The sequence below is a fragment of the Citrus sinensis genome, chromosome 6 (assembly GCF_022201045.2).
Source record: "Citrus sinensis cultivar Valencia sweet orange chromosome 6, DVS_A1.0, whole genome shotgun sequence".
Taxonomy (NCBI): Eukaryota; Viridiplantae; Streptophyta; class Magnoliopsida; order Sapindales; family Rutaceae; genus Citrus; species Citrus sinensis.
In genome coordinates, this window is record NC_068561.1 from 25,971,660 (window position 1) to 26,106,086 (window position 134,427).

The 134,427-nt window shown below is 34.7% G+C and overlaps 18 protein-coding genes, 1 non-coding gene and 1 pseudogene across 54 annotated transcripts; 7 read left to right on the forward strand and 13 right to left on the reverse strand.

Annotated features, from left to right (window-relative positions):
* Positions 1–5,656: 5,656 nt before the first annotated feature.
* Positions 5,657–7,725, reverse strand: LOC102617698 (UDP-glycosyltransferase 83A1-like; annotated as a pseudogene).
* Positions 7,726–7,956: 231 nt separating this feature from the next.
* Positions 7,957–10,034, reverse strand: LOC102617978 (UDP-glycosyltransferase 83A1-like). The gene is made up of 2 exons (XM_006482725.3): positions 9,291–10,034; positions 7,957–9,127 (listed from the first exon to the last, which is right to left on the reverse strand). The coding sequence occupies exons 1-2, from the start codon at positions 9,772–9,774 to the stop codon at positions 8,223–8,225; spliced, it is 1,389 nt and encodes a 462-aa protein (XP_006482788.1). The 5' UTR covers positions 9,775–10,034; the 3' UTR covers positions 7,957–8,222.
* A 6,676-nt stretch (positions 10,035–16,710) lies between these two features.
* Positions 16,711–18,526, forward strand: LOC102629191 (UDP-glycosyltransferase 83A1-like). Its single transcript, XM_006482677.4, has 2 exons — positions 16,711–17,301; positions 17,501–18,526. Exons 1-2 carry the CDS (start codon positions 16,821–16,823, stop codon positions 18,391–18,393), a joined length of 1,374 nt encoding a protein of 457 aa, XP_006482740.1. The 5' UTR covers positions 16,711–16,820; the 3' UTR covers positions 18,394–18,526.
* Positions 18,527–23,844: 5,318 nt separating this feature from the next.
* LOC102629487 (uncharacterized) lies at positions 23,845–31,790 on the reverse strand. 6 transcript variants are annotated; one of them, XM_006482680.4, is made up of 10 exons: positions 31,574–31,762; positions 30,309–30,647; positions 27,995–30,129; positions 27,791–27,900; positions 25,994–27,507; positions 25,789–25,906; positions 25,451–25,499; positions 25,113–25,360; positions 24,782–24,889; positions 23,845–24,457 (listed from the first exon to the last, which is right to left on the reverse strand). In XM_006482680.4, exons 2-10 carry the CDS (start codon positions 30,499–30,501, stop codon positions 24,238–24,240), a joined length of 4,695 nt encoding a protein of 1,564 aa, XP_006482743.1. In that variant the 5' UTR covers positions 30,502–30,647; positions 31,574–31,762; the 3' UTR covers positions 23,845–24,237. The 6 variants fall into 6 exon arrangements, with proteins under 6 accessions (XP_006482743.1, XP_024956070.1, XP_006482741.1 ...); XM_025100302.2 differs by having other exon boundaries at positions 25,789–27,507; positions 31,664–31,790; XM_006482678.4 differs by having other exon boundaries at positions 25,789–27,507.
* A 2,738-nt stretch (positions 31,791–34,528) lies between these two features.
* LOC102630163 (ribosome biogenesis protein WDR12 homolog) lies at positions 34,529–39,442 on the reverse strand. Its single transcript, XM_006482681.4, has 14 exons — positions 39,032–39,442; positions 38,838–38,938; positions 38,281–38,387; positions 37,777–37,812; positions 37,555–37,640; positions 37,046–37,104; positions 36,863–36,973; positions 36,640–36,765; positions 35,996–36,139; positions 35,774–35,882; positions 35,550–35,686; positions 35,401–35,436; positions 35,218–35,311; positions 34,529–34,882 (listed from the first exon to the last, which is right to left on the reverse strand). The coding sequence occupies exons 1-13, from the start codon at positions 39,207–39,209 to the stop codon at positions 35,219–35,221; spliced, it is 1,323 nt and encodes a 440-aa protein (XP_006482744.1). The 5' UTR covers positions 39,210–39,442; the 3' UTR covers positions 34,529–34,882; position 35,218.
* Positions 39,443–40,242: 800 nt separating this feature from the next.
* Positions 40,243–47,701, forward strand: LOC102630460 (protein RIK). Of its 3 annotated transcripts, none has more exons than XM_052443130.1 (12): positions 40,244–40,543; positions 40,870–41,181; positions 42,015–42,116; positions 42,235–42,269; positions 42,407–42,482; positions 43,336–43,458; positions 43,541–43,618; positions 43,996–44,089; positions 44,186–44,303; positions 44,657–45,173; positions 46,698–46,929; positions 47,108–47,701. In XM_052443130.1, exons 2-12 carry the CDS (start codon positions 40,936–40,938, stop codon positions 47,161–47,163), a joined length of 1,677 nt encoding a protein of 558 aa, XP_052299090.1. In that variant the 5' UTR covers positions 40,244–40,543; positions 40,870–40,935; the 3' UTR covers positions 47,164–47,701. The 3 variants fall into 3 exon arrangements, with proteins under 3 accessions (XP_052299091.1, XP_052299090.1, XP_006482745.1); XM_006482682.4 differs by having other exon boundaries at positions 40,248–40,543; positions 40,977–41,181; XM_052443131.1 differs by lacking the exons at positions 46,698–46,929; positions 47,108–47,701 and adding an exon at positions 45,760–46,522 and having other exon boundaries at positions 40,243–40,543; positions 40,977–41,181.
* Positions 47,702–49,595: 1,894 nt separating this feature from the next.
* LOC102630864 (exocyst complex component EXO70E2) lies at positions 49,596–52,520 on the reverse strand. The gene is made up of 2 exons (XM_006482683.4): positions 52,273–52,520; positions 49,596–51,832 (listed from the first exon to the last, which is right to left on the reverse strand). The coding sequence occupies exon 2, from the start codon at positions 51,761–51,763 to the stop codon at positions 49,817–49,819; it is 1,947 nt and encodes a 648-aa protein (XP_006482746.1). The 5' UTR covers positions 51,764–51,832; positions 52,273–52,520; the 3' UTR covers positions 49,596–49,816.
* Positions 52,521–53,095: 575 nt separating this feature from the next.
* LOC102631175 (serine carboxypeptidase-like 25) lies at positions 53,096–57,155 on the reverse strand. 2 transcript variants are annotated; one of them, XM_052443438.1, is made up of 8 exons: positions 56,688–57,155; positions 55,321–55,509; positions 54,963–55,138; positions 54,459–54,749; positions 54,199–54,329; positions 54,017–54,112; positions 53,773–53,878; positions 53,096–53,442 (listed from the first exon to the last, which is right to left on the reverse strand). In XM_052443438.1, exons 1-8 carry the CDS (start codon positions 56,995–56,997, stop codon positions 53,296–53,298), a joined length of 1,446 nt encoding a protein of 481 aa, XP_052299398.1. In that variant the 5' UTR covers positions 56,998–57,155; the 3' UTR covers positions 53,096–53,295. The 2 variants fall into 2 exon arrangements, with proteins under 2 accessions (XP_052299398.1, XP_006482747.1); XM_006482684.4 differs by having other exon boundaries at positions 55,306–55,509.
* Positions 57,156–67,014: 9,859 nt separating this feature from the next.
* On the forward strand, positions 67,015–67,371 carry LOC102607555 (uncharacterized). Its single transcript, XM_015531615.1, has one exon. The coding sequence runs from the start codon at positions 67,015–67,017 to the stop codon at positions 67,369–67,371; it is 357 nt and encodes a 118-aa protein (XP_015387101.1).
* A 162-nt stretch (positions 67,372–67,533) lies between these two features.
* On the reverse strand, positions 67,534–69,009 carry LOC102607169 (protein CHLORORESPIRATORY REDUCTION 7, chloroplastic). The gene is made up of 3 exons (XM_006482688.4): positions 68,851–69,009; positions 68,135–68,262; positions 67,534–67,981 (listed from the first exon to the last, which is right to left on the reverse strand). Exons 1-3 carry the CDS (start codon positions 68,909–68,911, stop codon positions 67,694–67,696), a joined length of 477 nt encoding a protein of 158 aa, XP_006482751.1. The 5' UTR covers positions 68,912–69,009; the 3' UTR covers positions 67,534–67,693.
* Positions 69,010–69,448: 439 nt separating this feature from the next.
* Positions 69,449–70,838, forward strand: LOC102607851 (uncharacterized). Its single transcript, XM_006482690.4, has 2 exons — positions 69,449–70,259; positions 70,575–70,838. Exons 1-2 carry the CDS (start codon positions 69,604–69,606, stop codon positions 70,792–70,794), a joined length of 876 nt encoding a protein of 291 aa, XP_006482753.1. The 5' UTR covers positions 69,449–69,603; the 3' UTR covers positions 70,795–70,838.
* A 1,596-nt stretch (positions 70,839–72,434) lies between these two features.
* LOC102609211 (LRR receptor-like serine/threonine-protein kinase RPK2) lies at positions 72,435–76,625 on the forward strand. Its single transcript, XM_006482696.2, has one exon. The coding sequence runs from the start codon at positions 72,873–72,875 to the stop codon at positions 76,317–76,319; it is 3,447 nt and encodes a 1,148-aa protein (XP_006482759.1). The 5' UTR covers positions 72,435–72,872; the 3' UTR covers positions 76,320–76,625.
* A 127-nt stretch (positions 76,626–76,752) lies between these two features.
* LOC102608146 (ninja-family protein AFP3) lies at positions 76,753–80,743 on the reverse strand. Of its 3 annotated transcripts, XM_006482692.4 has the most exons (4): positions 80,246–80,743; positions 79,232–80,146; positions 78,273–78,359; positions 76,753–77,308 (listed from the first exon to the last, which is right to left on the reverse strand). In XM_006482692.4, the coding sequence occupies exons 2-4, from the start codon at positions 79,962–79,964 to the stop codon at positions 76,917–76,919; spliced, it is 1,212 nt and encodes a 403-aa protein (XP_006482755.1). In that variant the 5' UTR covers positions 79,965–80,146; positions 80,246–80,743; the 3' UTR covers positions 76,753–76,916. The 3 variants fall into 3 exon arrangements, with proteins under 3 accessions (XP_006482755.1, XP_006482754.1, XP_006482758.1); XM_006482691.4 differs by lacking the exon at positions 80,246–80,743 and having other exon boundaries at positions 79,232–80,239; XM_006482695.4 differs by lacking the exons at positions 78,273–78,359; positions 80,246–80,743 and having other exon boundaries at positions 79,232–80,238.
* Positions 80,744–83,980: 3,237 nt separating this feature from the next.
* On the reverse strand, positions 83,981–89,268 carry LOC102609497 (nuclear transport factor 2-like). 3 transcript variants are annotated; one of them, XM_006482697.3, is made up of 9 exons: positions 88,962–89,268; positions 87,975–88,152; positions 87,131–87,425; positions 86,810–87,048; positions 86,535–86,712; positions 86,120–86,241; positions 85,947–86,006; positions 84,801–84,861; positions 83,981–84,639 (listed from the first exon to the last, which is right to left on the reverse strand). In XM_006482697.3, the coding sequence occupies exons 2-9, from the start codon at positions 88,149–88,151 to the stop codon at positions 84,389–84,391; spliced, it is 1,383 nt and encodes a 460-aa protein (XP_006482760.1). In that variant the 5' UTR covers position 88,152; positions 88,962–89,268; the 3' UTR covers positions 83,981–84,388. The 3 variants fall into 3 exon arrangements, with proteins under 3 accessions (XP_006482760.1, XP_006482761.1, XP_015387106.1); XM_006482698.3 differs by having other exon boundaries at positions 87,975–88,209; XM_015531620.3 differs by having other exon boundaries at positions 87,975–88,047; positions 88,962–89,267.
* A 3,058-nt stretch (positions 89,269–92,326) lies between these two features.
* Positions 92,327–94,105, reverse strand: LOC102610186 (malonyl-CoA:anthocyanidin 5-O-glucoside-6''-O-malonyltransferase). Its single transcript, XM_025100023.2, has one exon. It carries the CDS (start codon positions 93,950–93,952, stop codon positions 92,426–92,428), a length of 1,527 nt encoding a protein of 508 aa, XP_024955791.1. The 5' UTR covers positions 93,953–94,105; the 3' UTR covers positions 92,327–92,425.
* An 8,719-nt stretch (positions 94,106–102,824) lies between these two features.
* On the forward strand, positions 102,825–105,470 carry LOC102610499 (transcription factor TCP5). Of its 2 annotated transcripts, none has more exons than XM_015531622.3 (2): positions 102,825–103,544; positions 103,768–105,470. In XM_015531622.3, exon 2 carries the CDS (start codon positions 103,873–103,875, stop codon positions 105,073–105,075), a length of 1,203 nt encoding a protein of 400 aa, XP_015387108.1. In that variant the 5' UTR covers positions 102,825–103,544; positions 103,768–103,872; the 3' UTR covers positions 105,076–105,470. The 2 variants fall into 2 exon arrangements, with proteins under 2 accessions (XP_015387108.1, XP_006482764.1); XM_006482701.4 differs by having other exon boundaries at positions 102,825–103,240.
* Positions 105,471–109,969: 4,499 nt separating this feature from the next.
* Positions 109,970–110,041, reverse strand: TRNAT-CGU (transfer RNA threonine (anticodon CGU)). Its single transcript has one exon. It is a non-coding gene; the product is annotated as a tRNA-Thr (tRNA).
* A 91-nt stretch (positions 110,042–110,132) lies between these two features.
* LOC102611692 (transcription initiation factor TFIID subunit 8) lies at positions 110,133–118,763 on the forward strand. 10 transcript variants are annotated; one of them, XR_008055855.1, is made up of 5 exons: positions 110,133–110,390; positions 110,656–112,050; positions 113,544–113,635; positions 116,527–116,976; positions 117,087–118,763. XR_008055855.1 is itself a non-coding variant. In XM_015531623.3 (2 exons), the coding sequence occupies exon 2, from the start codon at positions 110,787–110,789 to the stop codon at positions 111,870–111,872; it is 1,086 nt and encodes a 361-aa protein (XP_015387109.1). In that variant the 5' UTR covers positions 110,133–110,390; positions 110,656–110,786; the 3' UTR covers positions 111,873–112,151. The 10 variants fall into 10 exon arrangements, 1 of the variants encoding a protein (XP_015387109.1); XR_008055856.1 differs by having other exon boundaries at positions 117,202–118,763; XR_003065978.2 differs by having other exon boundaries at positions 116,527–116,637; positions 116,718–118,763.
* LOC102610798 (protein LONGIFOLIA 1) lies at positions 114,469–120,085 on the reverse strand. Of its 5 annotated transcripts, none has more exons than XM_052443850.1 (6): positions 119,834–120,085; positions 118,859–119,055; positions 118,565–118,632; positions 116,503–118,464; positions 116,247–116,397; positions 114,469–115,565 (listed from the first exon to the last, which is right to left on the reverse strand). In XM_052443850.1, the coding sequence occupies exons 2-6, from the start codon at positions 119,034–119,036 to the stop codon at positions 114,754–114,756; spliced, it is 3,171 nt and encodes a 1,056-aa protein (XP_052299810.1). In that variant the 5' UTR covers positions 119,037–119,055; positions 119,834–120,085; the 3' UTR covers positions 114,469–114,753. The 5 variants fall into 5 exon arrangements, with proteins under 5 accessions (XP_052299810.1, XP_052299812.1, XP_052299809.1 ...); XM_052443852.1 differs by having other exon boundaries at positions 116,509–118,464; positions 119,802–120,085; XM_052443849.1 differs by having other exon boundaries at positions 119,802–120,084.
* A 4,556-nt stretch (positions 120,086–124,641) lies between these two features.
* Positions 124,642–128,841, reverse strand: LOC102611990 (uncharacterized). Of its 10 annotated transcripts, none has more exons than XM_006482706.4 (7): positions 128,388–128,827; positions 126,766–127,335; positions 126,591–126,672; positions 126,332–126,398; positions 125,932–126,117; positions 125,753–125,813; positions 124,642–125,451 (listed from the first exon to the last, which is right to left on the reverse strand). In XM_006482706.4, exons 2-7 carry the CDS (start codon positions 127,118–127,120, stop codon positions 125,288–125,290), a joined length of 915 nt encoding a protein of 304 aa, XP_006482769.1. In that variant the 5' UTR covers positions 127,121–127,335; positions 128,388–128,827; the 3' UTR covers positions 124,642–125,287. The 10 variants fall into 10 exon arrangements, 7 of the variants coding, with proteins under 7 accessions (XP_006482769.1, XP_006482770.1, XP_006482771.1 ...); XM_006482707.4 differs by having other exon boundaries at positions 126,766–127,357; XM_006482708.4 differs by having other exon boundaries at positions 128,383–128,827.
* Positions 128,842–134,427: the final 5,586 nt, after the last annotated feature.

A 134,427-nucleotide genomic window follows, 5' to 3' on the forward strand; every position in this document is an offset into this window, starting at 1 on the left:
CAATTTAACTTAGTATTTTACCACGCCTCACACTCATAATAAACCAGTAATAGCACTCCACGTTTCAAAATAGAATGAGAATTAATTAATCAATTTATCCAGGAGAAGGTCATTATGATTATCCAAATCAAAGAGTAATTAAAGTTTGGTTGTAAAGGCAGCTTTTCTGAGAGAGTTCTCTCTAACCTTATTCGAGCTTTATTGGGAAAAAGGTTTTCAAACATGCATTAAGATAACGAGAATTAATATAATCACATGCACTTGTTACACATGGCACACATGCCCGATTTTAATAGCTTGAAACCCAAGGAGGGTTAACGTGCGTATCAAATCAAATCAAGCAACAAGCACTTTTGATGGCCAGCTTTGATCAAATCGATACGAATAAATAAATTTGAGAGGAATGGTGATTATGACCTGTGATGCTGTTAAGATACAAGAAAAAAAAATAGTTTTTATATGTGTTACTCACTTACTCTTGCAATGGTAGCCAGGAAGTGTTATGTAATTAAAATTAATTAATTTAATTTATGTTGTATTTTAATCAATCAATTAGTTCTGTCCTTCCTCGAATTTAATTTACACAATAAATTAAGTACGCGCATGTGCATAATGTATGATTCTGGACTTGAAATGTTAATTATTCACACGTTAATTAAATTAGTGAATCTAATTATGCATGCGTTAGGTAAGAAATATGTTTGCTAGACTTATATAATTAATTTAAACCATTTAATATATATGAAGCTAAGAGAAAGGCAAATATTTATACATGCAACTCTCTCTCTCTCTCTCTCTCTATACACACACACACACACACACACATACATATATATGCAAGATTGCTAATTAATAATCTCTACGCAAAATCTGAATCTCTACTACACAAAACTTAAAATCTCTAGCTAATTAACGCAGATGATGCAACGGCGTACGTACACCATTTTGTGTGTGTGTGTATATGGTATTAGTAGATGATAAACCCTAGTGAATTAGAAAGGGAGGAGGGGGGTATATACCATATGGCCGGGTAGGGGCCGGAAAGGAAATGCAGGGACAGTTCCACTTGAAGAGTCGATCAGTATGTATATGTAAGGCTTAGCATGCAGAGGGAATGTGGAGAACATGGTGTACAATTGATGTTGCTTCACTGTCTAGCTAGAGTCTCGCCTTTGTCACGCACATTTCTCTCTCTCTTCACTCAAAGCTGCAATTGCAATTGCATGTGCTTTCCCATGTGCTTTTTTCCTTTTTCTCTCTCCCTTTGCCACATATTGGAGGGCTTTGCTGGCCTGGCCCATATCACCTTCACATGCACCCTTTAGGGAAGCCACAACCCCAATAACATTGCCTCACTAGTCACTACTTTCTATTCTTTTCATTCACTGATGAATTGCCCCTCTTTTTCTCACACTATATCTAAACTACCATCCGTTCCCATTAATTAATTCATTCATTAATCTATCTCTATCTCTCTCTCTCTCTCTATGTTTGTATATACACACACACACTACACACACACGCGCGTATGTCATGTGTGTGTTTAATAATATGCAACGCATGCATGCCATACTGATATATGATATATAGTCTTGTTTATTATCGAGCTGGCATGTAATAAACCTAATAGAATTAAATTTGGATCCAAATCCCACTTATTAATCTTATTGAAGCGCATAAACCAAACATTAATTGAAAAAGTAAGAATAAAAGAGTACATAATAGTATATGTACCACTCCTTTCTCGGTTGCAATGCAACCTCGTCGGAAGTTTCCATTTAATAGATTTATATAGTACTTAAGCCCCTACTCATACTTGTACTGTTAATTAGCTTAATTAAATCTTTTAGCTGCAACAGTTTCTCTAATAGCTTATGTATTAATCCATTGACTAATATAAAAAAAAAAAAAAAAAGGAAAAATCAACATGAAAATGGGAAGAATATGAGGAGGGTAGTTGAGGAATTGAAGAACATCAAGTGTCCAACTTAACATGTGCCATTACAGACAGGCCAGGCTTTTGCATGCTCTCTCCTTAGCCTTAGGGACTGCAACTTGTGCTAGCTCTAGATATATGGTAGATATATTTATATTCTCTTCTATTAATTTGCTTTAACTTTTCCAGCAGTTTTTCTTTAATTAATTCAGGTGAGAATGGGTGTTTTTCTCGGAAAAAAAAAACTAAATATTACTGTAAATTAATAATTCAGTTTTCACGCATGCATGAAATTATCTAGTTCGTCTTTGTTTTGTTGTACGTAGGGAGTGATCCTACGTACTCAAATTAATTAAATTAAATCAAATCAAAGGGCCTAATGATGATTCCATGCATGGTTCATTTATATCTTCCGAAAAATAAAAAAGCAAATAAATATAAATAAATAAAGCACAGCCGAAGACAATACAATGGCAATATGGAAGTACCTACAAAAAGAAATGGCAAAATCCAAACTCAACATTACTTAAACCCATAGTCCCCTACTCAACTCGCTCATCAAACTCTCTAGCTCCTCTCTCTTAGTTAAGTCTTAATTTCTCTCGAATGAGAACCAAAAAAGCTCTCAAAACCACCTTAAGAAGAACAAGAACAAAACTACTAAGAAGAAGAAGAAGAAGAAGGGCAGCTCATGCAATAAGTTCGTACTGCAGAAGCGGAAGCAGAGGCAGAAGCAGCTTCGTCAGTAACAATGGTAAGGTTTCGGCAAAGCTGGAGGCTCTCAAAAACCTAATTCCTAGCGGCCAAGTTAACAACGGTGATGACGATAACAAGTCAGTGAAAGCTGATCAGTTGTTTCAAGAAACAGCTGACTATATCATTCTTTTGAGGACCAGAGTGCTCATTTTGCAGAGTTTGATTCAGTTTTATGGATCTGCAACTAGCATGGAGGACCAAAATGATAATGTTGATGTATTATTATTATAGCAACCTCTTTTGTTTATTTACCTATTATCAATGAAAATTTTTATGAGATATGTTTCTTTTTTCTTCTTAATTTCTTTCTGTTATACATTTATTTTTTTATTTTTTTTAATGCACGGCTAAGGATTTGCCATTATAACCTTGTTTGGTGGGACACAAAGACGGAGAGCAGGAAGATGGTAAGGAGATTTAACATTAATTATCTTAATGTCTTCGGCGTTTCTTATAATTTTCTTTTTAAATGTATGTTTTCAGTTTTGTCCTTTTTCGGTGACTTCATTTCTTGTTCTTGGTGAAAATGTGAAGAATCCCAGTATCTGCATTGGGATTTGAATCTGTTTTATAATTTATTTATTCTGGCTTGAGTTCAAATTTATTTTTGAGTGAATTAATTGTAATTTCGCACGAGTTTTTAAGTTAATTCTGTTTCAAAAAAAATCACTATATATGATTATGAAGACGCAAAGTTTAATATAGAAAAATAGATCTAAACTTTTGTGCCAAAGACATCAAGCGGTCATGAATAGCAAAATTATAAGATTAATCAATTTTCCTTCGAGGACGACCTTCAGCTTTAGCCGAAGAGAATTACTCCTGGTCCTGGGGATAGGGTCATGTTGAAATCACGAGTTTATCTGTCTAACCGAATTATAACTTTATTTATTAATTGTAATGGTCGCAAGTTTATTTTAATACACTTCTCAAATTAGTTATTCTATCTTTTTAAATGCTACGTTAGAAGGTACAAACAAGGCTCCAAACGTAAAAAGTAATTTGAAAATTTTAACTAAAAATTAATGGCGGATTAGCCAAAAAAAAAAAAAAACCCTTGTGACCACTTATGAATATGATGATGAATGACACAATCTCATGAACCTTCTCTCTTTTGCGTTTCCTACTCGTAAAATCATTATATATATATATATATATATATATTTTCTCCTGTTTGTGACTCAAAATTTCTCTGGCTTGTGATGAAGTGGGTGACAGCTCTTTCACAGCCAACATCCCATGTCATACGCGTACATATATACAAGGGAAAAGGACATTCAACCCCCCAACGTTTAGGAAAAGGGACAAAAAACCCCTCAACGTTTCAAAAAGGACTTATAACCCCCTTTCCGTTAATAAACACCGTTTGTTTTAACAGTAAATTTATTTTTTATTTTTAATTACTTTATACCCTTATAATAAATATAAATTAATATATTGATTTGAGACATGTCACAATTAATATTTTCTAAAACTAAAAATTGAGATACAATTACATTTTTGTCCAAATTATTTGCTATAAAGTATACCTTTCTAATGATCAAACCTTTCATATGTGATTATTACTAATAAAACAAAATTTGATTAAACCTTTTTTCTTTGAGGAATCAAAACCATATTATTATTGTTAGAAAGGTATAATTTATAGTAAATAATTTTGGTAAAAAAATAATTGTATCTCAATTTTAAGCTTTTAAAAAATTATTAATTATGATATATCTCAAATTAATATATTAATTTTTTTATTATAAGGGTATAATGCTAATTAAAAATTAAAAATAAATTTACTGTTAAAACAAACGGTGTTTATTAACAGAAAGGGGGTTATAAGTCCTTTTTAAAACGTTCAGGAATTTTTTGTCCATTTTCCTAAACGTTGGGGGGTTGAATGTCCTTTTCTCTATATACAATGGGACTGTATCAAAGTATGCGAGAGTGAGAGTCGTTGATGACACTTCACTCTATTTCTTGCGACATTGGCATTCATTTGTTTGTTTGCAAATTGCAATTACACAGCAAACCAAAAACAAAAAACAAAAAAGGTAATTTTTACGCACCTCCCCTGGGGTTTGAAGTATTTACCTTACATGGTGAGTTTGTTTATATTCTCACACATACCTCCCCTCCTGTTAAGTATAAATACACATATAATGTTAGTATACGAGGGTGAATATGTAAAAGATTACTTTAATTTTTTTTAAAAAAAAAATCAAAACTTAAACAAAAAATGCACTGAAAACCATGTTATTACCTGCTTTAACTTATTAACCATCATGTAATAAAATGTTCTCCTTGGACCTTCATCAAACAAAAATCGAAGCTAAATTTTTCATTTTCACTTCTTTACACCACAATCATTTCGACTTAGCCATGAATGAGATAGGCTTGGTTGGCGGCTGAAGAGTAGTGACGGCGGCCTTGTTATACATATGATTGGTATTGGAACTCGAAAGAGGTCGATGTGAATTCAAAGTCTTGGGAGCGTTATTTAGCTTTGATTTTCTTCATTTTCTTCATTCTGGTATTGGATTTGGTGGTAACGATACAGTGACTATTTACTCATCTTGCCATGAGCATCATGTGACAAAAGCCAAAATTTTAGAATCTTTTGCCTCCCCTTCTTTCACATTTTTGAAATGTTTTTCTTCTCATTTTTTATTATTTGTTGACCCATTTTATTTACTTCGTAGGTAGCTATGTAAGGTGAATGAATGTCCAGACAAATTAATCAGTATCCAAAATTGTAGCCGCATGCATATTAAAACGGTAAGAAATTTTTTCTTTTTTTCTTTCTTTTTTTAATATATCAAAAATGGTGTTGTTTACTTTTTTGAAAGAAAAAAAAAAAAAACAAATCTTGTTGACATATTACTGAATAATATTTGAGATACTATTTAATGGGAGAGATTCTAGAATCCCTCTCTTGTACTACACTCACATAATATATGTGTGACAAGTGTGTATTTACATAGGAATATATATGTACGTACGCACGTATGTATGGAAAAACAAAAAAACTGCAATAATGGTAGCTTCGCTGAGCTGCCTTAACCGAGAGTCTCTGCTTTGATCCACTCGATGAAATTCTTGATTGAGAGTCTTGTTAGATTGGCCATCTTCTCTGACACAGTTCAAGACCTTTTCCTTGAGTTCCAAGGCACATGCTTTAAAATTTTTCATCACCAAGCATTTGATCCACCTTCTTGTTAATTTCTTCTTAATTTCTTCCCTTGAGATGATCCCATTTTGGTTTTGTTAAACCTCTGCCCCACCTTCCTAATATCACAAATGTAGCTCTCATTCAGGAATTGCTCAGCAAAGTATGGCCAGCACAGGAAAGGCAATCCATCGCTCACGCCTTCCGTTGTGGGATTCCAGCCACAATGGCGTAAGAAACATGCAATGGAAGGGTGACTAAGAACCTTCTGCTGCGGCGCGCACCCCACCATCTGCCCACGAGTGCCAACTCCGTCTTGAAATCCTTTCTGGTATGCATCATCGTTTGAATTATCGGTCATATCTGGCCTCACAACCCATAAAAAGGGTCTGTTTGTGAGTTGAAGGCCTAATGCTAACTCCTGGAATAGAATTCTGTCGAAAACTGTGAAGCTGCCGAAAGCAATATAAATGACTGAATTTGGTTGCTGTTGGTCAAACCATTTCAAACAAGTGTTGAGTCTTCTGGCCAGAAGAATCCCGCTGAATTTCACAGCCTATTGCTTGCCAAAAGTTGTCCTAGTGGAAGAAGTTCTGGAATCAAGGCCAATGCTCCAGGTTCAAGGTCATACTTTGATTTACAGAGCATCCACTCTCCCTTTTTCACATCGTCATTGTTTTTAAACATATAATTAAAGACTATTTTTAATGTGATAAAGACCCAACACACGTCCACACCAGTTTTGTGCTGTGGATCGTGGCCATGGTGGGAGCCAACTGAATCATATGCTTTTTGATTGCTGTTCTTGAAATGAATAAGGAAATGAATTTCATCATCAGCTGATTAAGTAACTAAGGCTAAGGGACTTACCATCATTGTCAATGATGCCATCATCAAGAAGCTTTGGAATGCTGAATGACAAGGCCAGTAGTCCAGCTGCTGCAGGCCAAATATGCAGCTCGCCGAATTTTCATCTCTTCTGCTGCTACCATAGCCCAACCCATAGCCCCATCAGCAATGACACAACTAATCTTCTCATCTTCTTGTCTGTTGATCTCTTCTATGAGCTCTTCCAGCTTCCCAGGCATGACTTTATAAATTGCATTAGCTAATTTACCCAATCATTTCTGTCTTCTTCAGGTTCCATTCTATCCGGGATTGACACCAGCTTGATTTGGTCCCCAGTTGAATTTTTTTGGCCTGAAGCATCGATAACCCTCTTGTGATTATACTCTGTGTTGACAAATGTGATTCTGAAGCTATGCTTTATTAAGCATTGCGAAAGCTCCAGTAATGGAAGTACATGGCCTTGTGCTGGAGCATGGGGTCTTTGCATTTCTGTTTATGGTTTTTATTCGTTAGAGATTCAGCAAATTGAAACTAGTTGCAGTTTCTGGGTTCAATTCGATCCTACTTAAGCAGGAGTCACGGGAGGAATGGACTGAGGAGCCAATGCTTGACTTGGTGTCTTCTTGTGCATTGATGCTTATTTTAAACTCAAAGTGGGGATTCTTTCAGCTCAGTTCATTTCTTTTTGCTCTTTTGTTATCGACTTAAATTAATGGTTTCAGCTTACTCTTTCGTCTTTATAATGCTTAGTGGGATTGCTTTGGGTTTATCACTCTCTCTGTTGCTTTTCATGTTTGCTTTATACCTCATTTCATTCTCACGCAAGATTTTTCATTTGCGTCATGGAAAAATCTGCAATTGGTGTGAAGTTAAGCAAAAGTGATGCACCCTATGCAGAAAGACTAGATGCCGGCCCTGAAATCAATTAAAGCCAAATTTTGGCTTATTGGTTTATCTCTTTCTGGCCTTGATGTTTCCAAGTAGGCACCTAGTAACCAGGTCTTGGAGCACAAGACGTTTAGAATGATGTTTCCTTGACAATTTCTAAGAGTTTGTTGTCAGAACCATTTTGTATTCAAGAGCATAAATGCGCCTTTGAACATACGGGCGTTAGTTGATTGAATTTCCATCTAAAGCACCTCAGTGTGTGACAATGAACAGATATTATCCCTCTGCAATTGGGAGCTGGGTTGCTATTTTCAGCATTCCTCTTTCCTTTTCTGTGTTAATACTCAATAATGGAGGTTTTACTGGTATATCTTTCAAACTGCCGCGGCTTGTATAGAGATATTAAACATAATACATATACATATGCTAACACTTGGCATTCCTTGGTAAATCAAACAGTTTTTGCTAGGAACGATACTTGTTTGATACCTTGTTCTGAAAAGAGAATTAAATGCTATATATCTTTTTTATTTTTCTGGTAATAATATAATATATCTAGAGAGAATCTCACCCAAATATCTGAACGTAAGTGCAATTGCTAGGATGTAATTTTTCTCAACATTAATTGTTCTAATTCTAGGCAACTTGTACCGAGGCCTCAGCCTTGATCCATTGAACGAAATTCTTGAAAGTCTTGTCAGACTGACCACCTTCTCTAACACTATTCAATGAAGTTTCTTTCAGGTCCAAAGCCCTTGCTTTAAAATTTTCATCCTCAAGCACTTGATCCACCTTTTTCATAATTTCTTCCCTTGTGATGATCCCATTTTTGTTTTTGTTAAATCTCAATCCCACCTTCCAAATATCGCAAATGTAGCTCTCATTCAGGAATTGGTCGGCAAAGTACGGCCAGCACAGGAAAGGCACCCCATTGCTCACACCTTCCATTGTGGAATTCCAGCCACAATGGCTCAAGAAACAAGCAATTGAAGGGTGAGTGAGAACTTTTTGCTGCGGCGCCCACCCCACCATCTGCCCACGAGTGGCTACTCGGTCTTGAAAACCTTCTGGGTATGCATCAATTGCATCATTCGTAATATCTGGCCGCACAACCCATAAAAATGGCCTGTTGGTGAGTTCAAGGCCTGATGCCAACTCCTGGAACTGTTCTTTGTCGAAAACTGTGAAGCTGCCAAATGCAACATAAATCACTGAATTCTGTTGCCGTTGGTCAAGCCATTTCAAACAAGTTGAGTCTTCTGGCCAAAAGTATCCTGCTGAATTTCCTAGCCGGTTGCTGGACAAAAGTGGTCCTATGGGCAAAAATTCTGGAATCAGATCCAATGCTCCGGGCTCAAGGTCATAAGTTGAGTTGCAAATCAGGCACTCTGCTTTCTTTATAGTTTCATTATTATCAATTGTAAAATCAAAGACGATTTTCTGTGTATTAAAGTCCCCAATGCATGCCCACACTAACTTTGAACTATGGATTGCAGCCATGGTTGGAGCCAATTGAATCATTTGTTGTTTTACTGGAGTTCCTACAAGAAGAGATTAAAAAAAAAATTATATATATAACAATTTAAAACAAAAATATGAATGATTTACATTTTTAGGCTCCTGCTGGCTGCTTGTATGGTCTCCCTGCCTAGTGCCTAGGGAGAACGTACATAAGCTAATATTATATTTTTCACAGAGACTTACCATTATCATCTACGATTCCATCATCGAGAAACCTTTGGACACTGAAAGATAAAGCCAGTAGTCCTGCTGCTGCAGGCCAAAAGGCAGCCCTCCTAAGTTTCATCTTCTCTGCTACTTCCATTACCCACCCCATACTCCCATCAGCAACCACACAAGTGATCTTCTCATTTTCTAGTCTGTTGATATTTTCTATGAGCTCTTCTAGCTTCTCAGGCATGACTCGAACCATTGTTTTGGTTAACATACCAAGATCGTTCCTATCGCCTTCGGGTTCCATTCCATCAGGTATAGATACCAGCTTGATCTGATCTCCAATGTAATTGTTTTGGCCTAATGCATTCACGACCCGCTTGTGATTATAGTCAGTGTTGAGAAATGTGACTTTGACGCCATGCTTAACTAAGCATTGTGAAATTTCCAGCAATGGAATTACGTGGCCTTGTGCTGGATAAGGGAAAGCTAAAACATGTGGTCGTCTGAGCATTTCTGTTTATGGTTTTTATTCCTACTATTATTCAGCTGTCAAGCCCAGCTAATTGCAGTTTCTGAGTTCTATTTCCTGTTACTTTATTATATAGGAGGTGAGGGAGGAATATAATATACTGATGAGGATCGGACCCAATGCTAGCTAGACTTTGTTGTTTTCTTGTTTATGGATGCTTATTTGAAACTCAAGTGGGGAACCAAATAAGCTGAGTTCTTTTGTTTATGGTTTAATTTACAGTTTTTCCGTTTACGATGCTATAAAGAAAATGCTGCTTCACTTTCATCGCTTGCTATTGTTTTTCATGTTTGTTCTAAGTCCAATGTCATTCTCATGCAAGAACAAGATCGAGCGTCTAGAAATTCAGCTTGTAGCCGTTAAATGTTGATTTTTCTTCTTAGTTAGGCAATGTGAAAATCTGCCTTGATAAGATCAGATTTAAACTTGCTAAACAATCTGGTGAAATTAATGAGATGCCTTTTAGTGAAATAAATTTCGTAAATCGTTAAATAAAAGTAAGTTTTGGTCTATTTGGTTAACAAATATGACTAACAAACTAACAATGGCGAGATTTCTAAACATGCCGTCTAACTTTATCATATCTGTAATCTTTAACCAAGAAAAAATAAAACCTGCAGAGTGAATTATTCATGCTCATGCATGCAAGAATTTGATCAATCAAAGCTAATATTAAGGTGAAGGGGTTCAGCATGAGAATTGTCAAGTTAATCGCATGAACAATTCGCTTGTAAGGAAAAAGCCGCTGAGAGTGAGTAGTGCCGGAGAATTCAACTAAGCATTGGGTATATTATGCCGCCATCAATCGCCTATACACGCCGTAATTACCCATTCTCTGACACTACTCAGAGCTTTTTCCTTGATAAGATTGGATTTAACCCTGCTGATGAATCCTATGCAGAAACTTTATATGCATCCCTCGAAATGAACTAATTTCTTGTTCTCTTCCAACTTAATTACGGACAGTCAGACAGAGACAGATGTTTCTTGTTTTGTTGTTGCCATGTCCTTCAAACTGCTCTTCTTTACATATAAGATCTGCTGGCATAGGTTCTGCTGGTTACTAAAATAATTTTGGTGAATGTCAGGGCCGGCAGCTGACGACAAACTTTATTTAATTAATTGGAAATCTATCTGCCACTCTCATACCTTTCATTTACCGCAGGCATATTTGGTGCCAACTGGATCATCTGCTTCCTAATTGGAGTTCCTGAAGTTGAATACACAACAAGGAAATTAAAGTTACCGCATGAGTGTAACCGGCATGTTCTACTTTTTACCTCTTACCACATATATATAATCATTCTTAGGGGCCCTCATTTTTCCGCAAATACTTCGAAAATCAAAATTGCATATTTATATACTCAAAATGATGCTTGAATAGATAAAAATTTACTACTCAAAATACACCTGTATAATTGAAAAAATTAAAGAAAAATGGACTTATCTCATGTGAGAAAGAAAGTTAAAATGGCATGGAAGGTTTATATGTAATTACTGATGTGTATCCGGGTAGGAAATAAGTATGAAGACTCTCACTTGTGCACGCCTGCTTAGGGATGCAAATCCTGACTTGATTAGTTTGACTCGTGTGCACCCGTGTCTTGCATCCACGAACATTAGCCAAATTGTTTCAGGTTTGCCTCAGCCACATTCTTTACAATTTCTATTAATTTATTGGCTCTTAAACTACTTGAATTATGATTTTATCAATTTAAGCTTAGAATTAATTATGATGGTTAGAAGCTTTTAATTTAAGGCAGCCATTACAGCTCCTTAATCCAGTTTTTTAGACCAAATATCTCTCTCAATGCCTATAAATTAAATGCTTCTTTCATTTTAAACGGACAACATTCATTATACAAAACTAAGTGCATAGAGATTTCTGTCCTCTTTTAACTTTTTATTCGTGTCAAAGAATTCAAAGTTTCAAACTCGTTGGAAATTCGCCGAGAAATTATTCAGAGGTGTGCTAGAATCATTTTGCGGGAACAGCTTCTTTTTGAACCTAAAACACCAGACCATAGGTAGCAAATATTGTTTAAGAAAACTGTCTAGTACAGGTCTCGAAGTTTTTCTATAATTTTGTACTGTTTACAGTTTTTGTTTAGTTACTATATTTATCTAAATTTCACTTAATTTATTTTTCAGCTGTATTGTCATTGGTTGCTGTTTATAATTTTGTCATGCTTATAAACTTGCATGTTTCTAACAGAATCTTGATGAATTAAGGTTTAAGGTGAAGAAATTCATGCTTGCAATGGCCAAATTTTAAAGGATCAATCTTTCCTTCTCTATTTACTATTTTTAAATAGAGTAATTGTAGTACCAAAAATATATCCTGCAACGAAAACAAAGTTGGACTGCAAATACAACTTGTAAATTCTCTGAATCCTGAGGCCCAATGATTCGCATGACGGCACCACTTCAGGTGGCTTCTACAAGTGGCGCGACGATGATTCTTTTAAGGGAGTGGCTACCGTAGATCCGCTTCAAGGTAGACCACCCACCACAGCCATTGAATGCACTCTGTCACAATTATTTTAAATTTAAGTACATGCATCCAATGGTTGTGGTGAGTGGTCTACCTTGGAGCTGATCCAAGGTAGACAAACCCTTCCTTTAATAGAAGTCTACGCAACATTATCTGTTGGAAGTTGCTGATCAGTAAATTTAGTAAATTTGGTTATTTTAAGGTTCTGTTTAAAAGTGAGGTGTTGTAATTTTTAAACTACAGTTGTTGTAGGAAAAAAAACTGTAAATATAAAATAAATGTTAATAATATGTAGTAAATATAAATTTTAAATAATAATTTTGACAAAATCATTAAAAATATAATAAATTTTCTATCAAACAAGTGAAAAAATATATTAACATAACTTTCAACCTACAATAGTTAGTATTTATCAAACACTTTAGTGCTGTAGCGTTTAAGTTACAGCTACCCAATCTCAATTCAAAATGCACCCTAAAAAAGTTGATCTGAAAGTGGATTTGGGTGGTTCCTTTAAAAAAAAAAAAATTAGAAGACCAATTATATGAATTTTAGTTTGGGTTTTCCAAAGTTACATTTATTGTAACCTACAACTAAACTTTTCAATGTACTAATTAATAACAAAGAAGTGGGATTGGCTGAGCCACTAGGGTGAAGTTTATTTGGCTCCATTTAAAACTTGCGAAATATTAAGAATGAAAAAAAAAATTGAGCAGTTGGATGAAAGTAATTTCATTGTATAACTTTGAAAAGATTAAAGTGTGGAAACCTTAATAAATCCAAACTCTGAACATACATAAACTGTGTGCATATATGTGTGCACACACACACATACACTAGTGAGAACATCTTAATTTTAATGAAAAAAACATAGATTTTAATAAATTAAACACAAAAAATAAAGTTTTTAATATATTGAAATGTGTTTTTTTTTTATATATTAATGATATTATCGCTTTAACAAAATAAGGATATTCTCACTAGAGAAACTCCTAAATATATAAAGAGAGAGCTAAATTTGATTAAGAGGTGTCGTACTTTAACCAAAATGCTTTTAAAATAAAATAATAAGTCATTGGATTCAAATCCAATGACCCAATTTCCAATTACCCACTTTAACTAAAATTCATGATTATATAGGAGTCGGATGAGCAGTCTCTAAAAGTACTCTAATCTTTATATATTTTAAAACCCATTCAACCAAGAATAAATTAATGGATGAAATTTATTCAAATTAAATATTTATAAAATTTTTAATATTTTCTTTCTACCCACCCAAATTGACTAAATCTTAAATGTTCAAGTGGGCTCTACACTGACATAGTAGTGAGCGGCTCTTGTCGAATGTTAAGAACCCGCGACTTGCCAACTAACTTGTTAAAATGCCAATAAATTGTTTGGGCCCAATGAGTGCAACATGAGAGAGTCGTGATACCTGAACCCCAGATATTATTTCATCAGCCGGCCCCCCTCTCAACCAACCGGATGACTAGCATTAAAATTGTTTTTTTCTTCTGAATACTCAATTTATCCTCACTGTAATATTATACGTATGTCCAGACCTACATCGACATTACTGCAGAGAAGAAGAAGATCACTCAAATGTGTCTGTCTATTGAGAATCTTATCGGACAACCAACCTCTTGCCAAGCTAGCTCGTCGAGCAGTAAGAAGCGAAACATTGAGGATCTTATATATATAATGAATAGAATGATTTGGTCCTGAGTACTCACTGTGCTGGTTTAGCAATTCAAAGATTGAGGAGTCAGGAAGATGAATAAGTTGTTTAACGATTGGGATTAATTGAACAAAAAACGATTTAGTCACTACTTTAAAAATTAATTATTTGTCCTCTTTTTTTTTTTCTTTTTTTTTGTTTACATGTAAAATGAATATTAGAGGGGTGGATGAGATAAAAATATTGCCACTCAACTCGAAAACAAAATTGTTCAAGAGTGAAGCTATGGCACGCTACATATCTTTATAATACCCCACTTCAAATAAAATTATATTTAACGATAAACACACTTAGATTTTTTTTTCAAAAAAAAATTATTTTCATTCATTATCTATCTTTTTTTTTCTTTTTTAAGTTTTCTACCTGTAATTTCTATCTAGCTAAAATAAATTATACAAATTTATAATAATTTTTCTTACTTATTGAATATTTTTCTACTTCAAATTGTTTTCAAATTATAATTTAAAATACTATGATTTAAGTTAATAATTCACATTAAAAAAATTTATCATCGAATAAACTTTTTAATTTACGTGTAGAGTAACAATAAAATTATTTAAAAATAAATAAAAGAGTACTACTTTAAATTTAACAATAAAAAATAAATTAAAAACTAGAAAATGTATTAAAAAGAACAGATATTTTATGAGGAGATTGGCGTCATTAAAAGGTGCCAACAGTCCAAATCCTCGTTAAAATGCCAATAAATTGGTTTGGCCCTACCGAGTGCGACATCAAAAAGAGTGGGACTATTGGTACCCCTCTAAATACCTCTTAACACCCCTTTAATTATTTTACAATTTTAACCTTTATTAAAATTACATAATAAGACAATTTCGAATTAAACCCCCAACTCAAAATCAAATAATTTTTTCCCCTTAAAAATTTCTTATTGCTATTAGATTTGTTAATAGAATCATTGCTATTATCAATTTATCATTGACATAAAATCATTCATTCCTCTTAGGTTTGTTCCATTATCATGCTCTTCACATAAAATCATTGTTATTATATTTGTTAATAGAAGTCATTTCATAGAGGCATGTAAAACTTTGGAAATTCAAATTATGCTACAATATCTTTATTATTGGACTAATTTTTCTATGGCTTTTTTTCTGCAGGTGTTCATACTTCCAGCTTCACCTATTCCTCCTATTGCGAATGATTGAATCAAGTATCATGAACCATGTGCAGAAGGCTGGGCAACACCATACGAAACTAATATAAGTGCTTTTAAGGATTTGGTGTTTGAAGTTACCACACAAAAAATAATTGATTTACCTAGTCAATGATAATATTAGACAATTTTATACTAATAAATTAAAGAAGGGATCAAAAATTAAATTTTATCCACAATCAAGGGATCAAAAATTAAACAATGGGGTTTATACTAATAAATTTAAATTAAGGGCATTTTTGTCATTAAAGGGGTATTAAAAGAATTTTATAATATTTTTAAGTATTCTAATAAGATTAATAAAGAAAAGAGGTGTTGAGAGATATTTAAAGGCGTGCCAATAGTCCCACTCCATCAAAAATAACATGGAAGCGACATGCCAACTAATTTGTAAGAGAGTAGGTCTGTCTTCACCCCTCAAAATTTCTCATAAAACCCCTTTTTAAAAATAAATAAATAAACATAAATAATCAAAGACAAATTAATTATTATTTTTTATTTTAAATAAAATTTAATGTTTTAAATAAAAGATAACGCCCATTCCATTTCGGTGATTTTTTTTATTATTTATTTTGATTTTATTACAACAGCTAGTTTACTTTTAATTAGTCTATAATATCAGAACTACGGATGCACAGTCCGAAGACATGGTCCGTTGGCACGGCGTAAGCCACAAATTATCGGAAAATCACTGTCAATTCTGCTTATTAACAAGACAATAAAATTTTGTTTTGTAATAATTAAGCCTATGTTTGTAGAATTTTGTAGGCAGCCTGCCTCTTCACAAGGCCCTCGAGCTTTTCACAAAGCGATCCTAGAAATATCATTATTATCATGCAACACGTGCACCACGTGTTTAATAATAGTACGGCCTATTTATGTGCATTGTAAGTAAGGAGTAGGAGCATATTATTGAATATGTCATACTGTAATTTATAATAAACTCATATCTTATCACACATGATGATAGTTCAATTACTTTGTATGCTACAAATTATTAATTTTAAATGACAACTTAATTAAGAGTTGTTGTATATTACTTATAATTTTAACATAGCAACAAATAAAACAATCACAAATAAGTTAAATTCTCATTTGTTGACACATTCTCACAACAAATGGATATCTTTATCCTATAAATATCATGTAACAAGTATTCAATAATTATATATTTTAAAATTCAAACAATTTAGTGAGAAACTTGCTAACAACAAAAGTTGAAAAAAAAAAACTAATTTTATTGCAAAACAAGTAAACAACCCAAAAAAAAAAAAAAAAAGTAAGAGATTGATTGAGGACATGCTTAGACTCTAAGTTGATTGAATTAATATAATTTTTTCGGACTTTCAAAAAAATATAATGAAAATAAATACTAAAATACGTACCATAATAACTAAAAAAAAATTTAAAATAATAAAATTTTAAAATCCTAAAAAAAGTTCCTACGTCATAAAAGCTAAACCTACATAACGGGCATGGCAGTGCGTGGGTGTATATATAGATGCACATGCAGTTGAAGAATGGAAACCCAGCATTGTCTCCTCAGTCACAGTCCCTATAATTAATAAATTCATACGTAGCAACAAAAATCTGTAAGAAAAAAAAAAATTTAAACAAAAATGAGCAGTCCCCATGTTGTGGTAATACCGAATCCAGAACAAGGGCATGTAATTCCTTTACTAGAGTTGTCACAAAATTTGGCTAAGCATGGCCTGAGAATCACATTTGTGAACTCGGAGTATAATCACAAGCGGGTATTGGAATCATTAGAAGGAAAGAATTACATTGGGGAGCAAATCCATCTGGTGTCGATCCCTGATGGAATGGAACCATGGGATGACAGGAGTGATATGAGAAAGTTGTTAGAAAAACGTTTACAGGTTATGCCTGGAAAGCTGGAGGGGCTCATAGAAGAGATCCATGGAAGAGAAGGTGAAAAAACAGCTTGTCTCATTGCAGATGGGGCCGCGGGGTGGGCTATTGAAGTCGCTGAGAAGATGAAACTCAGGCGGGCGGTTGTAGTGATAACCTCAGCAGCAACAGTGGCCTTGACATTCAGTATCCCTAAGCTGATAGAGGATGGGGTCATTAACAGTAACGGTAAGATTTTTAATTCTTTCTTTGTCTTAATAATTAATTTGTTCTGTCTTTAATTAATATATTATATTATAAGAATAAGTAATTAGGAGTGCGCGGTAGGCAGAAGAATGATGTGAAAAGTCGTAAAGTAACAGATGCGCGCATGATCACATTGTATATATGGTTGTATTGATCATTAATGTATAGAATTTGATATCAGGGACTCCAATCAAGGAACAAATGATTCAATTGGCACCAAATATGCCTGCAATAAGCACTGGAGAACTATTTTGGACTGGCATTGGTGACTTAACCATGCAAAAATTCTTCTTTGATTTTATGGTGAAAAACATGAGAGCGACGAGAGCGGCAGATTTCCAGCTATGCAACTCAACATACGAGCTGGAGGGTGGAGCATTCAGTATGATTCCGGAGCTTCTTCCAATAGGACCACTTTTGGCAAGCAACCGGTTAGGAAATTCAGCAGGACACTTTTTGCCAGAAGACTCAAAATGTCTGGAATGGCTAGACCAACGGCAAGCAAACTCAGTCATTTATGTTGCTTTCGGGAGCCACACGGTACTCGAGCAAAATCAGTTCCAAGAATTAGCATTAGGACTTGAAATCTGCAACAGGTCGTTCTTATGGGTGGTGAGGCCAGATATTACCAATGATGCAAATGATGCATACCCTGAAGGATTTCGAGAGAGAGTAGCCGCTCGAGGACAGATGATCAGTTGGTCTCCTCAGCAGAAGGTTCTCACCCACCCTTCCATTTCCTGTTTCATGAGCCACTGCGGTTGGAATTCCACCACGGAAGGTGTGAGCAACGGAGTCCCTTTCCTGTGCTGGCCATTCTTTGCTGACCAATTCATGAACACCACCTACATTTGTGATGTTTGGAAGGTGGGATTGAGGCTTGAAAGAAACCAAAGTGGTATTATCGGAAGAGAAGAAATTAAGAACAAGGTGGATCAAGTGCTCGGTGATCAAAATTTTAAGGCAAGGGCCTTAAAGCTTAAGGAAAAAGCCCTCAGTAGTGTCAGAGAAGGTGGTTCATCCAACAAGGCAATTCAGAATTTCGTTCAATCCATCAAGCAATGGCCCGCATGAAATTGAGCCATATATTATTATTATTGTTATTATTATTGTTGTTGTTGTTGTTACCATGTTTAAAATCGAAGTCATTCGAAATTCTCATATGTCCATTCTATGTTATAAATTAATTAAGAATGTGTTTGGCACCTAGCATTACATGGTATTATGATCCCATATTGTATTAAATTAATACAATCTCATGTTTGGCTAAAATTTGACTTCGTAATTGCACCGCATGATATTATTGTTGCAATACACCAACCGCCGCATAAAATAAACCCATGGGGGTGTCGTGATTATGCGTGATAGCATTACAAAAGTAAGAGAAAATAATTCTTCTTCGAAACACGATCTTCCGGCTTGGAACAAAATTTCTCTTTTCAAAACTCAATCTTTCTTCTTCACCGAATCTATCATTGAACATAGAACAGCCACAACTAGTCGACGTCGTGAAGTGCTCCGACGCAACACCGCAGCTATTGTTCCAGCGCCTCTATGCCACACATTCACATCTACTTGTAACATGATGAGTTTTGTTGCGCAACAACCCGTGCGGCACTCAGACAACTTCTAACACAAAAGTTGCTAAGTAAGCCTAATGATCTTCTCAAACTACTCAAGTAACAATACTAGAGATAAAAGAGAGCAAGATAGTCAAGTATAATTTTATTACTCACAAAGAGAAAATACAAGAGAGCTTTAGAGCTTGTGTGTGTGCTGAAATATGCTTGGTGTGGTGAGCAAAAATGGCAAGTGCCATGGGGTATTTATAGACTTGGATGCCAAGCTCATGAAGCTTCCGAGCAACTTGCATAGATATCTTTATAAGACTTTAATGCACAATTCTAAAAAACTCTAACCTATTGACAATTGTGGAAAATTCTATATTTTAGGCCGGACTTGAATGGTTGCTAAGCGCACCACAGTACACAGCCGCCCAGTGTTGAGTGCACAACACTGCCAAGTACATTCCGCTATTTAGCGAAGCACACCCCACTTCTAAGCTCATCTTGTTGTTAGGCGGATTTTTATTAAACGTACAGTGCGTGCAAAGTTAGCCGCCATTAATGACAAATTTGAGAGCCCCATTACATACTGCTCCGAACCAAGCAACATGACAAAAAACTACTCAAACACCACCGTGCCTTATCTTTAGCACAAAAATCATCAAGTAACAAGTTAGTACGGTTTGATTTTTAAATTGATTTATGTTGGGGTTTAATTTGATTTTGAAATTGATTTATGTTAGGTTTTGATTTGAATTATTCAATTGTGTTAGATTTAAATTATTAAGTTACGTTAGATGAGAATTGTTTGTCTGAATTAAAAAGTCCAATAAATATTCATGGCCGATGCTTACAAGAAGAAGAATGACTCTTGATAGAACAGAGTCAATTCCTCTTTTTTTGTTTAATTCAATTTTTCACTTTTTCGCTTTTATCATTTATCTCTTCCTTTTCACTTTCAAAATTTAATACATTTTTTTTGTTTCTTTCTCGGTCTCTCCCTTTAATTCTTTATCTTTCTAATTGTTAATTTGGTGGTTGGTATTGAAAAAGGATTTTGGTAATTTTTGTTTGTAACTGCTTGATGACTTTAGGCCAGAAAGAGAATTTATAGTTCCATAGAACAATTTTTTTTTTTTTTTAGGAATTATTGATAATATACTGACCTGTCGAAAAGGCTTCTGTACATTCTTTAATTGCAACTGCTATTTGTGTAATTTAACTTGGGCATCTGTGACTTGTGAAGTTGCAAAAAATAAAAATAAAAATAAAAAAGAAGTGCGGTGATACTAAAACAGTTAAATTGGTTTTAAAATAAGAGTGAATTTAGGGGTTGTTAATCCTGTGAAGTGATTTAAAACTTGAGTGTCTATGCATGTATATTTCGCACATGAAAGCCTTAGTTATGTCTTTTTTATTTCCGTGTCCTTTGTTATCTCTGACATCTCTTGTAAGTTGGAGGTCTTGGTGACATTGTCAGTAGTCTATTTCGTACTGTTCTAGATTTAAACCACAACATGGACATTATTCTTCCAAAGTATGACTATTTGAATCTCAATAATGCTGTTGGTTTGATCATATTTAATTTATAATTTTTTTGCGCATATCCTTGTTGATATTTTGGTTCAATATCTTCATAGCAGTCTCTTTCATAGGAATTGTTGAATTAGGAGTTGTCCCTCTTTCTTTTGGTTTGAAAAGTAAAATTTTTGGTGGTTTCTTGTGTCAGACTGACTGGATTTCATTTCCAAAATGAAAATTGTATACTTCTGCACTTGCCTTAGTTTAGACACTTTTAGATCAAGCCGAGGAAGAAGAAGAAGAATGACGAACTCAAGGCTGAAGCCAAAGCAAGAGGCGAAGTCATCAGTATAAAGAGGCAGCCGCCAGGTTTTATGGTGGAAGGTGCAACATTATTGGAAACTATCACTCCCATTCTTTAAGATGTCGTCAATGATCTTAATTTTTAAGGGTGGTTACTATTATGTTACAACTATTGTATTACTTCATTTTTTTTTTTTTTGTGATTTTGTTGTAGTATATTCAAACCTTGAATGAATTTTGTGTGTCTTAAATATTTATTTATGTTGTGAAGTTTTAAAATTAACTTACATACTGATCATATTTTCAAAAGGCATGCATGGATAACAAACTATATATATATATATGGTATGACCATAACGTCCATGTGGATTAGCCATTCTAACACTTTATTATTTTTTTTTTTTTTGGGTTTTTGGCTATGCAGTTTCACGTAAACCACACTTTTATGGGAATTTTGCTTGGAGTGAGCTAAAACTTTATCATTATGTGGTGAATTTTCATTTCTTAACGTAATCACTGTAATGAAGTGTCTATCTATTCTTTTTTTTTTTTTTTAATCTTAGTTGTCCCTTATTATGTGGTTGATTTTCACAAAATGGGCCTCTCAGAACTGCCCTTTTAATGGGTTCAAATTCTTCTCATGTCTTCGGGCTCTTCTTTTACCAGCAAATAATGGTCCCTTCACCGCATCTTAGAATTTAATGAAAAAAAAATCACTTTACTTATTCTTTTGTTAACAAAAAACAATAATACTACACATACAGACTATAGAAATTCAGAGTAGACCAAGATATTGAAGAAATAGAATAAAGTACCACCTCAGAGTTCGGAAAGACAAAAGTGCTTTTTATCTACATAAATGAATTCATGGGGGGCAAAAAAAAAGCAATTCCTTTTGTGGGAAATCCATCAAATTAAGATCTAAACCGAGGTAAGGGAAGTCATTGACAAATCTTACAGATGCTAATATTATCAGACCCTAATCAATCATGAGTTGCTAAACAGTACTGTCAAAATTGTTGACTTCACAATCTCAAAGGTTGTCGCAAAGTTTCTTAACATCCTCTTCCTTAGCAACCCAATTGTGTACCAGCCCTGTTGCACATACATAAAATATCTTTATATATAAACTTTCTTGATTGTGTTTTCAGCAAACTTCAGCAGCCGCTGACACATCTTCAAGTGACTTTTTCTCAACAGAAAGCTAAGTTATTATGTAAATAATTGCTTCCAAAACAGACTTAGGGCTCTCCTCATATCAAACTCATCAGCTATTCCACGGCCATCATAAAATTATTATTCATGATCCCAAGATTGCTACAAAACCTTCTCACAAACTCCCCAGCTTTTACAGCACCCATGACAACTCCAAGATGTTTCTTTATCAACTCAACCTCTCTGTTAATCTCCTTCCCTTTAACTCCATTCGAAAGAGAGAGAGGGGGAAAAAAGGGCAAACTCCTTCAGCTTACTTTCTCTGCAAGCAATGAACAAGCAGCTAGCAAAGATTACACAAGCCTTCTTCCTCTGCGAGAACAGTGCTCCTCAACAATCTTGTAAATCTCATTGACCTTATTCTTGATTGTTGTAAGTTGTAACCAGATCTAGCCAACCAGCCATTCCAGCAACGTCTTCAAGACTCTTTCGCCTAAGCATTGTTCCAGGTCATGCCACTTCTTTGAATGCAAAACATTAGCTGGAGAATCATTATTCTTCTGCTTAGCCATCATAGTTACAAGGTTCCAATTACTTTGGAGAGGATTCGCAAGGCCTCCAGCACGATTAGGATCTTTATATTGTTATCACCGGCGGATGTTCTTCATTCAGCATATTCATTGATGTTGCAACCTTCAAGAACCAAGCCACACTTATTGCAGATTCAATCACCTGATATGCCTACACAACCTCCGTGTCTTTCTTGCACTCCAAGCAATAATCTGTCTCAATTTCCAAAAAAAAAAAGTGAGTTTTCTTGCACTCCAAGTTTCTTTGGGTTTCTGTGTTGTTGCTTTCTAAGGATTTTTTTTTTCTTTGTGGTTTAAGATTTTGATTGCATAATAAAATCTTTTGTGTATCAAACTCTCTAATGCACGTGTCAAGTATTCATTTGAGATGCAGAGTCCATAACAAACTAGGAAACTTGTGTCCCAAATTCCGATCCAATAGGGAGATTATATTTATTTATTTATTCCCTTTTCCTTGTAGTTTATAGTTTTGAGATTATACTTCTTTGTGCAGAACAAAAGTACCTAAAATTATATATCCCACGATAAATGGCTTTGAGAAGAGGAAGGGACCTTAGTAGGACCACACAGCAAAAAAATTAATATCCAAAATCTGAAACTATCAAAATCAAAGAAGCCCTTCTTCAATGGGGCTGATCTCACCAGGTGATTTTGTTGATCTGTTGGGACCCATTAATTTGGATTGTATGAGCAAAAGAGCCAGCCCCACGTGGCAATGACGGTGGAATTATAGCACAAAAGAAAAAGTGCTTTGAGTTTTGTAAAATATTCTTGGCTGTGTTTTGGTTTGGTCAGTTGGGTGGTGTTGAAAACGAAAACAAAACAGAAACAAGGCATTCCCCACCATCTGTTGTCAGCAGATTGCTTGCCTACCAATGGCAGATCCTCGTATGCATCAAAACTAACCCCACAAAGCATTATTTATTGCATTGACTAATTTTGTTTCTTTGTTCTTTATTCTCCATCTTCTGATCCAAAGAGAATTTTCAGCTTCAGCTTTTTCTATTTGTTCTCATTTCGCTTTCCCAAATTCATTCGCTAACGTAATGTGGGCGCAGCAGATTTTGTTGTTACAACTGACGTGTTTGCGTCTGTCAGTGAGTCAATTTAAAGACAATCAATCAAGTACGTAGAATCATATGAAAAAGCTTTGTCTTGTCATTTACTTCCTTCGTTTATTAAAATATAAATACAATGCACTTTTCGGACACGGGGGGACAAACCGAATCAACAACGTCTGAACTGAAAGAGATCCTTGGTACTTTTCGGACAAAACAAGGTTTGCCATTAGAAGGTTCCACATCCTTTTTAGAGAGATGTTTTACGAGAGCAAAGCATTTTTGAAAAGCAGTTTATATTCCTCTGAGTGGAAGCTCCTGTTAAGACATCAATTTATCAAACTGGGTAAGAAAATAGCCATTCATTACTGCAGCTAAATTTGCTAATTTATGTAACAACTTATACGAGCTAATGACCCTCTTCCTTTTTTGGCCAAAAGATACTTCAAAAACACCTAATTCTCCTTGGAATTCATGCAATATACAAGAAACAATATGTACTATTCCCAAAAATGACCATAATCAGCCCTCCATCCAAATGATTTGAGTGCTGCAGTTACATGGATTGACCAGTCTGGATTCTGTCTTCCATTCCTCTTCATTCTTCAATGCCATATATATGGGTTAGTGTAGAGAGCAAAGATGGACGTAAGGATCAGGATATGCAAGGCTGAATACAGATGAAAAGAAGACTCAATTGGAGAGGGAGATCAAGCAATTTATAATTCACAGTGAGATGCATTGTAAACCCTCAGGAAGTTTCCTGGGCATTGGAAGTGCTGTGACGTATCTCTGGAGAAATGGTTTTGTTGGGCCAGAAGATGAAGTTCCAGAGGTATCTGCTTGTGCTCGGATATGAAACTTGGCAAAACGGTTGATGACAGCAAACCTTTCCAACTCCTGACATTCCACTCTTACATCAACTGGTGATGCTGTCTTTTCCACTCTGCATGGCCATATGGAATTTAGAGAATATCATGACACTCAATGATAAACATATAGAAAATAGCATAGGTAGAATAAAAGTGTTCTGTAACATCTTAAGTTGGCTTTAAAAGGCCAATTTTCTTTTGGCCATCTTCTTTTGTCATGCGTGCATAGGATTTTGGTCCGTTTATAACCTACATTCTATTTTTTGTATAATATGATTCGACATATATTGCTAAACAATTCTGCTAAAATGTAGCTGCAACCATGGCCATCAAAAAAACACACGGCAGTTGCCAACTCACAAGAATATGCAAGGAAAGCCAATAACTTTTTTTCATACCTTTGAAAGTCATTTTCAAGTTTTTGAGCTCTAGCAGAGAGTTCATCTACAACTTCTGAAAGCTGCTGACCATCGGTTCCGTCATTGGTTTTGAGCTTCTCAAAAGTCCTGATCAATATTTTAGACATATTAATTTCCAAAGTTCAAAACTTCTTAAGAGAAACCAATGAATATGTATTCCCAGTAAATTCATGAAAATTAGGTGAAAAGGAAAATAAAATCTTCTCTAGTTATGATTGTAAGAGTTTGAATGATAACATTCTACGGTGCACTCCATTGAATATGATTATATTATCATAAATACATAATACTCCAGGAAAGACACACTCACATGTTACTGTTGTCTGTAGACACAAGCAGATCATTTCTTGTGCAACATTGAAAATTGCATGCATCCCCAAGTGATAATCTTGAAACGTAGTATATCACACTATCGTGATGTAAAATCGCATCAGCTGAGAGAATGGATCTTGGTGCGGGACAAAGTAATTGCTGCATAAGCTGTGTTGTCAAGATAAGCCTTCTCTTTGATCGAAGCATTGGCTGCACATCTTCAGCCATCTCAACCTCATCTTCCACCTGGCAGAAGGTAGAAAGGAAAAATTAGAAACCCTTCCAGAAATATCTAGGACAATATTAGTGGTAAGGCACATTTTACTAAGAACAAACCTTCTCAATCATCCGATTTGTGGCTTCTATCCAGCATTCTTCTGCAGCCCTGCATAACACAAATATATTTTAATCATCAGTATGGTGAACAGAAAAGAAACCAGTTGTCAATATGGTTTAACACGTTTCATAAATCACAATTTAATATATAGTAGTAAGTAAAGCATATTGTTAACCTTAGTTCCTGAGGGTTAGAATTTTGGTGAAAATTAGTTCTGAATCTCTGAAACTTCTTTAATCCATACTTAGGCAGCCGAAGAAAGCATAAAACGAAATTATGTGCTAATACAAGCACATGTAGAAACTAAACAGTAATACTTCTAACAAATTGGATATACCTCATATTTTGAACCCTCTGAGAGCCTTCTGTCACTTCTTTGTGCCATGGGCGAGGTTCAGATGTCACACTTTTGCGCTTCTTTGGTCTCCTAATAGCCATAGTCTGAGAGGTGATGTCTGTGGGCAACACATATGGAGCAGAGCTATGTTCAGTTGCAGCCAAAGTTGCAACTGCATTTGGCACAATATTACCACCTTGAATACCATCAGCAGTCTCCACTCGTTCAACAGAGTCGTGAATTTGCAGATCCTGAGAAGGCTTCCCAAGAGAAAATTGTCCTGACGCAACTTTTGCATTGTACGTAGATAGCATCTGCCCATTTTTCAAAGCTACAAACTGCTTCCACAATGAGGGCGCCAAATGTGGATTAACCTGGCTATGTTCCATAAGATTTGATACTAGATTATTGATTCGAGATTGATTCTGAGAATTATTTTGACCAAACTGTGCTGTCTCATTAGTAGGTTGATCTTGAAGAGTTGGTTGTGACAAGGCTCTTACACGTGGATCATCTGATGATTCTGTAAGCAACTTCATCATGTTGGCATCCCTGGATGGAAATGAATCCCGCGGTACTCCTGGACTTTTCATACTTGGATCAGTCTCCACATGCCTCATTGCACGAACTTGCTCCAGTAGGGAGTAGTTTTGATGGAGATTGGGGGATGATTCCAGTGAACGGCCAACAGAGACTATATTTCTTCCTGTAGTTCCATGGGCATGGTTATCTTCATTCTTTACTCTGTCAAGACCCAAATGGTGAGAATGGGCCACTGAAGAGCCCGAAGCTAGAGCACTAGAGTCTGAAATATGCTTTGAAGCATCAATTATGTCAGGTGATATCTGATGCTGAGAAGCTGCACCAAATTCAGATGATCCATATCCTCCTTTTGAGGTGCTAACCGTAATATTATGTGATGGATCCTTTGAGGAAGGAAAGTTGGAGGAAACCTTGAGATGCTCTGGAACACTAGGTGGTCTCTGACTCGGTACATTTGTCCATACATTGGGTGGCCGTGCAGAAACATCACCCTGTTTAGATATGCCAGACATAATTAATGGTTGAGATACAGGCCCAGCTTCCAAAACTGGAAATTGCTGACCCAAATGATTTGTGCCGATCTGTCGAGTATTATCTTGAGATGCAGAAAGGTTAAAGAGTGGATATCTGCTACCAGCGGGCGGCAATGCTTCCTGTGAAGACTGAGATGCTACAGGTGCACCAGACCTTAATTGTATGAGAGGCTGATTTCTTGGATTTGTAGATTCAGAGATATACCCTGCAGAAGAGTTCCTTTGCTTATTCAAGTAGGACATTCCTGTTTGTCCTGAAACATTACTTTTGTCACCCCAGTGTGCTCTTTGAGACAACTCATGCGAGGGAGAAGTCTGAACAGAAGACGGGGAAGCTAGCCAGGTCTGATTTTTCTCTCTTAATTCATAATTGACTTGCCTTGAGTTTGGATGAGGTACTGTTTGTGGCAAACCATGAGAGGAGAGGAAATGGGTTGAATTGGGTAGCCTTTGAGAAGGAGGGCTCAACCTCAAACCAAAACCTTGCGATGTAGGAGGCTGATTATACAGTTGGAAGCCAGATTTAGCTATTTCAGCTTCAGGTACCTTAGTCAACAAATTACAGTCAGCAGAACCATAAGGTCTTATATTGCCATCATCCCTGGACTGGTCAACCTTGTGAAGAAGCTCGAGCATATTTTGGCTGTCAAGATAAAGTGGATAGAAGTTCCATGAAATTGTATAATTAGAAAATGTAGAAGCAGATGTCATAAACAAACAGTCAGAGGCAGAAACTGTCAAAAAGCCACAACAATTATGCTTATCTAAAAGGGCAATAATAGCCAGGCCTATGTATGCTCTTAAGCAATAAACAACTGAATAGCCAAGATATCTATAGAAAAACTAAGCTTGTACACGGTATGCATTAAAATTATTAAATGCAGATCCTTGGTTTCCAATTTATCATAGTTTATATAAATGACTACCTTGCCTGAGCAGCAATAATTGAACCATCAGAGCCAAATGATGCAATATCAGCTTTAGAAGGTCCCTCTTCAGATGCTTTTGAATTCCCCCTTGAACGAGGTAATCGTCCCTGTAAAGAAGAAAATTCAGGTACTAATCACGAATACTTGAAAAGAAAGAGTCAATAGATACATCCTCAAATACTACAGAGAACCATCATTTACCTCCTCCAAGTTTATGGAATTAGTGGAAGCATTACCAAAAAACTGGAACTGCCCAGAAAATCCTTGATCAGAACCACTCAATCCTTTGGAGTTATAGCTTCCATTAGAATTCTCACTTTGGTAGTAGCTGTTACGCTTCTCATAAGTTTCACATTCTCCCCCATAAGAGTTATCATAGACGTGAGGGCCGTTACCTATTTGCTGTGAGTTCCTTCCCATGCTATCTTTCTCCTTGTTTTCAATAGGAATACTAGCATGTCCCATGTACTCAGACCGATTGCTCTCCATGACTTGTTGATTGGTTGTCTGTTGAGCCATGACAGGGCACGGTACAACTGAGAAGTTCATTTGTGAGTCTTCTCTATGAGCAGCAGCTTTCTGCTCATGTGCCTCACCTTCTGAGTGCTCATATGACTGACCTGGCCATGCATTGTTCAAATGCATTAATGATTGGACTTGTTGACTTGCTTCGGTGGCTGGCTTCTGTTGGGGGTTACAGTCAACCCACTCACCAAGTACTTTAGGAGACTTTTCCATGGATTCATGAGAGGCACCCTGACGTAAACCCTCTCTCTGGTCAGCTGGAAACTGGATGCCTGACTGCTGAAAGCCAGGGAAGCTAGAGCTCATGCTGGAATCATTTGTCATATGCAAAGGTTTTGAACTAAAGGAGGAGGCACTCTGCAAGTTGTTATCAATCCAACCTGTCGGTAGATTTTCGCTTTCCATGAAGTTTGAAAGTTGATTATCAGTTGATTGTTCAGTGTTCTGGAAGGTCAAGCCACTCCACTCCTCCTGCAGGCCAGTATCACTGCTTGAAGCTTCTGCTACAGCAGACTGCATAAGAGCACTCCAACTCCCACTCTGAATTGAAGGAAATGAATTTCCTAGATCTGTTGTTTCCAATGTATTGCTTAAACCAACAGCACCAACGTCAGGGCGCCTTCCAAAAGAAGCATCCCAAATGGTATCATCCATATTGTACAATATCTTCTCTTCCACAGGGTCCAGGGGTACCAAACCCAGTGAAGGACTATGTTGCATTTGTTTTTGCTGCATCGCAGGCCAAACAGTTTGCTCTTGCCTCCCACTGAATTCCTTCACAGATGCATTTGTTTGCGGAGAATTCCCCTCCTGGAAGTGTCCTGACAAAATTACACTATTTAAACCCTGATTAGGAATATCTCCAAGCATATTCTTCCCTGGAAATCCCTGGCTGGATATCAAAGCACCTTGGACCATGGAAAGCTGGTCAGGAGAAACAGTGAACTGATCTCTCAAAAAGGGATTACTGAAGCCTGATGACTGCACTACAGGCTTCTGTGCTTGGGGTATTCCTTGGACTTGGGGATATTGGCCTGTACTACCTCTTGCAGTAGCAACAGGAGTACCATACAAAGAACCATCAAGTGGCTGAGGAACATGGCCCATCGAACGCACGGGCTGACCATTCTCTGGTGAAAAAATGAGTCTGTTCGCTACTCCTTGTCCGGCAGAGGATGCATTGAGTTGTGGCCAATTCATAAACATCTGAGACGCGTCATTGATAGGTGTTCCATTGAGAGGTGAGAACTGAATCCCAGCTGCCTGTTTAGACATTGCAGAAAGTTGGTTTATGGAGTTCTGTTGGCGCACATCTCCCAACTGCTGAATTTGCGGCTGCCTCTGAAGTTCTTGCAGCTGCTTGAACATCATGTGCTGCTGCAACAACTGCATCTCGTTATAACCAGACTGCTGCATCAGGCCAGGCTGTGGAATTCCTGGTTGATGACCACTTGCAAGTTGCTGTTGCCCGCTAAGGAAGTTAAAGTCTGTAGAAACTTCGGTAATTTCTGACCTTTCTGAATTTGTTGTTAGGGTGGGACTGTCAGTCCCAGACTCATATTCTGGCTGTGATTTCAGGGTAGAAAAGCCTCTCAGTGTTAAACTATGCTGATCATAACCCGTATATTCACCGAAAGCCCTTGGTTGATTCTGCATTGTCTGGAAACTCTGGTTGCCAAGCAAGGAGCCATTTATATTCAATTGATAGTTTCTGGAGTGATTTCTATAATTCTCAGGTCTTGGTGTCAACTTTAAAAAATTTGGCTTGCACTGGACACTAGTAGACTCACCACCACGTCCTCTCGGAGAATCTATAGGGGTCATAACAAATGTAAAATTAGTATTCCAAACCATTGAAACGGTACTTAACAATACTGTGAATAAATATTGTGTCAAAATGCCCAATTTAAGACAAGAAAAGGATTACTACGAGCCAACAGTGAAAGTCTACAGAAATGAGGATACTGTGGATAATAATAAACATTGATACCTAATTGTTGTACACTGTAGTTTTGCAGATTGAAATTTAAAGGTACCACACTCTGTCTTTGTTTTCCAACCCACTGACTGTCATTTAGCAATGACCAACCGCCATCAACACCGTGAAGTAGATGCTGCCCCTGGGAAGAGTTGTCTAGCTCAAATAAGTTGCAGATCCTGTCTTCAACTTCGTTACCAGGCATTAAATAAGCACCTACTAATGTTTTTCAACTAAATGTTTATCTTGAAAGCAGGTCTATCCATATATAAGATCATTCCAGTTCAAACCACCCCCTTCCCATAACTCTTCTGCAGGCAATTCTGTGGTTTTACTCCTCAAGGCTTGATCCTGCACGATAATGTTTTAATCTGATAAGCAGGATTATATGTAATGCCAAATGATAATAATAATCATGAGTTGAATCTTTCACACGAATCAAAACCACAGAAATAAAAAGAAACATGCAGGGGATAGGCTAGTATTCCAAGAAATCCACCCACATTAATTCAACAAATTAATTACACACCTTAACTGTAAATCATGTTGGTTTCTTTCCCCAATAAACTCTAATGCATTGTCGAAAAGACTTGGGACTCTATCAACTACATTTCCTGAGTCTAATCCAACCATACATACAAAAGAGGACTTAAGATATCTGAAACGAGCATATTGCAAGTTGAATGATTCACTTTCCAATTAATGCCTAGTCAAACACTTGGAAAAATCAAAACTTCAAGAAACACCCGCAAGGAAAAACAAACCTATCACCATATAAAGCACAATTACCAAAAAGAAGGAAAAAAAATTAAAAATTGCGCATGTAGACAACAGTCGTCTAAGCTTAAGATAAACAGAAACATCAAATTCAAGGCACAACCAGCAAACACTTCCATACTAGAATAACCCAAGTCCTCCCTTAGAAAAAAACCCTAAAATCAAAACCCAAAATTTAACTTAAAACACACAGAAAAAAAAGAGTTCAACTTTAACAAAAATCAGACAAACCTACTTCAGAAAACTCACAAACAACTTGACCCACCAAATTAAACAGCCAAAAGGCACACAGAATTAACCCTCATAATTACTCATTTCAGGCTAATTAAAAACAAAATCAAAGAGTTGAAAGCTTAAACAAAAATTACCCCCCCAAAAAAAAAAAAAATAGAGCTCAAAAGCAGAGCAGCAAGAGCAACACACAGTGCTGAGAGTGTGATCTGGGGAGAGTTTTCTAGGGTCTTTGTTCAAGCAAAGAAAGAGCGAAAGCTAACACTCACAACGACGTGTCGTTTACTAATGGCCTTGATCATAAAACCAAAAAACGAAACCGTATTTAATTTTTTTTTTTTTCTTCTTTTCTCACGCACCAAATATTGATTTGCTTTTGCCTTCTCTCTCTAGAGTGAAAAGAAATGAGATTTTCAGACAAGTAGCGAAGATAAAGGGATCCATACAGTGTCATAAAAGGAAATTTTATTTCTTTTTTATCTTTCATTTTTTATTTTTGTTTTTATTTTCAGGGAATTTTAATAAAAATTAAAAATTAAAGTACCACAGCGAAGCCTGAGGTTCGGAGTCAGACGCGGAAAGGGGAAACTTTGTTATGTATGTCGGGAGTAAGTCTGCAGTATGATGTGATCCGTCAGATTGTGACTTTATAGATTGGACGGTAAAGATTTAAGAGAGATGTACTCGTAACTCGTTAGTTGTTTTATTTGGTTGCGCTCGGTGGAAAAAGTTGATGGGATATTCGGATTCCACGCGCTTTTTGATTCGCGTGGAAATTGGCAGACTACAGATTTAGCTCGCTTTGTGGAGTTTTCTTTATTTTCTTTTTCTGAAGGATACTATTTTGAGCATTTTAAATGAGTGTATTTTTTTAATTTTTAATTTCTAATTTCCCGCCGCCGTGCATGGCAAATAAAATAGAACAAAAAAAAATGGAAATTATTTTACGCTTTTCTTCTCCTTTTATTTTCTATTTTTAAAGTTAAGAAACCGAGGTCAGTCAATGTGCGGTTTGCTTTGGGCCAGGCTAACTTGCCAAGGCCCTTTAGTATAGATTAAGGGAGGAAAAACTAGTTAAGCATAAAAGTTAATTGTGAGTTTTTTGATTAAGGTGAGTGATTGTGATTTTTTACACTTCTTTTAAGTTAGTTCAGTCATGTTTGAGAAAAGATGAAAAATAAACTATGTTGATTTGAGCGGTATGCAAATCTTAAGAAGTTTTTACTGAAAATCTTACTTGTTAATTAATTACTTGACTTAAAAGTTTAAGCTATTTCATTTGAATCCAGCATGAGTATAGTATTTTATTTACAAGTCTAATAACACTTCTCAAGTAAATAGTGAATCTCTTGGAATCAAAATTGAAAGATGATTTTAGAATAGATTGGCGTAGAATGGAGCATGGTGGATCAAATGCGAAACAATGACTTTTGATACCATGTGAATCAACCACTTAAAAAGGGGTCTACATATTTAGTTAGCTAAGTTCCTCCCTTGTGTTGGATTTTAACTTAAAGAACAAGTTTGGGAGGATAACATGAAAGTAGGAAGAAGTAAATATAAGTTGTTTAATAACTCTTTGTTTATTCTTTTTGTCTTTTTTTTTAAGTGACACATTTTCCCTTTTATGAATGAACGTAACGCACAAAGTAGAAGATCCTCATTGATATATATATATATATATAACACTAGAAAGGTGATACAAACTGCAAAAATATTATCTGTTGGGTTGCTTTCATATTATAATGTTAAGAGAAAGTAAAACTAAAATGGCAGAGTGAGAGATGGGCTTTGGCCTTTGAGTTTGAGCTATAACTTTGACTCAAGTCATTGAAGGAAAGGGACAAAAAGAGTTGAGCACATGCCGCGCTTGAGCCTTAAAGACCAAATCTTTACCATTAAATAAAAAGAAAAAAAGAAGGGCATATAATGAGAGATGAAAATGAAAGACTTTGGTTCTCCACCTACCACTTTTGAGCAAATTTACATCAAGGATTATTCAATATAATTCTGATATAACTAATGTTGCATGCATGCATGTTAGACCACTATATTTCTGAATTGTTAGAAACCAACTATTTTTTATAACGGTATTAAAATTTTGATGCTGATTACTTAAAAATCTACCCTCTAAGAAGCACAAAAGTAGACTAATTTTGCTTTCTCTTAACGAGTTGTATTTATTATTTGTCATTTATTAGCAAAGTAATGTTACCTCACCAACGAAAGGCGATGCTTAATATAATTCAACTGGCAGCTAAATCCTACTTCACCTTAATGAGCTCAAATTTTTTTTTATTTCTGCGTGGCCAAGACTTTGCAATTGAAAAATGTGATGTCATCTTATGTTAGCTTGTTAGTGATAGTCAATATAAAACAACATTATTTTTATTTTTTTTTTAACACAACTCAAGTTTAATCCATATTATATAACAAGTTTCATAGTATTTAACTAAAAACAGATTAGTAAGATTTTTTTTTTTTTTTTTTTGTATAGAAAATCATATCAGATGCTTTTCCATTAAAAACAACTGCTCATGGGAAGCACTTTTTATAAAAGCATTTGTTTTTTTTTTTTTTCTCTTTTTTTGGTTTCTAAACAGAAGCTTATTATTACAAGAATTTTAGAAGATCAACCAATAGCTAATTCAAACATATATATATATATATATCTCAACCAATAGCAAGACATTGATGGCTGTTGTTAGCATCATTAAAAGGCCAAAAAGTTTGATCCTGGTCCTTTTCTAGGAATCAAGAAACCTCTCCAAGGACCTGTCAATTTTTTGGATGATTCAAGAAATTAAAGTTGGCCTTTGAATCCTACCCACATCATCATCATCCCAATCATTTAACCACCCCCCAAATCCCAACGAAAGTGAGAGCCATACCCTCAGTCACACGCCACAGAGAGTGTAGATATTTTTAAGCCTTAACTTTTTCTTAACTGCACTGCAAATACATCATCATTTTGACAACATTTGCTGCTTCTGTCTGCAACAAACCCCATGCACAGTTAACTTTCAATGCAATAGATAGACATTCAATGCAGTTTCCATCTCAATGCGAACAGGAGCCGTAACATTTTCTCCAAAATGGACACCATATTTGTCTCCACGTGTAACAATACATGTGAGCCATTCAATAACTGATTTATCACTTATTTTGGAATAAGAATTTACTCCAATATGGTAGTCTATACTGGATAATGAATTGGATGAAAATTGAAGAAAACAACCCAAAGTCTCAGATCAATTATGGTTAAGAGTGATATATATGCGTAGATACATTGATGATGATTAAACAAATAATACATCAGAATTTGGCTATTTGCTGAAACCTTGAGTTCCTTGAACAAAATTCTGTCTACAACCTATAACGCGATTGATTCTTGCTTGCCATGTTAAAAAGGTAGTATCCATCTTCACTATATTGCCAGAGGAACTAACAGCACTAATAAGAAGCATGGTGGATCATCCATCCTCTTAACTGGAAAAGATGCTTTATGCAATATCATCCCCAATCTCCAAAAGTTACCCGTCTTTCGGTTGAAGATCAATCATAACACTTCTGTTTAGCTGGAAAATGAGACAAATTTTACGAGTGGAAGAAGACAGATGAAATAGACATTTAGTTGATGGAACAAATGAAAAGGCTCAAAACGTTAACAAGTATTTAGCATAAACAATTTTTTTAACTTGAACCTCTGAAAAACATACAAAAACTTTTCTGCATATTTTCAAGCTCACTATGGCTCAATCATATCTGATGCTAGGGTCATAGAGTGATGCTAACATTGAATTGTAGACAAATGCTAAGACTAAATGGAGATTAGTATTGGATAGTGGGCTGAGAAAAGGAAACAAACTAAACTGAAACGAATAGATATTTAAAGAAGTGTCCATATTTCTACCTCACTGTATGGAAACTCCTGAAGACACGCAAAGCTTTGAGTCTACCCCACCACTGATTACGCTGTCACCTCTCCACCAGTCAGCACATAGCACCTAAAGCTCAGCAAAGGCCATCAAATTAATAGAAGTTCGAATGTTTGCATTAGAACCAAAAGAAAAGCAACCAAAAGGCATCAATATACCTTGTCCTTGTGAGAATCAATGACGGATAGGGGCCACTGCAACAGAAAAAGAACATGTACACATTGTTCAATATTCATAAAACAACATAAGGTGGTGCTGCCTGGTGCATATAAATCTCAAAAGAATACCAGAAGAGAAGGATACATACTGCAGTTCTTAGATCCCATAGCATAACTTTCCCATCATAGGATGCAGAAATTAAATGAAACCAAGATTTGTTGTGCCATTTGCATGCCGAGATCCAAGAATTGTGAGATGAGAACTGAAACACAGGAGCAGAAGTTCCTACAACATAATAAACAATGAGATCCAAGTGTGTGATGGTGCATGCCCATATGCACATGTGTGAGTGAGCAAGATAGAGGACCATACCTGGTTTACGAGGATCCCATATCCTAAGAATGGGGTCAGAACCACCAGCGGCAATGAGGGCAGCCCCTTCACCTCCAATATCAATGCAATTGAGAGCTTTCCCACAGAACTTTGCATGGAGAAAAAGGTTTCTAAAACTCAATTAGAAACCAAATATATGCTTTCCGAAACAAAACACTCACACAAAATGCAGTGGAGCGACATAAGGGAATTCTCACTCACAATGTCAGAAAGATCTTTTCCCATCTCAACATCCCATGTCCTAACAGAATGATCCCATGATGCAGAATAGATTGTTTCTTGTTGTGGCCAGACAACAGATGACACACACTGTGTATGGCCCACAAGTGTAGAAATTGCTTCCCCCTACATTAAATGGAACATCATATGTATTAATAGAGATGGCTCATCAGAGATCATATAAACTTAAGCAACAAATTAGATTCATAACAAACTCATGAAGGAACAAAAAACTAAAGGTTTAATACGGGTCAACTAGCATAAAATCGTTTACAGCTCCTTATAACAACATTTATACAGTATTAATGGTCAGGATTGGTGCATCAACTCAACAACCAACTAGAGGGCACTTGGCTTTCCTTGTGAACAAGATTCTGAATTTCTATTTCACATATCTATTGAAATATGTCCATTTCCTTCACCATAGCAAGTATTGCATTTAAGTATAGTATCACTAACCAGGAAAGAATTCAAAATTTCACAAACAACCAACGCATGCATTTATCATCAGTTTTATGCTACTAGTAGAATAGTTCAATAAACCTAGCTAAAGACAGCTAGCTAGCTAAACTTCTGGAACTACAGAAATTCAAATGAAAACTAAGGGAGTGAAAATATGTAAATACCTCCAACTGAGGTTCTTCAACTTGATTATTCCCTTTTCTTTTCTTAATTGACACTTGATTGCCTGCTGCATCGGAGTCATTTGTCCGCCATAAACTAATTGTGCAATCCCAAGAGCCAGAACAAACCTAAACGTACAAATAAAAAAAAGATAGAGCAACGATTTAATGACAATTACATGCAAATTATATCAATTAAACAACAGTTCAGCAAAAATAGCTAGACCATGTTTCCTGAAGTCTCTGCTGCAATGCTATGTACAGATGCTTTATGCCCACGTAAAATTTTGAATGACCTTATCTTCTTAGGATGATTAACTAGCTCCTCTGCATCAAACTTAGAAATGGAATATAGTAATTAGTCAGGGAACTGAAATTTCACTTCAAAATAGTAATTTCTTCCAATTACCTTCCACAATCTCAAGGTCTGATCTTTTGAAGCAGTGGCTACAGTGACATATTTCAAACCTGCACATGCCGCACAAACAAACTGATACGAAACCAAAGATAAGGAAAACAGGCTAGGATTCCCCAATACACCTAGGAAGGTATTTTTGCTCTCTGTACACTTAAATGCTATTAATACATATCACAACTGCCTTATATATATATTTTTTTGTGTTACGGGAAACATCTAGAAATGTTATTTGATGTTAAAAAATCAATTATTATCTATTTTTGCACTTAGAAAGAAAGAAATAATGTCACTGCCTTCATTATGATGAACACAGTCAAACATGGACAGCCATTGCAAATGTGTCCTTTGCAACTTTCAAAATAAATTATGCATGAGGCAAGCAGCATATGATTGGGTGACACCAGTGGAAAAAATTTCGATGGGATAGTTTCTGGAGTTAAAAAAACTGGCCACACTAGCAAAGAGTAAACGCTTTAAAGACAGTAATCTTTTGTTCATACCATCAGACTTAATGATATTAACAGAAGAGACTGCACCACAGTGTCCTTCCAATATATGTGTACACACTCCACCTGCTTTCCAGACCCTGTAAGAGAGAGAATTCAAAAATCAAACGTTGGCACCAGAGTTCATTGAATTCCTTATAGTTGAGTAATGAATAACCAAATAAATCAAAATGCCAAATTAGATAAGAAATTGAGAAAAATTTTAAAAATGTTTACCTTCCCAAATTATCATAGCAACCAGTTAAGATGAACCTGCCATATCACACACATTTGTGCAGCTTTCAGATATACATTAAACACTAGAAGGGAAATCTCATGAAAAATCTGCTTGTCACACATGATCATAGCAAACATAAATATAAGTATACAACAATGAGGTTCATCTAATGCTAGTGCTCTAAAATAAAGCAAACCACATCAAATACATAACTGATTCACCCCGCTCAACTAAGTTACACCAATCAGACTTAACAAATTCAATTTCATTTACATAACTGATTCACCCCGCTCAACTAAGTTACACCAATCATTTACATGCTAGTGCTCTAAAATAAAGCAAACCACATCAAATACATAACTGATTCACCCCGCTCAACTAAGTTACACCAATCAGACTTAACAAATTCAATTTCATTTAAATATTGATCATCCAGAGATATAGTTACATATAAAATGATTCAACAAACATGTTGCAGAAGTACAAACATTTCACAAACGTACCCAGGATTAGAACCATCAACTGCACTGACCCAGTCATCATGTAAAGATGGTTCTTCCTCTTTTTGTGGTGCCACAGCCTTTATGTACTCAATTTCCAGAACTTTTTCCTGTAATAGGTCACACATCCGAGTTAATATCTACCAAAATAACTAAAAGCATAAAAGCAAAAAAGCAAGCACATATAGGAAATTGGGTTTCTGCAAATTCTTAGAAGCTCTGTTTATATTTGATTCTAAGGTGAATTTTATCTTATGCTAGTTCTTTTATTAAAACAGCTGTCTCCAAAAACACTTAAAAGTACTTTCTGAAAAAGCAATTCCAAAGTATTTCTCTAAAAATCACCTACCAAGTAGTACAAAAGCACTCCAAGATCATTATAAGGCCAAACAAACTGAAATGCATATTCCAGCCAAGGACTAACAGAATGGCATAAGATAGAATGACATAAGAGTGCTTCTGGGTATTAAGCAACACCTTTAAGAATTCCAAAAGGCACCTTCCAACGCCCAAAAATATTACTAACTGCTCAAACAGAAAAAACAATAAAAATAGAGTACCGCAGAAATGCCCTTGGCGAGAAGAAACTGCTCAAGCGACATCCGAACCAGTTCCCCATTGACCAAAAAATCAAACGGCTCAGATTTCCACTCAGGATTCACTACACACAACCATAAAAAGAAATTATAAAACATTTTTTTTTAAAAAAAATCATTATTTATTTAATAAACAACAACAAAAATACAAACTTTACCTGCTTGTAGCAAGTTGTTCACGACAGAAGATAGACCGAAGCGAGTAAGATTAGAAGGGATTGCAATTGAGTTGCTTGGAACTTTTTGCGGAGGTTTTAGCTTCGTTTTGAAGCGAACTTGAACGCGCCTCGAATTTTCCTCATTTTGATCTTCCGGTGTTTCGATGTTCATGTCCATTTGCCCTTTTTTTCGGTTTTTTAATTTTTAATGGGATGAAGTTAATTTGCGGAATCACAGATTGAGCTAGGGTTTTAGTTAAAGAGGAGGGAAGCTAAGCTAGGGTTTTAGCAGCAATCACTAAAGAAAGAGATTGAAGACCGAATAGGAATTGCGGTTGCGAGACGCAGCGTTTTGGCGTCTCTAACTTGAAACGCACAGTTTCGTCACAAACGCCCAAACGCTGCGTTTCAAGCCGTCTGCTAGCGAATGAATTATTACTCCCAGCCTTTTCTCAATATTATTTATTATTACTCTTCTCGTAGATTTTACTCTCTGAATAAGTGACACCCACTACTTCTAAACCTCTTCAATCTTAGTAATACTAACCAAATCAATTTAACTACATGCATCACTTATTTATTAAATGATAAATTTTATAATTTGTAAAGTCATTATTCTATCATTTCAATAAATGAATGGTATATTAGTCAAGTATCAAATATAAATTTCCCTTGCAATAAACTTAATTTTTTTCAAAATCATAACATGCATTCAATTATCCATTTTCGGAAACACATGCACACATATATAGTAACCAAATCAAAGTATGAATGCCAAAAGTTCAATGCGGATTTGGATCTAGATGCGCCTACATCCGAATTCAGATCTGGATTTTGCCATCTATACTTTTACTGATAGAGATTGTGATAATAAGGGATATAATGGTGAGATTGTGATGATAAGACTGTGTAAAGAAATTTATGAGATGACGGGCGATGATAGGTGATGACGGAATATAGGTGATTTAGGCGATTTGGATAATGGTCTTATATTAAGAGTAATTTAGCCCATAATAAATGTGTGTGGTTATTATTTTAAGAAATTTTGTTCTATGATTAATTTTGATAATGAATTTTTGAAAGTGGGTATATGGAAAAATTTTCCAAAAACAAAAGTGACATTTACCATTTAATAAATAAATAAATAACGCAATTGAAAGATGGTGAACCCACGACCTTATGGTTAGGGGTCATATACTGTGACCGACCGAGCTCTTCTGGGTGTGTGACAAAATCATTTTTCAAATTATTTAAATGGTCTGATTTGCCATCCTGCTCCTCAGAGTCTGCCGAACAAAACAAAACACCGTCAAGCGTGCGTCAAGTAACCACTAAAGCTCATCAAATTCATCAATTCAGGCTCCAGGGACTGGGAAGGACCGGATGATTAATTAATTTTTATTTTTATTTTACGGATCTAATTGTCGACAGTATGACAGAAGACAGTCATCATACGTTTTCGTCGGACGACTCCGCCATATCTACCGACGGCTCCTCTCAAACACGGCAAAGGTATTCTATATAATATTTTATTTTATTTGGTTCCTGTTTTTTTTTTTTTGGTGGGGGAGGTGGGCGCAGGGCGTCGTTTTTACGTTGATGTATTAATTATTATTGAGGTTTTTATTTAACTCTCGTGTTGTTTGGGAGTGATTAACATTTCACCATTTCTCTCATATTTGAATTCATCATGAATAATAATAATAATAATAATATCACTTACAACAATGTCAATGATGATGTTAGCTTAGTATAATGAAATTAATTTCGAGCTCATGTACGGGGCAAAAAAAAAAAAAACCATGATTTTGAGTTGGTTTGCATGTATCTTTTCTCAGCTTACTTGAGATTGAAATTCAAGTTTGGAACACAGTTGACTGATTGGTGAGTATTTGCTGCTTTTGATGAATGATTTGTATATGCAATATTGTGATGTTTCTTGTAGGAAAAAGAGGAAGTGGGACCAGCCAGCGGAATCATTGCTTAATTTCCCTCTAGCCAGCTTTGGAATTTCCTTGCCTGGTGTGCCAGTTGCCCCAGTTGTCCCTGCTCCTGCTGCAGCTGCTTTCTTCACAAATCCACCGGTGGCTAGCGGTGCAACTGTTCCACCGGTTGTGCTCCAGGGGCCTCTGCCACCCAAGTTCAATCAAGTGAGATATGTGACTTAAAAATGGTTCTCTCTTCTTACTGCCATAATTTTGCTGCTAATTTTTGGCATATTTTCGTCGTATATTTCTTTCGTTCTTCCTAAATTCGTGGTTTAAAAATTAGGCTTTCAGTCCTATGTGTTTCTGTATTTACAATGATAGTATGGGTGTTGTCAAAATTTTCCTTGCAGTTTTATAAGTGCATGATAAAATCAATGTGTAATAACTTCTTTACATTAGGTGTGGACACATGGGATAGTACAAGTTGTGCGGACAGGTGAAAACATTTGTCTACTGCTTTGCAATGGAAATGTTTTTAATTTTGTTTTCTTTTTTAAACATTGAGTTCAAGGTTGTTAGTGTTTCTGGTTAAAACTGTGAATTGTTAAAATTTGGGTGTTTCATTCATTGCAAGTGGCCTATTAACTGGGTCATCTACCTTAATGTCTGGATAGGAAATTTCTTCTATGACAAATAGTGTTTACTCACCTGCTTATTTTGGCTAAAAATAATGATATTTATGGTGTCTTAGAATGTGTGTCCTTTGCATATTCTAATATGGTGGTTGGTGACCTCTATTCTGCTAAATGCTATTGCTTTTTAATTATTTTGCAAAATGGGAATATTTTCCAATTTATCAGTGGCTAACTTATAAATTGTGGAGGTTTCTCCCTCGCGTTGATGCATTTTTACAAATTTAGTTCTTGTATCCCATATTTTCTTTGGATTTGTCATCAGGTTTTTGAAATTTTATATCCCTTTTAGGCTGAAGTCTATTTCACATTTCTTCTTTGGCTTTTAAATCAATAATGATTTTGTAAATTGTTTCTTTTTAGCCTAAGGTCCAAGATGAGTTAATAATTGCACGGGAGATTGTTATAAATGATTCGGAGTCTTCTGTTCGCTACAAACTAACTAAACGTCAAACACAGGAAGAGGTGAGTTTGATTTTCTTTAATTTGTTTGATTGAATAATATTTTATCTCTTGTTACTATTTTTCAGGAATGGTTATTTTGTTCCTGGGAGACTGATTTGTTCGTTCACTGGTCTTGCAGATTCAAAAATGCACTGGTGCTGTGGTAATAACTAGGTTTGTGGGAATTATAGGAATATATGATAGAGTTTTCTAACTTCTTCTCTCTCTTTCTCTCTCTCTCTCACTCTCTCTCTCACACACACATTCACTCTGTTACTTCTTGTTTATGCATAAGTAGAATTGTATTTCAGGGGTAAATATCGTCCGCCAAATGCCCCGCCCGATGGTGAAAAGCCTCTATATCTTCACATATCTGCAGGGGCTCATGTAAGTTTGATTGATTTATCCATATGGAACATTTATTGAGGTTATGGTTTCGGATTAGGGTTTTTTATGTGGCTGTATGCTTTCACATTATATTTACTTTTGTTTATGCCCAGAAATAGCCTTTCCTCACAACTGGGAAATTATAACACAGGATTGATGCTACATTTTCTTTAGAACACATAGATTAGTAAGAACTGCATTAGGCCATCCATAGTAAGTTTTTATATTTGAAGTGCAACTTCACTCCTTATGTTACTGCAAGAAAGAGTCTGTGATTTGCTATTTTAGTTTTTGCATCCAGAATTCTATGTTCCTTTAGTGTGACCTACATAATTGACCACGAACCAGTTTTTGGAGAGATGCAAGTGTCGTATTTAGGGATCTATACTTTATGAGGCTAGCTGTACCCTTTTGTGTTTTTGAGACAATAATTTCCTAGATTAAAAGTAAACATGTTGTTGTGACATATGTAGCTTAAAAAGATGAATAAAAGATTGGATACACTGTATATTCGATTATGTTGTGGCCTAACTGATACACTTGTAACAGAAGCTTGTCTTGTAAATTACTCATAAGGAGATGGCTGTTAATGTGTAAACATTTTATAACTTTAATACCTTAAACATGGATGACTTCGATTTCCCCCCAACACACCCCCAAAATACCCCACTCCTTCCAAAAAGATAGAAAGTTATGTCACACCTGTTTAGGGTCCTTGCCTGACTCCTGCTTGCGCTATTTTTTGGCCATATATAATGAAAAATGTGAGACTCAAAGTTTCCTTCTTGTTTCCAGAAGGATTTGTTTTATAGTTTTATTTGTCTTTTTTATATTTTATTAATGACCTGTGCAGTTAAAAGAGACAGCGGAACGAATTTTAGCAGTTGATCATGCAGCTGCCATGGTTGAAGAAATGCTGAAACAGGGTCATGCAGGTTTTCCCACTTTGCAAACAGTTATGGGCAATGGGGTCCAGGTATATATGCACTTCACTAATGAGGTTTTTGAGTTATTTCACATTGTCCTGTGTATAATCCCTGTTTGTCTTTGGTTCTCAGGCAATGAGTACATCTGTGTTTTTGGGTTTTGATGCTGACGCATCTCTGAACATTGCTGCTCGCATTCGTGGACCAAATGTGAGATTTTTCTTTCATCTATGTCAATCTCCCATATGGCTATGATTTTAAGGAATTTGTCAAAATGGTTTTGATTTTATTTTTATTTTAAATTGTTTGTCAATCTGCATTGTGGTAGGCATATCTCTGCTTACAATCTTTAACTCTGTTGTAATATTGGCTGTTCTATAAGTTTATGGATGTCCTGTTCTATTTTAATGTTTGAATTTTGTTTTCATCAACTTTTAGTTATTTGGTCTGTTCTATTTGATTTGTTTGTTTTGCATTTATTTACTCATGATGAAAACAAGAGATTCTAATGTTTGAAGCTTTCTCTGACATCTCCATACAATTGGGAGAGACTGTTTTTCTGTTGGTGCTTCCGTTTGTACATGCAGGACCAGTATATAAATCACATTATGAATGAGACAGGAGCAACTGTCTTACTAAGAGGGCGTGGTTCTGGAAACTCTGAAGGCCTGCAAGGCGAAGGTACTGTGTATTATAAAATCTATGAGTGCCTATTGATTTTTGTTGTTCTGGATTCTTCAAAATGTGGTTTGACAGACTGTCTCATTCTGGTTCCAGAAGTGCATCAACCATTGCATTTATTCTTGTCCAGTAATAATCCTAAAAGCTTGGAAGAAGCAAAGCGTCTGGCAGAAAATCTGTTGGATACAATCAGTGCAGAGTGTGGTGCCTCCAGGTAATGCGGCTTCAAATTATATTGGCAAGAAGTTTGGATTGCCTAGTGCTTACAATGGGTTTATGTGTTCTCTATATCTCCCCAAAACAGTGAGGCAATACAGATGCAGTTTATGCTTTTAATTAATTGCTTAAATTTGGCCAGTGTGAAGTATGCAACATTTATGTGTAAAATTATAGTAACGGACTTCTGTCTTATTCTGTAGAACTTTGTGCTTTTCATCATTTTTCTTTTTCTTTCAGACGAATATTTATGATACCCAGTTGGGGTCATGACCACAAATGGTCTATGACGCGTGACTTTATTTAGTTTTGTGTCAGGAATAACCATTGATGTTTCTTTGACTATATCAGGGTTTCATCATGTAAAGTCTATAACGCTGTCCCACCCCCACAGCAGTTGTTGACTGGCATTCAGGGTTTTGGCAATGAGCAAAAGTTGAATGCAGGTTCTGCTGTCATATTGACATCTACAGTGAACTTATCATCAGTTCCACTGGCTCCTTCAGTTCCTGGAGTTACTACTGTCTATTCTCAAGGCATGATGTTACAGTCCGGAGGAATATTGAACAGTGTGCAGCCACAACAAAATATAGTTGGATATCCTCAGCCTGTATCAACTGGAGGAACAAGCTATAGTGGATATGAAGGAATATATCCTCAGGCTACACCTCTCCAACAAGTTGCCCTAGCCCTTAGACAGTCATCTTCTCCTCTCACATCTTTAGTTGCTCCGACAGCATCAGTGTCAAGCACGGCAACAACATCAACAACGTCAACAGCCATGTCTGAAAAGGAGAAGCGACCTCCACAGAAGCGAAAATTTCAGGAGCTACCAGTTGGTTCAAAGGGCCCTGCAAAACACAACCAGGTATCAATGAAATTTTTTATTCTAGCTTGTTTCAGAAGAAAGCTGTGAGATGTAGACTTCTATATTTTGTTTACAATAAAGGGTGGAAGAGGAGAAAGATAAAGATGGATATAATATCCATCATTCAAATTAAGGTTTTTAGAAATTCATGCCTGTAAGCTTTTAGATCCTTAAATTTCTGGATAGTAATGATAGCATACTTTGTAATGCTTGGTTTTTGGGATCAAAACTGAATTACATTGTGAAGGAATGAACCATTTGTTGTTTCTTTCTAGCCAGTGGTTGTGGAAGATATGGACCTATAACAGTTCACTACACTGGCAATGTGTTGCCTATATTAGTAGAGTAAAATTTCTGGTTTTGATGTTTGTCAATTGAGGCTTTCGAATTGTCTCTGCTCTCTCTTTTTGTGAGCTCTGATTTATTTTACCTTGGGTGAAACTTATTTATTCAATGTTATGATTATGAAAAAAGAAACAAAATGAGAACTATCACATATTGACTACATTCAATACAATGCTGTTTTCTCTTCCCTTTCTTTATCTCGGCTGTATCTTTTGCTGACTTCCTCTGCTTTATATTCCAGGTATTTTCTCTGACCTTCTATGAAGCTAACAGGTCGATATCGTACCTCTCTGTTTGGACCATTGGTTTGTATGTTTAACAGGATTTACAGCCCTGTTAATGGGTGTTTGCTGCTTCAGAGCTATGATGAGGGGCCAATTCAAGTTTTTATACTAATTGACACTAGTGGCAAACAATGTGTATGCCTTTTAGAAGGATGATTTTACTTATTGTGTTGCATCTAGCGCTCACTTTCTCAAATAGACCGCTGCCAGTATGCATGCTGTGCTTCTCTTGCATAAAAGGCTACAATAGCCAGCTTTGGGTACTTATATTGCTGGAACTCAGTGGTAGTAAGTTATTATCTACTTTAAGGCATGCACACTAAATAAGTTGGGTTAGAATGTTAGATACCAGCTAAAAGGTATGCAAACTAAATAAGTAAGCAAATAAAACAAATACACAGACGTGAATAATTGATGCCAGATGTATAGGTTCTCATACTGAAGTCCCAGAATTCATAGTTTTGAAAAATGATATTGAATGGAGAAGCTCTTCTGCTTCTGCCTCTTTTTTGTTTTCTGGACATTGGCATGATAGTGGTGTCTGTGCATATCCTTACTGGGTGTTTGCATGCTGCTGCAAGTCACCCAATGGAAAGTTATTGTTTTTTAGCACTGAATTCTTGATTTCATAACATTTGTTATTATAAAATTTTCTTATGAAAGAATTTGACCTATATGTCCTGGAATCGCATGTGTTATTATAAAGACATCCTTGTTCAACAGTGGTTCTTATGCTTTACATTCCCTTATAATGTTTCTCTGGAAACTCTCGAGGTTTTCTTAATATTACTCAGTTTGGCATTGGAATGCATGAATGGCAAGATCAATTAAAAAATATAAATACGAAGATCATTGAAAAATTAGGCTTGGTTTCTTTGTCTCTAACTTGTTGCAGGGATCAGAAATACCAAATCGAAGTGAGCTGTCAGCCAATTTGGATGTGAGAAATGTATCAAATATGCCACCTCCAAGTAAGTTGGTCCAGCCCGTAGACAATGGAATGCCCCATCCGCCTCCAAGAAACATGCCTCCTCCACCACCACCAAAATTTACCTTGTTAGCTCCCACTGCAAAATTGCATGACAAGAACAATAGTTTGAATAAAACAAAATCTGATAATATCCCTGGTAAGAATGGAAACTATTTCACCTTTTTTTCACTGTTTTTTCTTTTGCTAAATTGCCATCAATCGGAAAAGTGGGGGAAGTGATATATTTTATCTTCTAGGAGGAATTGTTCCTCAGCTGGTCACAGTTGTATTTGTGTTTCTAATTTTTATTATCCTTTGTTATCAAAACCATGTAGTCGTTTCTGATACCTTGGTCAAGCTAATGGAATATGGGGAAGATGACGACGACTAACCTGAGGAAGATGGTGAAGAATACTACACCAGTGACTCCAGTTTTAACCTCAACTCTGGTAACATGATAGCTCAAAAACCTTTTTGGACTGATGACCAAGTGATTCAACAAGTGAAGTATTGGCTGCAAAAGCGATTCTTTGGTCAGCATTCTAGTATTATATGATTGCAACTTGTTAGGTGCATATAGACTGTGTGTTGGCATGTGCGACAATGCCTTGTGTTGTATAATTGTTGCTACTAGCTGTGGTGTTGGCTATCACTGAGGTCTGTTTCGGTTGGGATATGAAGATTGTTTGTTGTACTTAATAAGCGTAGTTGTACATTAGTAGTTTTTGTCTTAGTTTTAGGAGTAGAGTTTTTTGTTAGTTGTCATCTCTTGTGCTTTAATCAAGTTTTATGCCTTGGCAGTAAAACCCCGTTGCCAAAACATTGCTGAAGCAAAATGTATATTGTACCCGTCAGAGGCAAAACCGACGTATTTCTTTTTGGTGCCAGTCATTCAACAATTTGATCTAATACTTGTCTGTTTGTAATCATTTTGAACAGATTTTCAGAATTTTTTTTTTCCAGAACTCGAATGAAAATCTTGAAGAATGGCTCATTCATTTTATCACTGACACTGAATCAAGGGTAAATGGTTTAGAGTTTCTGCCCGCAAAGTTGCTACCTTCCGTGCAACATTGATAGTCTGCAAATGCCGCAGGGGTTGATAAATTAATGGGTAATTTTTAAAAACCTCTCCTGAGGTTTGGGTTTGTTGTAAGTAGATGGCGAGAATTGGTTTATTTGTAAAAAATCGCTTACCGTCAGTTAATTTTAACATTGACCGTTAGTTGACCGTGCAAAGACAATATTACTCTTAACAATAATTTATAAACGAAAATAACTAAAAAAAAACTAAAATTATTGGCGCGAAAAGCACAAACCCTATTTTTTAACAATTTTATTCTTGTTAATTCTAAAAATTTACAATATCATAGGTAAAGATTATGACTATTTCATTTTTAAATTTTTAATTTTATCTTTATTGTAGGAATTTTAAGAAAATATCAATAATTTAAAGAGGATTTTTTAATTTTTTAATTTTATCTTTTTTATAGGAACTTTAAGAAAATATCAATAATTTAAAGATAGTAAAATAGCTAATAATTTTAGTTTTTTTTTAGTTATTTTCATTTATAAACTATTGTTAAGGGTAATATTGTCTTTGCACGGTCAATTAACGGTCAATGTTAAAATTAACTGACGGTAGGGAGTTTTTTACAAATAAATCAATTCTCGCCATCTACTTGCAACAAATCCAAACCTCAGGAAAATTTTTAAAAATTACCCATAAATTAATTGAACCCTTGAAATGTACTAAAGTAGAAGTAGACATCAGGATCCCGTTGGACAACAGCTAAGGTCATCCCAACTTGGTGCAGGTGTGTGAGAAAAGTCTCAATCCAGCGACTAAATCAATGTCAACTTCATTCACGCGGTAAAATAGATGGTTTGACAATATGCGTGATCAACCCATCGTACAAAAATTGGTGAAAATCCAGCAATTCACGAGGCTATTGTAACAGATAGGTACATCGCCTATGCATATACCTTGATCTAAAGTCTAAGCAAGTCAAGTTGAACTTTCTATATCTTGGCAGGTTGAAAAGTGGCCTTATCAGCCGTATCAGCCGTAATTTTTTCAGATGAATTTGTCGCATCCTATTGTTTCAAAATTAGCTCCATATTCAATGTGTCCACCAAATATCTCCACCACCATTGATGAAATAAATATCCACCATAAGATAACTTTTCCTGGGCCCTACAGAAAGGGTTGTTGTCAACAGTCTATTCTTTCTTTTGGCAAATTGTTCAGGCAGAGCTATTACTTTTCCAAACCTGAAAGTGATGGGCTGACGGACGCATTTTTCTATTCACATGCCAAGTTGTTCATATTCATCACACAAGGCCCCATACAGGCCCCAACTTGAAGTTGCCATTCTACCGCTAAATGTAGGACGTCATTTCTAAACAAGCGCAGCTCTGCTTCTGCTTCATTAAGCGTGATAAAAAATCCCATCAAGCTGCTACACCTGAGCATTTTTCTAACTCATTCACACTCAACCCTTGTTGTCTTTCCTCTCCCTCTCTGTGGAGCCTTGGTTTTAACTGGTGACTCTTCTGGTACGTTATCTGATATATGCATCAGCAATAAGTCATGTGGGCTCCAATAACCGCCCATGAACCTGCGGACACTATTACACACTTAATTGTACAAGTTGGTTGTTACACTTCAAAACAGTATCATCATCCTCTAGACTCATGGTTGTCTGTTCCATGAATTGTATCAAATACCAGACACTAAATGCAACCAAACCAAAAACAAGATTCATATAACTGTTATTTGACTCGATCAATGGTAGCACAAAGAACGGGTACAAAAAATACTGCATGCGAAAAATTTCACCATGTATATTAGATTACATTTTTGGAACTTGGAAAAGAGAATTGGAGAGATGTACAAAAGCAGGTGGTGAATTTGCATAGCACCATGTCTTTATCAATCAAAATAAGGTTATATGGGGCTGAGAGAGACATAGAGGCCTTACCTAGGTCAAAAAATTTCAAAAAGGAAATGCTACAAATTCTTGTGGTTCTGCTATGTTCCATCACCTCCTGTGAGGATTATGCAATGATTTTGAGGATCCCTCAAAGAGATCCAACAAGTAACTCTGCAGATCATCAGCACTGTATTTAATGTGCTTGTCACTTATGTCATTCTTATGTCTGCTTTCAAAAGTGCGATAAGCTTGGATCACCTTCAGCGATATTGAAATTCTCAAGTCTTCTCGAAGGTGAACATTTGGGATAACCCATGCTGATTGGGTTTTGTAGACCTCCTCAAATGCGAGATAAAAGTTCTTGAATCTCTCTTTGAGTTTTGAGACAGAACTTGAACCAGAATTCCCGTCATCCTTCAATAAGGGAAGGATTGAACTCCAAGTAGCCCTCTCATAGTCCATTGCATGTTGTTGGAATTTCCAGTTGTGCTTCCGGATCCAATTGTCACCAAAAATAAGCCTAAGCTCTGAATTCTTAACCTTCTGAGCCATGTAATGTATGTTGTTCATCAAAAAGATGTGTTGCAGTGAAACATCCTTGTACATCTTTGATTTCTCATGAAGTTTGGATTCTAGAATTGAAGTGACTGAACGATAGCGGATAGCCATTGGTGAAAAATTGCTAGTCAAACTTCCACTTAAGCTCTCTTCTTCCAAGGCTGAATTCATGTTAGCTGGTGCTGAGCTGGGATCCTCTTTATCGTGGTTCCTTAAAAGCAAATTAAGAGTCTCAGTGTAGTCAGTGAGTGTCCTGAGGTAGTTCATCACATATTTGGTAAGATGGAGAACTCCTCCTCCAGCAAAAGGGTTACTTGTCGTGTAAGATGCAATGGCATTCTCAAATTCCATAAATGTCCCCCTCACAGAATCACCCACCCTCCTCAGAACCTCATAATACTCGATTCTAACTGAAGAACCAATTTTATCTGCATATAAAGCATCTATATCCGAAAGAAGATCAGCTAGGACCTCGTACATGTCAAGAATGCAAAACAACTTCTCTGGTTTGTGGGGCCCGATGGATACAGCTTCACCAAAATTCAGCAGCTGCAACATTGAAGCCTTTGATGCTTCAACAAAGCATGATACATTAACTGGTTCAAACTCCCCAAAGATCTGCTCAGAAAGAAACTTCTCACTAGCAAGATAACTCCGTACAAAGATCTTCAGTGCCCAAACCCATCTCTTGATCTTGGAATTCAAATGACCCCATTCCATCTTAAGTACATCCTCAATACTCAGTTTCTCCATTTCAAGAATGAAGAGACACTCATCCAAGGCATCCTTTCGGGCCATGACATAGGCCTGGCAACATTCATGATCATAATTAGACAGGAACATCAAATTAGCAATGCATCTGAGATCAGGTATCACATCTGCACGGACCAAATGAACAATGAATTCTTCTGAGGTTCTGCTAACACTATCTCTTTGAAAAGAGTCATCAATGGATATGGAATCATCCCCGTAAGAAATAATTGAGCTCTCGTCCATAATATCCTCTTCACTTGACCTGAAGGACATGTGTTCTGGCTCAAAAGGTTGCCTGTTCTGAACAAGGATGTGCCTGAATTCTTCCTCAAGTCTATTCATAGCCATTTGAAGAACATCATGAGCTTTCCGCAATAGCTCTTTCTCATGACCATTTTTCTCCAAACACAAACCATCCAATCGTTCAATCAATTTTCGGGCTTCATCCGCAGCATTCAGATACTCCGAAGCTTCATCCGGGCCCGAGTCCCAGATCATAGACTGATCTGCCTCCCTACTCAAGATCTTCTCCTGAACAATATTAAGCTGTTCTTCAATCTCACTCACTCCCTCATCACTGATTGTCGCCATGGTTGACAATTGGGAGCCAAGATCTGCCAAAACTCTCTTCATATTACTAGTAAGGTTTTTATTTGACCCTAATGCCCTCACAAGGTGTTCTGCGGCAGCAATCAGGTTCTCTTCTTCTCCCATTTCTGGAACAATCTTATCAATATCTCCCATTGTATGACAGGACGCAAGGAATTTTCAACAGTCACAGCACTGCTCCAACACGTAATGCCCTCTAAATCCCTGAATTTTCAACAAACAGAAAAATCAATTTTCTGCAAACCAGAACTCATAACTTTCTATCAAATGAAATGATCACTAAGGAAGATACCAAACGAAGAATCCTCAAACAAAATGCTAGAAGGATCAAAGAATTGGTTAAACAATTGAATAAGACCAACATAGTTGATTAAAACGAACATTTAATAGAAAAAATCCACTTTTTGATCTAGTAATAACAACAAGACAAGAGCAACAGAAAGACATAACTCAAGTTCCAATCTTTGGCACTTGGCAGGCCTTTATAATCACGAACGTGAACAAAATGCATAAAACACAAATGGGTTTCTAAAAGAGAAGCTAAGAAAAGCATACAAGTGATGATTAAAAAAAAAAAAAAAACTTTGATTTAAATCTTCAAAAAAAAAATCTAACGTGTACGGACAGTACAAAGCAAAACTGACCTGTTTTATTGGAGCTTTTAGAAGATCTTAGAGCCTTAGCTTGCAGCTTTTTTGAGTTTCCAATTTCTAAATCTTCGTGAGCAACTTCGAAGATCAAGTCTTTGTTTGTTTGTTGATTGTTGTGTGCTTTTTGCATATTTATAGTGCCTCTGCCTCGGTGCCTCGTGGCTTTGACCCTTTTAGGTCTACGCGTACATGCACAAGAACATTGGTAGTCAATACAACTGAATTGTACGACCACACTGTTTGGTCTTGTCCTACATGACAGAAGAGCAAAACCAATGATACATTTACAAATTCTGCAAAAAGAATAGGGACAAAAGTTTTACAAATAAAAGATAAAATTAATTACTTTAATTAGTGATAGTGAATCTCACGAGCATTGTATTTAATCATTGCAAATGGGCGAAAATTAACAATTTGCACATTTTGAAATATGCATATTGTCATTCGATAATTATTAGACAGTGAAGTATTTGGGCTGTGAGTTTTTAATCATTTTGATACCAGGTTAAGAGAAAAAGGTAAGTCTACTTATCCCTTTAGGACATACTGTTGATTGATGATGAAGAACTTGATTTAACAAAATTATTTTAATAGCAATAGTTTCCAATTATGTGTGCTGCTCCTGCAATATGGTCCAATATGATTACACTTTCCATGACATCTTTTCAAAGATACCAATTTTTTAAATGTTTTAGAAGGATTCAAACAAATACAAACCCTCTACAACTGTCTTTGTTTGAAAGAAGACAAAAAGCTTGCAAGTCGCCTATTGGATTGGAGTATTCCCACCAACTTTTCTTCAAAGCAATTGGATAAATTACTAGCAAAATTAACCCCTTGCTTGTTCATTCCATTTTCGTTTCCTAATACACAATCAAACTCTTTCTTTCCCTTTTCTACTCGTGATTAAATATAACAAATACCCAAAATTTGGTATTTAAATTTAGTATTTTTCCAACTGCAGAGAGAAGTTTTTTTTGTGTTTTTTCCCCCCTTTTTTTTGGTCCCTCCACTTTTTCATCTTGATTTTGGAAGTGGGTCACCCCTCAAAAATGATTTGAATAGCTGAAGAGCTGCTCTTGGCTTGAAGAGTGGCACCTCATGCCCTGCTCCTCTCACTGTTGCAAAAGTTAACCCTTCATATACCTCTGTCCAGCCTCCCACCTTAGCAAAAGAATGAAGGGGAAAAAGAATGAACTCATCGCATTCATATTTTGTAGATTACTAAAATAACATATTCAGTTGGAATATCTAAACTCAGAATGGATCAAATCTACTTTCAGACGTGTGGAAAAAGAATGAACTAGAAGGTCTATATATGACAAAAATCTGGCCGAAGAACGGATGTTTTAGAAGATTATTTAATGCAAACCTAAGTCAATTCAGTGAATTATTAATCTTCCCTAGATAATATCAGAACCATTGATATAATCTTTCACAAGTTCTTGTAAATTCTATTTGTATAAACAAACATAAAGGGGAAAGTTTACTGACCTGTTTCTTGACATACCAAGGGTACCATGGAATTTTTGTTGTCAATTTGAGTTGTGCAAGTGAGTATCTAGTTGCTGTGACTGGCACCACTGAGTCCACATCCCCACTGCAATTCTCAATCAAACACATGAAGAAAAATTAAAATTAATATCCATACAATGGACACAATTATGTGTGTATTAATTTTTGAAACAATTACGAAGTACTGAATTTCCGATACCAACTTAATACAGAATTTGCCAACCTGAAAACCCAGACTCTCAATCCACCAGCAATCATTTTCCTATAAATCGGAAGAACAGATACATCCGTGTCGTTCCAATTTCGATTCAAAACTTCACTGTATAAGTAGCAAAATTAGACAAAAGATCATTTGTACTGCTAACAGAAAACTGATAAATTGAAATTTTTGTTTTAGATTATTACCTGCAAGCAGTCCACTTATAAGGAATTTTGGTCTTGTTAGCATGAAGTGCTTTCTGCACATCGGGCCTATTGTAATATATCTCAGCATATTTTTCAGTGCAAGGGTCATAGCCTGAAATCCGCCGCAAAGTCTAATAACAACACACGGAACATTTATTTTAAGTATGGTGGGAAGGGATGATTAAATTGTATCTCATAACAATAACAATATATAAATAAGAATGAATTAAAAATGTGTGCGCGCGCGCGCGCGCGTGTACCTTATAATTATGAGGGCGATGAGGCAAACGCATAAGATGGCGAGTGGCAGCAGCACTGCCATCTGAGTTGTTACAAGGAGCTGCATAGATGTTATATTGATCAATGTTTCCAAATTCTTGATCCATGGCATAAGTATACAAGGATTCACACTCGTCCGATTCCTTCTGCCTTCGGAAATCACAAGTGTTGATGAGTTGCTGGTATGTTTTGTCAGAGATCATAGCATGACTCCACCAGTATGTCACTGTACCAAGGTTGTCGTAGTAGTTGTCTGTCACTGCATTGCCAACCTGCAATCAAATTTCACATTTCTATTTCTAAGTATGTTATCAAAATTATATTAAAACAACTATGCAAGTACCTGACATGATGAGAAAATTAATGAAAAGATCAATGAAAACAATATATATATAATATAAGTATATACGTACTGTACATAGATATATATACACACATGTAAATGAAACTATATATATAATATAAGTATATACGTACGTGCGTACCATTATTCCTTTGAGATTTATGGGGTGTTTAGACTTTGAGTTGTGGATCATAATTTCTCTAGCCAGCTGAGGGACATAGTGGCCGGCATAGCTTTCTCCTGTGAGGTACACCTCCCGCCCTTTATACCTCGGGAAACGATCAATCCATCGGATTAAGAACTGCAATGAGTCCTTAGCTGCATGCATCCATCCACCACAATATCATCAAACATATAAACATAATAATTACTACTTACATGTTAATTAATTCTACATTAAAAATAAAATTGCTGCATATATATATCTTGAAGTCAATAGACCGATAATTAGCTAATTAATAATTAACATAGAAAGCGAAAGATACCGGTGCGTCCATCACCGGTGTCAAGTAAATCGGAGGAGCGGTTGGTGTAAGAGAAGCCGACGCCGGCCGGAGTTTCTAAGAATAAGAGGTTGGCCTCGGTGTTCCATGAGAGCTTGTTGAGGTACAATCCTGAGGCAGTCTTGTTGATTCTGAACGGCCCTATTTCTTCAGAAGCACCATATGCCACGGAAGAGCAACCAGGACCTGTTCACACAATAACGATATTTCTAATTTGATATTTTAATTATTAAAAAAAAAAAGATACCTATGATGATCGTAACATTATTGATGGTACATTTTTTTTTAACTTTTTCTTGCATATCTCTCTTCTTTTTTTTTCTTTTCTTTTTTTTCCTTTTTCAAGTTTCTTTTTACAGTTAAAATTTTGTACACGGGGTAAAATTTACTATACTAAATCCATGTATATTGTTACCCATACTTCCCAGAATATGTATGTACACACACACACACTGATCATATATATTTAATCTGAGTCCCCCTCTCCTTCATATTGAAGGCTGAACCTCCTAGCATAAGCTGCTAATCAGCTTAATTTGCTAACATGATTAGAATTTACAACAAGGGTATTTAATTACCAAAAGAAAAGAAAAGGTTGTATGGTGAAGTAGAAGCATTTAGCAAGTGAAGACAAGAGAATTGCAGTAAAATTAGGAAGTATAGATCGATGTACATTGATGGTGCAACAAACACAAGCTGACAAGCTGGCAGAGTCTCTCCCTTTCTCACACTACTGAAACAAACAGCAAAGTCTGTGCAATATATATGACCTATTAAATGCTGGCTGTTTCTGGTTGCTGTCAAGGCATTTATTTTCTCATCACTACACAAAGTGTGCATGTGTGCAAGCAAGTGAAATGAATAATAAGAGTTTGTAGTTTTGCGTGTTGAATGGATTTTCAAGTTTTCAATTGAGATATTTAGGTCATGATGATGATGAGTTTCTACAATAATATTGGTGGTTAGGTCATCATCATTTCCATTGGTAGGCCACAGTCAAGTCCTGAGGCCACTCTCCCTCCCTCTCTCACAGTCAGTCACTCGCAAACAAAATAAACAGTGTGTGAAAAAGTAACAATATCTTTTTTCTTCTGCATCAAAGATTACAGCGTGCAGAGAAGCTTCTAATTTGAGCCTTGCACGACAAAAAAAATTATACACAAAAACACAAAATGTTTGCCAAAAATACAAAAGAAATTTTAAGCGGATATTTGTTAATTAATTATCAGAAGCAATAGAACAGGAACACGACAATAAAATATGATCTATATTTTATAAGCAAATGCATAATGCATTTATACATATATACATACATACATAGATACATAGATCCACACACATACATATATATTGTTGGAACTAACCTCCATTAAGCCAAACAACAAGAGGTTTATTGAGAGGATTGTGGGTGGCTTCAGTGAGCCAGTAAAAGAGAGCTCTACCAGGAACTTTGTTAACAGGAACGTAGCCAGAGAATTGTTGGAAAGAGACCTTTGGTTGGCCTGGAAGTGATGCAATTCTGTCAGCTTCTTCTTCTTCTTTGGTCACCGCTACTACACCATGGCAGCAGCTTGAAGCTAAAAGATTTAGTGCGAGGAACAAAGAGAGCATGGACAGAGAGATCTCATGTCTTTGATGAGCTGCTATGATGGTGACCGTGGCTTTCTTCGTCATGAAGATTGGAGAAATATGAAGAAAGAAGGCCGGGTCTCTTCTTTTTTGATTGATGTGAAGTATATAAGGAGTAAGTGTTGGCTCAGAATGGAATAAATAGCGGGAGATTAAGAGAGAGAGAGAGGAGGAGGAGGATTTATGACTGTGCTCTCATATTTTCAGTCTTTGACATTATTATATGATTTGGATACCCCCTTGTCAAATAGGGCAACCCACGTTGATTCTAGTTAAAAGTCAAATTTAGCCTTATTTCTAAGACACTTCAACAATTAAATCATATTTGGATCCATTCTTTGGGATCAAGATTATCTTCGGATTTTATCACTAAGGACAAGTATATATGTGTTTGTTCAAAATAGATTTTGACCGTACATAATTAACAATCAATATGTAAATACATGTCAAAATATCTTTACCATATTGGAAAATATTTGGGCATTCTTGGAACATTACATTTTTTTTTAATTCACTCATTGTTATATGCATATTTTAACCAATCATGATGATATGCATACATATGGTAAATAGTGAATGAATAAAGAATATATAATGTTTCAGAAGTACCAAAGACATTTTCTTAGATAGGCTCTAATCAAAGAAAATTCTGAGTATACAATTCTCTTATTTGAGATTGATTAATTATTAGAATTTTGAGAGATTTCAAAAACACATAATACATATGTATAATTCAGGAAAAAAAAAAACTTAGATAGAACTTATGCAGATCCTAAATTAATTAAGCATTTGATATTTAATTCAAGGAGATGAAAAATTTATGTAAGAACAAGAATAAAACCTTTAAAATATCAATGTTTGATGCGTACATCTTCCAAAGCGATGCCAATTGGTCGAAGTGCAGCCTGTGCAGGCTTCGCTTGGTTCTTGGCCTCCTCTGTCTCAGCTACAAAATAAGAGTAACAAGAGGAGTATTTGAAATAAGATGGGATGTCCATGTCACGCACCAAATTGTTTTGATATTTTCGTTTCTTTATTTGTAGGGGGTGGGGGTCTCTTAATTTTGTCTTAATTATAAGGGCATGCAAAGGCCTCACATGGTTTCCACTTTCCACACACCTACGAAACAGTCCCATTAATTCCTCTTGTATTCATATCCCATGGCTTTGACTATCTTTCTTCGGCAACTTGGCTTTACCCACTCTTTCTTGATATTCTTCCTTTGTTTTTTTTTTCATAATAAATTGTTTGGATAGGAATTAATATTAAATCCAATTTCGGTATTAATAATTTATTTTGTCATACAGGGTAGTTGTACAGCTTTTAATATGTGATTATTTATTACTTTTGCTCCTAATTTTGCAGCTTGCCTATATATTGATGATACATTGGCTTGTTGGGCTACAGTTTTCTTCGTGATGCAGCTATTAAACTAAGGTGGCGTTTGTTTTTTTGTCTGAAATTTGAATAGATCTGAATTAGTCTGAATTTTGAATAGATCTGAATGTCTAAATCTAAATAATATATTTTATTTTTTTGCCTGAATCTCGGAAAATAAATATTAAGTTGTTTATTTTTTTCAACTTAAAAAGTTAAAAATATGTACTTTTACATTTGTATCCTTATTAAATTTGAATATCAAATAAATAATATATTAAATACTACAATAATTTAACATTTATAAATAAAACTATATTCAAGTGAATACATAATTATTTTAGAATTTTAATATATAAAATACTATAAATTTCAAATTTTATCGTATATAATATAAGAAAGAAAAAACATGGATATTTTTATGTGGGGTAAATGTCTATGGGTGAGTTTTGGGATAGACATGAAAAATAAATTATAAAGCAGGGATATTTTTGACATTAGCAAGTAATTGACTTAATTGAGATTTCTCCATTAAGTAAAAAGTAAAAAAAAATAGCTTATTTTATTAAGTCAAAATTATTTAAAAAGTCTCATTAAGTTATAAAAACAAACATTTCTAATTAACTTAATTAATTAAGTTAAGTCACTTTAAGTCATTAAGTTAAAAAACAAACGTCACCTAACTTAGTTATTGAAATTTGAGAAAAGCATTTTATCCCGGAAAAAGACTGCCATGAATTTAACTGGCACCATGAATTCGCCTCTTCTAGGATTTTTCAGGTATATTAATTAGATTGAAGTGTTTTCAATAATAAGTTTATCATAATTAATTAAAAATTAAAACAACTATTATCAATAGTTAGATGTTGTCGCATTATTATTATGTATATATATATTCCTCAAGTCCAAACCAAATTAAGACACCTTGTCTTATCTTTGTTTCTTGTTGAGAAGATAATTCCATGCCTATTAAAACAATGTAATAAGAAGACCGAAGAAGACATTTTCGTGCGAGTAATGAATTTTTTCAACAATACTAAGTTTTTAGAAATTACATCTTTTTTTTTTTTTTGGTCTTAACCACGAGATATCCTGGGAAGGGTCCCAACTGTGGGAGGCGCCTTTAAGCCCGTACCATAACCCATACTAAAAGTCTCCGCTCGAACCGGGAGGCACATGTTCTCCCAACAAAGACGACTTTCCTGCGACTTGAACTGGGAAGCAAACCCAGTCAGGCAACTTAAGAGGATTCTATTGCTAGTGGAGACAACAATTTCTTGGTAGAAATTACATCTTTAATTAGTAAGTAATTCTTTTTCATCCAGAACAATGCAAGTTATTTCAAACAAGGGATTGTTCTTTATTTATTTACAGGTTTCTCAAGTTCTCTTTGCGTGCACGCGAGGTGGGGTTTCATTGATTTCCAAAAATAGCATAATGTGGGAGAGCAAATGAGCAATTGGGCAAAGTGAAAGTGATGATGATGGCTCTTTTGATTTTGAGCTAAAATTGGTTTGTCATTCTTTGCCCATTTTAGCAACTGTTCTTGATAACCCATCATCACAATCCACCCCCCATTTCCGTCTCCCATTTTTCTCCACTCACATTGCCTAATGTTATTTTTCATTTTTATTTATTTAATTGCATTTCCAACCATTATTTCTCTTTTGCCTTTTTTTTTTTTTTGGGGTTATTTGAAAACAGTGATTATTCAGCGTGCTAATGATGTCAGTAATCAGGGGCATAACTTTTAATGTCAAATTTGGCATTGGCTTTAGAAGATTCAATATATTCTTGAAAGTACAAATTTTTGCTTTGTTGATTCCTTTATATTTGTCCTTCTAAACAAAATGAAATGAACTCAACCAAGCGTTTGCTTATCTTTTTTTGGCCAAATTCACTAAATGTCATGTGCTTCTATTTTATATATTTTTCTTCAATATCTTATCCCATAAAACTAATGGTATTTTTTACAGAATAATTAAATCTATCAAATCTCCTCCACTAGCAATGGTGGTGCTGCCTATAAATATCATATACCATTAAAATCTCTTATATTAATCTGACATAAGATCCTCCCGTTATATGAATTTTCTTAAATTTTTAAAGATTATATGTCATGTGTCGTTCAAATCATCAAATAATCTTAATAGAATAGTCAGATCTAATTCTAAATGTTCGAGGACCTCTGTTATTTGGCAACAAGTTTAGTAACATTACATTGTTCAAATTTTAATTTTACAACGAGAAAGAGAGAGACTGTGAAGATGAATCTATATATATATGTTCAATTTGAAGATTGCCATGTGTACTTCTAAATCAAAAACTCATTCATAATATATTTTTATCGTAAAGAAAATAAAAATAAATCTGCCCAATAAAATTATAGCGGTGGGGATAGCTTAAAATTTCCTAAAAGGAGGTAAGAATTAAATAGCTAAACATGGAAATATAATAAACAAGTGTATAAAAAAAATTAAGTAGACAGCTATAGTTTTAATGACACTACAGGAAGGAAAAAGGAGGGCGTTGGCTGCTTTTGTGATGTGTTGTTGAGTTTAAAATTGCGTAAGCACTTATTATAGCTAAAGAGGGAGGAAGGGCTTTTCCATTTCCATTTCCATTTCCACAACCAACTGGCAGCAGCACTTATTATTATGTACTGAATTGAATAAACAGTGAGTCCGAGAAGTGGGAACCGAGAGAAGCCCAGCTGCAGAAACCGATAGTGAAAAGTTGAGTCATGCATTTTCAAAGTCAAAGTAGTCAATGTTCTTCTCTTTCTACTCCCAGCATCAAACATTGAAATGCTCGTTGATAAGACCATTAGTTAATGGCGACCTGCATATATCTCTCAATGCCTACAGACGCACACCCCTACACCGATTAACAGCGCGTCGGCATTTGAAAAGATGATTACGCCCAAATTTTTAATTAAAGATGCACGACCATATTAAGATTATAAATAAATTAAAAAATATAGAATATAAATTTTAATATATTACATAATAAAATATATTATAGTAAAGTATATATATTTTTAACTCATATCTAACTTTAATATGATCATAAATCTCTGATTAAAAAAAATTAAACATATATATATATATTTTATTTATTTAATGAGAACATCCTCGTTTAACAAAGTGAAGATATTTATCACTAACTGATAAATAAATACAGCCTTTGATATATTAAAATTTATAATTTTTTTTTATTTGTGTGACATTCTCACTTCAACAAAATAAGGATGTCTGAGGGTACTATATAAATATTTTATTCTAATAAGAGTCTTTTATTTTATCACTTACTTTAATAACTTAAGATATCTTTTATTAAATAATAGTTCACATATAGTAATTAGAAAAATACTATTTGAACAGCGACAAGTCAGAAGGAAGACTGCTATAATGCTATCATTTTATATGCCATAATGTTTTTGTAGCATGAACTGTACTCATATTTTTGTCTTCATGTTATCTTACTGTTGTTCTAATAGCAGTATCAATAACAGACATTAATAAAATTATGGATTCCCCTTATAGCATTTATAACTCGCACAAAATTTAAATTACCAAATCCACCTGAATACTACTGTAGGTTTTAATTTTTTTAAGAAAGTCCACCCGCTGTAAGTTTTGACAATTACCAAACTCATAATGGTACTAGATAGATTTTTTTACGAATTCCCACATTTAGAATAAAAAATCTTAAAAGATACTTTTAATAAAACCTAAAAATTAAAATTATATAAATCAGTATGTAAATTTATAACAATAACTTAAAATTTCACATAAAGTGTTCAATTCTAAATTTAATCAACATAGATGAAAAATTAAAATTTCAACATCTATAAAAAAAAAAACATAAGTCCAACACCAATTCTCAAAATACAGAAGTCCATCACTGCAAAAGTGCTTTAAATTAAAAAAATAAATGAAAAACTAGTATTCAAAAGTAACAATACGTTATTCAAAAGTATCACTACTGCACCAACAACAATTATCATTTTATATTCTCATTCAACACAAACTCCAAGAGTTAAAGATTTTTATTTCATTCACCACCATTAATACATATGCAACACAATTCCTATAGCAATGATTTAAGACAAACATTTTCTAACACTAATATGAAGAACAAAATTATAATAAGTATAGGATAATCCATAATTATAAGAAGTATATAATAATCCATAATTACATAATGAAATTAATTTGTATATAATTATTATTATTATTATTGTAAGTATCAAAATTATTAAACTTGAAAAAATTTTTTAAAAAAAGTGCAGCATGGGCATTTATTAAACCGGCTATTTGGCATTTATTAAACCGGCCCGCAATATAGTGTGATTTTAATTTACGATGTCAAATCCACCCGCAACCTACAAAATTATCCGCCGCGGGCGGGTTTTGGTGAGCAGGTTTGTGGGTACTGTTGTCATCCCTATTGCATAGATATTGTTGAAAAAAAGAGAAGATGAAATCAGTTTAGTAAGTTTAATATTGTTCCATATACATTGTGTTGTCCTTAATTTTTAGGTTAAATTTTAGAATTTTAATTTATGATATATTATGTAAAAAGCACTGTAAATTTTGAAGGGTAAAAAAAATAAAATAAAATTAAAGTGTAATGAGAAAAAGCACTGTAAAATTTGTAATCTAATTTTTTTTAAAAAAATAAAATGTAAGTTAAGACTCTTAAGAGGACTTTATCCCAAAAAAAAAAAAAAAAAAAAAAGAGACTCCTAAAGGCTGAGAGGACGCCGGAACAGTTGGATCGTATAGTACTATCTGATCTGTGGCTCTGGAAAATCTGTATTGGAATCAGAGGAAGTAATGGGTTTTTTTTTTTCTTTTTAATTTTCTTTCTCTTTGACCCAACGGATGAAATTAATAATTGAAATTATGGTGATTGATAAGATGTATTTGGTGGTGACAAAAGTCACGTGCCGTTGATATGACCAGAGTGAACTACTGCATTTACTAAAGAACAAGGTAGCAGGTAGCTACTAATTAATTAGCACACATGCCCTTGATGTGACCTTGAATGAATGAATGAATCAATCAATCGGTCACTATAAAGTTAGTCAATAAATACGTAGTAAATACTGTCGTCCTATTATTCTTTAATTGTTGCCCCTTCCCTCCCTCCCTCCCTTGCTTTGCTTTGTGATTATAATATAAGATTTTTTTTTTTATACAGTATATATGCAGTGTGGCACATGTTAAAATATGATTGAATTATCATATGTTTTGAGTTTTACCACTATTTAATCATAACTTAGACTTGTGCATGACATCGCGCACTGTATCAACTTTGCTAGGGTATAAATTAAAAGATTTTTTTAAATAAAATTTTATTAATTATTCTAAATGGTTAAAGCCAGTAAAAAAAATTATTCTTTTTTATTTAGAAAGTTTTCTAGAATTTTTATTTCATTATTTTTGAAAAGATAGAAGTGTTATAATGTTATTATTTTTAAAAAAGAAACTTTTTAATTAAAATAATATAAATTTATTTTTATTTAAAAAACAACTTATTTTTTCACTTTTTTGATTTATCATATAAATAAATAAGTATATTAAAGAATTAAATTAGAATGGCTCCTATAATAATATATATATATTCCCACGTCACAGTTGATATTTGTGCTAATGGTAATGAAAATTTTGGTTAGTTTTCGTGTTGCAAAGCTACAGCTACTTTTATTGTGAAAATCATGCACTCACTCGTGCCACGTTTACGACATTCAATTATTCAACTTACGGTATTGTTACGTTACGTACGTTCTACACATAGTAATAATTTTTGTGTTGAGGTCCACAACTGTTGCTGTGAGTGGCGTACGTTACGTTTAACGTAACGTACGCCAGCCTCAACTTTAATAATAATAATAATAATAATGATAATAATAATAATAATAATAATAATAGTGATAATGTCGTATTATTGGCAATGGAAGGTTACAGATACATACTCGTCGTATGATGAGTATGAATATGTATACACATGGAATTCTTTTCATTGAATCACAGGGGGAAGATGGGAGCACTGCAGCAAGCTCTAATTTTGTCCGATTATATATATATATTATTATTATTGATAGTCAAAATGAACCAATTATTGGTTTGAATGTGTGTTTGTTAATGGCTACCACTTAGTTGTTAAACGTCATAATCCAACTCTAAAAAACTAGATTGATTTTTTTGATGTCACATCTTTGGTTGTCTATTAATTCATTTCAGTGATATATATATATATATATATATATATATATATACACACACACATAAATAATGATAAGGATGTGACGTAAAGAAAGCTAATTAAATTTGAATTGACCTCCCTCTCCCCTGTTCTCCTCTAAAATTTAGTACGCTTTGCCTCAAATTTATATAATTGAGCCGGCCCAAAAATCTCTTTTGGTGCGTTGACCAAGTCAGAATTGATTTGAACTTCCACTCTAATTAAATTCTATATATATATATATATACACACATATAAATATGCTTAATTTCTGGTGCGGATAATTAAACATAATTTGCATAAGAAACATAGCTTTAGTAAAAAAAAAAAAAAAAGAGAGAGAGAGAGAAAAAAAGTAAACCTACACGATCTTTTACTTGGATATAAAAATATATCATATTTATTCTTTAAAGCGCCTTATTCATTGAACTTATATATATATATATATATATAAATAGAAATAAGTGGAATTTTCATCATTGCTTGCTTAAAAATTTATCCGGATTTGTCATTTACCTGTATCCCCACTAGACAATTGCTTGGTTCTGAAGGTAATTACTTGGATAAGATTGAATAATGTTATTGAAATTATTAGGTGATGACGTTGTAATTATGATAGCCGATTTTATTGAATTCTCATTAGTGCGTGCATGAATACGAGTAGTGGAAATTGATTATGGACAGACAGACAGACAGACGGGTTTTATATATTTTGGAATCGATCGACTATTGTCGTCATCATGCATGATAAGATTAATTAATTAATTAAAGCCCAGTTTTAATTCGGTCAGTCAAACCACACGACCGACCACTTTCAATTCTCCATATACCATATAAACCATAAATTAAATTATGCTTACGAATATTTTAAAATTTCAAGTATTATATAATATAAATGATTTCCGGTCTAAGTCTAACCCCATGCCATGAACAAGTACGCAGAGAAATTGGCTTCCCGGCCACCCTTCTAGATGTACGACGTTTTAAGAGATTATTGTTTGTTTAATTTACTGTGTGTTAATAATATAATGATCGAATTCAACAAAATTAACTCAGTATACATACATACATACATACATACGTACGTACGTACATGCAGCAATCATTCAGTTTACACACACACTTCACTCTGAGTACGCAGACAAGGGTCAATTGCTGGCGTAGCACATTATTAGTTATACTATATTAATTCCAAAGAATGAATAACAAGCATTAAAAAAAAAAAAAAAAAAAAAACTCAAAAGCGGTATGCCTATAACCATACGTTGTCACATAATCCATTTATACAATTTAATTTATTGTTATATGTACCATGACTGTGGTCGCAAATATTAAGGTTTTTTATAATTAATGTACATCATATATCATGATTTGAAAATTAAAGACAAAATTTATTCGAAGAAGAATGACCACAACCACCTAATTCGTACATATCCATTTTATACAGAATCAACTAATGGAAACACATTATGTGTTCATATCAATCAAATAATCAATATTGATACAAAATTATAGTTTAATTAACCCAACACACACACACACACACACACACACATATGTGTGTGTGTGTATTAATAAATTTTCAATAAATAATCCCTTATTTTATGGACAAACTAATTATATATAGATATTTCATAAAAAGGATATCTAAGTAAGAGATAATCCCCCCCCCCCCCCTCCAAAAAAAACCCTAATACCATATATTTTATTTTACAATATATTAAAATTTACATTTTTTTCCTTTCTAACTTATCCTTAATTGTAAAAGATAATTGTTCATAATTCGCGACAAAGTCAAATAAAGACACTGTTTTGCTTGTAATTGAAAGAAGAATGGGTCCTTAACTAAATTGCTTTGGAAATATATGCGCATCTTCTCGATCTATGGATTACTCGCGTCATTCAAAGCCATGTGTTATTTCGTTAGTTAAGCGGTGTGGTGGCTAATGAAGGGAAAAAAAATTGAATTTTTGAATTAAACAAAGTAAGTATATTATCCAATAAATTAGATACTATTAAATATTTTAATTTTTTTCATAAAAAATATTTTAAATTGTTAAGACCACACTATGATGATGTATATGATCGTATCCGTTAAAATGTGGCCACTAGTACCAACTAACCTCATTACAACTAGATACTGCCACGTCAAGCATGGACCCACAACTTGGGTAATCATCGAGCTTATTTGTTATATATATATATATATATATATATATATATATCGTGTGTGTGTGTGTGTGAAATTTTGAACTCCCAACGGGCAGCAAGTGAAAAAATTCGACCGTTGCTAGTCCAAAGTCCTGAAATAAAACAAGTGTCTTGAAAATTAAATGTACAACCGCTGCTAGCCTGCTAGTGCTCTCTCTGTGTATCTGCTTCTTCTTCCTTCCAATATTTCTCTTTAATTAAACATAAACAAGGGAATTAACAATGGAGAACGCGATTGAAACGCTTGCATTGAAGAAGAGCTGTCCCGCGCCTGAACCTGAATCATCACGCAGCAGCTGCCAGCTTATTATGGCAACGGAGGAGTACAAAACGAAAACGCATCCTCAGCCTCAAGAATCGAGAAAAACTAACACCCCAGATCGGCTTAAAGTGCCTAAAGCATTCAAGTACCCTGAAAGTGAAAGGTACAGGAGCCCAACTGATTCAATGATGTCACCTGTTACTAAAGGATTGCTTGCTAGACACAGAAAGGGACCTGCCCTTCTCCTCCCACCTACCATCAACCACCAGCAGATTCAAGAATTGCTTGTTCAGAATGTGGGCTTGCTTCACAACTGATCAACCTCTGTGGTGTTATTGTTTCCTTGATGCTGATGGACGATCGGATTCTTGAACCTGATGATGAGATGAATTTGTCTGCCAGCTCTTTTTGTGTGCGTGTGTGTGTGCGTGTGTGAAATTAATAATTTGCTCTCCCTCTCCAGGTTACTTGCTGCATAATTCATCATCATCAGTTGTTCTGTAATAAAATTACTAATTATTGTGATTGTTGTTCATCAATCTATTCATGCGCTAGCTTGTGCTAATAAGTTACCAATGCGTGGGTTGAACTTGAATCTCTATTAATACAATACTGATGATGCTGATGATCAGTAGTACATCACTCCAAGCGAACTTCATACCACTGGATTGAACCCACATCGCCCTGGAGTTCAAGTTCGCAGACGTTAGTTATTAGGAAAGCAACAGCTTCATCAATGGTTGCAAATTTTGCAAGGTCAGGAGGCAAACCACCCTTCCCAACTTGGCCTGCCCAATTTTCAAGCCAATATTTCAACCTGGCTTTTAGCTCTTCTTCTGTAACAAATTTCTCCTCTACTCCTGGTTCTAATAGCACATACGTTTCCGTCCTCGAATACGCCATTCTCCTCCTCCTTGTTGCACAAATCTGAACCAATTAATGAGAAACCAAAATCCATTTACCAAATTACTCAAATATTTCGAAATTCCAAGTATATAACCTGTGTAACAGCTAACAAGCAGATGGATGGTGTGAGTATATCAAAATATTTTTACTTCAACAAAAAAAAAAAAAAAAAACCTTAGCTGCTGCATCTTTTCTCCGGCTTGTCAACTTAGGCAATTGGGAGTTTAAAGAAAAGCTGCAAGTCTCAGCAAGTGAACATACTTGAACTCGAGTATTATGCCTCGGAGTTGGAGCATTTTTACCTGCAAATCGATGAAGTGATTGCAGCATTCATACTTATCAAAATCTTGACAATGGTCTAAATGGGATTCTTGGATTATAAATATTGTTTAAACAAATCCAATGAATTAAAATATAATTTATTTATGTTCTTCAAGAGAATTAAGCTAGGTTATGCATTACGTTTCAATTTTCATAGCTGAAGATATCTTTACAATTATAATTAAACTGATTCAGTAGTCCTGTAAAATGGTTTCTCAAGTGGCTAATAATTAATGGATACAAAGGGCTTCATTGTGTACGTCAATAACCATTAATTGTACAAAATTCTAACATTAATATTACTCGATTCAGCATTCATTAATGCAATTATTCTCAATCATGTCATTTATCCGACGCTATATACTAACCAGAAAACTCAAAAATTATGCAGCAAATATCTAATCTCAACTTGATTACTATCATTTCATGGAAAACAAAATAATGAACCTTTAGCTCAATCTCAAGTTCTTCATCAGTTTATAATATATGCCAAAAAAAAAAATGAAGAAAAGAAAAGGCACCAATGGAATGGCAACAAAGAGAAAAGGGTATTAATAGAGTGTGCTTACAGTCAAAACTCTCAACTCTATTGCCGAGTAGCTGGTCATTTAAGATTAAAACTCCCTCCATTGAAGCAGTTTTGCAGCCTGAAACCCTCAGATAGCATTTAATTTTTTATGGACCAACTGATACAACAGAGTTTAGCGATAACATGATAAACTTAGCCTCTGTTTTCTTCTAGGATTAATTTCACCTTCGAGTTTCAATATATTCACATTAATGCCATCGTAATTTCGGATGGGCAAATTAAGCCCTGCACGCCGAACATAATTACGGTTATACCGGTGAATGTAGTTAGTGTTTGGCTTTGGTTACTTGTCCAATAAACCTAGATGGCTATTCTAGGACAACTACAAGAGACACAATGGAGCAACGAAGGGTAACTGAACTAATATAACTAACGTTTTACAATTAGTTAGCAATGTACAGTACTAGAAGATTCTGTTATTTAATTTGTTACACAAAGTCATAAATATAAACGCCAATTTGAAAAAAAGAAAAAGAAAAAATAAATGTTATTTACTTTAATTACCTACCGGTAGTTATAACTTCCCGGCTGTCTTTAATTTGCATCTTCTTGTTATTAAATGTACAAGCACTAGCAAGACTTTTTCAATTAATTTTGAGGGAAGCGAAGAAGATGGATAGAGAGATTATATTAATATGCATGGATTTGGAAAATTTGGAAGCATATTGATTCTAGCACTAGCAGTAAAGTAATCGAGGGAGATACCCGTCCGCTTGTTCTTTGTGTAATTGACATGGATAAGCTCAGTCGTCAAACTCACAAATCTAAAGGACATGGAGACGGAGGTGCAGAGCCGGAAGTATCTATTTCTATTTCTAACTCTAACTCATCACCAGATGATCACATCGAGAATACGCATAGCGGATCATCATCATCAGCCGCGTACTCGAATTCTGATTCACAACCAGAAGGGTACGACCCTAACAGGATTCCAGCATCAATTTTTGGTAATAGGCCTGCAAATCCAGGGGAATGGAGTGTGGCCTCCAATGAGTCATTATTCAGTCTTCACATAGCGAATGGCAGCTTGTCGAGAGAGAATTTTCTTATGTTGTATAAATCTGGAGAACTAGGCAGGCTAGATGAGCCTGCAGTAGTTATTAAACCGGGGAATTTTCTTAAGCCTCCTCACGAGCCTGAGCCTGAGCCAGAGCCCGAGGCTAATAAACTTCCCAGGAGTACCGCCCAAGACCAAGCCCAAGAGAACTCTAGGACTAGTAGTCATTTTCACCCATGCTTGCCCCCTGTCGCTGAAGCAGATCACATCATGGACAAAATATCTGAACAAACGGAAAAGCACTTAAATCTCATTGATCATGCGGCAAATCCCCAGGCCACTAGCCCTTCTGCTGACAGTGTTAACAGCAACAAATCTTTTGCATTCCCAGTGTAAGTGTGTATATATATATATATCTGTACATATATATACATATAATTTTTCAATTCAATCTGGAATCCTAACTTTAATAAAATCATTAAAGTCAAGGATAAATTAAAAAATAAAATAAATACATTCTCTAATGCATTGTATTTTGTCTTATAATATATTAAAATTTAATTTTTTTTTATCTTTTTTCTAATCCTGATTAAACAACCACTCTACATACATATATGTATATGTTACACGAATTCTCAATACACACCCGCATGCTTGCATGAATTATACACACACACACCAATTACTAATGCAGCTTTTCACTTCAGATTTGAACGGGATGAGGTTACAAACAGATCTATAAACATGAAAATAGCAACGGCAGAATCAGAGAAGCAGCAGCAGGCTACTAGTGAGCCACAGGTACAAGAGCCTCAAAGTGAAAAAAAGCTGCAGCCAGAAAAACCCAAAACAAATCCAAAGCCTGGTGGTGGCAGCAGCAGCTGGTTTTCTTGTTTCCCGTGTTTCTCACAACGTCATGGGAAATAATTAAAATGAAGCTCAAATTATAAGAGTCTTTCAACATTTTAGCAGCTAATTTTGTATAAGAATGCTTCCATTTCTGACCGACTTCGTTCACAACCCCAGTGTTGAAACATGAAACATTAGCTACAAAAGTATCATTCATAATTTCATATATAGGATATCGTTCTCATCACGGGATTGTTTTTTCTGTGAAATTATTTGTGGAGCCGTGCTCTAGCGAACCAGACGTCACCACCACGGTAATGGTTTCAGAACTTATTGCCTGTGTGGTAGATGGAAACACGTGTTTTGAACTTACAATAATAAGGCCGGTAATAATAATAATAATCATACAAGAAGGGGGGGATTCAAGCAGATTTTCTTTTTATTCATTAAAAGAAAAGAAAAGAAAAAATACCACCCTTATCCAGTGTAAATGCAGTTGAAAGAGATTGGTCCTTAAACACACATCACAAATCGGTCTCTGTTGTTGTAAAATGAGGCAGAAAAATCAACTGAATAAGCAGTCCAACTTGATTTCCTGTCTGAATTATATTGAAAAGCCATTTTTGGCAGAATTAATTACACAGGAATCGCATCACATCATCTTGTGGAAAAATTAATTAATCTAATATAATAATGAATAGTGGTTCGGCTGTTGTCAAAATCGACTGACTGGCGGTCAAGAACACAATTGTTGAATCACAAAATTGGGGAAACTGCCAAGAAATCTCAGAAACAACTTGTGGGACGGACAGTCTTAAGTCTACGTTACATTTCATCAAGTTTTGCATTACACGTCACAAATATATATATATATATATATTTCTACTTTTTTTTTTTAAATGAAGGGAACAATACATGAGAGATAACTCGGCAAGTAATGTATGACAAAATATTTGAAAGATATATATACTTTGTTGCACTGTAGCGTAACGCTGTAGACATGTCCCAAGAAAAATAAAAATCAAAATATGCGGCATCTTTGGATCAATTTTGATTCTGTCTAAATGACGTCGTGCTTCTGTCACTTAGACGTCAGCTTCTTTAATCTACTGGATTTTATAATTTTACATCAAGATAATTCAGCAGCAGACAAGTTGTTCGTCTTTTTTTGCCAAGAAGTGGACCCTTTTTTTTTTTTCTTTTTTTCTTTTTTTGCCCTTTCTTGTGAGTCTTGGAGATATGACGACTGAGTAAAAATTGTTGGTATTTAATATTTTAATCTTACTTATAAACTTACGTCTTATGTTTCACCACAAGGTTTGATGTTTCTTAAACTTGATAGAAATAATTAATGAAAATCAAAAGTAATTAGCCCCGCTGGCAGGCAGCACGCTCAAGCCTCTCACTTAAGCGCTCTCTAATCTCATCTCACTCAATTATTGATTAGACTGACATAAATGAAAAAGGGCAAAGAAAGGGTCGGCCAGGTAACCTTCTGGAAGGGCAGCCCCACAAGTGGACTCCTTTATCCACATCCACGTGTTTAAGTCTTTAAGCAATCTTTATTATTATTATTATTATTATTTTATTTTTTTTGGGGTTAAACCCCCCATCTCGTATATAAAGGCTAACGACCATCAACTCTTAAATTCACGGCCTTGGTGTATTTATTGACCTGCCATGGACCCCACACTCTCTGCTACTGAGTATGTTCACCGGGCCCCATTCCTTTTCTAAAACGACAACACTCATAATTAAAAAAAAAAAAAAACTATATTGTCCACAAAAGGGTATCATTTTTTGATTAATAATTAACAAAATTAAAATAACATAAGAAGATGGAGAAGAAAGAAAATGAAGAAAAGAGGGGAAAAAAAAAAAAGAGGAAAAAGAAAAAAAAGGAAGAGACAGTAAAAAGAAAACGCGTTTTTCTCCAAAGAAGCCACTGTTGAACCTGTTGAAGAAATCTCCTCTCTCTCTCTCTCTCTCTCTTCCCCCCCCCCCCCCAATTTCTTTGTTTTCGTCTAACCAGAACCAAAAATTAGGGTTAGGGTTTGAGTTTTCAAGGAAATAAAAACCCTCTCTCTTTTATCTTCTCCTACAAAGAGAAAGGGGGTTTAGGGTTTGTAAAGAACCCTCAAGAGGGTAATCAAAAAATGGTTGCTTTTCACTCTTCCGTGATCAAATGGTACTTTTTGCACAAACCCATCTCCTCAGTTTCACTGTTTCTGCTTTTAGTGGTCAGCTTTAGTTTAAACGGCATCGTTCATGCCGGCTCGGATGATAAATCTGTGCTGATACAGTTCAAGAACTCGGTTTCAGACCCGTCTGGCTTGCTTTCGAGCTGGAATCTGAAAGATAGCTCCGATCACTGCACTTGGCCTGGTGTGTCTTGCGACTCTAATTCGCGTGTGGTTTCACTTAACATTTCTGGCAGTGGCAAAGAAGGTAAATTTACTGAAACTGGAAATCGGTTTCAATTTTCTTGTTCTGATTATGATCAGTTTCCAATTTATGGATTTGGTATTCGAAGGAATTGTAAGGGTGTTAATGGAAAGCTGAGTGGTGAACTGTTGCCCGTGATTGCTAATCTTACCGAACTTAGAATTTTATCTCTTCCATTTAATGGGTTTCATGGTGAGATTCCTAATGAAATCTGGAGTATGGGAAACTTGGAGGTTCTTGATTTAGAGGGAAATCTGTTGAATGGGATCTTGCCTGATTCTGGTTTCCACTTAAAAAGTCTTCGGGTTCTTAATTTAGGGTTTAATAGGATTACCGGTGAGATACCGGCCTCCTTCTCAGATTTTGTGAATTTAGAAGAGTTAAATTTGGCTGGTAATCTGGTGAATGGAACAGTGCCCACATTTATTGGGAGATTAAAAAGGGTGTATTTGTCGTTCAATAGGCTAGTTGGTTCTGTCCCAAGTAAGATTGGAGAGAAATGTACAAATCTTGAGCATTTGGATCTGTCAGGGAATTACTTGGTTGGTGGGATTCCGCGGAGCTTGGGTAATTGTTTTCAGGTGCGATCATTGTTGCTGTTTTCGAATATGTTGGAGGAGACTATTCCAGCTGAATTGGGAACGCTTCAGAATCTTGAGGTACTGGATGTGTCGAGGAATAGTCTTAGTGGTTCGATACCAGTAGATCTCGGGAATTGTTCCAAATTGGCTATTCTTGTGCTTTCAAATCTCTTTGATACATATGAAGATGTTCGTTATTCAAGAGGGCAATCTCTGGTGGATCAACCGAGTTTTATGAATGATGATTTTAACTTTTTTGAAGGTGGGATTCCTGAGGCAGTTTCATCCCTTCCGAACTTGAGGATATTGTGGGCACCGAGGGCAACGCTTGAAGGAAACTTCCCTAGCAACTGGGGGGCCTGTGACAACTTGGAAATGCTGAATTTGGGTCACAATTTTTTCTCTGGAAAGAATCTTGGTGTGCTTGGTCCCTGCAAGAACCTGCTATTTCTTGACTTAAGCTCAAATCAGCTCACCGGAGAGCTTGCTCGTGAACTGCCAGTGCCTTGTATGACCATGTTTGATGTCAGCGGAAACGCGTTGTCTGGTTCAATACCTACATTCAGTAACATGGTATGCCCTCCTGTGCCTTACTTGAGCAGGAATCTCTTTGAAAGCTACAACCCGTCGACAGCTTATTTATCACTTTTTGCAAAGAAATCCCAGGCTGGGACTCCTTTGCCACTACGTGGAAGAGATGGTTTTCTTGCAATTTTCCACAATTTTGGAGGCAATAACTTTAGTGGCAGTCTCCCTTCCATGCCAGTTGCTCCTGAAAGATTAGGGAAACAAACTGTGTACGCAATCGTTGCTGGAGATAACAAGCTCAGTGGGTCTTTTCCAGGGAACATGTTTGGGATATGTAATAGATTGGATTCATTAATGGTTAATGTTAGCAACAACAGAATAGCTGGTCAGCTTCCAGCTGAAATTGGTAGAATGTGCAAATCTCTTAAATTTCTGGATGCATCCGGGAATCAGATTGTTGGGCCTATTCCTCGTGGTGTTGGGGAATTAGTGTCTCTTGTTGCCCTTAATTTGAGTTGGAACCTTATGCACGATCAGATTCCGACCACTCTTGGGCAGATGAAGGGTCTAAAGTATCTTTCTTTGGCTGGTAATAATCTCACTGGCTCTATTCCTTCCAGTCTGGGTCAGCTGCAGTTATTGGAAGTGCTGGACCTTTCTTCAAATTCTCTATCGGGTTTGATTCCTGACGACCTTGAGAACTTGAGAAACCTGACTGTTCTTCTTCTCAACAACAATAAACTCTCTGGGAAGATTCCCTCTGGTTTGGCAAATGTCTCTACGCTCTCAGCATTTAATGTGTCCTTCAATAACCTATCTGGACCGTTGCCCTCAAGTAAAAATTTGATGAAATGTAGCAGTGTTCTTGGAAACCCTTACCTACGTCCTTGCCGGGCATTTACTCTAACAGAACCATCTCAAGATCTGCATGGGGTTGGGGTTGGAGATCCAAGTAACTATTCGACAGCACCATCTGAAAGCCCACCAAGTAATGGGAACCGAGGTTTCAATTCAATTGAGATTGCATCCATAGCATCTGCATCAGCCATTGTTTCAGTTCTTTTGGCTCTCATTGTGTTGTTCGTCTATACGAGAAAATGGAATCCACAGTCCAAAGTAATGGGTTCTACTAGAAAGGAAGTAACAATTTTCACAGAGATTGGAGTCCCATTGTCATTTGAGAGTGTTGTTCAGGCCACAGGTAATTTCAATGCCAGCAACTGCATTGGAAATGGAGGTTTTGGGGCCACTTACAAGGCAGAGATATCGCCTGGAGTCTTGGTGGCAATAAAACGGCTTGCTGTTGGACGGTTTCAAGGGGTCCAACAATTTCATGCTGAGATCAAAACTCTTGGAAGGCTCCGCCATCCAAATCTGGTAACTCTAATTGGTTATCATGCCAGTGAAACAGAGATGTTCCTTATATACAATTACTTGCCTGGGGGTAATTTGGAGAACTTCATCCAGCAAAGATCCACAAGGGCTGTGGATTGGAGGGTACTCCACAAGATTGCTCTGGATATAGCTCGTGCCCTTGCTTACCTCCATGATCAGTGTGTACCACGCGTTCTCCATCGTGATGTGAAGCCTAGCAATATCCTGTTGGATGATGATTTCAATGCATATCTATCTGACTTCGGCTTGGCCCGGCTTCTGGGTCCTTCAGAAACCCATGCCACTACGGGAGTGGCTGGGACATTTGGTTATGTTGCTCCAGAATATGCAATGACTTGCCGCGTTTCTGACAAAGCAGATGTCTACAGTTATGGGGTTGTGCTTCTTGAGCTACTTTCAGATAAGAAAGCTCTGGATCCCTCATTTTCTTCATATGGGAATGGATTCAACATTGTTGCATGGGGATGTATGCTCCTTCGTCAAGGTCGGGCCAAGGAATTCTTCACGGCAGGGTTGTGGGATGCAGGCCCTCATGATGATTTAGTAGAAGTTTTGCACTTGGCAGTTGTGTGTACTGTTGATTCTCTTTCAACCAGGCCGACTATGAAGCAAGTTGTACGACGGCTTAAGCAACTGCAACCCGCTTCCTGCTAGTGTCCACCCTTATCGTACTTTTGTTAATTAACGTAGTTTATTTTGTAGAGGTGAGCCTTTTTTGCTGTAATTTATGTTTCAACAGTCGGCATCGTCTACGGGATGCATTAGGTAGAGTACTGAAGTGTAGTTAATTCCACGTGTAAATTGTACTATAGTTTAGCACCCCTTTTCAATGCCATTTTTCTGATTATAGGGGGCTTGCTGATGAATCTGCAGAAGAATGCAGATATTTGTTGTCAACATACTTGTATTTTGTAGCTTCGTTTGTTGTTAAATAAAAGGATAGAGATATTATCTGCAGAATCATGATTTTTCATATTGATGGTACAAAAGATTTCGGCAATAACCGATGGCTATGGCAATGCTATCTTCCAAATCAGAACCCTTGCATAAGTATGGACGAGAAGCTGAAGAAATTAATCTTCTTGGATGCGGAGAAAACTGCTTATGTAGATTTACCAATTTTGTGCACTGTAACAATTGTTATTTTTCCCAACAGGAGGCTTCATGTATTGAACGCAGTACAAGTGCCTCGTCCCGCGAAAGATGTAAAATAAAGAGATTTTAAAGCATCATGAACCCTTAATGGCAGCTCTACAAAATGGGATAAGGGTTAACAACAATGTGCTTTAGTGGGTGCGCCACATCGCCTCCACCAGCATGCTTCACAAACTCGGCTGGTGAGAGGAAGCTCCCATGACAAACACATACGATCCTTACTTCCTCACCCTTCCTATATCTGTAAAGAAAACCTTCAATTCTTTTTCCATCGGGGCCATCTCCTGTTGTAGACACGCAAGGCATATCTTCCAGCACATCTCTTACTGCTTCCTTCACTCCTTTTTTAGCAACTGTTGGCTTGTTACAGTGACTCTTCACGGCCATGGACTTGCCTGATTTTTCAGATGTTGCAACCTCAGTATTTCTTGGAGGTTGCATTGACTGGATAATGGAAGGGCTTACTGCTTCAGTGCATTTGTGTGATCCTAAAATGGGATGCCAAATACACAGGTTTCAGATCACACAATATCCCAAAAAACACACTGAATTAATGTACAGCTGAGGCCATGGGGCATCACACAGAAAATCACGAACAGACAATTTCAAATTGTCACCACAAGTCGTATCTGTGCTCATGATAGGTTTCAATATACGTTCTAACTTCATGGTTAAGAGATAAATCCTAACGGAACAAGCAATCAAAGCAAAGAGACACTGAGCTGCTTAAAATAACACCTAACAACCACATGCTTATTATTAAGAAATATGAAAGCACCACCAATTTATTATGGCATGTTAACTGGCCAAATGATGATTACCTGCTGCAGTTGCTTGTACTTTGCATGGAACCATGGACACTGGTGTAATCACTCATTAATTCCAGCGTGGGACTAAAAAGTAAATAATCTAAGTAGTGTTCTCATTTTTGTTTATTTCTTTATAATACAATGCTAATTGGAGTAGATTCTAGTCTACCAGATGGAATTATTTTACTCTTTCAACACCGTTTCAGGTAGTTGGAAGTTTCATTGTAGCAAAGAACCATTTTCAAAAAAATTAATATATGTATTTATTTGAGAAAAAATTAACTCTTTTGGGGATGAAATAATAATAACCTACAGAAATATTCTCTAAAACTCATGTAAATTTTGCCTGTACATATGTTGAAAGCACATATGTTCAGGAGAAACTTCTTGCGGTCCTTATTAGTGGTAACTATTTTTGTGGCATGCAGATACTTTGGGAGTTAGTTATGGAGACAAGCAAGCCAACCAAGCATGTTTTCTGCTTCCTTGAGGGACTACTGGCAGGTGTTTTTCACAGTTGTGTGTAATACTATAGTAGTGGTGTACCATGACTCACCTTGCTTTTTCTCTACTAAATTTAGGACATGCTACAACTGTTTTCAGTGTTTTAAGGAAGATACAAACTATAACCGGAGTATCGTACCATGGAACAAAAGTGGATTCGATGGATCTTCCTCCAGTAAATTCATGTTGGCTCCAAGCAGCAGACTGGTCGCCAATGAGGTAGTGCCTGCCGTTGACTCGAGTTTAGAGCCATATTTAGGCTATTAGAGCGAGCAATAATATTTATTCTGCGCCAAAACATAAGCAAGCTAGAAAGGACAGTGTTTTACTGTCGTTTATGGTTTGGGGTTTTTAAGACTAAGAAAAAATGATTTAAAACCCATGTGTTACAGCATGCAACACAGTCATTTCTCGCTTGCCTCTGTTTTGGCTCAGGCTAAATATCATTACTCTTAGAGCTTATAACATGTCAAGATGCTTGTCTGTGTACCATAATCTAAAGATGTACATCACAACATGAGGTTATCATACAAAGGTGGACACTTTTTGGGAAACTAAACTCCTCTAGTCATCAACAATTTAATCAATTAGGCAAGAGCACCAGATGCCTCAGGAGTTGGTTCCTCAAACAAAAAGACAGAATTTTCAAAAGTATTACAAAGGAATAGAGGAAATGTGAACATAAATGCTAAATTTGAAAAATTAAAACAGAGAAAAAGAATAGCTTTAAGAAAGCAAATGAACTGGATACGTGTTGATTCATGCAGTAATACAACTGACTTCAAACGGTAAGAGACTTGGAGATCTAAATAGACCCACAGGTTGAGCTAAACAAGAAAACTGACTTAATTAAACGAATAAAGAACAAGAAACTGAATAACCCAACAAGATCAAGAGTATAGTTAAGAACTACGAAAGATAAAAAGAGAGAGAGAGAGAGAGATACATATTACATCAGCCAATGTTTTCAAGATCCAACAACTACAATCATAAGAACATCAGACCAGCAAACACTGCAATCAATATCAAACTTCAAAATTATAAAATAAAAATTGAAGAAAGGAAAAAAAAAAGAAAAGAAAAGAGGATAATGCATACCTTGAGGTGTTATACTATCAAGTTCTGAAATGCCAGAGGAGACACCACTTGCTAGTGATGATCCATTTGCGGCTTGCGGTGCTGGTGGTAGGAAGCCAGCATCAATAGCAGTACCACCACCTTTCAGTACATTGGCACTGGCACAAGCTCCTTTAGTAGTAACACCATTAACCAAGCTTTGGCTTCGCACACCACAATGAGTTTCCATCTGATTAACAATACCATTGACTTCTTCCCCACAAACAGAGACCCTACTGATCCTGTCCCTTGCAGTAATCTTCAAATGCCTCTGCTTCTCTGTTCTCTTCCTCTTTGCTTGCATCCTCCTGAGTGACTGCAACTCCTTCCTCTTCCTCCATTCCTCTTCAGTCTCTGTAGGTAAAGAACATGTCCTTGTAAGATTAGCACAATCCATGGGCACCAGAAAAGAGGTGTCATTTTGGTCTCTAAAAAATGGGTTCATAAAATCAGGAATTGAAGAAGACCGTGCAAGTTTTTGAATATTATTATTAGCTCTTGTGGTTGTTTTTGGGTCCACCCCAAAGCGACCGTTTAGAGACAGCCCCAAGCTCAGGCTCAGTTCAATCTCTTCTGTTTCTTCACTTCCCTCTTGCGCATCAAAATCATTCCCTCCGGTCATAAATCTTTGTAACAGATCTTTTGGAAAATTACTCACTTGCACTGAAACATGCTTTTCAGCTTCTCTGCTTCCAATTTCTTCAGCTTTTGCCATTTCATTAAAATTTCGGCCAAATGTAATTAGAATTGATTACTAAGTAGAATAATCATTCAAAATGAATCAAACCGCACATCCAAAGTGCTCAATAGTTTCATTATTTCCCCTGTAAATTCATCCCACCACTATTCTCCAAATTTTCTCACAACTTTCTTGCAAAACAAACACAAGCACAAAAGCTACAAGAAATGAGCAAATTGATCAGAGAACTCGGGGGAAAAAAGAAAAAAAAAAAAAGGGGGTAAACTTTGCCTGAAATTTGGTAAAAAGGAAAATACCGCAAAACGCCCTCAAGACCCAAATCAAGAATACTACTACTACTACTATAAAGACGAGACGAGACGAGACGAGACGAGACGAGACGAGACAAGACATCGTGATGAATAGACAACGCAGTTCTCATGCAAAAGGTGACGCGTGGAGGGCATGAAGAGCACCGTTGTCCCGTTAAGCCACGGAAACAGCACACGTGGTGATGTTGTTAAAAAGAGACGCAGATTCCAAGGGGGGGGACGCGAAACTAAACGAGTGAAGTACCGAGCGTGTCTCCCTCTCCCCATCTCTTCCCAGCTCTCGGAGTCTTCCTTCCGTCGTGTCTTTGTGCGCGTAATTGAGCTTACATAACATACGTTGAATTGCGCACAATTTATGGAACTGCCACGTGGTGTGGGAACATCTCTTTTAGCGACACGTGGGCGACCACGGTTGGTGGTCGTGTGACTCGTGTCAGAAGGAGGGAACTTCCTCCGTCTTTTCAACTGAAACTGAGACTCAACGTGCATGGCGTTCCTCGAGTGTGTTTTTTTTTTGGCACCCAATTTCATTCTCATCTAATAAAATAACCGTTTATTATATTATTTATTGGATTTTTTTTTCTAATTTTATTTCAAAAAAAGATAACATCTGACGGTTGATAAAGCATCAAAAGGTGCTAACTAGTCTTTTCTTTTCCCCGTAAAATTAATTAAAAGGTATTGGTAGTAAGTACCGTTGTTGTTTACAGAAATGGAGAAAAATAAAATAGAAGAATCTCCGCAAAACAGGCAAAAAATCAAAGAGAAGATCAGGCCCATAACCCAAAGAGGGCCAACTTGCAAATTTCTTTATCTTATTAGTGATCTGGGCTTGCGCCACGTATCTCTGGCCTCCCGTGAGTCATACGTGGCAAAATTTGGGTTGAAGATCACAGCTAAGCAGAAGGCAAGTTGCGCAAAGCGACGAGTCGGACTTGAAGGTTTAGAAAAAGTGACGATTATCTGAATGTCGTACGCACGTGTCCTGTCATTGTTACTTCTGATTTCATGATTTATTATTTGACTACTTTTTCATTTTATAATTATTGAATTGAAATTACTTAAAATAATCGGATATTATAAATTTATGTCAAGGGAACGAGTGTCATTATGGGTTAAATATTTGGGTGAAAATGAAAAAAAAAAAAAATATTGTCAAACAGGGAAGGCAACGGCACCACTCGCCACGGAATTGTCATTATTAATCCGCACTCATAATATATTTAAATTATTAAAACAGCCCACAACTATGAGTGAGTATTTAATTTTAAAAAGAACTTGTCCGCTGTGAGTTTGAACAATTCCTAAACTCGTCCAAAATCTATAGCAGATTTTTTACAGATTTTTTCATTTAATTAAAATTATAAATATTAAAAAATAATTTGGGTAATACATAAATTTTATATACTTTCTTTACCATTAATTTAAAAATATTCTATTCTTTTAACCTAAGAATGATATCTAATCCTAACTTTTATGTACTTTCTTTACTACTAATCTCCACAATATAAAGGTATTATTCAACTCATATTAGAAGTCTCCTCTCTCTCACCCCCCACATCTTTATTCACCATCTTCATTTTCATCAACACCAACACATGTTTATATAGCTATTGAGCTAATATTATTAATCTTCGATATTGTAAAATTTCATGGAATCAATTATTTATGTAGTGGATTGGTGAAAACTACATAAATATTGTGTGTTCTTTATATTTATGTTTATTTTATTCTATTTTCAATTTGAGATTAAGATTTTGTTTCACATATAAACTTACTTGAGCTATACCAATTACACTAAATATTTCACGAGACCACTTAAGCTCTCCCTCGCTCTCCCCCGAGTACACTTGAGCTACTTTTAAGGACACATTAGCCCCATTATCAACTCATGCGGGGCTTCACTGAGCTCACCCTATTTTTCCTAATATGACCATCTTAAATCACTGTGCATATTATTTTAACTCACCACCTAGTGTACTTCAAATAAAGTACGTGCCTTAAATATCATAAAAACATACCCAAATCCAAACTTAATACAAGCTCCTCTCAATATAAATTTATTTGTTTGAATTAAATTGGAGCTACATCCAGTGAGAACTAACCAATTCGTTCAAATATGATCCTGGGGAAAATTTGGTGAAAACAAAATACTTCATTGATTTTTTTTTTTTAAAGGATATGCTTGATTGTTACATTTTTTTTTTAACTTTTAACTTCGTCAGTCTATTTATGGTGAATTTATTAATCAATAATTAGAATGAGCTAAAATTAGAATAAATTGGAATCAAAGTGATTGAAATTTGAATGAGATAAGAATAAGAATATGATGTTTATTTGAACGGTAGGAATCAGAATGAACTATATAAACATTGATTTGTTTACTTTGTCTTAGAATTGGAACGGATTATTTCAAATTACAAAAATACCTTTAGTTAATTATTACTACTACTATTTGCTATAATAATTATGATGATTATTATTCAAAAACTTATTGTTAATAATAATAATAATAATAATAATAATAATAATATCATCATCATCATCATCATCATCAAGAACAACAAATCATCATCAGCGATCGGCAACAAGCGACAACAACAGTAGCAACAACAATAATGGCAGCAATATGGAAATTTTTATTTTTATTTTTCAAATATATGAAGAATGACAAGATGGAAATCTTTAAAATTAAGTGGGGAAAGTGTGGTCACTCTAGGGAATGAGATTCTCATTCTCACTTCCTCATGGAAATGAAAACTCTAGTCATCATTCCTGATTTTAGATGAGACCTGCCGTTTTGATTTTGATTCCACCTACCATTTATTTAAGTAAGTAAACACTTTACTTCATTTATTATCATTTCTTAATTCCCATCCCAATTTGCTGATTAATAAAAACACCATTATAGGATTAAAATAATTATCCATATTTATGAAAATGAGAAAAATTAAAGTCTTTAATACCGACTTTTTGTTAGTAATAAAATTTAAATACACATACTTAACTCTTAAGGTACAAATTCTCCTGTTAAGTTACAAAACTCACCGGTATATGCATTAAATACTACGACTACCGACTCATAAGTGTAAAATTATTCTCCTTATGTATTTTTTAAGATAAAAATTAAAATTTTAATACAAACATTTAATTTTAAAGATACAAAATTCTCCTGTTGAGCTACATTTGACTGTTACATTGAACATGGAATTGGATTATTTTAATGAGATTTGCGATCTCAAGAGCTAGTTATATTTAGATGCTTGATGATCATTGTTCGGTTATATATTTATAGGGTTTCCTTAAGTTAATTTTAATATACTTTAGAGCCAAGTAAAATTTATTCATTAGTCCACCTGACTCCACTGCTTTATTACTAGTTTTTACACTGCTTTATTACTCATTTTTACACTGGACAAACTAAATTATAAGTTACGAGATGTAACTATGGAAAATCCATATTTATATATTCGGCTCGTTGCAAGTGGATAAATAGCTGGAGTACGATATTGCAGCAGATACTAGCCAAGTTGCATTATTGTTGAGCAAAACTGATAAATGTCAAGAATTCGGCATTTTTTATGTTCCTTTTTTTCTGAAAGGTGACACTGTGCAAGAACAGAATAATGGGTCAATGAAATGCTTTAATAAAATATACGGCTTAGGTTTCATCTCATATTAAGGTTTTACCAGTATATTTGTTAGAAATTCCACCTGCTGTTTAAAGATTACGCAAGAATTCCACCTCGTATTAGATTAGATTGCCCCACAAGCAAGCATTACATGCTAAAACGACTGAAATTTGTCGTTGCACCGCCAAGGTCCCGAGCTGTATGTTACATTGCTGAAAACAGATGGATCATCTTCGATGATTACAGCTGCTGAAAACTACAATAATGCGTCTTCCCTCAAGTTGACGTAAACCAGTAAAACTAAGACAACCAATCAGGAGAATGACCTCGGACTTAGATGCTTTAAACTTACATGATACCCTATGGGGAAAAAATCGAAACCTGCATAAAACTCATATGATGCCTGATCATTCTGGTATGACAGCAGTTCAGAGTCGATGAACCATAACAACTACCTGATCACGGATCATATCAAAAATTGCCGCCCCAAAAAATTTCACTGGTCAGAGCTCCAGGCAGAAACAGCAGCTGGATGCTTTGCTCCACCTGAACGGCCGCCTCTACCTCTCCCTCGCGGATAACCTTCACCTCGCCCCATTGAGCCCCTACCTCGAACTTGGAATTCAACCCGATTTCCATACTCGTTTCTTCCAAAGCTCCGGCCTCCACCATAACTGCCTCGTCCCCTAAAGCTATCATTCCTGAACCTTTCCCTCTCAGAAGGAAACCTACCTCTACCGCTACCAACTGCAAGAACCAGCACCATCGAAAACTTTGTCAGATACTAAGTTTGGCCGTGCAAAATAATGCCTATCCATTAACAGTTTAAAACATTAATCAACATCATTTCTGTTCTAAAACTTTAACTCATAGCACATCACACTAAAATCCACATGCTTTCCAATTACCTCGAGTTTTCTTCTTTTTCTCGACAAAAGCTTCTTGCCCTCCAATGGTGATCGGTGAAGCCTGAAATATTGGACTTCCATCATCATCATCATCATCATTATTATTAAAAAAAAGAAAAAGAAAAAAAAGACAAGAAATGAAATTTCATGAAGAGTATATTATTTGCTTGCAACATGTTGTACGCTATATAGGTTTCAGACAGGAGGGATGACATCTATTAAAACAGCAGCCTAAACCCAACATGAATAAGATTTGCTACCTTTAGATAAGAATGAAACAATAGAAAGATAACTAGAAATCATATCAAGACGAATTGAAAATCCTTATCTTTTTAATTTCTCCTTTAAGCATTTCCACAAGATTATGGAGCTTAGAGATGGAGATCCCAAACTTCTTTCACCACTTTCAGATTTTAAGACCAATAAGTTGGAAACGAATGATCTCTGTATGAATATAGTCACTTAAGCAATCCCTATGTAGAATAATAATCATTTCAACATACACCACAAAGAACAAACTTTTTCAGACAAACCATTGTCTTAGCTGAACGTAATTTTAGACCATTGAACATCAATAGCCGTTTTGGCTACCTTAAATAATAAAGATATTGTAGATTTGTAACACATAAATTACAAGTGGCACTAATCATACAATTCTAACTTGGGGTTGTGAATACAAACACACATATTGGACTTGATTGCACAATAATTGTTCAATCAAAGAAAAGTAGACATCTTTCTCGAGGCTGGAAACCAGGGAATACCACTTAATTCTGCAGAAGTTAATCAGTGTCACAGAAGATAACATAAAGACGGGTAAGAAAGTTTATTGGATTAAAACAATGTAATAACTGCTAAGACTAAAATGCTACCAACTTAGATTCAGTGAACAACAGATCACCACAATCATGCAAAATGAGGAACAATGTAGATACCAAACACAGGGCCAGTAAATGAAACAAATTGCTAGTAAGGAGGAAGTGGAAAATGAGGGATTGACCAACCATTACGATATACAATTAATTGTAATGGATGAGGAGAAAAAAGGTTGCTCCATAACCAATATCTAGAATTGTCAAATGTAACATAAATTTAAAAATAGATGGCTGGATATGAATGAAAAAATTAATTAACAAGGGAACAAACCTGAATGGCATTATCCATGGAGCTTGAAGACTGAAATTCCACAAAACCAAAACAGTATCCCTATTGCCCATTGGACCAAAGATTGAAAGCGATAGCAAAGAACTTATGTCAAGTGATGTGGAGATTTGTAGAAAATGATATTATTTTAACCATTCAGAGTTTCCGAAACAAACCTTATTATGTCTAACTTGAATACCTCCTTGCTTGACTGGTCCAAATTTCTTGAACTCCACCTCAAGTGAAGCCACCGTCATGGTGTCGGGCAAATTTCGAATGTAAATGGAGTGGCCTTCAACTGTGGGTATAATAAAATTAGAATACTAGAACATATGTCGTCAACAACTAAAAAAAAAAAAAAGCAAGAAGCTTTAGAGTCCAGTCTCATGAAGTAAACACAATAATGCCAACAGTCCAAATCCAAATCCAATGCTTTCTTTTTTCACTTTAATGAGCAAGTTTTGGACTCTCTTGAATTCTTATAAAGAAGCACATATTTTGAATTCATATAAAGGTAGAAAGTGTAATTCTAAGTAAAGACCACAATCTACAATATAACATGAGCACAGCTAGGGACAATAGCCTATTTACCTTCCTCATGAGCATTGCTACTCTCAGGGGCATCGGTGCTTACTGGAGCTGATGTCTCAGATGAAGGAGGCTTTTCTGACTTAATTGGCTGATTCTCAGTTTTCTTGGTGGTCACTTTCACAGTATTGGTAGGTACATAAACTTTAGTCGGCCCTGAACCCCCTTTCGCCACTCTCACCTACTCAATAAAAAATGAAAAAATGAAAAAATGAAAAAGGCAGTAAGTATCAAAGTACAAATGCCCGTGGACAAAAGATCTTCAGATTTGCACTCACAATAGAAGCATAAGATTTCTTTGGAGCATCCTCTAAAGCTGAAGAAGAAGCTGATTCAACCATGGCAGAAGCATCAGTTTCAACTGCATAAGACTGTGATTCCACAACAGCCTCCCTTTCAGTCACTAATTGTCTTTCCTGTTCAGAAGGTTCATAGACTCTCTCGGAAATATTTTGATCCTCCTCCACATGAGAAGTTACCGGGTCTGGAGCAGGAGGATCAGGAACATGAGTGTGATCTGGAAACAAGAACGAAAAAAGTCTAGTAGGTTCGCATGAAAGAAATGAAAAAGAACACACTCCCACCACCAAAACAGGTACCTATATCTGGGATTGAGGGGGCTGCAGGGGCATCATCAATGCTGTTGGCTGGATATTTCTCTGACACTTCACCATCATCTACATACCTAAATACATCATTCAGAACAAAATATCCATTGTCTTGTGGAGCGAGAAAGAAAGATTGTGCAAATTTCCTTCGCAAGTTATCTTTTCCGGTTAAGCATCCAGTTACTAAGACCGTCACTCCTTCCTTATGAGAGTTCTGAGCATCTGCAGTTTTTATTTCAGCCTTATAGTTCTTGTAATCCAAGGAAAGAATCTTCTGATTGATACCCTGCTTCAAGAAACAATACTGTAATTTCTTTGCATTTTGGAATTTTTGACATAAATTCAAATTAAATATCCAATTATGGGTTTTAAACTTTTAATGGAACCTCAGGGAAACTGCTAACTAGATTTTGACCATTTTTTCAAACAAAGGAGATTTAGCCAAGATGGAGAAGATGACAAAATGAACTATGAAGTCTGGAGGTGCAAAAAGAAATGAACTACTTAATGAAATAAAGCAAAAGAATTCTCATGTTTTTGGCACGTATTGTCAATCATTTTCAAACATAGTATTGTGTTTGACATGTGCAGACATTTATGATTCAGCATGACTTGTACTAGCAGCAGAAGAAACTTTCACATACAACATATCTGCTAATCTGACATGTAAACTGCCACTTGTCTAATTACCCTTGGCATGGATTACTTCATGAGGTTAGATAACATTACGAGAAACAACTTCTTAGACAGCATCAATCCTCAAATGAATTAGTTGACACTACAGTTATCAGGCAATCAAACAATAGAATACAAAAGGCTTAACCAAGAAACTTACTTCCATGGTTGTTACAGATGTCATCACACCATTTGAATCTGGTCGGCTTAACACACTTGAATCCTGATAAAATCTAAAAACCAATTCGGGAGTACTGTGAAGAATGTGATAGTATTGCTCAACAAAAGCATTGCCAACGACTTGAGCACTTGGAGGAGTGGCCGTATGTAAGGCCATTCTGCCAGATATCAACACAACAATCTAGTTTTTTGTAACAGTTACAAAAAGGAAAGGCCTAGCACCAACCATACAATTCATTTAATTTCAATCATTATAAGATATAACACAGCTCAACGCCGAAAGGCAGGAAACAGAGTCTAGCACCTCTTGCACCCAAAAAAATGTAATACAATCACAAGTGACAACCCACAATGTGCTTTGACATAAAGACTTCAGAAGATTAGTACTTCGCAACAAGAATAGAGCTTGTCAGCTTGCTGGAAATACCATAGTCACATTCTGACAGGGACCCTAAAGATATTTAAGTATAAAAATATACCACACTGAACGTTTATACAGTTGGTGACTCTCGAACAAACAAGAAATAAATAAAGCCATAACATTTAGCACAACAAACATATAAACTTAAGATTTTCAAAGCAAGAACTGGTCGCTTCCATGATTCAAACAATGGAACGCTCAAAACTAAACCCTTAAAACTCAAAACTAAAAATACCCATCTCAGATAATCATTAGAGGGCTGATAAATGAGCAACATTGTCAGCTACAGTACCGTTAGAAAAAATGAATACCCGTTGCGAAACTAAACACAAACTCTTGATTTAAACACTACCCAATACAATGTCTGATCAAGGAAATCAAAATCATAAACAATTAACAAAAACCCAGAAAAAAAATATCACAGGCTACCATCTTATTGGTACATAAAAGAGAAGAAATGATTAGAAAATATGAACCAAATGTAAAAAAAAATAAAATAAAACAAAAGTAAGCTTGATCTGTGAAAGAATAAGCCAAAGGGAGTACCTTTGATGGAAATATTAAAGCTTTGAGAGAGAGAGAGAGAGAATTGATCAGGTGAGAGAGTAAGGTGTGTTTGAAGAAGAACAAGAACAAGAACAAAGAGTTGGAGCACGCACGAAAATGGGAGAGCGAGAGCAACCCGTGAACTTCACTTGGGTCAAGGTGGTCAGGGTCAGGATCAGTTTGTTAATGGTCCTTTTTGTTGAAAGGTTTGTTAATGGCCTTGTAAATTGTAATGCTGTTTTTTGGTTTATGCTTTAGACTCTGTTATGTTATTCTATTTCTAGGCTTCGATAATCTTAATCCAACACCATTATCTCTGTGCTTATTGTTGCAATGCTGCCCCTTTTTATCCCCCTAATTTCTCTCTAACTCTTTATAAATTATTATTATTCAAATTTATTCATATTTAAATATTTACTATTAGTTATATTAAATTATTAAATAATAATCAATTTTTTATATATTAATTACTATAACATAATCAAATAATGTAATATTATGTTATATTTTATTTTTATATATTGTTTAAGTATTTATTATTAGTTATATTAACTTATTAAATATTAATCAATTTTATTTATTAATTATAATTAAATAATTAAATAATACATAACTAATTAGGTATATTTTTAATAATACAAATTAAGTCTATTTGTCTACCACTATATATTATCTTATTTTATAAACTAATTTTTAAAACTTTTTGCTTAATCTAAAAAATCCGAATGATATTATTAAAAGATATTTTTCAAAATATCCTTATCTAATTAACTAATTTTCATCCTTACCTAAATAAAATTTAATAATTAGTATTATTTCCCATCTTATATAACTTGTAATAATATAAAGTGGTAGACAAATGGACGTAGTGACTTAACTAATTAAAATTAAGCTAACTAAGTCATTAAGTCAAAAAAATAAATGAGACATTAATATAATTCACAGGGATCTAAAGATAATACCCTTTTTTGTTTTTTCCAAAGAGCAAGTATATATTTATGGGTCACAAATTCAGATTAGGAATGAGAGATTGATCATTGGTTGTGAGCAAATTATTCAATGTGAATAAAAGATTTAGGAAGTTTGAAAAAGAAAAAATAAAAAGAGAGGAGGTAAGAAGAGGGTTATGGAGTGTACACTAAGGCAAAGGGCACTTTTGTATTAAAAAAAATCATTTCTTTTTTCTTCATCCAAATATCAATTACTCTTATTCTTATTTTTGAAAGACTTAATTTTAACTATTTACATTTTTATTAATACTTTCTAATTTACTTGTATGTTTTGTCACTCAAATTAATATATTAATATTGTATAATGTTTATTATTACATTGTACTGAACTAATTTTAATTATATTATTTTTAGTGCTGCATTGAATTGTATTAATTTTTTATGATTAATTTAAATTATATATTTAGAAAATAATATTTATTAGCAAATAAAAAATACTTAATATAGAAATCTTAAATTTTAGAAATTTAACATTGTTTTTTTAGTATCGTTGTTAAAAAAATCATAATTCTTAACAAAAATCGAAACTTATGGCCTTAACTTTTCGACAACATCTCATTTATTTTTCAGTATTTTTCAAATATATAGCATTTGAAATAAAGAGCGAAGCAAATTTAATAATTAATATTATTACCCATCTCTGTATAACTTGTGATAATATATAGTGGTAGATTATTATTGTTTTTATCTTTTTATTTTCTTCAAATGAGCATTATTTATCTTCATAATTTTTTTTGAATATTTTTCATATAAAACATCATAAACTATAATAAAAAAAATTAACATATATAATATAGAATATTAAAAAGTTGCATTCAATTGAATATGATTTATGTTATGATAATATATTATCTTATTTATATTCTTTGAGATGTCTATTATTTGTTTAACATTTATAGTTTGTAAGGGCATAAATTAAAAAAAAAATTAGTTTTCAAATTTTTTAAGTTAAGAAAACAAAAAGATTTAGTATCTATTTTTAGTGATTTAGACAAAAAAAAAAGAACATTTCATTTATATTCAGACATTCAGCTCTATTCAAAATTCAGAGTAATTTAATTTTATTCAGATTTCAGAAAAAAAAAACACTACCTAAGTCTGCATTTAAAAGGATTAACGAATAAAGGTTTCTTTTAATTTTATTTTGCCCTTTTACATAATTTCGAATAGGGATAAAACTGTACCTAAATCGACGGGTTTGATGAGGATGTTTTAGGGGTGCCAATAGCACCACCCGAATGTGATAACTGGAAGGAGTTGGGCGCGGCGCGTAGGTTGGTTGAGGTTGAGCCCACTGATAGAAGAATGTCTCAGACAATTTTGTCAAGATTCTCATTTTTTTTATGAATGTTTTCCACTTTTGTTAACTAACAAAATTTTAAATTTATCATGCACATGGAAATTTATTTCACGTAGACATAAGGTGCGTTTGTAATTGAGGTTTGATAGATATAATTTAAAAGTTACAGCATTAAAGTGTTTGATAAAAACTAACTATTGTAATATGAAAGTTATATTGATATGATTTTTTACTTGTATAATGAAAAATCTATTATATCTTTAATAATTTTATTTAAATTATTATTTAAAATTTATATTTATTATATATTGTTAACTTTTATTTCATAATTATAATTTTTTTTCACAATAACTGTAGTTTAAAAAATACAGCACCTCAATTCCAAACGCACCCATAATATTATTTCCAATTCCATCAACAAAAGAACTAGTGACGGGGCTGATGCACAAAAACAAGACCACAAGTCCAATTTTGTAAGTAAATATTTAATTTAGAACAAAAATGCTACTCAGTCCGCCAGTCGTCGTTCTCATATTATAAAATTTGTATTCCTCCAATGAGATACATATATTATTATTATTATTATTATTATTATTATTATAGGGCAATTATTTTCTTTGTTGATTTTGTATTTTGTTGGCAGCGATCGCGTGGAGGGGGAGAAGACAATAATGGTGGTGTACGTAAGATCTGACCTCCTGAATTTTACCGTAATATATAAAATATATATAATTGATTGAAGGGCCAAGAGTGCATGAGGACAACGAGAAGCGAGACAATAACAATTAACATTGGGAATATTATTAACACAATTAATTAATGTTAGAAAGTTCTATAATTTATGATTTGGCTGATCAGAAATTGTACATAAACAAGATAAAATAATTAGTTGCTACAGACATATTCTTGCACATCTACTGATCTACTTTATATAAACATGAATATTGTTAAGGATACGGTACCGAGGGTCTAGAGCGTATATTTTGTCGCGTATTTGACATATATTAAATTGGAAAAAAAATGGACGAAAGGATAAACAACTTACGACTCACATATTAAACAACGCACTAAGAAATCTTGATTTCTTTATAAGGAAAAAAAAAAAAAAATTAATGCGGGAACGTTCGTTAAGAAGCCCAAACTTAGATTATTAATTAAACAATAAGGTCTTTTAGGCCCTGGTCAAAGAAAGAAGCAAAATTGTCCATGTCTTGCTTCCCCAAAGCCAAACCAACCTCAACACCCCCATCTCCATGTCTACTCTCAGCCAAAGAGACAGCTCCGGTGGTATCTATTGACACAATTTCTACCTTCTTCGGCCTGCCCCACCCGAAATCCGACCCATAAACATCAAAGTGGATCGACCCGGCCACCCCAAGGCCCTGTCCTCCTTGTGATACTCGTTGCATCACCGCCATTAACTTAACAAGCTTCTCCTCATCGAAACCTTGAATAGTTAACCCACCTCCAATCTCTTGGACCATCTCACTCAACTTGTGAGCAACAAAGGCTACTCCTCCTAGGCCCGTAGCTGCAGGCTCCTCCACGAAATCTCTTGCTTTCACCAGCCTAGTATGCGAACCAACACAATTACCGAAGTAATTCGTGGGAACTGGAGGATCCAAACGGCTCCTATAATCAGCGGTGAAAGCTAATATGACATCTCTGTCGCTTTCTCCTCCTCCTCTTGCTTTAACCATGCAGGTGAATACATAAGCACACGCAAGCACAAATGTTGATAGATGAAGTTTGTTTGGTGATGTTTGCCGGTTGCGATCCTCCAATAATAACAGCTTATCCCTGAGTTTCTTTAGATGTGCACGAGTCAACACATAAGTGGCTCGAACCAGTTTGTTGACATCATTGAAGCTTGGCAAAACCTTCAAGCTTCGGTCGTTTCCGGTGAAAGATAACCAGTTGTTGACGTACACCAAGTCAAAACCTTTAGGGTCGTTCTCGTTGATGAACGCACGGTCAAAAGACGGAATCAGTTCCGATGGAAGACATATGGTAGTCTGTTGTTGTTGTTGTTGTTGTTGACTACTTGCTATATCTAAATATTGTTTGCATAAATAAGCCCAAGATTTGATAAACATCATAGTGCTCCTGCCATCAAAAAATGCATGGTGATTTGAAATCCCGATGCAAAAGCCCTGCTTTGGAAACAAAGTTATTTGGATGGAGACTACCTCCGCTTTGTTGTCTGATATCGACAACTGGGGTGTCAGAGCTCGAAATTCAACAGCTTGACGGATTCCGTCGCCAGAGAGGACATCGAAGTCCAAGCCCTCGGACTCGGCCACCGCCACTGTGACACCGTTAACAATATCTTCTTTCTGATCCTGACCGGGCAAGAAGTAGTAGATGGCCGGCTTTGCAGCATGTTCCGGCCACACCATGTGACCGGCAAGAGGGAGATAATGAATGCCGAGAGTGAGGGAAAGCGAGTGCTTCAGCTTTGGCAGGATTTCTGAGTCGAATAAATCCCAAGTCAAGTCAGCCACCTCATAGAAGAAGAGGCGTTCTACAGGAAGAAACTTGAGCCAGTATGTGTCGAACAAGGTTAAAGGCAAACAAATTAAGTCATCATCATCATCGGGGATCATCATGGGGGTGATTTTGGTAACCTCATGTATTTTAACTCTGTTGATCGTATTAATACTGCTTGTTGCGGTTGCCATTGATTGGATTGTTGATACAATACGATAGAGATGATGATTGATGACCAGATCCAATTCCAAACACAAAGCAAGAATTAATGTATCATCAAAGCTTTGCCTAAAGCCTTAATGTTATTATAGGGCCTATCGGAAGACAGCAATAATAATAATATGGTCTTGTACAGTGTGTGCGGTTGACATCTAATCATCTAGTGCGCGCAGGCAGAGAAGGAAAAACTTGTGTGGGCCGGATCTTAGGTGGTAGGACCAGCTTTACCTGTTCGCCAGTTGAACAGAGCCAGAGATTGCTTTGCTCAAGGTTGCTTACAAGCGACAAAATTGGGGACCTCGGGTTACATGCAAATTGCAGTGAATGTACCGAATTGATTCCCACAATTTAGGACCTCGGGTTACATTCTTTTCTTTTCCCTTTTAACTTTAGATATATATATATATATATATATATATTATGAATCCACTAATTAATATTAATCAATAATTATCGGCATATTCGTATAGACGGTGTAAATTTGTTATGGAGCTTTAAATCTTGCAACTACTCACTCTTAACGCATTTCATTTGTACGCGTCCGCTATATATGAAATGAAATAGACATATACCATTACCAACCCTGGCGCATCTGTAGCTGCCTAGCAAAGAGAAATCATGTCATTTTCATTTTCACTTAATTGATTGCTTTACTTCATCGAAATTCGAAACAGTTGGCCTGCAAACTCTTAATTATTCCGATAATAATAATTAATAAGACAAGTAATGAGACTGTTTTTCTAAAATAATTATACGATAGGTTCGGCTAGCTGTAAGCTGTATCCGGTGTGCATTATATAATGGGTACGTGGGACTTGTATCATCCGATAGCTTTTATTTAATAATTGAATAAACTGACACCGAAATAATATTTTTGTATTATAATTTTTATTTTTTATTTTAATTTATTGATTGAATTTCTCTCCTCTGTCTCTCCGATGAGTAATGAGGCTTGCTTGGAAAAGAAATAAAGAATAATAATTAAAAAAAAGAAATTCTTCAAGTCATATGGTTGATTACTAATTGTCTAATCATATGATATGATTACATATTCTTTAATATTCTTCTAGCAAGTTGGTGCGTGTGGGGGACCCTACCCTTTGACATTCATCAAATCAACCGAAAGAAAAACCATCTTCTTCTTGCTATTAATATGTCAATTACAACTCATCACAACAACAACAAATAATACATAAGCGGATGTGGGCTAATAGGATATCTCTCGGAAGAAGTCATAATTTTAGCTATATAAGTTTTTCATTTTGAGCTTATAATTTACCATTTTGAAGTTTTAAACTCATAACTGCTAAACCAATTCTTATCTTGTGATTGAGAAAATTTTGTTTATCAATCTTTTATGCTTCCGCATCTTTATAAGCTAATGTAAGCACAAATATTGTGTGAAGTTGTTTCCCTTCGGAATTGTATTTGTAGACAGAGGTAAAGGCAACGATATTAATATATAGCTTATCCTTGATTTTCTTAATGTTTTGGGGGTGCTAAACTCAAATGTAGCCCGAACTAGTAGTTTACTCACATCCATGAAACTTGGAGGAATCCTCTGGCTAGCTAATTCGATTTCCGAATCTGTTGTAAAAGCTAACAAGTTGTTCATGTCGAGCCCTTTCGAGTCTTAGTTTGATGACAGTCCTGTCAAAAGATGGAGTCAGTTGAGCTGAGTCGACAAAGAAGTAGTGCTAGGGAGTTTAGCCAATAGCCATGCAAACAAATACATGCACAAGCTAATGTAAGCACAAAAGTCAAAGTCGATAAATGAACTCCTTTTTGAACTTGAATTTGACTGACGTTTTCACGTCTTCCCTGAGTTTGTTAATATCTTCACGCGTGGTTCAACTCAGAGCAAGAGTCCACCACTGTAGCCCAGACCCAGTGGCCTTCTTACTTTCTATTAAATTTCTTTGACCCAACTCTCTCAGATGGAATATGGGCAGAGCCCGTACGCTACCACTAGCTCAATGGGCTGAAAATTGAAGCATTATTTCTTTGATGGCAAATTGGGCCTCGGTGCATAAAATGGTTTCTCTACCAAGTGATATTCGATCACACTTATTATAATTTATATTTGTTTTAGTTAACTTCATTAAAAATTTTAAAATAATTTTTGTCTCTTAATATATCTCATCAATTCCTGATTTATCGCTACTATAATTTATTTATTTTTTTCATACATCTACCGTATAAAGCTTAAAAAATCTATTTATAAAACCAAAAAAATATATATATATTTTGATACCTTTGTAATCATTCTCTCTCTCTCTCTCTCTTAAAGATTTATCTATTAATTTCTCTTGCTAGGACTTTATGCCCACTCAATTAATTCCTCCCAGGTCCCAGCTACAGTGGTTGATTCTTTTCTGACATTGTTTACATGATTAGTAAACTTTCATCCTAAAATTTGTCAAAACTCTCCAGACGTTATTATATTCTTCGATACCAAAACTTTGCAAAATATATCAAAGGATATTTCACTTGGGCGTTGAAGATAAATAGAGTATAAAAATTAACGGGAAAAAAAAATTTAACTTATGGCTTTATCATTCTCTGTTGAATGCAGCAGACTAATTTTTTATATGATTATAAAAGTGGAACATATAACATTTCAAAAGAGATAATTGTTTGAAAAGATAAAAGAAATTAGACTATCTAAATTATATGTTAATATAAATGATCATGGGAGTATATTTAAAAGGTTTTTATCCTTTTAAGTATTATATATAAAGACAAAATAAACATTAACATGAAAATTAATGGTGGAGACGGATAAGATAAAATAGAGAATCAAATACTATTATTCTTTCTCTCGTTACAGAGAAATTTTAAAATACATCATATGTATCATATCAGCCATAAAATAATTAAATGATATTATAACATGTATGTATTTATTTTAAAAAATTATCATGTAAGTGGTGGTTATATTAAATTCAACTATACATGTCATACATACATTAATTAGTTATAATAAATCAAAAGTATTCTAAAATTTCTCCTCGCCACGATGTCATTACCACGACGGAAGACACCTAGAAGGCCGCATTTTCAAAATAGAAAATGCATGCGCGAATGGGATAGCCTGGTTCCGGTCTTTTTCATATTCCTTCAATCACCGCTTTAGCTCTCACACGCCTGCCCGCCCGCCCGCCCTTGCGCATGCATTTTCTGTCCTCCTTTAATTTCCCTACGCGTTGCTTCTTCCTTTTTTTTTTTTTTTTTTAAATTTTTTTTAACTGTACACATGTATTCTCAGTCAAAAAAGAAATTACACGGTGATTTTTAATTTGCAAGGATGAACAGAGGTTGCAAAAACTAACATCGAATTAATATATACAACTTTATTACTACTATATGGCCTGGCTCTTTGCAGCTTAATTAGTATCACCACACTTAAAATGGGTACTAATTAATTAAGCCATCATTTCTCTCAATCATCAATCATCATGATGATCACTAATTTATGGTGATGGGTAGAAGAAGCAAGACATATCCATGTAATCCATGTGGATGTGGTTCTTTTTTTTTTTTTTTTTATTTGTATCTCTTGTTATAATTTTGTCTCCTGCATTTGCACACATATTCTTTAATGAGAACATTTTTATTTTATTAAAGTGACGATGCCGCTAATATATAAAAAAAAATATATTTTAATATAATAATAAATACAAAAACATAATTTTTAATAACATAATTTTTAATTTATTAAAATTTATATTTTTTATATTTTAGTGGTATCCTTATTTTTAATAAAACACAAATTTCTTTAGCAGCGAAAAATTAATATATAATTATTTTCTAACGATGACATCTCAATCTTATTAAAATAAAAATGTCATTAATAAATAAAAAAATATAAATTTTAATATACCTTAAAATTTTATTTTTTTATATTTTAGTTACTCTATTATAGTTTACTTTCTTTATCTCATGGCACATATATAACTTTATCCTTAGCTTTAATTGCCCTTTTTAACTTTTTCTTTCCTTCTAGGGATTGCCGTTGCTTCAGTTGTTGCAGTCAGTTATATGTGGTCGTTAATATTAGCCCACTCCATGAATGAAGATAGAGATGATCAGAAACCGCAGATATATGAGGAGGGTCAATGGATGGGTAAAAAGCAACTTGACCAGAGAGCTGAGGGGGAAAAAAACAAAAAAAATTAATGCTTTGCATACAGTCTCAGTCTCAGTCTCAGTGAATTTATGCCAAGTTTGGCAAGGAAAAGCGAAACTACTGTACTCTGGCGTCTGTACATCATACATGCATGTAATTATATAATTATAGAAGATTTATGTCAAAATTTAAACTCCTGCAGTCCTGCTTTGTATTTCTCTGTTTTTGTCTTTGTTACACCCTCTCGAGCTCGAAGATTAAGAGATCGAGAAGGGCAGTCTTTGTCTAGCCAGGAACTTTTCAAATAATTAATTAAATAAATTCTCTACAACCCTTTTGATACCTTGGGATCCAGACTTTGTGTAGGTAAAAGTCTTAACACTTCAGTGCAGTTTATTTGGATCTAGATTCTATCATGATATGATCATACTATGCATAAATAAGTTAATTATTGATTGATAATTAATGAATAAAAAAATAAAAAAAATTGAATCTTACCCATACATTACCACTAAAAAACTCTTTAGCAAGTTTCTTGAATTCGTGTTTTTTCTATTTGATCAGTCTTATTGGTATAAGATCATATTAATATTGAATTCTTTTTTTTTCCCGTGAAATAGCATTCAATTAAAATATTTTTTCTATAAATTAGGAGCAAATGGTGTAAAACTATTTCATTGGAGTGGTTTTATACTACCCTCATCTGTTAGTCTACAAAATGGCTTCAAAATTCCTTTCTTGAAGACTTCTACTCCCACGTTAAGTCATATACTCAGTAATTCCTTAAATTTCAGAAATCAGTCATCAAGTAGCAAAGGAACGTTACATTTCAGTCGGCAGGCACCACACTACGTTGTCTGCACCTTATACTTATTTTGGTATAAGCGGCAATTAAAGGCCTAATGGACATTTTATTATAGTGGATAACATGAATAGGATGAGACTATTTGAACATACTAAATATTCATTAAACTCATTTACTTATCATACCCATCATTAAAATTTAAATTTTTTTTACTTTACTTAGTAAACCCATCTTAATACACTTATTAAAGAAAACTATCATAATTAATGCAACTATTATTTTTCCCCGGCTTCTTCAACCTCCTGATGTTTATCGCTTCAATTATTTTTTAGATTTTCACCATTGTACACACACGCAGATATAAACGAAAGATTGACTCTCTGTTAGTTTTTTTTTTTTTTTTCCCTTCATAATGTATTGTTATAAAACTCATAAAGCCAAGATTATTAAAATCACATTGGATAGGTACAAGTTCTCGCCCACCGTTTATTTGCAGATCTCATAGAATCGTTTTCTTTGAACAAGTCAAAATCTTAATTAAGGAGACAGAATATATTATCCAAATCCCAATAAACGTGGCTAAGAAGAGCTTATTGGCCAAATCCAAGAGCATATTTTCCAAGTATAAGTTTTTAAGTCAAATCCGCTTCCTTCAATCTTTGCTGCATTAACAGAGGTGCACATGAGAAAAAAAGAACAAAAGATGACTTCTGTTCCTCTAGGACTTTGCTTTGACAAAAGAACATACCTTTAAGTTGCTGAATTTATATCGTAATTGTTTGAATGCCCCATTGAATGAAACAAGAAGACAATGCAAAAGAGATCAATATAGGAGATTGCGACGAGTGATCTTTTAAAATTTTATTTAATCACACTTTCTTATCTAAAATTGTAATTTACAATTGGGACATTTTAGTAATAAATTTTTTATTTATTAAAAAATGAATTTATTGAGTATTTTAGTGGTTCAAATATCCTCACTCATATTGGTATTAGTATTTACTACATTATATATCTCCGTGATAGAAATTACACATTACATGATGCAATATTTAAAATAAAAAGTTAGATTAGGATACTCCCATATATGGTTTAATGCTAGTGTATGATTAGCGTTTAACTATTTTTATTTTTTTCATAAATTTGAAAACAGATTATAAGAGAATCAGATCCAAAAAGTTGTGATGTCTATCATTACTCTATTAAACAAAGTAGGTGAGAAAAGAGACTTGAAATCTTTCTCCTAAAGATAACCAACTAATTAATTGCCGTATGCACTGTATATGTATCCTCGCTGTAAAAATAAACAAAAAAATGAGACAATGATTAATATTGAGAGTAATTAATTAGGAAGATAATCTTGTGAAAGAAATCACTTGATGACTTTACATTCCATACAATTGGCGAAGCAACATGCAATAAAAGGCATTAAAAAGATTAATGCTTCAATTTCTTGGAAATTAATTAATTAATTTCTTTACCATGAATCAATATATAGCCTTGTTCATCGATAATATTATTCGTTTTTGTTTTAAGTGGACGTAAGATGTACATATATGTAGGTATATGTATAGTTTGATGTGCGATTTATTACCTGAAATTAAGTTGCTATTTACTCATTCAAAATTAGGATATCATGGGGGATAATTTAATAGCGGTCACTGATGAGTGACTGGAATCTGGGGACCATTTTATATATGGAATTAATGGTACCACCAGTAGCAGTATTGCTTTGCTAAATTTGCTCAATCTGAATGTGAATGTGAATGAATGGAGAGTACTGCGAGTGAAGCTTTCTACTGTTCTCTTCTGTCCTGATCTCTTGATAGTTGAGATGCATGCCCAACAGCACCACCACCATCACGTGATCATCTATCTAATCTATTGCTCTTTTTTTTTTTTTTTTGTCTTAACCACGAGGTATTTTGGGAAGGGCTCCAATTGTGGGAGACACCTTTAAGTCCGTGCCACAACCCAGACTAGAAGTCCCCGCTCGAACTGGGAGGCACAAATTCTCCTAACAAAGGCGATTTCCCTGCTACTCGAACTGAGGAGCAAACCTAGTTAAGCCACTTAAGGGGACTCCATTGCCAGTGGAGCCAACACTTTGTTGGTATCTATTGCTTTCTTTTATTAGACTTTTTAGAAAGAGATAGAGATATTGCAAAACCCTAAAAGTTATTTCTCTCCCATCTCTTTCTTTCTGCAAAACAACCAGTGATTTTTTTAATTAAGTCATTGAAGAAGCATCAGCTAAAAGTTAAAACACACAGAAGAAACCCTTCTCTCATGCCTTTCATCATCACTTTTCTTTCTTATACTCACCCACACACACACATTGACAATTACACTTTTTTTTGGGGTAAGAAAATAAAAAAAAACAATTATTTATTTTTTTATTGTTTAATTCCCTGTTCCTAAGGTCGACATATATATTCTGAAAATCCAATTTCTTAGTTTTCTTAGTCTCTGTCCTATTCATTACGAAGGAAAATTGATGACTACATATGACAAAAATTCCTAGCTGGCTACACAAAATGAAATAAAAGTAAAATCTTTTTTCCAGAACTTGTTTTTGGCTTCCTTATTATGGATTATGGAATGGGTTGAAAAGTTTATACATGCCAACTTTTCAAAGTGTAGCGCATAAAGCATACACACACGCACACATTGAAGAGAAAATTTATTCTTTGCCTAATTCTTTCTGTTCCTCTACCCTTTGGTTGCATCTTTTACGGGATTCCACGGAAAACTCGACAAGAAAATAAGCTATAGGGGAACAAAGACGCTTCGTGAATGGAGGTTTTCAATCACTTGCTAGTTTAGCAACTAGAGCCGTGTTGCTTATGAAAAAGCTAGGCGGCTAATCATAAAGAAAGGCTAGGGTTTTTGAAACTGGGATCCACAAATGACTTGAGACCTAAAAAGCAATCATTGGGGAAGAAGGTGATCAGGTAATGCTACATGTGAGATCCTTTTCAAGGATGAAGAATTAAACTTTCATACGTCTCTATTTTTTTCTCAAATTGTCTTAAATATCATTAAAAGAGTCATATTCCAGTGCATTTGCGGACTGTCAGGCTTTAGATTCAATACAAGAGTTCAACTTGCTCCATGCATATGCATATATATCTCTGCAGGGAAAAGGTGTGTGGTCCTCGGTGGATATGATTTAAAGAAACGTTTGTTGGTCCCTCACCTATATGTCTTAAGTTGCTATCATACACATCACGATGACAACGCTAGCCTCTTCGAGTATAGACCACAACTTTCAAGCCCCTTGATAGACTTATTACATCCCAATAGATTTATCTTTTGTCTTCTAAATCCTTCTACCATGTGGGTTCTGATTGCAGTATCATCACTCCCTTTATTTTCTTTTTTTTTGACTTTGATTACATGCTCAATTTTGATCACAAACTATATTTAATTTTCTTTCATTTAGAGTTTTTTCATCAGCACAATTTATACTATCTATGCATGTGTGGTACCGTCATATCTATCACTTCTTTAATTCGGTAACGATATACTGCTGGTCTAAGTACTGATTGTTGTGAAGGGTAAATCGATTGGTGCTGTAACTGATGGAATAATTTTGTTGCTGCCATTTTGAAAAATTAGATGGAACCATCCCAAATTCACTTAATCATGATCATATGTGTTTATATAATATTATATGAACATCTTTCTTAGTCCTATCCTATCCTAGGCGTGCATTTCATCGTCCCCCATGTGATAACTAGCTAGGGGATTTAGTTTGCAAAACCTTTTGTAGTTGTCGATAAAGCATGCCTTGCCACTTTATAAATGTGCAGCTTATATGGTCCCGTGTTCAAATATATTTTATTTCTTTTGTTTGTGTTGAAGACGTATATAATCTTAAACATAAGTTGACATCTCTCAAATTAAACCAGCTATATCTAATTGTGATCTGAACAGAGGAAGATTAGCCCCTAATGATTCATGATCAAGGCAATGATTGATCAATATGCGTGATAGAAAAAAAATGAAAAGATTTATTAGGCTGACGGCGATATGTTACACGTGGCAGCATTAGTGCCATTGCTTTTTCCTGAATTAATTCTTTTGTGGAGCATGGTCGGTTGAATTCCGGCATCTTTTCTTTCTCAAATGCTCCAACTCCATCAGTAAGCTTATTCTCTGCAATCAATATCAAAATTCAACCTTAGCTTGAAAGACACAATATGCAGAATGTCTAGCTGAGCCCTAATACCAAATTTTAGAAGGTGCTAAAATCAAAGGCGGCGCAGAATCCTCGTAACTTTCAACCACAGCCACATAATGCATCAAATTGTCTCCTTTCTTGTAAGTTCTCATGGTTTGAATTCTTTCTTCGAAAAGCATAACCTACAGATACTAGAACTTTAACCTTTACCACTATATATACGCGCGCGCGTGTGTTGTGTATCCATATCTATTCTGCTATATATAGAAGCATGTATTGCAGCTGTATAATAGAGCTGCCTCAATAATCACAACAGCTGTGATGTAGGTTTTCTGACCAGCATCATATAAATTAACAATTGAGAGTAGTTGATCGATCGATGCAACATCAAATTAGTTCTCTTGATTACTCTCCCCACCCCACCTTCTCTCTCTCTATATATATGTATGTATGTATGCGTGTCTGTGTTTTTTTTTAAAAAAATTAATCGTTCATACTCCTAATGTATCTGACACTAATTGACACTACTCTTTTATTTTATGTGAATTTTCTAATTATTACTTTTCAGTTGTGTAAGTTACTAGCTCTTTAATTTAATTAGGTATGCGTGGGTGTGTGTAGGGATCTAATAATTTTTTTTTTCCTTTGTTCTCTTGTGTTTTCATAGATCAGGGGGAAGAACAAAATTGTTGGGAAGTACTTGCAGAAACTCGGAGAGTTAATTTCCTAGAATTTAAGGAATATTAATTTAATAGTTTACATATCTAGCTGCATGTGCACCAAAAATAATGAGATTAGATCACATGAGATGATTACAAGCTCGAAAGAAGCAGTATGTTCTTCGAAACAAGAAGGTAATACAGGCGAGGGCAAGATCATAATCACTAAAGCTTCATCAAGTTCAGCATGGCTAAGATTGAAGGATCCACGGATTGTACGCGTGTCTCGTGCTTTCGGAGGTAAAGACAGGCACAGTAAAGTTTGCACCATAAGAGGATTGAGAGACAGGAGAGTAAGGCTTTCTGTTCCCACAGCTATCCAGTTATATGGTCTTCAGGACAGGCTTGGACTTAATCAACCAAGTAAGGTTGTTGATTGGTTGCTTAATGCGGCCAAGGATGAAATTGATGAACTCCCTCCTCTTCCAGCATTAATACCTCCTGAGAATTTTGGTCTAAATAACCATCATCAAGAAATTACTCTATCTTCTAATGGTAATGAAGCAGCTGGTGGTGCTGGTTCTTCTCAAATATCTAGCAAACAAGGCAGCTTCAGTATCAAAAATTGGGAAAGTGCAGATCCGAGATCAGATAACGCTTGGAGTTCTGAAGAAGCTTTTTGGAGGGCTGCTGATTATAAGTCCAAATTAGCAACAGCAAATGCAAATAAAGAAAACTGGACTAAAGAAAGTGATCATCAATATCGAGAGAAAGTACAAGAACCCTCATCATCAATCAACTTCTTACCTAGACGACCCTGTGCTACTTCTACTAATTCTTCCTTGCCACCACTAAGTAATAATTTGTTTAATAATGCAAATGCTTTGCCATTTGGTCCTTATTATCATTTGGAACCTTCAAATATTCCCTTCTCTCATCATCAATACTTGGCAAGTCATGGGTTAAATATAACATCCCAAACAGAAGACCTTCACAACTTTAATGTTGTGCAATTGCCATCCCCATTATCCCTATCATCCGCAGCCGCAGCCGGCTCTCAGATTTTGGTATGTCCACCACTACCACCTGGAGCAGGAGCAGGAGCAACACAACCATTAGTCTTCCCTTCACAAATTAATCACTTTCAAATGTTGAGCCCGACAAATTCATCACACGGTGCCACTGCAAATTCTCATTTCCAAGCTACTCCACACACCATAAGACCCTTCCATTTGGGCATGACCTCTAGGTTTCTTCCTTCTCACGGCGGCACTGCTAGTCAGTCAGATAAGGACAAGGAGTTTCCTTCTAAATAACATGAAAGCATGCAGCTGTACTACAAGATGCACTCAGGGAAGGAAAAACAAAATAAATCCGGGCTCCTTTCCGTTCAAGTGCAACCATGCTTCCATATTTGTTTTTTCTTTTTTTTGCCTCGGAAGAGAGGAAAGGTACTCTTAAAATCAAGGTATTTAATTGTTTGAGCTTGACATGACTACTTTACTTCCCCGCAGGAGCTACGAGATATGCAGACAGTCTATTTTAAAACTATGGATACTTACAACTATAATTTTAGGTTTGATTTTGTAATTTCTGGTCATCCGGTGACTGAAAATCAAGTTCGGACTCCTTTTAAGTTTGAGAATTGTTATAAAGAAATAACGATAATAAAATTAATAAAAGAGCATGTGATGCTGTGTGGATGGTTTCATTCTAGTGTCAAAACAATATATATTGTTCATATTTATACACACAGACACGGTACATGTTTTTCATTAGTTGAATGATAACAATGAAGGATACTTCTACACTGAAATTGTGCTCCTTTTGTTGCATCTGCGATTTGGTTAGTCAGAAATTTTTTTGATAGATAAAGATATGTGCTGGTTATTGAAGTGAAAGACGAACAAGATTATTTCGCAGCTTTAGTTGACTAGGAAATTATAGCTTTGTTCCTGTTCCATTGTCGTCATTTGCTTCATGCTTTAAGGTCTCACTTTCATGATATATAATCTCATGACATTTTATATTACTCTAATCTCTTTCTCTTTCTGTCAAGAACCATTAATTACAATTTGGAATACCCTATACCTATAGAGGGGAAAAAATGTAGAAGGAGCAAAGCATGCATGTTCGGACTTTCCTTTCATAACGTTTGCTAAGTATTTTTAGTAGATACAGTCAATTAATTGAATATAGAGGTTGAGGACTCAATTATGAATGTAAGCACATTTTAAAACGTGGATTTGAGCCGGACTCCAATAATTTAAATTATTAAATTACGTCTAGATAGGGTTAAAATTCGTATATTTAAATATACGGGCTATATATATGAGAAATTCTAGAGGTTAACTGTGTGAAGAAGAAATTGACTTGGTACCATGTGCACAAGGTCGAACTAGATAATGGAAGAATAGCAAGTTTTGAAGTAGGGTTAAAGGGCTCGATGAAAGCTGCATCAAGTGAAAAGATTGTTAGTGGTCCTTAATGAAAAAAAAAAAAAAAAGAACACAAGGAGAAGACAAGAAGCAAAGATACATAGATTTGGAAGTTTGTTTGTTTTTACTTACTATTCCCACAAGCTTTTGCTCTGAGAACCTCATACATTTCTTTGTCTCTCCACTATAAAAAGTTGAGTGATACTATGCTTACTTAGTTGAGATATTTAGTTTATATCCCAATTGATGTATCATCAATAGAAATTCACTGATTGGAAAATGATAATACTTAATAATTATCTATCACTTGAACCATCAGATAGTGTTATACCATTTGCCACATCATTTAGGATGTAATATTTGTATCCCAACTGAGTAAGTATAGCATTATTATATATAGTTTTCATAAATAATTAGCAATATTAATATTTTATCTTTATTTTATGTTATTGAAATCATTAATTTCTAGGGTTAATTTAATTTCTGAAGATATTTTTTCCCAACTAAGTAAGTATAGAATTATTGTACATAGTTTTCCTAAATAATTAGAAATATTAATATTTTATCCTTATTTTGTGTTATTGAAAGGGTTAATTTGATTTATGAAGATACTTGTGAATGAGTGGAAGCAGTTTTGAACTTCTTACAAGATTTACAGATCATTAACTAGAAGTTAGTAGAAAAATATTTTCAACGAATCCAGTCTTACATGCAAATTCCGTTTGTTTGAACATGCGTTATTGCAGCCTTAGATTAACATGTGAAATCCTCACTCTGTGAATATGGTCGGATCAGTACTTTGTGTTCTATTCTCTATCCAATCTTTGTTCTAACTTCTAATCTTAATTAATTAATTACTGGCATCTAATCTCGCTTACCGTGATTTTGAACAATCTTTATCTTAATCGTTTTATGAGCACACACAAGATTAATCTCAATTACTTACTCTAAATGCCGATCGAGCAGGATATACATGGCCAATCTAAGCGCACTAATATTTTTAACATATGTATGCTTGACAGCTTGAGAAGCGAAGAAGAATTAGCAGTACTTTTTCTTAATTCTCTAAGTGAATGACCAACAAATGAGTGAAATCATTAGCTTATTCAAGAATGCAGATAAAAAGCGTAATTAGGAATGTCTAAAATATTTATGTTATTTTTACCCATTAAAATTTTCTTCAATAAAGGAGGCGCGAGATAGTTCTAAACCATTACTACTTTCAGGTTCAAGTATATCGTAAACTTAAAAAATTACAAGTCTTAACATTTGAGGCTGTAAATTTAAGGCTTTAAGTTGCAAATTAAGCCTAATATATCAAGTTACAAGTTTTTGTATCAATTAATATCCTTACCTCCATCATGGTCATCCATTGTATCAAATTTTTAAGAACCAAATTAGTTCTTCTTGAGTGTATTTCCTAGCTCCAAGGAATTGATTGAGTAGTTTTAGGCTGTGTTTGGAATTGAGGTTGGACAATTAATTGTAGCTTAAAAGGTGTAGCAAGTAAAGTGTTTGGTAAACATTAGCTGCTGTAGCTTAAAAGCTATCTTGATATGATTTTTCACTTATATGACAGAGAATCTATTATATCTCTAATAATTTTATCAAAATTATTATTTAAAATTTATATTTACTACATATTATTAACTTTTGTTTCATACTTATAGTTTTTTTTTTCCCACAGCAGCTGCAGTTTAAAAGATATGTACAACACTTCAATCGTAAACGCACCCTTAGAATGATTTCAATAATTAATTATTCGAGTTATTTTGAAGAGGTAGAATCTCAATTTCTTTTCATCCAACATATCCCCCAAAATTAATATATTCCAATTAATGATTATTTCTTTGTATGGAATCTCCTAAATTTTTATGTATGAAACTCTTTGTTACCCATTACAATCTAATACATAAAGTGGTTGTATATCAATAATTGTCTATAAGATTAAGGGCCATATAGGATTGCTTTGGGAGGCTTAAAAATTCCTTTGAAAAGTTAAAAGTTAATGTTTTTTTGTTTGATGATTTCTTTTTTTTAAAAATCATCTTATACTACAACAAATTTTGAAAAATAATGAAGGAATGGCTTTTTAAAAATGATTTTTGATAGTCAATTTTATATTAAATATAATTTCACATATATCCTCAATTATTATATAAATCCAAAATTATCCTTATTCAATTAAGAAATTAAAATCATTAAATTTAAATATATTATTGTTATTACCATTTATATTAAGATAACAAAATAAATGAAATAGTTAGCAATTTATTGTGTACTATATAATGAAAAAGAATATCACATATACTTGTATATAATACATGTGCAAGTAAATTTGTTCAATATAAAGTCCATTTCAGTCATTTGTATGCTTTTAATAGCTAAACACTAAGATTTACTAAACTTGTACGATCGATTTTAAAATTCAAAGCACTTTTAAAAACAAAAATTGACAAACATTTAACTGATTCTCTTCAAAATTGATTATCTCTACAATACAATTAACCATAATTATTTTAAAAACTATAATATTATCAAATTAGCCCCAAACTACAAATGTCATAACCTGTATGTCTAGTAGCTGTGCAATCAATAATGAAAGTTGTTATAGTTTTTCTGTTTGTTTATAAAGCGTGCATAATTATCTATGGTGAATTATATATGGTTGCTTCATGTCATGTGGGTTTGCCAATTAGTTTAGCTGTTAAAATCTTTTTAGTGGAAATAAGAGGTGTTATGCTTATACTTTTACTTAACTCGATCCATTGACATAAATGAATGGGCCCCCTGAGTTAAGGATCCATATCTAATAACATGTCATAATGTAAATAAGATTAAACAATAAAAGTTCTAATCCTCACCAAACTAGAATCCTACAAGATAAAAGATAAGTTTTCTAACTTAATTATACTATTGATCGTCTCTCTTATATAAAGAGATCATCACTCAAAGGTTTACATAGAGAAATAAGTATATTGGAGGAGAGGATACAATATCCTCCAAGCCTTTCTCTTAGTATTTTATTATTTATCTGTTATTATGTTGTTCTTGATCTATAACTTAAGTGTTGGAGGATCTATGCCAGTAACGCCCTCGGCGACCCTTGACGGGTTATTATTTTACAAGATCCCGACCATCGAGCTCTTCATTTTCAACAATGACAGTTCTAAGGACGTTCATATCTCTCATAGCTCATTCCACAAGTAAAATAACTCCTTCTCAACTCTTATTGTTGGCCCATATTTTGGTATCAATAGGAGGTTTGAGATTCAAATTCTTCTCATATTGGTGGAAAGCGAATCAGATTTATTAGACTATAACTTAAAAAAAAGTTTTACGTAACCATTAAATGATGTGAAAAAGAAAAAGTTGGTTTATATATAAGGGATAGAGAGTAAATAGTTTTAATCCTTAGCACTAGTGTTCTGCTTGATCTCATACATTTTTCAATATAAATGAAAAGAAGTATATGGTTGATGAATTATAATAATAATTGTAAAAAGGGAGGGGTGGACAAAACAAAAATTAATTTTTTAGGTAACTTAATTAATTAATTATAATAATTTATTTAGAAAAATTGTCTTAGATTCAATTTTATTATATATATATATATGAATGTTAAAATGCTGCTTTTTGATATCCTTTGAATTAAGGACGGAACATAATATAGGGAATTTTTTAAATATTGAAGCCCAAGAAAGTTTCCAAAGGTAATAAACTTTGGGCTGTTTAAACTTTAAAGAAGAAGAGGGAAAAAAAAAAAAAAAAAAGCCCCCGGCGAGGATCGAACTCGCGACCTTTCGCTTACGAAGCGAACGCACTACCACTATGCTACGGAGGCATCTGATATCAATCTAGTTTACATTTAGTTTGTCTTTAGTATATCAAACAACTAAGTCTTAGCAACTTCACTTTGCCGTCTATAAAAGGTAGACCTCCGATTCTCTGAACGCCAGCTTCCTTTATTTTGAGATTCTAATAGGGTTTTTATTTTAATTTACGTATTATATGTTAAATCCCCTGCTTCGAAAAAATTCTACGATTCAAAAGTTTGACCTTTTTTTCTAGAATTAGGGTTTTTCTTTTCGGTGATCTTGCCGAAGCTCTTTCTTTTTCTTTCTTTTTTTCCCTTTAAGCTCAATTTCGGCTCTTCAATGCTGGTGTTGCTAACAGTCGCTAGAAGTTAGCCGGTAAGCATCTTTCTGCTCAGCCATTTCTTTTTTTGATTTATCATTCGTCATGTTCGTACTTCTAGTTTGAATTTTTGGGTTTAGATTTGGCGCAATAATCAATTAGAAGTTTTCTTTGGCAAATTTTTGTGTCAGAACGATCTCATTATAATAATATTTGTTATCTTTTTTTCCGGGTTTCAATCATTGATGTGAAATGTGAAATGGAAGATTAAAAGTCTTGGTTTTTTTTTCACTAATTTTTTATTCTGTTTCCTTTTCGTAGGAACCTAAAATGGCAAAGATGGTAAAATAATGAGTAGTGAGTGAACAATGCGAGAATTTGGAGATTATTTGAAAGGAATATTGCTTTTGCAAATATTACTAGGAGCAAAAAAGTGATATGAGGAGTTGAATATGAGCGATGGAGGTGGGGAGAGTGGAAGTAAGCACCAACAGCCGCACACAAAGAGAAAATTTAGTGGTGATGACTTTTCCCAAGCAATTGCCAAGGTTGCTGTTGCTCAAATATGTGAGAGGGTGGGTTTTCAGACTTTTCAACAATCTGCACTTGGGAAACTGGCTGACATTGCAGTTCGATACATAAATAGTGTAGGAAAGGCTGCAAACTTTTATGCTAATTTATCTGGTAGAGCAGAGGGTAATGTTTTTGATATCTTTCAAGGGTTAGAAGATTTGGGATTAGACCAAGGCTTTTCAGGTGCTTCTGATATTAATCATTGTCTTGCAAGTTCAGGTATTGTTCGGGAGCTCAGTCAGTATGCTAATGAAGCTACAGATGTCCCGTTTGCATATGCCATACCCCATTTTCCGGTTGTTAAAGATCGAAAGCCAAAGTCCAGCTTTTTGCAGATTGGTGAGGAGCCGCCTATTGAAGATATTCCAGCCTGGTTGCCTGCTTTCCCAGATCCTCAGACTTACTTTGAATCGCCCAGTCAGAATGAGAGAGCAAGTGATTCTTATACAGAAAAGATTGAACTGGGAAAGCAGCAGAGAAAGATGGAAATGTCTATGGTGAATTTGCAGCGTCAGTTTTCTGAATCTGGTCCATCCTCATTTGTCCATGGAGATAGTTCCAAGGAAAAAAAGACAGTGGAAAGTAATCCATTTCTTTCTGCACCTTTACATTTTGAGGAGAAGGAAGTGTCTTCTGTGGTTCTTCCAGCTAAACTTTCAAAGGAAGTAGCTTTGCAAAATCCTGTTGCAAAAAAGCATGTGGTGGATAATCATATTTCAGTGATGGAGACGTTTGCTCCAGCTCTTGAAGCGATGAAGAATAGGTTCTGTGAATCCAGGGAGGAACAGAAAAACATTCAATTGGACCAGAGGCCTCCAGTGCAATTTAAGATTGGAGTTGGAAAGAAGTCTTTAGTTAAGCCACTAAAATCTAGTCCACAGAACATGGATGGTGGCAAAATCGATCCATGGTTTTGCAAGGAGAATGAGAATGACGAAAGAAAGGGCGACCTGAAGATATTCTGAAAGATTCTATGGATAACTCACGGGAGCTGGCTCAGATGTAAAATATTTTAGTTTGATTAGAGTTGTATACTTGTCAATGAAACTGACAGCAGCAGCTGGTTCCATTGTAGTCAACATGAGGGGCATATGATTTGCAAACTGCTAAGATGGAATGTTATCGCTCTTACATGTTTTTGAGGTAGGTGCATGTCAGTTGCCTGATAAACCATCTCTGTGATTCTTTTTAATTGAATTCTTGTTTCTTCTTTTATGATCAGATACTGAATGGTTACTCGGCTATCTCCACTTCTCCCTCATTCTGTTGATCTGTTCTTTCCTCTGCAGTTGTATAATGTTCTGATTGTGATTGAATCTTTCTACACGTAATATAGTGTTAAACTTTTTGTTAATAAAGACCAGGGTATTTGATTATCAGTGACTTGTTCTATGAATGTGCTAAAAGTAGGATATATTTACCATCATCTTCTAGGCCTCATTAATATTCTTTGTTAACTTGATGCATTCCCTTACTGTTAAAGAACACTGAAATGAAAAATATTATTTACACTGCTTGAATATTTTATGCCAACAGTATGTTAAAATAAGATTACAATCATTTTAAAATAGGTTCATCATGATCAATATGAAAAGATTAAAAACTCAGGATTGCATCTGTGAAATGGAAAGATTTGGGGCCATGGTATATCTTAATTGTATAAGTGTTGGATCATAATCCATGTACTTGTTTCTCTGAGAGCCACTTTCATTAGGGGAATCTTGGGTAGATTGGCAACTTTATAAAGAGATTATGAGATTTAGATTTAGTGTTGATCTTATTTTTGTGCTGACCTTTTAGAAATATTTGATTGGTAGTTATCAGATAAGAATATATAAATAATTATATCTCCGCCATATTTTGTTATAAATGAATGTATGGCAGAAGATAATGGAAAGGTAAGCACATAAAGATCAGCATTGGATCCAAATTCAAGGGGGAGGGAGACAGAGAATTATATTTTTCAAAGACTCTTCAATCTTTTATCAGATTAATAATCACACATTTGCAAACACTTTCAAAAGAAATGATTTTACTCATCAGGATTTATATATTGTGAATATTGATTGTGGAGGCTTTACTCAATCCTGATGACAGAGATGTCCTAGTTTTGTGGGATTTCTTGACTAACAACTTTCAAGCTTTATTCTTAGTTGCTGGTTGTGACGATAATTTGAAGGAATGCTATGTTTACCGATCACGGTTACCCTTTAATTGTAAAATTGTATTTATTAATCTCCCTTTGGTGATTAAGAATTAGTTTGCATACAATTGAAGTGAGGATGACTTTTAATGTGAATTCTGGTAATTGAAGCCTATCTTAGCATTTAAATCAAATGAATCTATTGGTATAATCTTTGAAATTGTTTGTTAATACATTGACTTGGCGAAGTTTTCACTTTCACAGGTGTTTGTCACTAGTCACAAAAAAATTAGGAATAATATAAATGTATCTCAGTAATGAAATTCGGTATTTGTTGTCGTTTTCTATTTCGGAATAGTTCAGGTCATTGTCTCATTCCATGGGATCTCTCTGGTAGATTGTTATTGAATAGCTTGGGAATTACATGCTGCTCTGTTATGGTTTTACTCATTTGATGCAAAGTGTTGAACAACTTAAGTTTCTGATCTGTCAGATGTGAAGAATCAGCTTCTGTGGAATGCCGTGGGTCATTTATTAAAGTCAAATTTCTCTATAAGGTTCATCAGTTTAACTACCTGAATTCTGGTAATTATCTTTTAATTTTGATCTCTCCATGATATGTGGAATTGTACTGAATAACCTTGGAATTATGTTACCATCCTATTACTTGGTTTTACTTATTTGATGAAAGTTGTTGAACAATGTAAAGACATTATAACTATTGTGTCTGATATCTAGATGCATCGTATTTTAGATATGTTATCAACATAAATTTTCTCCACAGTATATCCTTTTTGAGAACTTTTGCATTTAAGCATCTTGTCTTGATGTTTATTTAAGTAGCCATCATCGTATGGAAAAATAAAAACGTTTGATATATGTAGCAAGCATATAAAATTGTTTTAACCTCAAAATATAATGATTTGGGTTAATGTTCTCATCATTCAAGTTATTTGTACTCTGCAACAAATTACTTTCTTCCACTCTATGTTGTCAATGGTTATCCATGCATGGGTTGGACTTCTGACCTCTCCCTTTATAGTGGATAGTTTCAGTTTAATTACAAAGGTCCAGTGGTAATGTTGCATCTAAATTTTGAGCTTACCGAAACCTTCTATGCTTTTCTGATGTCATTAAATATAAATTGAAACCCATTTACAGCAATTGTGTTCTTTGTGTTAAATCTACTTGTCAATGGTATAAAAAGGGAAAAGGGCAACATTTTACTGATGTGAGTAAGTAATGTTGTAACAATATTTTTGTGCATCTTGTACAGAATATATGAAGATTGTGGATGTACGACTGTTTTGTGTAGTTGTTATAGCCAGAAGAAAATGATTTAGTTATTGCGGATTTTTATTTTTTAATTTTTTTTAGAAGTAGTAACAGAAAGGGTTGTTGATCCTGTTACACGGTAATTAGACAAGCATAGCTGGAATAAAAGCTTCTGAGAGGGTATACTTGCATTTACATTTTCTTTTCTTTTTTTGACACTTACTTGCATTTACTTTTAATTACATGTATGCTATAAATATTAGAGATATACATTGTTAAATCAGGCTCAATCTGCACCCTAGGATTATTGTGATTTTCCCCTAAATTACAAGAAAGAAATTAAACAGACTAGCCTTTCCCCTCAAATTAGAAAGTGAGAGAAATGAGGTAATTTAAATATCTAGCTGAAAACTATTACACGACAAACACTACTTGGAAAAAAGCTGCCTGCAATGCCTACCAGGGTGGCCTTGCAGACTTGCTGTCTCATCACGTACAATCTCGCTTATCAAGTCTTTGAAGATCAACCGCTCAACATCCAAGACTAACCATGTAATTTCACTCGAACAATTTGTCCAATCTGTTGATCCATGCTTCAGATCTTTCCATATGATGCTTGTCATACTGTCATCATCACCGTCTAAGTTGCAGTTAGAGTTGTTAGCTTGTAGGCAATCTACCTCTGAACACAAATCTCTCAGAAGTTGTTCTCCACTTGACCTTCCCCGAGCCAGCTTACTTGGTGAGAACCACTTCTTGGAAGACTCTTGCAACACTAATTTGTGGACTAGAATCTCATTAACAGCATCAAATACGAGTTTCCTCTGTGCTTTCTTAGTGTTAGGTTCTGCATTGGTAATCTTCTTACCTTTGTGCAAATCATTTGGAAGCCTGATGCACGCCTTGGTTTGCTCCAGGATGAAAAACAAGTTAGGATTGATTAAGTGACCAGATGGGTTGAGCTTGATATTCATGAAGTCAGCTTCAAAATCTCTGAGGAAACCTGATGCTAACAATATTTCTGAAATGTATCTGTGGTTTGGATCTGTGCTTTCAAAATTGGGTGCAATTTCATCAGTGATAGATTTCTCATGTGTGGGGTTGATATGCATATCATTCTGATCCAAGTGCTTCATGTTTTGTAGCTTATTATAATCATTCGCAGAGCCGAAGCGGGCTTTCCTGCAGTTGGCTATGTGATTTAAATCCACTGGGCTCCACTCTGCCTCATCATCTGTGGCTTCAAAATGAAAACAAAATCAATACATGAAGAACCCAGACCCTTTATCAAAATTCAAAAGCGGCTGTGAGAGTTGGCTCCCTCTTTCCCATTCTTCTCATCATTTACCTTGTTACCAGTCCAAAACTCCTAATTTCTGTCTTTAATAATTTTCTTCAATATTTTGTATCTTAGTTTAGTATGATCTAAAGTGTCAATTTAAAAGTCTACCGTCATTAATAGATATAATCTACCATTCTATTTCGTATCGTTCTAAATTTTCTTCAATACTCTTTGGTGTTATGACACAAGAACTTACATGGGTGTATTGTGCTGGTATGATCCATGTAACATTTAAATCTTTGGTCTTTTTGATTGTTTTATGTGCATAAGATAATCAATTTTTTTTTTCCAATCTTGCTGCTAAGATTGAAAAGATGTTATCTGCTAGTGGTTGAAGCATAAAGAAGGAACCTATAGCATTACTAAGTTGGGAGCTCAGGTTATCATTCAGGCAAGCAACTATTATTTCCTGTAATGGTTACTTGCAAATAACTGTTTTCAATTTATGGTTTTTTCTGGTGGAAATAAAAACTGTCAATCAACTAATTTGCTATGATTTAGTGAACACATCGATCAATATGGCTAGTGTTTTACAATTTATTCTTAATATAGTAAATATGATGTCTAAAAAAGGTTCACCTGTAAAGGCATGAGATATCTTTCTCACAGGAGATGGTGGTTCATCTCTGTAGAATGTTGCTTCGAGAACAGAAACAGGACTTGGTTGTTCAGGTCCTGCTATTCCTGGTTCTGCAGTTGATTTGTCTCCAATATACCCTGCTGCTGGATACTGAATGAGAGGGGGGGAAAAAAAAAGAGGCTGTTAATAAGATGAAACAAATAAAGCTGTTAATAAGATGACACAAATAATAATTGAATGTGTAAGAGTAATTACCCTTACTGTTGGGCCATGTTGCAGGAAGAAAGCACCAGAGATCTTATCAGATCTATCAGTGCTTGAGACTTCACTGCCAACATAGGAGCCCATGCTGATATAGCTCCCAGATTGCAGAGAACTGGCATCACCTTGGTGAGTCAAATATCTCACATTTACACTGATATCACTCAATTGGTCATCACTCTGTCCTAAATGTTGAGATTTGGATCTAGATTGTCTCTGCGGAGGACCTGATTCCATATGTTGCCTTCTAGATCTGCTCAAATCTGAGGATGGCGTTCTGGAATGAGATTGGTTCTCCAATTTGAGTTCCTTATGTTCTAGTCTTGGGTTCAATGATTCGGAACACTTCCTCGAATTGGTTTTTCCAGTTGTAGGGTGAGAACTCTTTGATGTTTGTCCCAATCTTAAACTTTTGGCTCTGGTATCCTTATTTGTGAGATGAATGGGTCGGCTGGAAGGGTCCTGAAGGTAATTGCTTCTTTGAGTTGGATCTTTAGTTCGCTTCTCGACAGATTCCTTTCTGCCAGCTCTGCATTGGTAACCTGATAAACTCTCGTTTTGAATTGCCGAGGAAGCAGGATTACTGTTTTTTTCAATGGATTTAGCTGCTTTCATAACCACAATTGGAGATCTAAAGCCTTTTGGAGAACAAATTCTTTTAGTTTTGGTTGATGTTGGGTTGCCTCTTTTTAGGTTATCGGAATTTGCTAATATTGAGCTCGGATCAACTCTGTTGTTATCTCCAGTTTGGGACGCAAAGCTAGAAGCTTGATCCTCTTCTCTGCTTTCTAAGATCTCTTTAGTCTTCTGCATTGCTTCAAGGATTTGTTTAAGAGCTCTAAGATCTTTTCCGGATTTCTTGAACTCGAGTTGTGCCAACCTTTTCTCAATTTCACCATAAACAGAAAGAGAGGAGTTTGAGGCTCTGGTTGGAGTTTCTCGACTCAGAGAAGCTGGTGTTTGACCTTTACTCCCTTCTTGCTGCTTCCATGGAGCAGGTTCTATTGGAAACTTAGAGCTTGAGGTGGGCTTCTTCACAGAATTGGCATTTTTTATGCGGGGTGAGACAGGTTCCTTGATTGAATTTCTTGGGGAGCCAGATGTTTGATTTTGCTTGTTTTTAAGAGTTGTCTTTGATAATCCTGAAATGACATCAAATTGTACATCTGGGAGGCTTTCATTTTGATTTGGCTGATTCCTGTTGGTTGACGTGGAATCTGGGAAAGCTTCCAATCCCATCAACTTTGCTATCAGGCTTGATGGTCGTTTGTTACTTCCTGGTTCTTGCTGCTGGTTCAAGATACTGCTATTCCCATTGACTCTCTGCATATCCCCTAGGAGATAATTTGATTTCATTTCCGTGGTAGAACCCCTCATGGAGTGCACTTTACTGTCCAGGGATAGCCTTGGGAGCTCCTTGAGCTTTATGGTGGATTTAATCGATTCTCGTGATTCTCGTCCATCATAAGAGAACCGAGGAGCATCCTTTGCTGCAAATCTATCTTTCCGTTCATTGGGACTCCATGGTGCTTCTCGAAGTTTTGCAAGAACCCGAAATGATTCAATTTGACTTGAATCTCTGGACTTGAACGATTTTGGCTGCTGCAAAGGCCTCGGAGAATCCATGTATTTCAAGGTTTGGCCCCCAGCATTGGCTTTGGTGGCATTTCTAATTGATATCTCCCTGGCTTCTCTGTACATGGAGTCCTTGACAACATCTTGAAAATCAACAGGTTGACGGGTTAATTGCGAAGAATTATTTGGTTGGGAAATTGGTAAGTCCCCAGTGGGGCTTCCAGGGACATTTTTTGGGGCGTATGATGATGGTTCTGGGTGAGATTGTTTCACGTCTATGGATGAGAGACTAGACGAGCAAGAGGAAGATGAGAAAGAGGTTATTGATGATTCAGTGGAAGTCCTCTGGTTCTCTTTCACGGCCTTCTTCTGATTCTTTTCCTGCAAGTATAAGTTGCATTAGCTTAAGCTTTTAATTAGTTGAATTCACTTCATAGATGGATATTTTATTTTCCAGAAATTTGAATAGTAAAATTCTTACTGTTGGTGGGGGTCGTTGTAATGCAGTGTTGAGGTTTTTCCTTCCATGACCTTGCCCTCCTGAAGAAGCTGGAGCAAATTTGATGTGAGATGTTGAACTTTCAAAATGTCTAAGAATTAAAATCATGAAACATATATCCATCTATGTGTATGTATGTATGTATATATATTACAGGAATTAATTTAACACAATTGTAACCTCTTGGAAACTGTGTTGCTTTGGTAAAATACATAATTGGCTTCAAAATGGAAGTAACTTGACAGATTTTATATAGATATTCGTAAGTCATGATACCTGCAGGGGGAGGAAGCTGCTGCCTTTTGTGATTGTGATTGCGGTTATGGTGGTGAGAGCGTCGGCCGCTGAGGAAATGGTGGCGGTCAAAGATCTGGAAAATGCCACTCATGCATCCAATTTGCTTCTGCAGATCTGGGCTTTCACCTGATAAGGAATGTAGGAGCTTTGCGGACATCTTCCTCACTTCTCAACACCTGACATCAAGAAATGTTACAAGTTATAGTTAACTTACTTTTTCAGCATCCATCTCTAACTCGGAGAACAAATGATAAATTCCAAGGGAAACTAACCCAGATGATCGTGATATATATTGATTATTGAATTTTTCTTTTAAAAAAAAAAAATTGAAGGGAAGAGAATTTATAATAAATAACTCGAACATCATACATTGACATAAAACCATCCAAGGGCCTCTTGTCCATCGTGTTTATGGCAACTTTAACATCAACCAGTAGTGCTGTATGTAGTGTAGGTGTTAGCTACGTTGTTTATTTGTATGCAAAAGTTCTATCTTTTTGGGTAATAAGCACTGTTAGAGCAGCCAAGCAGCTAGGCTTTATCTTTTAGAGTTCAGGGTTGAGCTGCGGTGGTAGTGGTTTTTTCAGAGAATTTTAATGAATGGAGTGGCACAGGAGAATGAAAGAGCAGATTTTTCTTAAAGAGAAAAAGAGAGGTGCTCAGACACACAGAGAGAGGCAGCCCCACCCCCCAACATAATAAAATCTTTAACAATGAAAATGAAACATTTGTCTTTAAATTTCACAGAATAAGGCGGACAATATCTTCTGCAAAAGCCAAAAGCAACCAAAATGATGAAATGGGGATGGATGGGTGCTACTTCTGTGTGCTGTGTGAATTAAGGGAAGAGAAAGAAAGAAAGAAAGAAAAGATACAGGGACTGGGGACCAACACCAACACGAAAACAGTTAAGAATAATTACCAAAAGCCAAGCCAAGACAAGCCAGCGCCCACCTTCTAAGGACAGGATAGTGTAATGAAAATGAAAATACTGCCAGGAAGTATTTTTTGCAGACCCAAGAAGAGATGTTTTTTGGGTTTCCTCACTCACTCACACAAACAAATGAAGTAATTGTTTTTTGGCTCTCTCTAGGAGAGGCAGCACCAGCAGCAGCAAGAATGCTAGAGGCTATAAATAATAATAATGATAATGCAGGACCATTATATAACAATATTTGCATTGCATGTCAATATCTCAATAAACACTGAATTAATGATCAGAATAAAGATTTATTTATTTTTAAATAATAATAAGAAAATAAGAGTCGAGGAAGGAGATGAGAATGTGAGTGATGGTGATTATGATTAGATCAGCTAAATAGAATAGAAGGTCATACTTCTCCCACTTCCCTTGCCTTCCCTTCCATTCCATGTGGACAAAAATTAATAGTAATAATGTTTGTGGGTCTGAAAATCTGGACCTCTCTTACCTACAACATGAGCATGTGGAGTTTGTCAGCTCAGCAAGTGCATGAAAATGAATAATAATAATAATAATAATAATGACAGAAAGAAATACCCTATCGTTACTTTTATTTTTTATTTTGTTTTTTTTTTATAAATAAAGCCGAAGGTGGATTTGTGTACTGGAAAGCCTGCTAACTATCTCTCTTTTTCCTAAGCACCTTTTCCACCAATCCTCTTACCCTCCTTAGTCCATACTCGCATCTCGAACAGTTTTACCCTACTACTGACTAGTGACCACCGCCCGCCATTAGTCATTAGATTCTCTTATCAAACTTTTTCAGCTTTTTTTTTTTTTTAACATTTACGTGGCAAATCACTTTTGGGCTATTCTTTCTGTAAATTATTTGGATTGTTTTCATTTAATTCCTCGTTTCCTACTCTTGTAAATTAAGCTGGAAATTGGAATCCATCCATGGGTGCCGTGGGGACGCTGTTTATAAAACAACATTCTAACCGTAGTCATTCTTTGTTACTGCTCATTTAATGTTCTGTGTTAATACACCTTAATTTAGTTTATTACTAGTCTTACATTATCAGTTTAACATTTACGTTCGTGTAGTACTCATGTTATTCCTTAACATTCTTATCAATATTGATATAATCAGAATTTTCTAATAGCATTGTACGACAAAGTATTTACGTTTTCTAGAGTATATAATTAAGAAAGAAAATCTTCGCATATCTCCTTATAAGATTGATCTTTAGGTAATTAATTTGATGGGTTTTGACGAGGTAAAGAGAGTTGTCCGATAAAATCCACAGAAAATCTTATAAATCTCGCACTCCATATAAAGAGAGGGACATTAGTAGCCCGCTGATCAATACTCTTAAATTTGATTACAGCAGCAAATAAGCATGCTTTGGGTTTATATGTCATATGTGAAGTACACCATCTACAAAGCATCCTTTGGATTGATGATTCTTCATAAATTCTAAGCAAAATTAATTGTATTATATCACCAATTAATGAATAAATATCATATCAATTGAAATTGAATTTTAAGATAAAATTTTGGGATATCTATAATACTACTTATAATTTTAAAATCCTTTTGGGTTAAAGATGAAAGAGTATGTGTGTGTGTGTATGCAACATGCCATCCCTTTCCTACAACTTTGGATGTTGGTTTATATTTGAAGTACTAGTTCTTATATATTATCACAAGCATGCGCAATTTACAAAATGAGAATTAGAGAGTAATACAATACTGATTTGCATCAAAATAAGATAATAAAACAATCTTTTGGAGTAAAATGTACAAAACATAACAACCATGCATAATTAGTGCATTGGTGCATGCATGCCATTTAAATTGGTCGTCCTGCCTGTGTTTGTGTTTGGTGATACATATGTTGTTATAAGTACGAAGATCAAGATGATTAATTATCGAAAGTGAAAATTAAACGTTGATTATTACTTTTCGAAACATTTTAGTGTGTATCCTCACTTTAACAAAATAAAACTATAGATTACAAATTATAATTTTTTTATCTATTAGTGTATTTAATTTTTTTTTATTAGTGGCATTCTCACTTTATTAAAATGAGAATATTCTCATCAGAAAATTATTATATATGTGTGTGTGTATATATTACGATGAAAGCAACACAAAGCTATACATACCATTGCATACCATTATTCGAAGTCATAATCCACAAAATCTAATGTAATAATAATTCTATGCAATCGAAATCTTATAAAAGTAAAAAAAAAAATTGAAAATTGACTTTTAGTTGATAATTTAATTATAATAATTAGCTAGCTAGAATCGGTCATATATTCATACTTTATAATACAAAGAGCATCACGTGCTGTTACTTGCCAATTTATTCTTCCTAAATCGAGAGAATTATAGAACACAATGCCTTACCATGCGCATAACACAAATACTTTGACAATTAATTTTGTTAAAATGATAAAACTGTTCTGACCAACTCACAAATTAATTTTCCAATAAGAAAGTTAATTAATTACATACATTAATGAAAGTGGTGGAAAATGTTAAGGATGTATATATATATATATAGAATTCTGGTCCAAAACCCTAAAATATAATAGTAATGATAGAGAATTAATTATTAGACACATGCAATGTCAATGAAAGTGGGCTGATAGAGATAGTTGAAATTGAAAAGGGAGGAGCATAAGCACATGCAAAAAGTGAGACTATCACATGAGGGTTGCCATAGCTTCATTGGGCAGCAGGGACCAATAATACTTTCTATCTTCATCACCATTAGGGGTGTTCGCGGATCGAACATCAATCCATATCCAATCCACGATTTTACGGATTATGAATTTTTAATCTAATACAATCCAATCCACAGATTGGTTAAACTCAATCTAAATCTAATCCATATGTTTGCGGATCGGATGCGGATTTGACTCAATTCATATCCAATCCATCATTTTACGGATTGATCTGCGGATTACAAAATTTTCATTCGGTCCAATCCACAAACTAATAAATCATAAATTCACCATCATCTTCTTAGTTCTAATTAAACAACGTTTCAATAGGCATTTACATATCGGCCCATCATAATTGCCACATAATGTCCCCCACACATCCCCTAGTCCTCCACCATATCACCATCTCAATATTAGCTTACTAGTTAATGGGTGTTTAATTACTGCTAATTTGTTGTGGTAAAATTATCCACATTTCGCTTGAACAAACCAAAATTAAGAACTATCAAAACTCAATATTTTATTGAAAGCCATAGGCAGGTTCCTACTCAAATTCTAAGATGTTTCATGAAAATTACCCTAGTTTGTGTGGCCATAAAACAAGGGGAAGGAATGATACTGCGATGATGCATGTTAAAGATTAATTAATACACATTCAATATGATGATACCTCTAACGTCGGTAGGGGTAAGTCAAGATTCCATCTTATCTTGCATTAATTTCACACGAGAATGATAGCTTTGAAATCCAGCTAGCCTGTCGATCTAAGCTTGGTAAGCAAGAATTCCTTCAAGCATCTCTTTCCCAATCTGAAAATGCAAATGGGTGATAGGTGAGAGTGGCCCTAATACCTAACACAAACCTAAGCAACAGGCACATGCACTGCACTTGGGAAGCTTGTGGACTTGTTGCCCAACGAAATGGAACTTGCACACGCAAAGTCATCATATCATACTATATAAATTATAAGACCAATTATCTGCATCGATCACGTGTACTAAGAACCATTCATGCCGCTGAAGAAAAAAGCGCTTCTGGTACAAGTGGCATGAATAATTTAATTTATTTCATGTAACACGCCTATACAAGATTGACGAAGGCCAATATTAGAAAAAAAAAATGTATTAACAAATCATACTATCAAATTGCCAGTTCATTATTAGAATCCTAAACTATATATCTCTGCACATGCCCAGTTGATCATGCTTACTATTATGATATCATCAGCTGCTTGTATTTAGTAATTAAGAAGGTTCTTTTCTTTCTGGGGAAATAGATATTCATAGTAACACACACACACACATCAATTCTCCTGTATATTGTCTCAGGATTCGATGTAACATTCTCATATATATCATAACTTACTTGGTGTAAGACTTATATATTTAGATGTCACAAAAGGTTTAGACTTGGAATGAATCCTGCTAATTAATACCAGAGTTTAATTTAGGTATATATGCTTAATTCGTATATATAATTTTAATTATGTGGAGTAGATAGCTAGGTACAAGTGGGGGGAATGGGAACTGGGTCCTGAATTGGATTAGAGTCAATACCAAATCTCTGAGCAGAGAGAAGAAAATGATTGAGGATTGAAGAAGAGAACATGATGCCAATTAGCAAGCCAGTAAAGTCGTAGACTTTGTCAGTCATATCTTTACGATCTTTATCTTAGGTTTGGCCACGTCCTGTTTGAATTATGTTACCTGGCTTTCATTATTGAAGTCATCCTCTCGTAATTCGTGTGGCTTGCTCCATCGTAAAAATAATCAAATTTTCCGGCTCCTCATCAATGCTGGAGTCTGTCATATATATATATATATATACTAAAATTTGTTTTGAATCCAACAAGTAGCAAGTTCACATCTTCACTTAATAAAATTGTGCGGTCATTATTTTCTTAATAATTATTGATGGTTGAATTTGTTCAGATGATTACTTCTGTTCGTTCACCTACTCACTCTATTCTTTCACTGGTATCACATTCACATTTCATTTGTAGTTGTTCATTCAATTATAATATTTGAGATGAAATTATCACATTAATTGCATACATCTATTATCAATCTGGCTACCATAAGAGAAATGAGATTAAAAAAATGTGAATATAAAATGCGAAAGGGTTTCCCTGATGAATGCATAGCAATCGCAAGAAAAGAATTTAGGGCATGCTAAGGAGTTAGAATACTACAGACTTTCAACAGCCTTGTATTAAAATACTAGGTAATCGAAAATTAGATGAATGGGTGTGACTGCGAGATTCATGATAAATTGATGCAGGACTCAATAGAATCAGTCCGTATGACATGACTCATATGAACTGCAAGAAAAAATATCAGTATTGAAGTTTGGGTGACGCATAAAACCCAAATCCGTACGCTAGTTCCATCCATCCTGGTTCTGGTTGACAAAATGGTGGTATCTGAGTTGATGGCAAGGACAGAATGTTAGAAACCGTTGATTGGAACTCGTACAAGTAATATCTCTCTCTATAATTTTCCCTTAATTCCTTGATAAATATGATAATCCAGCTAACTGAAAGTGGCTTCTTACAAGGTCAATCCACAGTGAGATTGATTACTGCATCCTCTGCAATCATTTTCCCAGAAAGACAGCAGGTAAGCTCCTCCACATGCCATATCAAGGAATAGCCATGCCCAAAATGCTCACTCCGTACTGCTTAAGCTCAGCATTATTTTCGGCCAGCTGAATTCTATCCAAACCTCTGACTCTGTGACTCGCAACAAATTTTAGTTGGCAAAATAAATAGTGTTCATAGCTCGGAGGTAGAAGGCCCAATATTCACTCCTATTCGTGATGGCACTTTGACCAAATGGGTTGTGCTGAATGAACCTCTGTACGTTCTCAGCTTCAGCCAACATTTCTAAATAAACTCTGAGATCACCCCCTGCACCTGCATTGTATTTAAATTTTGATTCTTTTGCCTTGGCTTACACCTTACGCTAACCAGATAACTCAAGATACAAGCAAAATAAAATAAAATAAAATAAACTCTAAAAGGAACAAAACAAACCAACTAGTAATGCAGTATTTCTACCATCTTAGATAATTTCGTTGCAAGGATAGTCATAGACTTGTGCAATCATATGTCCAAAAGATGGCCAAAAGACAGCAGCTAAAGAATATACGTAGGGTAGTCCACATTTCGTCGCCATTCTAGAATGTAGAGCAATATCAGATCAAAGACTTCTTACCTAATGAATTATCACTCGGATTCTGATATTTGTATGAACAAGGGAAGATTGCTGTGTATGGCTATCAGGTAAAAGTTAAAACAAATTTTGAAAGAATTAGGGCATGAATTCAAAATCAAATGATAGAGTGATATTAATGGAGTAAAAGGAAAAAGAAAACAAGAATTCAGTAAACTTACAGGATTAAGCAATGCCTTGTAGGGAGAATCATCTAACAATACAGTATTTGACTCATTATAGTCTCCTTTAGCCCAAGGACAATTAGGATCACTGATTTCCCAAACTTTCCTCAATTCCTTGAACACCAAGGCCTTATACTTGTTTTCAAGTGCCTTAAAACTTGTTGCAGTGCAGTAGGATAAATCCTGAATATTCATCAAGGGTGGAGATTCACAAGAGCTATATTTAGAGAATTACAGTGCTGTAAATGCATCAACAGGATTGGAGTGTTCCTTGCATGAACATGTGCAGTTATGTTAGACAATAATAGTATGAAAGGAGTAACATAATTTGTAAATTCCTCCTATCATGTGACAATTTACTATTACTGACAAATCTACAAAATAGTCAGGTACCTACCCAACAAAAAAGCAACTTGTGCTTCATATCTCCCATCAAGAAGTCGACCACTCTTTCCACATTTTTTCTGTCACAAATTTATATGCCCCGCAATCAGCTTATAAAACTGAATAATAGATACAGGAACACTAGAAATTGGAAGAAAAAGAAGAGCAGTAATTTCTCCAGAACACAATAGAGGGAAAACATAAAGTGAACATGAATTAACAAAGAAAGTTAGATGAAATTTGAAATAAAGATAATAAAGGTAGAGGAGTACTGGGTTCTTGAGGACCAAACCCCCACATCAAATCTCTCAAAACAGAACCTCAGAAAATCATGACAAAAGGGTCTCTTAAAAACTGAAAAAGTAAAATCACTCCAATTAGTTTGAGCAGTCTAATGATAGATGACAAGGTAAATGAGTTAACAGATGATTTGGCATCAATACTCACCTGCATGCCTTGCGATTTTTTTGTCTGCTTTACAATCCTTTGGAGGAGGAGACACTATATCTGCTAGCAGCCCATTCAAATCAAGAACAAGAAGTTTTTTTCTCAATCGACTGATAGGAGCACTAAACTGTGAGGAGAGGGAAATTCTAGAGAGGTTATCCTCTCTGTAGGAAAAAGTGAGAGTAGCATCTTGAGTTTCATCAGCTTCTGATGAGATAACTTTTTCTGCAGTATATTTTTCATCTGGTAGGCTTAAAGTTGACATGTTATTATTCTTCTGAACCATTTTAGGCAGCCTGACATCCTCATGAAGCTCATTCGCTGGAATAGTTTTCAGCTGGTTAAGCTTCTCCATCCTGTTTTTAATTTCAACACCAAAATCACTTCTTGTAGCTATTTCTGTACCCGTCTTTGTCCTTGTAATGTTAACAAATGGAGGCTGAAGTATTGATTCAATTCCAAAAAGAGTATCCTACATTTCCTTCTTGACCATTCAAACTCAAACTCTTGAAAGGAGGATCATTTACGACTCTTTGAGGCTGCAGAGTCAGTTTCCACATTTGGTTGTTCCTGACAATTAGTGCACGACAAACTACAAAGAGTGAAAATTAGCTTCCAACATATTTAGCAAAAACAAACCATTCCAACTAAAAAAAAAAAAAAAAGTGAAAAGACATATTTGTTGGTAAAGTGTATAAAGGTCTGAGTTATATAAATCAAAACTTAGTGAACAATATACCAGGGAACTTGAGCAACGGAGGGAACCTGGAAAATCTCCTATCTAGTGCATAAGAGAGACTCTAGAATTAATTCATTGTTGCAGCTAGCAGCCTACCACACTCCTCACTATATATACACAATTCAACTTTTCTTTCTTACCCAGCCAGATACTGAAACAGCTCCTCTTCTAAACTTTTGTAAGAAGCAAAATACTACCCTCCAATCTCCCTCAAGAAACTAGTTGGTTTTATATTTCTGTCATTGTCACAGACAATATTCCACCTACATTATTATTATTGCATCCTTCGAACTCCTACTTAAAGAGAAAATGCATGCAATCCTGTTCCTACAAGAAATTCAGCCTTCCACTCCCTCTCTTTCTTTCCCTAGAATCTGGCTCCCCCATTGAGGAACATATAATCTAATTCGATTTGGTTTGTTTAGAGCGCATTTCGCAGGGTAGCTTCAGTTCCTAACAGTCAAGTTAGAACAGGTTTGGTAATAAATTTTACAACAAAACTCCACCAATTTTTATTTTCTTCCTACTGCATTTAAAAATAATAGAATGGCATTAAATACTACTTTACCCTGTTCCCAAAAAAAAAATAAAAAATCAGAAAGCATTAATATGAAAATTATTCAAGAAATCTAAAAAGCAAATAATATTATATGACAAAATCAGAATCGTAAAGTAAGACAATAACAAAACTTGCAAATGAAAAGCTATTAACATAATCACTGTTTGATTGCTGCTGAGAAAACCATGATAAAATAAAGAGTAAAAAATAAAAATAAAAAAAATAGCGAAGAAGAAGCTATATTCATATTCGTATCATATGGGTAAATTAAAAATATATATATTTATATAAATTCTTAAAAGAGAAACAAAACACTAACCTTACCTTAACTAAGATGAAAGCTTTCAAATTTCTTCTCTTTTTTTTTCTGGGTCCAAACTAAAAAATACTGAATCACTACTAGTAAGAGGAGGAGAGCGAGAGGGAGAGAGAGAGCCGAATTAATAGTTTAACATGCTTTTTTTCATTTTTTTCCCTCTTCTCTCCCTAGATAAAACGACGTACATTACAACATAAGCTCTGGTTTGAGTCTTGACTTTACGACAAGACAAAGACAAGAGACAAAAAGAGCGTACGAGGAAGTACTCCAGACGGAGGAGGAAGTTCTTCGCCGTAATGCTGAACGAATCCCACCGGGTTGGTGTTACATAACGTACTGTAATAATATATTGACACGTGGTGACGTGGAATGTGGTTGTGGTGAACGAGTCAAAGTTGAGGTTTTTGTTTGTTGACTCGTTCAAATGCAAGCGTGAGGACAGTAGAGGCTAATAATAATACGAATTAGCTGTAGGTGATATAAAGAAGCATGGATTTATTGGCTGCCCCAATTAGTCCTTATAGATTAAGATTTTATCTGATCTGATCTGTTTTTTTCAAGCAATAATATATATGGGAATTAATGGTTAATAAATAAATAAAAATTAAAAATTAAAAATCATATTCATACACTATTATTATTAAAGAGGACTTGTGTAAATAAATTTAAGATGAAGAAGTGGGAGTGGAAGAGGGGCTGGCGGCAAGGGGATGTGAAAATTCAAGATTTATTGACTAAATTGATTGGAGTTGATTTGATTGGTCCCAAGGTAAAGCAGTGGCATGTGGAAGACGTGTAGTTGGATGGTGCACCAATGAAGTAGAAGCATTATCAATGTTTAATTGGTGTTGGCAATTTCAATTTGTTGTTATATGTATTTATAATTGTGTAAATAAATTTCATTTAATATTATAGCTATTTCAGTTATTTAAATTCTTATAATAGTTTAACAATAAGATTATGGGTGGGGTTATTTGAACCTACCAAATTACTCAATAAACCCATTTTTAAAAATAAATTTTTTATGATTAAAATATCTCTAAATTAAATTACAATTATGGGCTTAGAACATAATAAAAAAGAAAAAAAAAACAAATTTTTTACTCTTTGAACCCATCTCTATATTTAACATAGTTTTATTGAATTCTAATCATATTTTCATTAAATCCTAAATAATCAAGATGTCTGATTCTTCTGTCAAGTCATATATTTTTATTAAATGGGCATGTATGATTCAATTCAGAGTAACAAAATTGGTTGTTGTTAATTTGATGGATATTGATTTTATGAAGGAACAAAACAATATTGACAATAATTTGAATCACAAATAAGTATGAATTTTTTTTATTTACATTTGATTTTTGTTTTTTTCCGTTTATTTTCTCCATTCTTGACTCTCCACTGACACCCAGCCTTACCTTCACCAACCAAACTCAAAAATGGCTTCTGTTGCTTCAATTTCTCAAATTCAATACCCTCCAACGTGTTCTACAACCACGACAATAGCTACCCAGAAAACCCTTAATACCTTCAATACCAAAAGAGACGAGGATTGTCCAAAAATAGCCGAGCATTAATCAAATAGCCAAATATTAATCCACATGATAGCAAATATTAATTCTAGAATTATAACATCTAACATAATTCCTTTTATGATTTCAGTTTTTTAGTCCAATATAATTTCATAAACTGATGCGGAACATGCCGAAGAGCAAATATGTTGGATGCATATGCGATGCATATGTGATGCTAACTTTAACGTAACCTGCTTCATCATGAATGTATTCTAAAATCGTCAAAAAAAAAATTTGTTTCCTTTCCTTTTGCTTCTTTTTTTAAAATTTTTTTAGAAGAATTTAATGGGTTTATTAATGAATTTAATGGGTTTAATGAGTAAAATCACAATTATTATAAAAACTGGGTTTAATGAGGGTATATTAGGTATTTAAGTGGGTTTATTGAGTAAAATATAAAATTTCAAAATTTGACAGTGGGTTCATTTAGTAAATAATTTTATTGAATAATTTGGTGGGTTTAAATAGCCCAACCCTAATATTAGTAAATGTGTAAAAAGCTTACTCTCGTTTCAAAAAAAGAATCACCTGATGATTCCAACAACCCCTATCCCCCCCCCCCCCCCCCCCCCCACCAAAAAAAAAAGGGACGAAAAAAAACACAACGTTATAAGCCAATTTAAAATAGGAAAATGCTACTTTCCCCGAGTCAAACCCCAAAACCCATCCAAACGACGCCGTTTCATCTTTTTTTTTTCCCTCTTTCATTCTCCCTAAACGACGCCGTTTTGGCTAAGGCAAAACCATTGCTTTCTCTTTCTCTTCCGTTTGGTTTAGAAAAAAGGCCAAAGCAACGAGATCCCAGCGCGCTGTCTTCCTCTTCGTTTTACCCCTCTGCAAAAAGCCCTCTTCTCTGTTGTTCACAAACCTCTTTCTTCGTTTTACCCGAGCTTCTCTTCCCGTCTTGGCGCAACAATCTTGAAATCCCATTCCTCTTTCTTGGCATGTGCTGCATCTGTTATGCAAGTGAAGCAGATGCACAGTTTGTGCCGTGTTCCCATCGGTCATGTCATGGCTGCATAAGTCGGCATCTTCTAAATTGCTTGAGATGCTTCTTTTGCAACGCCACAGTCCTCGAGGTTGTCAAGGTGGACGAGAAAATTTTGTAAAAATTTGTCCTATCCATTTTTGGTCTCTGGTCAGCGTCAGATGAATGGTTGCAGATTAAGCTTGAACTCGGGGATTCATCCTTAAACAAAGATAAAAATGGAAAAGTTCAAGGAAATCACATGATTATATCTGTGTAGTGTGTAATAGCAAAGGGGGTGGGAAAGATGATCAAGAATTTTTGTAGGGGAAGTTGAGGGCATTATTCTGTAAATATGAGATGTAAATGGCAAAAGAAATATATCTCTTTTCATTTTCTCTCTCGCGGCCTGTAAATTGTGGTACAGTGTTCATTCAAGCTTCTTGTTGGCTTAAGGGACCGAGAAGTACTTAGCAAATTCAATTGATGCAGTGCTGATACAGAGATGAAAAGCATAGCAAACGGCGTCGTTTGATGGAGATAAAAAATAAAAAAAAAATTCACGAAACGGCGTCGTTTGCATTAATTTTGAGGTTTGACCCAGGGTAAATAGCAGAACTCTTTAAAATACCGAACGAAAGAAAGGAGGAAAACAAAAAAGGGGGGGAATTATGAAAACGAGTAGAGAGAGAAAGGAGGATTCAGAAACTGTTCGCTCGTTCTTCTTTTAAATCAAATATCACAATCTATTATTTCTTTTCATTTATTTATTTTTCAACACCACCAACAATTAATTATAAACTTATCGTCATTAATTATAAACTTCTTTGTCAATCAATCACGCACGCCAAAAACCAAAACAACATGATCATCATCAATCAATCACTGCCCATTTCAATTTGTTGTTACACGTGTTTATAAATGTGTAAATAAATTTTATTTAATATTATGACTATCTCAATCATTTAAATTTTTATGATATTTTAATAATAAGATTTATAAAATATATATGACTGCTTACAAAACTCATAACGCATTTTAAACTAAATTTTATAAAATATTTAACTGAATCTCTTTACAGTTGATTATTTATACAACACAACTAACAACAATTATAGAAAAATGAGGATAACCACTATTATTTAGATAAATTAAGCGAAACACCCCTCATATTTTTAAATATATCCAAACTCTCTGAATGTAAAATTAGGAATGACAGAATGTGGGCTTGGTCCTTAGCTTAAAAAAAGGACAAGTATAAGGGTCGGACTTGGGCTTTCACTTTTTTTTTTCCAATTTTTTATAATTATTGTGAAGTTGAAATGAGCTAATAATAAATAAATTGTAATAATCAATAATAAATTAAAGAAAATAAATATTTCAAAATAAATCATAAATAAAGAAAACGAAACAAATAAAAGTTTAGATATTTATTTTTTTAATACTAGATTCTCTAATTTAAGTACCCTTTTAATTAATTAATACTTAAAATAGAGTTTAGTGATTATAATTTTAGGTTTTTTTATTTATTATTGATATATGATTTAGGGATTTAAGCTTTCTTCTTTTATTTTTCATTATTTTTTAAATTTTAACTTATTATTCTAATTTATAAATTTACTTTTTCAAAAAAAAAAAATTGAGGGCTTGAGCTTAGCCCGAGCTTTTTTCCTTAAGTCTTTTTACAAGTCCTCATGTGGAGGTTCGAGTCAAAGCCTATGGTAATGAGCTGGTCCGAATTGGGTTTTTTTTGTCATCCTAGTTATAATAGTATTAGTTTTATATATTATTTCACTATTCTTACCATAGTCTTGATATTAACCATAAATTTTAAATATTTTGGGAATTTTTTTTAAGAAAACTTACTTATATACCCATAATGATTAAATTAATTTAATAACGAAATGTAAAGTATGAAGAGAAATTACAAGTAGGAGAAATGTCATAACTACTCCTAACAATTGTATAAAGTATTCATTTAAATAAATATAACAAATTTGATAAACTCTAAGCACATAATCGTTGGTTTCGTAGGATATGCATAGGCTAAACCATACCATACACGTTTTGTTGTTTACCATCATTGTTATTGTTGCTTGCTTACTTGTTCGATCTTAACTAAGGGTCATTTGATGATGCTGTGATTAAAATCACGGCCGCATTAATATTGTAATCAAACATGGATAATGTAAATGAAATATAAAACATATAAATTTAACATAAAACTTGTAAATTAACGTTACGTGTAAAATAAAACATAAATTATATAAATATAGTATAAGACTTGTAAATGGAACTTAAAACATGTAATTTAATATAGGAGTGGTAAATTGGTGTATTATTAGCAAATAAAATAAAAACTTACAAATGTGACGTAAAACTTGTAAATCAATATTAAATGTCAAATAAAATATAAATTATGTAAACAGAGTAAGACTTGTAAATGGAAGTTAAAATAGGCAACTTAATGTAGGAGTGATAAATTGGTGCATTATTGGCAAAAAATAAAAAAATAAAACTTACAAATGTGACGCAAAACTTATAAATAAATATTAAGTGTAAAATAAAATAAAATTTGTGTAAATGAAATATAAAACTTACAAATGGAAGGTAAAACAAGAAATTCAACATGAAAGGGGTAAATTGATGTATTATCAATAAACAAAACAAAAAATTATAGATGTAACACAAAACTTGTAAATCAATATTAGTTGTAAAACAAAACATAAATAATATAAATAAAATATAAGGCTTGTAAATAGAGGGTAAAACAGCTAAATTAATGTATGAGTGATAAATTGGTGTATCAATAGTAAACAAAACAAAAACTTATAAATATAACATAAAGCTTATAAATCAACAATAAGCGTAAAATAAAACAAAAATTGGGTAAATGAAACATAATACTTGTAAATGGAAAGTAAAATAAGTAAATTAAAATAAGAATGGTAAATTGATATTTTATTGATAAACAAAATAAAAATTTATAAATATAACATAAAATTTGTAAACCAACATTAAGTATAAAATAAAACATAAGTTATGTAAATAAAATATAAGACTTGTAAACAAAGGATAAAACAAGTATGTTAACATAAGAGTAATAAATTGGTATATCAATGGTAAACAAAATGAAAACTTATAAATATAAGATAAAGCTTGTAAATTAATATTAAGTGTAAAATAAAACATAAATTATGTAAATATAACATAAGATTTTTAAATGATAAGTAAAATAAATAAATTAACATAGGAGTGGTAAATTAGTGTATCATTGAAGAATAAAATAAAAACTTACAAACATAATATAATATAAAACTTGTAAATCAGCATAAAGTGTAAAATAAAACATAAATTACATAAATAAAACATCAGACTTGTAAATGGAATCTAAAATTAGTAAAAACTTACAAATGTAAAATAAATATTGATTATAATAATAGTTACCTTATATATTTTCTAATTTTGTTTCTAAATTGAATAATGATAGTTTTGGGTTTATGA

What these genes read in the sequence shown, in the direction of transcription:
- LOC102610499 (XM_015531622.3), top strand. Translation starts at nt 103,873, where the DNA reads ATGTGCACCAAAAATAATGAGATTAGATCACATGAGATGATTACAAGC.
- LOC102630163 (XM_006482681.4), bottom strand. Translation starts at nt 39,209, where the DNA reads ATGGACATGAACATCGAAACACCGGAAGATCAAAATGAGGAAAATTCG. An exon ending in ATGGGATCCTCGTAAACCAG is followed by an intron (nt 35,687 to 35,773) that starts GTATGGTCCTCT and finishes ATTATGTTGTAG; the next exon opens with GAACTTCTGCTCCTGTGTTT. An exon ending in TATGGGATCTAAGAACTGCA is followed by an intron (nt 35,437 to 35,549) that starts GTATGTATCCTT and finishes TTTCTGTTGCAG; the next exon opens with TGGCCCCTATCCGTCATTGA.
- LOC102607555 (XM_015531615.1), top strand. Translation starts at nt 67,015, where the DNA reads ATGGAGAACGCGATTGAAACGCTTGCATTGAAGAAGAGCTGTCCCGCG.
- LOC102609497 (XM_006482697.3), bottom strand. Translation starts at nt 88,151, where the DNA reads ATGGCCTTACATACGGCCACTCCTCCAAGTGCTCAAGTCGTTGGCAAT. An exon ending in CATCTGTAACAACCATGGAA is followed by an intron (nt 87,426 to 87,974) that starts GTAAGTTTCTTG and finishes TTCTTGAAGCAG; the next exon opens with GGTATCAATCAGAAGATTCT. An exon ending in CCATGGATAATGCCATTCAG is followed by an intron (nt 84,862 to 85,946) that starts GTTTGTTCCCTT and finishes CCAATATTTCAG; the next exon opens with GCTTCACCGATCACCATTGG.
- LOC102617978 (XM_006482725.3), bottom strand. Translation starts at nt 9,774, where the DNA reads ATGCTCAGACGACCACATGTTTTAGCTTTCCCTTATCCAGCACAAGGC. An exon ending in TGGAATCGTAGATGATAATG is followed by an intron (nt 9,128 to 9,290) that starts GTAAGTCTCTGT and finishes CTCTTCTTGTAG; the next exon opens with GAACTCCAGTAAAACAACAA.
- LOC102630864 (XM_006482683.4), bottom strand. Translation starts at nt 51,763, where the DNA reads ATGGGAGATATTGATAAGATTGTTCCAGAAATGGGAGAAGAAGAGAAC.
- LOC102629191 (XM_006482677.4), top strand. Translation starts at nt 16,821, where the DNA reads ATGAGCAGTCCCCATGTTGTGGTAATACCGAATCCAGAACAAGGGCAT. An exon ending in TGGGGTCATTAACAGTAACG is followed by an intron (nt 17,302 to 17,500) that starts GTAAGATTTTTA and finishes ATTTGATATCAG; the next exon opens with GGACTCCAATCAAGGAACAA.
- LOC102609211 (XM_006482696.2), top strand. Translation starts at nt 72,873, where the DNA reads ATGGTTGCTTTTCACTCTTCCGTGATCAAATGGTACTTTTTGCACAAA.
- LOC102608146 (XM_006482692.4), bottom strand. Translation starts at nt 79,964, where the DNA reads ATGGCAAAAGCTGAAGAAATTGGAAGCAGAGAAGCTGAAAAGCATGTT. An exon ending in TGATAGTATAACACCTCAAG is followed by an intron (nt 78,360 to 79,231) that starts GTATGCATTATC and finishes AGTCAACGGCAG; the next exon opens with GCACTACCTCATTGGCGACC. An exon ending in GAATCCACTTTTGTTCCATG is followed by an intron (nt 77,309 to 78,272) that starts GTACGATACTCC and finishes ATCCCATTTTAG; the next exon opens with GATCACACAAATGCACTGAA.
- LOC102607851 (XM_006482690.4), top strand. Translation starts at nt 69,604, where the DNA reads ATGGATAAGCTCAGTCGTCAAACTCACAAATCTAAAGGACATGGAGAC. An exon ending in AAATCTTTTGCATTCCCAGT is followed by an intron (nt 70,260 to 70,574) that starts GTAAGTGTGTAT and finishes TTTTCACTTCAG; the next exon opens with ATTTGAACGGGATGAGGTTA.
- LOC102630460 (XM_006482682.4), top strand. Translation starts at nt 40,464, where the DNA reads ATGACAGAAGACAGTCATCATACGTTTTCGTCGGACGACTCCGCCATA. An exon ending in GGTGCTGTGGTAATAACTAG is followed by an intron (nt 42,270 to 42,406) that starts GTTTGTGGGAAT and finishes ATTGTATTTCAG; the next exon opens with GGGTAAATATCGTCCGCCAA. An exon ending in CTCGCATTCGTGGACCAAAT is followed by an intron (nt 43,619 to 43,995) that starts GTGAGATTTTTC and finishes TTGTACATGCAG; the next exon opens with GACCAGTATATAAATCACAT.
- LOC102629487 (XM_025100302.2), bottom strand. Translation starts at nt 30,501, where the DNA reads ATGCCTGGTAACGAAGTTGAAGACAGGATCTGCAACTTATTTGAGCTA. An exon ending in ATTCCATAAACTTGGAGGAG is followed by an intron (nt 27,901 to 27,994) that starts GTAAATGATGGT and finishes TCTTCTTTACAG; the next exon opens with GGACGATTACCTCGTTCAAG. An exon ending in TCTACAGACAACAGTAACAT is followed by an intron (nt 24,890 to 25,112) that starts GTGAGTGTGTCT and finishes AATATTGATCAG; the next exon opens with GACTTTTGAGAAGCTCAAAA.
- LOC102611990 (XM_006482706.4), bottom strand. Translation starts at nt 127,120, where the DNA reads ATGGAGAAGCTTAACCAGCTGAAAACTATTCCAGCGAATGAGCTTCAT. An exon ending in GTTTGGTCCTCAAGAACCCA is followed by an intron (nt 126,399 to 126,590) that starts GTACTCCTCTAC and finishes AATTTGTGACAG; the next exon opens with AAAAAATGTGGAAAGAGTGG. An exon ending in TCCGAGTGATAATTCATTAG is followed by an intron (nt 125,452 to 125,752) that starts GTAAGAAGTCTT and finishes AATACAATGCAG; the next exon opens with GTGCAGGGGGTGATCTCAGA.
- LOC102607169 (XM_006482688.4), bottom strand. Translation starts at nt 68,911, where the DNA reads ATGGAGGGAGTTTTAATCTTAAATGACCAGCTACTCGGCAATAGAGTT. An exon ending in TAGAGTTGAGAGTTTTGACT is followed by an intron (nt 68,263 to 68,850) that starts GTAAGCACACTC and finishes ATCGATTTGCAG; the next exon opens with GTAAAAATGCTCCAACTCCG. An exon ending in GAAAAGATGCAGCAGCTAAG is followed by an intron (nt 67,982 to 68,134) that starts GTTTTTTTTTTT and finishes TAATTGGTTCAG; the next exon opens with ATTTGTGCAACAAGGAGGAG.
- LOC102610798 (XM_052443850.1), bottom strand. Translation starts at nt 119,036, where the DNA reads ATGTCCGCAAAGCTCCTACATTCCTTATCAGGTGAAAGCCCAGATCTG. An exon ending in GCAGCTTCCTCCCCCTGCAG is followed by an intron (nt 118,633 to 118,858) that starts GTATCATGACTT and finishes AATTTGCTCCAG; the next exon opens with CTTCTTCAGGAGGGCAAGGT. An exon ending in TACAACGACCCCCACCAACA is followed by an intron (nt 118,465 to 118,564) that starts GTAAGAATTTTA and finishes TTATACTTGCAG; the next exon opens with GAAAAGAATCAGAAGAAGGC.
- LOC102611692 (XM_015531623.3), top strand. Translation starts at nt 110,787, where the DNA reads ATGAGCGATGGAGGTGGGGAGAGTGGAAGTAAGCACCAACAGCCGCAC.
- LOC102631175 (XM_006482684.4), bottom strand. Translation starts at nt 56,997, where the DNA reads ATGACGAAGAAAGCCACGGTCACCATCATAGCAGCTCATCAAAGACAT. An exon ending in CACCGGTGATGGACGCACCG is followed by an intron (nt 55,139 to 55,305) that starts GTATCTTTCGCT and finishes GGATGCATGCAG; the next exon opens with CTAAGGACTCATTGCAGTTC. An exon ending in TAAATCTCAAAGGAATAATG is followed by an intron (nt 54,750 to 54,962) that starts GTACGCACGTAC and finishes ATTTGATTGCAG; the next exon opens with GTTGGCAATGCAGTGACAGA.
- LOC102610186 (XM_025100023.2), bottom strand. Translation starts at nt 93,952, where the DNA reads ATGGCAACCGCAACAAGCAGTATTAATACGATCAACAGAGTTAAAATA.